We start from the raw sequence: 144179 nt of genomic DNA on the forward strand, positions 1-144179 counted from the left end.
AAGGCAGAGTTGGGTAACATTTGCTGGCCAATGGGTATTGGATAATGGATGAAAACTATTTACTGGTTCAATAGAATTAGTTGTATTTTAACAGGAAACCTTAATCAGTAGGTCTTAAATCCCTTTCCACAATCACTCTTTTTTTATTGGAAATTTTCCTTTTCTTCCTGGCTTCCTATTTCAAAGACTGCATCTGCCAACCAGGAGCTACCATGGCAACAGGCCCTCAGTGCACTATGAGCACTTACTGTAGAGATTATGACAATAAGAATTATGTTTTATGTCACACTAATGCCAAATCATGTCAGGTCCTGGAGAAATTCCCATATTAGAGAGACGTTTGTTTATCAGACTATCAAAATACTATGATAACATCACTGAGAGTTTGTCTTTTAATATCTAAAGGTTGCAGTTTGTTGACAGATACACTTCAGTATAAATCAGTGCTCTGGCATTTCATTCTGTGGCAGATTTATTACCCTAGTCTTGTCCTGAGCATATACCCAGACTGTGGACAAAAATGCCTACCTCAAAACAAGGGTGACCTTGAGAGGAAAGCCAAAACCTTCAGCCAGTCAGTGCCAAGTTCATTTTATCCCAGATGAAAAGGGATTTCTGAATCTTTCAACCAGCAGAGGACTGATATTTTGACTGATAGAGTTTCACAGAGTTTCAAACTTGGGTAATAAGATGAAGCTAGGCTTAGGATTCATTGTCTCCCTGAGTGTACTCTCTCGTTCTCTCTCTCTCTCTCTCACACACACACACACACACTTTCAACACATTTCAATGATGCTGATAAACTGCAGCCAGAAGAGCAGCTGGGACACTTTGGAGGCCTGATGTCTTGATGTAGATCAGAGTTTTCTCTGCGTTGAGCTTTATGTGAAAGTGCTGATGGCCGGTCGGCTGACAGAGAGGACTCAGAGTTTTCTCTGAGTGAAATCTTTGTGTTGCAGAGATATGGCCGGTTTGTTCTAGGTCACACCGCTGAGAGATCCCTATGGGGAGCAGGAAGTTATATTGCTGCCACATCCGTAGACCAGCGCCAACTGCCAAAAATCTTTGCTGCCAAGGACAACACATGTACAGGATTTCTACATGGAGGTCTTAGTAAGCGTTCACTTTCAGCCAATTGTGTTCTGTGCTGAGTGTGCAGACTTTACACCAACACAAACTAAATCAGCTGAACACCAGCTCTACTTGACCATTGCTTTGAGAATCTTAAAACTGCACAAACACCAAGACTAAAAGTTTATATTGACTCCTAAAATCTGTTAGCCTTAAAGTGATTTTTGCTGTTTTTATCAGCTTACTCGTAGTGGAGTTATGATGCTCAGCAAATTTCAAGGCAATGTGAGATATCTTGCATGTAAAACTGACACTTTGACCTGAGTGTGGTGCTAGATGAAAGGTCAGTGTCAGGAACAGTTTCTGGGGAGCATGCTGGACCCTTTACCCTGATGATTGAGGGCAAAGGTCATACATCCATCCATCCTTTAGCTATACTCCTTATCCTTTTAAGGGTCACAGGAGGTTGGAGCTAATCCTACCCGACATTGAAGTACAGCCTGGACAGGTTACCAGTTGATCACAGGGCTGACACATTGAGACAAACGGTCATTCATGCTCACCCTGACACCTACAGGCTGGAGTACCTGGAGGAAACCCACACAGACAGGGGGAGACTACCACACAGAAAGACTGTGTGGAGTTCATCTGGCAGGTTAGAACCTCACTTCTTGCTGTGAGGCAACAATGCTAACAACTGCACATGATCCTGGCAGAGGTTTGGTCTGCCAGGTCCATGGTCATGGTCTTGGTCATGTTGTTCTGGACCAAAATACTGGAAAAAATAGTCCTAGATAACCAATTAAGCTGCTAACATCATCCTCCTCAACACAGATATATCAAAAGTAAGTACACAGTACAGTGTTTATCACCACATTTTTATGGCAAAGGAGCATAGAAGGAAATTGACACCTCTGACAGAATGGTTTGAAATGACATGCATCCATCTTATTGAAACCACATACCTCATACTATAACCTGTATCTTTGTTTTATTTTCATATTTCACCTAATTTAGAAGACACAAGGTATAAAAACAGCCATAATTAAAAATAAATGACAAAATGTTTGTGAAAAACTTTAAAAAAGAAAAGAAATTGAAGCAAAAGTCATTTTTTTCTTATTTTTCATTCATTCATCATTTCATCATTTATACAGCGGTGCCATGTTTAGTTCTCATAGGCATCCACAGGGTGGCAGTACATACAAATCAGCTGCAGTGGTAAAAGACAATACTCCATGATGCTGCCCAATCCACCACTAAACTCCAAATGCTGCTTTTAAGATAAACTGTGTTTCTTCTATGCTTTACAAACATCTCTTTGCTACTGCAGAATTTTTTCATTCATTAGACACACAAAGGATAGGATTAAATGAGTCAACAGATGAGCTTTTAAGTGTTTGCCAAGGGCAAAACAGGCCCAGTGTCCTGGATATGTAATGTAAATCAAACTATTTAAAGATGAGCATTACATGGAATTTAATTTTAAAATGACTCTGACTTTCCTTCCTTTCAGTCTTGACATTTGAATCCAACAAATGTTTACCACAAGCACATGTTAACTTTCACCTGATATTAACTATAAAGGAATGTGTATGTTTACATATATTCAGTGATGTTTTATTTACTCTCTTTTTATTTTTGTAATAGGCAAACTGATGCAGTGCCATTTGCAAATGCACTGATTCCATTTGAGTCACACTCCAATGATTCATGTTAATGACCTTGAAAGCTAATGTTGATTTACTCGGGTCTCAACCTCAACATGCATAATTTATTTAGTGAAATAATTAGTGTAGTGCATATCATCTGTAACAGCAGTGAGTCACAGAAGACTCTTTAAATGTTATTTGTAAAACCTCATTTTAATGAAAAACCAACAAATTTGTTTTTTTAGTGGCAAACAATGAAATACTAGAAGAAGAAATAACCTAATAAAATTTTTTGAGGCTATCTGGCTTTCTTTAATGTTTTTCTGCATGATAAAAGTCAGTCATAAAGAAACATTTAGTGGTCTTCATTTGTATTTGTAATTATAGGATGCTTAAAATTCAAACGTATAATGTTACCATCATATCATAAATTGTTAATCTCTTAACTCTTGTTCCAACCTTCACCTTTTTCTCTTGGCTGTTACACACTGGAAAGAGGAATACTGCCCTCCTGTGGAGATAGAGGTTATGAAACATATTGAAACAAGAAAATTATTAAAATGTGGGTGAAAAAAGCACACAAAAAGCATACATGGTAAGTTTTTCTCATTTTTACACATTATATTATCAGATAATGATTAGAGGTCACTTCACAGTACTATCCAGCAGGACCAGCTGGATAGTAAGAGTGCAGGCTTTCTGTCGATCCACATGGTGACGCTACCAGTCTGTTAAAAATAACATAGGAAGCCAAAAAAGGTTAAAAGTCATTTCATTAAAATACATACATATGCATACATTTTTCAAATTATATTTGCTGACAAAGGACAAGAGTATAAACAGGCAAATGAAATGTGATTAATCTTAATTTTATTTGTGACTCATAGAAAATATACATTAGAGATGAAGTCAGAAGTGTATTAACACCTCTAAATTTTGTGTTGTTGTGTGCAATGTCATCAAAAATATAAATATCCTTTTTTTTCATCAATATTTTATTATTGCCAGTAAATCTTAAATTCAAATTGACTTGCTAATTTGTTGGATCAGTCCAAATCCACTGCCTCATTAATCATTTTGGTGAGTGAGTAAGCACTCTTTTTTGTGACCTCATTTTAATTGTGGATTAACATTTTAGGTGAACATTTAAATATAAATGTCTAAAGTGAGATGCAGGAAATGTAATTGCAGACCCTCACAGAGTGAGATGGCATACAGTTTCCTCTCTCCAAGCTTGTAGTTTGCTACTTTAAATGTTAATGATGAAATGAACTTGTCCTTCAACAAAGCCCCCTGGACTATGGGCATGTTATGTATTCATAACCATGCTTGACTCTGGACTTAAGCAGCCCGATAATCAGATTGAATCACAATGGTATTTCACTGTGTGGAACAAATCAGAGATGTGGGTGGTGATTCAAAAGCTCTGGACTTAAAAGGTCAGAAGTTGTGTTGAGCTCTTGTGGCGATATGACCTCAGTGTGTAGCCTTTTTAAACCCAAATTATGAGAAGAGTATTTTGTTAGATGCCGGCAGCAGCTGCAGATAGAGTCACAAGACCAATTAATTTTCCCCCATCATGACCTGAAAAGGGCTTTAAGGCAAAAATGACCTGTTGATGTCCTTTTAAACTTTTGTTCCTTCCCCTCTCTTTGCAGAGTGTGCAGCATTTCTCTGTTAGAGTAATACATGGACCAAATCTGCTGTGTGCTCATTTTATTTAATGGCAACTACATTAACTAAAGGCACAATATAAGCACATTATTAGCTCACATAATGAAGGTCTTAGATTTTAACAACAAGAGACCTAAAGTTCAGTTAATTAAGGAGGATCCTCCTTAACTTATGCCAGTTAATGTGACATGTTGATATTCTCAAAAGTGATTATATTACATTACAACTAATACAGCTGATTATATTACCACAAACTGATTATCACACAGTTAGTGAGATGTCATGTAATTTTAATTAGTAGCCTGCAGCTCACGAAACCACACACCTGAGACATTTGTGTTTGTCTCGTCATTATTTACTTTTTCTTTATAAAAATCCTGCAGCTCAGTGATAAATTAAGTCTTAAATTCAATGTTTTGTAGATTAATTAAGCTGTTGTGAGTTGCAAATTACCTTCGTCCTCACACCTGTTGTTGTTCGGAGTTTTATTGTGAAAGTCGAGATAGGAAGTTTAATTTTGTGGCTGTTCTGCTAAATTAAGTGCCCCAGACTAATTTGAAGCATTTGTGGTCAGCAGGTATCTCTGCCGGCTCTTCTCCGTCTCGGAGCTTCGGAAACATCGCCACAATGTCAGATAAAACGGAGGTCAAACTAACCGGAGTCAAACAGAACCAAGGCGTGTGGCTTGTCAAGGTTTGTTCACGCACAAATGATCAAATTAAGACTCACGTAACTCAGCGGGGTTCACAGGTGATGTGTGGTGATTTTTACTCAGATTAAGCGAAGAAGCGTTTTATGTCAGTCTAGTTAAAATGGTGATTTTACAAACGGTTGCACTCGTCCATTTCAAATAATAAATTCTATTTTAAAGGAATAAGTTTGTCAACCTGTGAACTGAAGCAAAGTTAGCCAGCAATTTAACTAAACTGAATTAACAAACAAATTTATAATTCATCCTCATAGAAGTAAAAAAGAGGCCTTATGGTTGTTTCGTTAATTTTATTTTGTGTGTATGTAACTTTATGATTCAAGTGACCTTTAAATTTCCATCACCAGGTTCCCAAATATTTATCTCAGCAATGGGACAAGGCCACAGAAAAAGGAGAAGTTGGAAAGATTACCATTGGAAAGTATGTAACCTAACCTTCATCAAGAGGCCTTAAATACATTTTATTGATCTGTCCTTATGATTATCAGTAGTACAGCTGCAACAATTAGTCCATTAATTGATTAGTTTCAGTCTTTTTGAAGTAAAAAAAATCAAACGTGTTGGTTTCAGCTTCTCAGATGTGAGTGTTTGATACTTCTCTTTATAGTAAGCTGAATATATTTGAGTTTTGAAGCTGTTGATTGGACAGAAGAAGCCATCTGAAGATGTTGCCTTCGGCTGTATGTTTCGCTGCTTTCTGACATTTTATGGACAAAATGATTCATCAGTTAATCAGAAAAATAAATTCAGTTTTTAGTCGCAACACTAAATAGAGTCAGTGATGCCGTCTCTTTTCTGTCCTCTCATGCACCTGGCAGGAAGCAAGGCAAAACAGAGGTGAGACAGCTTCATGTAATACTGCACAGACACAGTACAGTAAACCTGTACAACCTGGGATAGTGGCAGTGATTGAAACATTCACTTCTAACTGTGATAATCTTTTAAGCCCTTCTCACTTATTTGGTGACTCAACAAAAACAGCATGCACTTGTTGAGTCACCTTTCAATACTGTTATACTTTCATACATCATTTTCCTGTTTCTTCTTTTCTTCTTTGTTGTATCACTGTTTGCTGCTGCACTGAAACAACTTCCCTCACAGGGATCAATAAAGTTTCATCATATCATATTTGACCTTATCTTATAAATCAGCGAGTAGGTTGTCTAGTCAGCCGGGTCTTGACTCAGCTGTGTTTTTCAGGTATGTTTCAGCCTGAATGCAGAGCTCAGTGCCCTGGGCGCTGTGGGGGAGAAGGATGGATCGCTGCAGGTCCCGAGGGATCATCCCTTCACTATGCACACCGTGGGTGGACAGACCATGGCTGTCTTCAGCCAGAGTGACACAGGTTAGTCTGCACCTCAGCTGTTCCAGCCCTCACTACACAATGTCATGAGGTGCGGGGGTTTCAAGCTGAAATAAATTCGAACAGTGCAGGTGATTCCTGTACCCGTCCACAGGGCTGTGCGAGTTTAACAAAAGTCCATAACCTAGATATGATCTGCAACTTTTACTGCAAGGACCTGCAGAGGAAAAAAAGAGAAGAAAACATTATCTGCTTGTAATAAAAAACAATGATTCATAATGAGGATGTTGCTGTTTTTCCCAGGGTCAGAGGAACAAAATAGAAAAAGCTTGTCTTGAATCTAAAACTTAAAAGTGCAGAGAGTGGGTGACTTTCTTGCACTGTGTTATATCTACGGTTAATTTTCCACATTGAGTTGGTGTGAATCAAGCTGAAACCAGCAAAAATAACATTTAAAGAATTTTCTGGAAGCTGTAAATAAATGTAGCCATGAAACTGAGTGGTAACAGAGAAAAACAAAACTTGCAGGGAATTTACTCAGAGTAGTGACATGACATTACAGGTTGCCTTAGTTCTTCTAGTTTCTTAGGTTTCCTTGCTTTGGGGGAAAGCTGGTTTTGATAGATTTTATGTTGATTGAACTGTGAAATTCGTGAGAATACTCAGAGTGGCTTCTGATTTATGGAGGACGTTTGCTGCCAGCCATGATGTGTCATGCTGTTCTCTGAGCCAGAGGGATTTGCATCAGACGCAGAGCTTAAAAATAGCTGCAACAGTATGGCTCAGTGTCTAACAATAGATTAGGGTGTTACTTTTAATGGGATAGCTTCATTTGATCACTTTCATACAACAGACTAATAAAAGTAGATAATGACCTTGATTTAATTAATGTTTCAAGACAATACCCAGGGAAATCAAAAGAGAAAATGTGGCGGAAAATGGAATTGAAATGGAATAAAATCAGAGATAAAAATGTTCCTCTGTGTAACTCGGTGAAAACTTAAATAGCAGGAGGCATGACGTTCAAATCAGCAAAATGTCAAGAGCAATCCTGTACCTCCCAGGGTGCTGCTGCTTAGAAACAATGAAATTACTGTTTCTCAAGGTATTTTTGAAACGCCTCTGAGGGTGTTTGTAATTGAGTGTTAATGGCACAGAAACGAGCATGTTTTGAGCACACCCCAATCGCTGCCAAATTAGCTTAATGCACAAATTTTGAGTTGCCAAAACTCTATCCCGAGTGGAAAGTGCTAGTCTAAATGGAGCAGTCAGCAGTTTTCTAGTGCAGTTTGGAGTGGGGGGGGAAAGGGTTTTAAGTGTCACTGCACCAAGGGTGACAGGACTTTTATTGAGCAGCTAAAATATGACATGTTCTACAGGAAAATCAGGAAAGTTTCTCGGTGGTTTGTGTGATATGATCAGTCTATTCTGAACTTTTAAGAAAGCAAACTGCAAAAATGACAGATTTTAAAGTAGTGTCTTAAACATGGCTGCTCTTGTGTTATTTGACAGTAGATTTTTCTCACAGTTTAATGAACTGTTTTCCTACCCCGAGGGTTTTGTTTAAATATCAGTTTGGCTGCTGTGGTTGGCAGGAAGGAGGCACTGGAAACAAATCTTAATGCCTATAGATTCCTACAGATTTACATGCCTTTCCCCAGTGTAGTCATGCATCTCAATTCACTTCCAGGCCGAGATAACCGGTTTTTGTGGTGAATCAGATCTTGAGCACAAATGGAGTCCATTTCATACAATAGTCATTTTGTGAAGTGGTGCAGTCAAGGGTGCATGTCTTCAGGTGTTGAAGGAGATCACAAACTGAAGCCAGCATTTAAGGGTTTCAGTCCAGGTGTGAGTCTCACGATAGATCTCCAGGCATGTGAACTTCATCCTACTTGAACTTCTATAGTGAGAAGGGAAAGAAACGTAGATGGATATCACTGTGAAGCTGTCTGCACAAGGAGCAAAGGGAACCTGTCATGACCACAAACACACTGATTTAGTTTATGAGAAACAGCCAGGACAAACAGGAAACATTTCAATAATTGTCTCATTAAGCAGCTGAGCAGACAGTTAAACAAGATCCAGGCAAATGTAGGAACACATCAATTGGATTAACCTCTGTTAGCAGCGGAGCGCTTGGTAGAGGAGAAAATACATTTGAGCATGTTGCTTTGGTCTGTATGGTATGTATGTATAAGTATGGTATAACTCTGACCTAATATTATCGCAGATGTAGTAAACAAGTGAAAACAAGAAAAAAGAGAAAAATATTAAAACTTGCACTTTCTGTATTTGTTTTCTTTTTTCAACCCACAGAAATTAATCATTTCCCAGGTCCTGTACAACTGTGTGTGTGTTCTCAACAAACAAATATATCCTCCAGCATTTTGAATCGGAGATTATTATATAATCCTTTTAAATGTTTTGATGGAGGTTCGTGTAGCGGTGTACAGAGGAAAAGTAGTTTTAGATTCAAGAGATGTTAGTGTAGTAGATTCACTAACAACACTTCAGATGAGTTTAGTTTAAGTGGAATTTGGTACGAATCATTGAAATCATACTCCTCAAAACCAAAGCTGATCGGAGCTGCAGATTCAGGTGATAGTTCTCTAGAGGTTCAGCATTACATAGAACTTTGTTCAGATTGTCGCAAAAATATTGATTGTAGCCACTTTAAAGGGCATTTATAAACATGTAGTGCTGATCAGCTGGTCTACAGAGTGAAGGGAAAGGGGAAAAGTAGGACAGTGCACATGGATGATCGACTCTCGAATGAGATTCAGCTTTGTTTTAATGGATATTTTCTGTGGAGGTTTAGCAGAGAAGTGGGAGGAGCTACAGCTGCAGACTGGAGTCTCTCTATATGTCTGGATATTAGCATGTGAGACAGTCTCGTTGAGTGAGGTGTCAAAAGGTATTACTGAGGAGGGTAATAGGGAGTCCACGTTGCTTTCTTAATTTGTACTGACAGGTCCCTGGTAGGAAATTTGAATTTCTGCATGTTACTGCCACGACACAGATTATTATCCTCAACTGCATCTCTGTCATTGTCTGTAAACTGTGCACCTAAACTGTAATGAAAATTGAAATAATGCTTGCTCTTCATCAGGGTACACCTGACAGCCACAAGGTTTATTCTATCACCGCCCTCGTGTACTTAATGCACCCACACTTGCATGTGCATTAATACCTCCTACATGTGATAATGGATTTTTCTCTTTTTTCAAGTTTTTTTTTTTTCTATTATGTCAGTCTTTTATTACCTTGCAAAACAGCAACACTCGCTCTGAACTGAATTTTTTCGGCAAAAATCCTGTTTAATTATTTAAAAAATACATTTAGACTCAAGTAAAACAACTAAATCTTTGTATGTTAGTGTCAGGAAGGATCATCAGTGTTGCATTCTTGTGTTTGTGAATGTGGAAACATGGCATTCAGGAGGCGTAGAAACCTCTTGGGGTTTTTATTTATCTTAAACGTGTCAGTTCGCCAGATGGCTGGCTTGACTGTGAAAGTGCACTGGAAATAAGAAGTAGGATAATGTCCTCAGAGATGTGGTGGTGTGTAGTCTCTATTTACCTGACTGACGCTCAGCTCCACCCCCACTCGCCCACAGGAAGGTGTACTGTATGACACCGGTCTCCCACTCACTTTCTCGCAGTCTCGCTCTTTTATACACACGCACACACACATGCACACACAGCGCTATCCAATCACACTGCACCTGCATATGCACGTCCACTCTTGCTCTGGTTTGATCTACACTTGCACTCTCACCCTCGTACTTTTTGCCTCACATCTACTCACATTTTAACAATTCTTGACACCTCGGACAGAGCAGATCCACTTTTTGAAATATTTGTTACATGTGGGAAATTTCGCTCCTTTTTAAACTTAACTTTTAATATTTGACATAGAAGATTAGTGAAGACATCAGATATGTTTGAGGTCAGACATTACTGGCTATTCATATAGATTTTTTCATGTACATGGCGTCCTAGTTGTCTGAGTAACAGTATCACAAAGTGAAATCATGATCACAGTATACTACAGTATTAATACAATACCACTTAAGTACTACATCAGCACTACTGTTATTACAGGTCTCTTACTATCAACCACTAGTTGCATTATTACTGCATCATTGTTATTGTGGTCTTATATTCTTAAGGTGGAGGTAAAAGCAATATGAGGCGACATAAAGAACATTTAGTTAGAAATTAAGGCATTAAGTGGATAATAGAAATAAGAAATTCAGCAGTAAACTGGAAAAAGGCAGAGAAAGCAGCAAATTACTTTAACTATAAAATGGAGTGCCTTGAAATTTTTGTACAGACATTCATGGTTCACAAAGATTGAATCCTTTTCAACTTGTCAATTTCATGACAGGATACCTCTATATGTCCAAATTCCCATCAGCCTCAGCTGTGAGAGAGATTACTGCAAATGTGCTAACATGTTAATGTTAGCATTTTAACCAAAAACTTACAGCTGAAAATATACTGATGCTAGTATTAGTTTGTAGCATCACTGTGTAACTTTTGCTAAGCAGTGGCAACAGCAGCCTCTGCAGCCACAAGTGGTAATTACAGGGTGCTGATGTATTAAATTCTGCTGGGCTCTGAGTCTGAGCAGTTAGAGGTACTAGAAGCAGCATATCCTTAGAGGCTAACAGACAACAAACACAAAATCATCATCTAATCTGGCTGACCAAAAACATCTGAACCTTCAGTAAGAGCCAGTTTTACACTGACTGACTAGCAACTGGGAAAGATGGCAGGCGTGACGACTCAGGCCATGGCAATAGGCAGCGAGTGAGTTACCTAACATGTGAATATGTTCCACCAGTGTTAGGATCCTCATTGTCTCCGCATAGTGCTACACTTCTCACAGGAGATCATATCTGCTCAACTCAAGTTTCATACCGCAAGAACAGGTGTTTGGAGCGCAGGGTACAAGTCAGTGTACCATCAAAATCATTTTGAAGATGTGATTTGGATATAGAAAGTATCACATAATCATATATTTTAAAAAAAAAAGTATGGCAGTGATGCACAGTTCACAGAAAGTCACAAGGGTTGTTGTGTGACTAAACAGAGCACAAGCATCTACTCCCTCTTACCATCTTAAAATGGGCTAGGGGCTCTGTCTGTGTCCATTTGTTAGGAAGTATGTAATCCAGCCAGCCACGCAATGTCTCATATAATCCAAACATTTCAGAGTCTGTATAATAAATTCCTCCACCACCATATACGAACACAATGAGCCATTAATAGCGAGAGGTTGCTAATGGTGACTGTCACTGATTGATACATACACGAATGGTGTCTGACATGGCTTTTGTACTGCAAGGCTGCTAGCTAAATATTCCTCCATTATTTCCCCTCTCGTTGTTCTGCTTTGTTCGGGCAAGGACCAGGTATTGATTAAGAGGTTGCTAAGCAACAGGCTTAGTTGCCACAGAAGCGTGCAGAGGAGAACAGAAAGCCAGATGTGATGTACTGCTCTGTTACAATATGACTTTCTTTCAGCTGCCTCTGTAAAGCTTTTCATTAAAACTTTGCAGTCTTTGAATCTTTCGAAATTGCTGAAAAAAAAAAAAAACACAGAGCAGTATGTCTGCATTCATTTTGTCAGTTTATAAACCTCTATAGATTCCAGGAATTACTGTACTTGTGAATTATATTAAAACTTTGAATATGCACTTTGACTTTACATATTCACTTGAAATTCTACAACTGTCAACAGATTTTTGGGACCAATCTTATAACAAAACATAAAGAAATTATACTTAATAAAATACATTTTTTCTATGTTTTCTTCACACCTGCATGTGAACACATTTGTCAGTTCTCTCAAAGATAATCAATTCATCAAAGTGAGTCAACTCTTCTTGTCATACAATTAGAAAATATCTGATTCTTTGATTGAAAAGATACAAGTCTGTGTGTAGAGACATATAAAGAAGTTAACTACGTCTCCCAAGTTGCATTTTGGTCAGAAACATTGAATCCCTGAGCTTAATATGATAATTACGTATGCTGCTAATGACTAAATAAATTACAATCAATGTTAAAATTTAGAAATCTACATCCTCAGCTGTTATTTAACACCCACCAACTGCCAATAGGTCTTATTTGTGACTTTATCACTCATAATCAGAAACTAGTTGAAAAAAAAAAATCAGGGCCTTTAAAGATGACACAGGCCATGTCTGTAGCCTGAGGAAATTCACTTTCAGATTCTGGGTCAGTTTTGCATGAATTTGAACTATGGCTTTGTGTGTTGTTCCAAAATGCAGTGATAGATTATATTTAAATTCCCTGAAGCTCTGATTTGCACTTCTGACTGGCGCCTTCTCCATAGCAACAGTGGCCAAGGCTCATGGGTATTGTAGTTTCTAGAGCTGTTTGCCATATTAAACCGACAGTTGAAATTATAAGTTGAAATGATAGAAATAGATGTCCCTAGCATGTATGCAGTGTTGAAATGTTATTCAGGACACTCCTTTGTTTGCTCTGACAACACTGAGACGTAAGCATCAGTAAGGAAACTTTGAGACATGGTAAATGTACTTTGCAGCTCTATATTTAAGATATGTTCCCTCTGTCTGATCAGTCACAGCTGTATAAAGTCACCACTTCAGTCTCGCTGACGTACTCTGATCGGCTCGGCTGTTACTCCGAACAGGAAACAGACATTCATGACAATAACACCAGGCTTCTTTTTATATTTGGGGAGGCTGTGATTCAGAGGTCTGGAAGCAGGCTAAATGTGAGAAGCAGACATTCATTACTGTTTGTGTGAGAGGGATAAACTGCTGTTGTCGTGCTGTGTTATTATTTGAAATCCCTGTTGTGTTGTAGCGGCATGCAATAAAAACGGTGGAACTGTGCGGGCTGTTGGTTGGATCCTGGGCAGACAGTTGTAGGTGTTTTATTGAAGGAGTGTGGCTGGCTTAGCTTTGTAGGTTCATTCCAAAAGTGTGGCTCATGAATCGCTGAGGGTTTAAAGAGTAATATCTCTTCACTGGAAACCTCTTGAAAAGCATGACTTTATAGCCAGATGACACTAACAACACATGCTGTCAGGACTATATCCCACTTCATTCACAATTGTTGGCATTCATCTCCAGCTTTCCTCAGTCCGTCTCGCTGTACTGCAGGTTGTGCGCTAAAAGCTGTGTGTTTGGGCCGTTTCCACGGCTGACGTCAAGGAAGCAGTCTTGGTGTTTTGTTAGGAGAGTTAAGGCTGTGTTCTGCCCACGTTAATCCAATGGGCGGCTTCAGAGTTCCTGCTGTCGGAGAGCTCGAGCCTCTTGGGCATAATGTCTGTCAGAGCTGGTTGAAGCTGTCAGCTCTCTCCTGTTGCACTGTGCGCTGCTCTCTCACAGCAGCAGCAGAAAAAATACCATTCTGGAAATATGAGTATCATAGGTATTGTCTGAAATGACTTTCTAGACAGCCTGGTATTTGTTTTGCAGTGTATAATTATTAAATTCATTGGAGCTCTGTGATCTTTCCTAACACCCCCCCCACCCCGGGTTGATTCACACATACACACTGGCAGCAGCACAACACTGAGAGAATCCCATTAATTGTGAAGGATCTAATGTACTTATATTTGTCCATATACATTGTGTATATTATTGCCTGTCTTGTAAAACACTAGTTAATAGTGGAAATCTTTAGCACCTATCTAATTTGCAATTGGAGAGAAATTGAGCAGTGGCAGCAGCAAAGCTTCAGCTCAGCTCCTTCACATAATCAGCTGCCAGTCTGTTTGTTACATCTGCCTAACACTAATGTGGTCTAATACATTTCTGCAAGAAAGTCTACCAAGGTTGTTATTATTAAAACAATTTTAGAAAGGTGTTGAACTTTTTTGTCTGTCTACATTTATTTGTTTATTCATTTAAAATTTCTTGTAGGGCAGTTGTATCAGAGTGCATTAGTGTTAACAGAGATGTGCTGACAGGACTTCACACCTGCGCATTTCTCCTGCATCCAGCACATTGTCTATGAGAACTGACCATCTAATAAATGCGCTGTTGTTAGAAGATACGTTATTCACTTCACCTGCAAGTCATTACAGTGTTTGGGCTTATAGGTGTATCATGTAGTTCAATAAAATAGAAACGTAAAAGGTATTTTGTATTAATAGTATACTGTTATAACATAGCATTGCTAAATATTGTGTAGTGTTTTTCAGATAAGGAGCGATATCGCTGGCCCCCAGTGTCCCCAGGTTTGCTCTAATCTTGAACACTACAAGTTGCTGCCACTCGCAATATAATCTCCTCATGTTAAACTTAACAGCAGGTTGAAATCTTAAATGCGTAATGATTGGAATATGACATGATTATATAGCAGTTTTATCATCTAAAAACATTGTTCGCCGACATCGTTTACAGGAGGCTGCTCTCTGGCCATAAAGCCACCTCTCAGTACATAAAAAGCCTGCTGTATTTTATGGTGCCGGCACCCCACAAGTTCCTTAAAACATATTTTTTTCCCTGCAGTCACAGTGAAGTGTGGGGCTGAATCACTATGATTCAAGACCTGCTATTCTTCTCAGAGATGCATGTTTGTTATTGCCCAAGGTGAAAATAGGAGAGTGAGCCAGCAATTGTCTAGCTAGAGAAATGTCATCTGCGTTCTTGTTGTTTTCCTTCTTGAAATGAAGGTTCGTCCGACCCCCGCTGTGCTCCCACACAAGAAACACGTGACACTCAGAGTAATGATAGGGGGCTAAAACGTGACGCTCTATTGCCGATAGTTGCATAGTGAGCCTCTGCCAGTAGGTTGCTGAGAGAAAGTATGAGGGAAGTAACCTCTTGAAGTCATGTTTTCTATTAAGTTGCAGATGGAAAGCGCTGAGGCGTTCAACTCTTTCGTGACCCTTTGAGGCTGTCTATGGAGTTAATGCAAATGTCATGACTCCTAACTGAGAATGCAGTTTTCATTGAAGTCTTTTCTCCCAGTTTACAGCTAATGTTATTTTTGTCATTTTTACATTTTTCTCAGAGTTTCGCCTTCATCTCTTCATTTGTAATTTCACAAGGCAACACTGTTACTACAGCTCTCATTTCAGCATTCTGTCTTCTTGTATCAGAGAGTTGGGGAGCTTGCCCTGTGTTTTATTTCCTTGCCATCACTGCTGCATTTCAAATAAGGAATCAAATTTACTCTAACAGCCCATTTTTGTATTTAACATCCAGAAGCCGAAGCTGACCTGCACTAGTGGGTTTTTAGAGGTAGATTAGAGTCGGCTGTTGGCTTTGTAGGGAGTCTGCACAGTGACGCATGAATAAAAAGTATCACATTATTGTTAGACCAGTGCATGAGCTGGCTGGAAACTAAGACTGATATGGCACTTTATTAAAAACGGAATAACAGCCTGTCAGAGTTGTCCACATCTGATAGGACGGCAGTTCCCCCGCACACAGGTCACACAGTCCATATGTTTGTATTACATTTGTGTGAGATATCTGAGCATGAAAATCATTTTGTGTCGTGTGGGAGGCTTTTACTCAACAGTAACAAACCTTGCCTCACTCAGCCTTAAAAACCTCCCCACCCACCATTAGTCTGGCATTCAGCATTCAGAGTTTTAGAGATTCTTTGTCCAAATCAGGCCACAGCTGAGCTGCGTTTTTGCTCAGATTCAGTTCCAGAAAGACAACACCCTGCATCCTCCACAAATGGAGCAGTGAGGGAAAATGGGAAGCTGCACGATTAATGCTACATATTGGACGTCGGGGACTCTGTGTGAGCGTTCAGGTGTGAGATGTAAAGCAGCTTCCAGTTAGTCATAAATCAGGTTTAAGAGAGGGTTTATTTTCTTACAGATTTAAATTGCTGTCATAACTGTGATAAAGCCTTCTTTAGAAACAGATGTGTGCTGGTCAGTACTTGTACTTACTGAAACATGTCTTTCTTACAAAGTATATAAAATTCAGCCACCTAGGGAGGCCATAGGGCAAAGTTTTTACTATATATTGCCACCCCCTCCCTCTCACATTTATTTGCAGTGTGTATGTAGCCTGTGGCCTATTAAGTACAGTTTGCGCAGCAGACATCCAGGACAGCTTCACTGTTTGTTTAGAGACACAGAGACTAACCACTACTCCTACGTATATGCTGGAAAAAATGCTACATTCTAGCTACATTCATGATAAGTTTGATAGAAAAATTGATGTCGAAATGAGCAACGAGGAATAGTGAAAAATCTGAATTCTCCTCCCACTCTCACTCTCCTTTTCAGATGTCTGTCATCAGGCTAAAACCACTAATAAATCCATCTGCTGAATGTGAACTACTCAGGAAATGATTTTATAATTGATCTGTGTAAGTGATGTATATTTATGTAAATGGTTTGGTAACCACAGCAACATGTATGCGTGTCAACATGTGACTGCAGGGGTTTTTCCCCTCAGTCGAAACCAGTTAAAACTGCAGCTGAGATTATACCGTGGGATGGTATTAAAAATCTGTACAGGACATGTTTGAGGTCTAATAATACTGATCGCTTATGATCACTTACTCCTTCCTAAGCTCTTCGTGACACCACAGTGTGTGTGTGTGTGTGTGTAACTAAATGGCATTTGCTCGTATTAGTTCTTGACTTATCGTTTCTTTGAATGTTTTGTTTTCCACTCACCTCGAGTCTAAGCCTTGTTTCAGAGGCCTTCACACCCTACAAGACAGAAATTATGGGATTAAAAACACACCATCAAGAACATTAAATGACACTTTACAAATATTGGTATTGGCATAGATTTTAGTTCAATAATTAATTTACATGGCTGCACTGTCACTCACCCACAACTCGTGTGCCGCAGCCTCTAATGTCATGTTGTGTCAGAGCTTGTTGATTACCACTTTCGCACATACGTTAGGAAGGTGGACGGCTCTGATTTCTTCCCCCGACGTCACTCTGTCTCTGCCGGAAATCCTGCTCGTATATTTCTCCCTCTGGTCTGCTCTGTAGTGCTCGTGTTATTCGGCTTTTTTTTTTAAAGCTCTGAAATCATAGGATTATTGCAGAAAATTAATCAGTTACTACTACTGCTATTAGTAGTAACAATAAGACAATTTCTTTGTCTTACATGATAAGAAATTGCTGGTTGCTGGTTAAATATTTCCTATACATTTTATAAACATTTTATGGACCAAATAATCAATTGAAAGATAGTTGGGTTCACTCCTGCCAGGAGAGTATTGCTCTGTTTTATTTGTGTCTATTCTGTCACTGACAGCCTTTCAATTGTGTAAGCTATCAACATGATTCTTGTATTTTAAGAGAGAATTGAATTTCTTATAATGCATTGTTTTATTGTGTATTTCTTTTGTTCTTAGAAGATTCCTGAAGGGGCAACTGCACTGTGAACAAGTGGATTTGTCTCACTTCACTGACAGATTGGTTTCTTTTCTTTTTGAAAAACAAGTCTTAAGGGTTGAATCTGAGAACAAATGATTCCCAGTGCATTTTTTATGTGTAAATGCTGTTTCAGAGGCTTTAATATCCAGAGGGAAAAGTGCAGTTCTTTGGGGAAACACTTCTATCTAGTATGAAAAGGCTTAGGCAGTAGATTGAAGTATCTACTGTTGGCAGCTTCAATGATGTAAAAATATCTAAATATATTATTGCATGAAAATAATTCTCTATACTCACTGTTTTGTTGCCCCCCCCCCCCAAAAAAAAAAAAAAAAAAAAAAATCAGTTTCACATCTCTTTTTTTGTGTCTGAATAATGGTTGCTGCTGCCTCTTTTGTCTGAGCTGAGAGTGGAAGTGGAAAGGGGCCTGACCTCCCTCCTCCTCCTCCTCCTCTTCTTCTTCATCAACCCGTCTCTTTCTCCTCCTCTGCTGTTGCCTCCCTTTCTGGAGTTAAAAGATAAAAATCTGAGGTATGTTAGTCATTTTCTGGCCAAGCGGCACCACACAACTAAGCCGGCACGACAAGGAGGGGAGTGTTGGAGAGAGAGAGGGAGCAGCTTGTGAGCGTATGGTGTAGGAGTTGAGTTTGCCTGGCAACAGGTGAAAGGACTGAGATGAGACTGTTGATAGTAGTATGGTTTGAGCTTTTGTCACTGCTGTTACCACCTGTCTACTCTCTCTCCACCTGGGCCTTCGGCACCCCCTCATCATCCTTTTGATGAGGTGTGAATCACTTTGACCCTGCAACTTCTATGTAAACCAGTCGCCAGTTGTTATAAAAAATGCATGGAGCTGAGCTGCAATTAAAAAGGCCTCAGGCTTCATGTTGTTGAGTGAAATATCAGTGCTTGGGTTGACATCTGAATTTATCTCCTCACATGTAGTTTGTTGTACATGGTGTTATGTGTGTGTCGCATGTCGTTGGTGAGGAGTGGGCTGTGGATGAGGTTCGCCTGATGTCAGAGGTTTATGTGGGTGTATGAGTCATGACGGGGGCGGTGGCAGCTGGGCCGGCGGACGTCACCTGCTGAAGCAGATGGTTTCAGTCGCCATGGAGGGGGGATCATGCTTGGAGGTAAAGTGAGAGATGTTGCGGCTAATTGTTGCTCTCCAATCAGTAACTTAAAGGTGCACAAAGCAGCTCCGCTCCAAGAGGCGGCAAAGAGGCAAATTAAATTGTTTTGCAGAGGCTTTTTCACTGTGCCAGGAATAAACTCTGGAGGAGATGAATGCTTTTCAGTGTTTGGAATTAATACATTGAAACATTTCCACTCCCACCAGTTTCCATAAATGGATTTTGACGCATCCCGGCTTCACATTGTTTGGACATAAATCCAGGCGAGACTTGTTTTACATTTGCTTTGGCACAGGCAACGTCATCCACTGCCAAAACAGCTATTTTGTCCTTAAATGCAGCCACTACACACTAATATAGCATTTTTTGTGACGCCAGTCAACCTTTTAATTGATTTATGAGAAATGTATTTTAGTTTGCACTGCTCCAATTAGCTTAAAAGACCTTAACTTAAATTTAGCTCAGTTTCACTCTTTGATATTATTAATGGATTTAATATTGATTTATTTTTTTTTTAGGTGAGTAGCTAATTTCTCATTTAAAAGGAGCACCTGACTGATTTTATACATGACCTTCAGTTTACGCATCATGTTGTTTTTTGTCTTTTGTATCTCTGATCTCTTGGAAACAAACAAACAAAAAAGTTAGAACAGAACCTGTGTTTCACACTGGGGCACAGGCCGTTGAAATATGTTGGCATTTACCAGGCAGAGGAACTCTGTTGAAAGTTGCAGCTGAGGTGGGAAATGTGGGATTCAACATTTATGAGCTTTACTCATAATAGAAACTAAAATTCAGGTGTGTTGATTTTGATCCCTCTTTTTTTATTGCGTCCCTTGCATATCCCAAACTTTGGTGGAAGTCCATCAATAAATTACTGGAATACCCCTTTTAATTCATGTTACTGTCTACTTTTTAATTTAAGTCAGGGCATGGTGTTTGATTTTTATTACAATGATGTGTTTCATCACTTTCTTATCCTTGCTGTTGTCTGTTATTATCGACGCTAATCATAATTTTTGTAATAATATCGTCACATCCAGTTTATAATACACATCTTTTTATCTGATAAAATCAAAAGCAGTGGTGGGAGAGTACGTCCACTCACAGAAAAGCAACTTTGTTCCCATTTATTTCATCTGAACTAGTTCATTGAGGTTATCATAAGCTCAGGGCATTCATGCATCACTGTAAAAAGAGGGAGACTAATTATCACCAAAACAAATCAGGAGAGGAGAATAAACATATTGTTCCACTAATTCAGCTCCTGTTAACAGGAATGATAAGTAAAGTTATCATTTTTTGACAGCTATGATATCACAGAAATTGGAATTGGGAATAATTACACAGCTCATTGACAGGAGAAAGCATATATTATGAATAACATCTGATGACACACATCAGAGTGCAATGCAGAGAGATAAAAAGAGGTTCCCCTTGAGGGAAAAGGGCAGGTTATCTCACAGACTGGCCTACTTTTAAAACACCAAATATCTTTAGTGGATCTGGGAGGGTTTGAAAGGGGCTCCCTGAAGGCCTCTGCAGGTGGAGTTGCTGCACTGTGGTGGCAGCACGCCAGAGCAACTCACTGTCAGTCGTCAGAGCAGGTGGTGTGAAGGTGAGAGCAGGAACTGGGCATGTTTTGATTACATTGTTAATTGATAATGTGCGACTATTGTTGCATGATAATTGTTAGATTTAATAACGAATATTACCACATTATGTCCACAAATGTAAGTCTAAGCTGTCATCGGAACACTTCGCCAAGCTGGAACTGGAGGATCCCCGTAAGATGCTGGGATGACATTAAGATAACTGATTATTTGTTGAGATTAATTCAGAAAATCAAAGGGCAGCGGTTGACTATTCAATTTATGTTTTCTCAAGTTGCAGACTTTGATAGAAATAGTTATTTGAAGACAAGATCAGCAGTAATTCATTTTCATGACCTTTTGTGAAAATGCTGACACTGAGCCGCCTGGCTGAATAGCTGCTGTCTATAAAGAGGGTTGTGATATTTCTGTAGCTGAAAAGCCTCCGGTGGCATTAATCAAAGCCGCATTTAAAATTAGGTGTCAGAAGAACGACGCAAAAACCCAGGAACATTACACCCTCTACTATTCTGACAACTAATATGTGTGTCAACAAAGACTTTGTTGTACGTGGTGTTGTTTTTGTCCCTGTGATCCTTCAGTTTTTTTCTCCACACCTTTTAGATCGTTCCAGACATGACAAATTGTTTCAACACACATAGAGAGGTTGTTCAGTGTGTCTTAATAATGCTCCTGCCAGGCTCAGTGGTTGACAGTAACACACTGTTCAGGTGGGTCAGGGTTGCATAGCTATCAGTGTACCTAGATGCAAGCAAAATACTCAGTACATCTCTTAGACTGGCTGTTTGATGTGTAACTTATGCAGAGTAATTACCAGCAGTAATCAGACAGGCTGGCTGCATTGAGCAGAGGCATTAAACTCAACACAGGCTTTTCCAGATACACCCCACAAACACTTTGAACTGATAGTTTCAGTGTCACTTTTATTTGTAAAATGTTCACATTGAAAAGTAATAGGCATTGTAGTGGCACCGGCTTCACAGAGGCTCACAGCACTAACAAACACACAGTTTATTAAGTGCACATGCATCATGCTAGATTCAAAGCCCTTACAATAATCACGGTTCTTTGCACTTAAACTCAACTTATTGGTATGATGTGAGAAACGGGTTTAATGTTGTCTTGTTTTGGATGTGAAGTGTGTGAGTCCGTCCAGAACAACCTCAGTGTGCTGTGGTTTTCAGGATCCAGAGAGGCTAATAAACTAAACACAAGCTATTAAACCAACTAAACACAGCACACACAGTGTATAGCAACACACACACGCACACACACATACACACGCACCCACACACACGCACAGACTGTAGTAAAAGCTGAATGGCACGTCACAGCTGGTTTTGAAGGATTTTGCAGCCGTTGACAAAGCAGCAGAAGCAATTCTTGTGCAGAGACAAATGCACTGATAAAGCTGTTAATGTTCAGAGTCTCAGTTTGATCCCTTCGTCCTCTCTATGAAAGGATTTGCTGTCTGGCCTGTCATCCGTATTACAGAGTGGTTCTTTTGTGCGATATCTCATCACATCCAATTTAGATATCAGAAATGCTAAGTAGATCTGGATCACTCTGAATTCTATAGATACTAACTTACAAAGCAGTGCAAAGGTTGATGCCAACATGCCATTCTGCTGATAACGATCACCCTAAACATCAAATCCTGTGCAGCCCAAAGCACCTCTCCTCCCACCCACGACACATTACATGTTACAAGATCTTCAAACCAATACCTTACATTAGCAGGGTGAATATGGAATCGGGGCATTACTCTTCTCTGTCTCTGCCTCCCCTTCTCCTCCTTTCTCTGTTTGCCCTCATCCTATTTGACAAAGTGCAGGGCCTCAGCCGCCACCACGGAGCCTTTGCTGCTGTCGAGGCTGGTGACCAGCTTGAAGCCTGATCTCAGCGCGAGCATCACTGTTTCTAGCTTCAGACAGTCAAGCGTGCACAAGAATGTGCTGTCCTCCTTCAGAACGAGCCGCGAGCCGGGCTCCGACTTGATGAAGTGCCGGAACTGGATCACGTTGGATGACACCACAAATTCTTCTGGAAAGCCGTCCAGGCGGCTCTTGGAGATCTGCACCAGTCGCGCTTTGACCTTCTCGATGAAGGCGGGATCGCTGCAGTACACCTTGAGGCCCTGCGACCTCTCGTGGCTATCTGTCACTTCCAAAAAGGCGGCTTCCCTCTGGGCTGCCCTCTGACTCTCCCAGTCGACCACGGCCTCCGCCAGTTCGCTCAGATGATAAAAGTTGGCCTCCCGTCGCAGGAGCCCCGCCTCCCGGAAGTCATCAGGTAGCTGGAGCTCTCCGGTTCGCAGGTAGTTGAGCACATGGCGAAAAACCGGACCATCTCTATCAATGAACGGGTTGCCCATGGAGTCGGTGTGCTGAACTGGCTTCTTACCGTTGGCCAACTCTTCTAGAAAGGACCCCTGGTGCTTAGCAAGGGTGGTCCGGTGCGCAGTGTACAGAAACCCCCCAACGTTAAGGGTGATAGTGCCTGAGGAGGGCTTCTTAAAGCTCTTGCTGGGCTGCAGCAGGTCTGGGTTGATGTGCCTCAGTTCACTTTCCATCCTTCTGAGGTTCCATTCCATTCTCCAGTCACCGTCTCCAGCCTCGACCCAGCCTCCTCTGAGCTGGCGTGTCTGTGTGTGCGTGTGTGCAGCACAAAACCGAGTCTGTTTTTTCTTCTCTCTCTTTTTAGATCTGGCTGTGGTGTCGTTGAGAAAATGGAAAGGTGTTGTCAGCTGTCGTGTAAGTGAGAGTGAGTGTGTTTGAGAGTGTGTGCTGGTGGATGGGTGAGTCCTGTCTGGCAGAAGAGCTACAGTGAACTGGGAGCTGAAAACAAGACTGGCTCTCTGTGCTGCTCACTGTCCCTCCTTTTTCTCATTCTCTTTCTCTCTCTCTCTCTCGCTCTCTCCTTAGGAGAGTGGGTGGGCAGACAGCATCACACACAGGGAGGAGAGAGAGGGAATATGTGAGCAAACAGAGGAGCACGGACTCCAGGAGCTCTTTCTTTCTTGCTCTCTTTCCCTAATTATCTCTGATAAAAAAAGGTGCAGAGCTGAGCTCTAGCAATTAGCATGCGCACACACACACAGTGATCTTGGTTGCTTTTGGGGGCATTATGTAGCCTTTACATTCATTTCCTGGAGACTTACCCAAACCCTAACCACTACTTGCCTAACCCTAATCCTCACCCTCTACCCAACCCCACTATCCCAAAAAAAAAAACACTTTTTCCTAATTGTGGACACTGCTTTTGTCCTCAGTTGGACAACCCATACTCCAGAAGTAGCCTATGACAGAGACGAAAACACACACACACACACACACACACACACACACACACACACACACACACACACATATACACATATACACACGCATGCACTCCCGACACCAGATGGAGGGGGGTGGGGGGTGCTTCCATAATTTTTGTGGTGTGAAAGTGTCTCAGCTCGTGTGAGTCTGAATATGAAGCTCCTTTTGCAGCCAGATCCATCTGTTTACCACACAGCGCTTCATGTGAACTGGAATCTGTTTGAGGAGGAATCCAGTTTAATTCGGGGGGTTTACTGCCATGCTCTTTCTGTCTCATCTTTAGTTATTACAGGGAGAAGTAGGCTGTGAGTCTTACTTAAGTAAATGAAAGGAACAGGAAATGCATCTATGTAAATACCCTGTTTTCTCTTTTGCGGGGGGAACGAGCAGTCCTCTGTCTTAGTCAACGCTGCCTCTGCATTGATTGTTGACTGTGTGTGTGTGTGTCTTGTATGTGAGCTGGCTTTGGGGTCCTGTGGAGGAAATGAACCAATTACAGTCAGTGGTGGTCTGGTCATAAAGAACAGGCTTTGTGCTTTTGTTCATAGACCCCCCCCCCCCAAGAACTGCAGTAAACTGGTAACAACTCATTCCACCGCTTGTGTTTCACATGCAGATTTGAAAAAAATCACAGTTCCTATCAAATATGAACAAATACACACTCCCTGTATCATCATCCATCACACACACAAACTCATTCTGCAGCATGACGAGCCCAAATACACAGCCAGAGTCATAAACCACTATCTTCAGAGACAGGAACATGGAAGGTATTCTCTAAGCTAGCAGGGGGTGCTTCCTATGTGTCCACAGGGAGTGTGATTGATTGGTCACTGGAGACTGTGGAGCTGAAAATCAGTGTGTATTGAACACATGGTCTTAGTGCTTCAGCTACCACATGGTGAGTTAATGTTTTTTCAAACCTAAAATCAATTTTAAACGGACTCCTATCTTTCCATCAATGTTTTTCTACCTTAGATCATGCAAGTCACTTACTAACTGCACAGTTTGTTTGATGCGTCATAGGATACCACCATCGTTTCTCAGTGTTTCCATTAGGAACCATCTTTTGAGAAATTCCAAAAACCATGTGGGAAGATGTAGAAAATGGCAGCAAACACATGCTCCTGTGTTAAACTCAGTGTACTATACTTACTTCTCTAATGCTCTCCAACACAAATGCACGGCTGAGTGGATCGCCTGCACTCTAAATTTATGTTTATGCTTGACTCTGAGCCCAACAACAATTCTGCTGCAGAAATATTTCAGTGCAGACGGTTTGTAACCTACTTTAGATGTCTCTCTCTCTAACACCAGAAAAGCAATGCCAGTCAATTTGCATAATTTATCAGCACTTGCACAGGAGTCTGGCAGTGACAGAATACCTGGATTGTGGCAGTATTTGTCACTGCAAGTTAGTAGAAACAGTACACTTGCTTTGCAGGGATGTTTATATCTCAGACTACTCAGTTGCAAAATATTGTTTATTAAAGTATTTCACTTGATTTACTTTGGCGAGCGGATGGATTAATGATGACTTGTCTGTACTGAACACCACACACAAGCGTAGCACGGTCCTGGGATGATAGATTAGGCTAGATACGCTTTAGGGCTGCAGCTGAGGACTAATATTCTAGATTACTCTGCAGATTATTTTTTCAGTTTATCACCACAGAAGATCAGACAGAATATCATATTGCTGAACGTGTTTTACTTAAAAAATCAATGCAATGACCTAAACATTCCCTGTTGTACTATCTGTCAGTCCCCTGATTAATCGATTAATTGTTTCAGTTGAAAGATTCCACGAAACCAGGTGAGGAAACTGGACTGTCTGATCTTAGAAGTAATGATAAGCAGCAAAAATTGATGAATTCAAACTCATACACCACCCTGATGTCCAGCTGCCAGACACAGATGGATACTACTCTCCTAATACTACTGCAGTGCTCTGTAACTGTTGTACTACAGGCTGCTGATTACTTTTCATCATATGCCTCAAGCCACCAAATCACAGACAGTTCTAGCAAAGGCCTTAGCAAACAGAAGAGGCTTCTTTGTGTGGACAAAAGCTCTTTAAATGTACAGTCTTGATGATGCTCAGATCTGCCCTCTTGGCACCCACGTTCTTCCCATTTTTAAAGTCTGTTAGATCTCACTTGAGGCCACTTCTCAGGGGTCTGTTCACATGCAAAGTAGGTGTGGAACTGAAGGTGCTGTTACTTGCACCTGTTCAGTTAGCATGACACAAACGAAAAAGGAACAAAGATTTATATTTTTCTGGACCCGTCTTTATGAAACTTCTAAGAATTGCACTTCAGAATGCTCTGAAGAGTTTATCAAATGTGTGTTTTTTATTTGAAGTAAGAAAGCAGCAGCTGCAAGTACTGCTTCATATAATCTATCATTTATCATGACCAGGGAGTCATTCCAAAACATGTCTCAGAGGGTGGTATTCCCTGTTTTTGTAATGCAGTCACCAAGCACCCCAGCAGACTCATAATCAAACTGAGACCTCCTTAGTGCTCATAAATTAGCATGTACTATCAGCCAAAAGAAGCTTAATTGATGGCCGTGGGTAAGAGGAAAAGTGAGAGATAAGTTTTATCTTTAATTTATGTCCAAAATTTAACTTTTCTTATTTACAGTATAAATTTTGCTCCAGATTACTAATTTAATCTGAGATATGAAAGTTATCCCTGCTCTTTTCCCCTCAATAACAAACAGTGAGCAACAGGTGTGTTACATCTGTGCAACAGGTTATGAACCAGTTGTACCTCAGAGCTGTTGCTGAAAGTGAAATAACTGAAGATTCATTTTGACTGAAACATGCCAAACACAGTGACTGCAGTGGTAATTGATGTGGGTTTGCTGCTCGTCTCTCTCTGTGTCTCTGTGTGTGTTTATCTGGAAGAAGTTTCCAGAGTGACAGCTCTCTCTGCCTCTGTGGCGATTTTCTAATCATAAGTGATTAGCGGTATCATCATCAACAACACCCAATTGGAATTGCAAACGAGGCCAAGCATGCAGCAGAGAGGATTGTGGGAGGTTTGACCTGCTTTCTGCCTCCTGTTCATTAGAAACTGGCTCATTGAGGATGATCGTTAGCTACGAAGTCAGTGAGAATCTGTTTATTGCAGCTGTTGTGTCTCTTTGCTTAGGGACATTTGAATTAAATTTCCCAAAATGCTGCAAGCGAGGACTCTCCTTCCCTCTTAAAGGTGGTGAATTATTCATAGAGCTGCTCTAAGAGCTTGTGGTGTAACATGGAGCCACTGACTGCTGTGAAGCTGGCATGGCAACCACTTAAAATAGGGTCTTGTATGAGCCCAGAGCTGTCAATCTTTCACTTAATTCATTATGGATGTCTGTCTACTGTAGTGTGTGTGTGTGTGTCAGGGGTAAAGTTAACCCAAACTCACCTGAAAAGTTAGGCATGAAAAGACTCCAATACGACAGTAATATAAGTCCAGACCACAGTTTAGAGTCATACGCTTAAAGTGAACTGATGAGACCAGATTGAAATGTTAACTTGTTTTTAAGCTGTGCAGTTTGAATAAAAATTATTAAACAGGTTCAGTATTTTATAATCATTTAAACAAAAGTTAAGCCATCACATATTTTTGCAAAAGGAATTGTCAGTGTCACGAGCTTTAATATAACTGTAGAGAAGTTCACATCAAAAATATTAAGAACATAAAAAACAATTAATATTAAACTTCATTTTTGAATTTTCTGTGGGAACCTCACTTTTTATGTCCCTCTAAAAAGTATTTTAGCTTATTTGATGTTAGAGGAAGGGAGTGTGTGATATCACATAAAAATGTCGAGGAAACATATTTTCGTTACATATATCCTCATCAATACAGTCACTGCAAATGAACATGAAAAAGAATTGAATCCCCTGCACTTTTAAAATACACAGTATTCCTGTTTAGCTTGTTGAAACCCAAGGTGTGCCATTTTGTAAACAGCAAGTGAGTTTATAAGGGTGAGAAATAGACTTAGAGCGGTCCAGTCCATTAGTAATTGGATTTTCCACCAGTTCTCTCTGTGTTAGCAGCACTTTGAAGCCTATTTGTTGCATATGGATGCTGCTAATCCATGTTAAAATCAAAACGAGTGGGCTGTATTCAGTTACAGACGTCAGAAAAATCACTTCAAAGTTAATGAACGGAATCATTAAAGTTCCTTAATGAAGCAGCCTCTGGGCTCGGCAGAGATGAGCTCTAATGGAAAATTATATTTGGAGATCCAATCAGCGACTTAACCCCCCCCTTTGCCTCGTTGTTGTCATCATGTATAGACAAGACTGTCACTACAGTGTGTGTGTTTGTGTGAAGGAGAAAGGAAAAAGAGTGTCTCTTCCTCTAAGACACAGTCTTTGAATCAGAATTTTAAAGTCCAGTGTTCAAACATTTTTGTTTACATACTAACACAGTTGGTATATAGATGGATGTAGGTGCTATGTGTTTGTATATCAGTACTTCTGTTTGCTCCACCAGTCATTGAAAATGACAATGGCAAAGAGTTTCACTAGTTGTGTTGAATTATCACGGCCAGAGCAGCTATCATCGTGCTCATGGCAGTGACTGTTTCTAGCACCTGTATGATTAACTCATCATGTGTACCTGAAACCATCATTAACGGTGGGATCAGATATGATGCATCTGTCGTTGTTCATGTCAAAACAGACTTGAGATGAGCTTCACAATAAACGAAAAAAAAATGAGAAGTTCATATAAACAGGGAAATAGAATCACGCCTTCAGTTTAAATAACCAGAATGATTAAATTAACACAAAGTCGGCCTCGGGTGGAGCGTTTGCCTGCATCCATTTCTTACGATGGCTTTCTTGCTATATTTTAAGAGAGATGTTCAGTTGACAATCAACATCTATTCCAAATATTTTCACAGGCTCTCTAGCAGTCTCTTGCCAGTGTAAAACTTCCAGCAAAAGTTTCTCCTGGACTTAAAACCTGACCACACCAGAAAGTGGTGCAGCAAAAATAATTCTCATTATTTGATGTGAATCACTTCAAAGCCACTGTAGTCATGACTATGTGGCGAAATGCTGTAGCAATTAGCTGCCGAACTAGCTGCTAAGTCAGGTGCTGTACAGATGGTGTGGGAACTGCAAAGGTAAAACAATCAGGGAAATTGGCTAACAACTGAAACAAACAATATTTTATGATTAGATTCCATCTGTCACCAAAAACCACCATCTGTTTTTATAAATACCTGTTTGAAATGACGCATTCATGGTTCTAGTGTGCACACATTGTTTATGGACCTGGTCCCGTGTCATTCCAGAGGACTGACAAACCACCTCAAACACTGGCGTTATAACCAGGAGGTCACCAGGCTTGGGTCAGATCTCTGTGGAGATCAGAGGGTGGGAGAGACTGTTGTTTCAGAGGCGCAATGAAATCATCCAGAAAGTCTTATTGGAGAAGGATCTCTGAGCAAAGGGAACTGGGGTCATGCGAGTAGCCTGAGGCACAGTAACAGTAGCAGCTGATGCAAAGGGTCAGATCTCATGTTTGTAAGAAAGAAAATGGAGCTCAGGGCTGGTAAAGAAAAAGGGAATGATTGTTAAGCTACAGTAGTTTTCCAACTCAGAGGAACAGCGTCCGTGTTTCATGCTGATAAGGGGCTTTAACTTATTTGTGTTTATTGCTTTAACTCACAGCTCTGTGTGTTTGTGGCTGGTGTACTGTATGTTGAAAACACAGATGAGGAGTGATAGTTTATCCAGAGACGGTGAGGGTGGATGGAGGCCTGGTGGGCGGCAGGCTGTTTGTTGTGTTTAACATTAGGAAGGTCAGAGCTTTGAGGAAAGGGCCTTGGAGCAGATGGAGGTAAGAGATGAGCGTGAGGGGGTGGATGAGTGACCTCGTCACCCTCGCATCTGTCTCTCTCTTCCTCTGCCGTCTTCACTCTGCCATTTTTCTCTTATCTGCCTGTAAGGAATTAGCTAAATGTAATGCCTTTAAACTTCTTGTCTTACCTCCCCATTCTACATATTTGTGTATTTTTTTTCCTGCTTTCCCTTTGATTTTTAAAATCTATTAATAGCTATTAATTATTTGAATCACAAATCCGCCTTATTTGATTTAACTCAGTGTCCTTGTCCGTTTCCTTGAAAACATTAAAAATAATTGCATATAAAAAAAGCTACATTTTGCACATCAGCTTCCATATGTAATCTTCTGGTCAATTTTATATTAAGGGATGTTAGCACTGTAAAGGGACTGAAGTGCAGTAAATGACTAGTTTTTACAGAAATAAGGAATAAAGTCACTATGGGTTCTGTGTACGTAAGAATACAGTAAAAAAGTTCTGGTCATGAAAAATATTTCAATATTTGACCTCAACAGCTTCATCAGTCAATCAGCCAATGCTTCAGTGTCCACCGTGTGAACGAAGGTACACTCTCTGGATGTGATGGGTCTAATGTGCTTCAGCAGTATCTCTGAAGCTTGAAATTCTCTTACGAATGTATCTGATGCATGTATTTATTGAAAGTTTGCATAGAATCGATAGTCTGTGGTGCATTTAATCTGTTACTGACTTTAGATATAGCAAAACCAGTATTTATTTAATTCTTTTGTTTGGCAAAGATGTTTCCCAATGGTGTACAAATATAAGGCGATAGATGTGTTTGATGCAAAAGAGGTTCTTTTTATTTAGTAATATATTGCTTATGTGCTGCATTATTTCCAATTGTGTAAGTGAATAAGTAAAAGAGAGAAAGATAAAATGCAAAAACAACTGAAACAAACAAAGTATCTTAAATTCAGTAAACCCAAGACACTAAAGCAGTCTGAGCCATGCTGCATCCAGTGAACAGTGAGCTCTGATGTAGGGATACTGGCTGATTGACTGATTGATTAATTGATTCAGCAGCAGTGAGCCCTGTGTCATATCCAAGACATGATTTAGAGCAGGAATTGCTGATCAGTTGTCAGTCTTGTGAATTATCACATTCATTAAATAGTGGAACATGTCTGCACTGGCTTTCCTTTCTTTTGACACAGTTTGTGCAAAACTCAGGCCTCTGTAATTTAGAGTATGACATGATGGGCAGGCAGAGAGCAAGTGTGTGTGTGTGTGTGTGTGTGTGTTATACAACAATGTGGGAGAAGAGTGCATACAGGCTGTTAATCTCTCCACCATTGTTCTGTTCACATTGACATCAAACCACAAACATTCAAACATGTTGCACAGGGGAACGTCATAAACCAGCAGCTGCCACTCAGCACCATCAGGTCAAAATTAACAATTCAACTTAGACCCAAAAATATGAAATCTCTTTTCTACAGCTGTGTGAAGCCACCTGGGAAGGTGCTGCATTCACCAAACAGGTACAAGCAAGTGCACATTTCTATAACAGGGATGCCATAATTCTACTGTTCACCAAACAGTTATACTGAACGAAGATAAACTAGTTGACAACAATCGGTTCCTCAAACTGGACTTTACCTCTCAGTAAATTGACAAGCCATACATTCGACTGGTAGTTAAAATTGGCATTTAAAAGTTTTCCCCCCGTATGACGGACCTGGATCACTGTACAAGAAGAACAGTGAATGTGACTAGTTATGTTAATCACTGTGTGTTTTACTTAAACAGAAACTCCACCAATTTTAGACATGAAACAGCTGTAGGGAAGAACTACTCCATATGTGGGGAAAAAAGTCTTCTGTTGTTCTAGAGGGAGCTGCATGAAGTCAGACAAAGTCATCAGTTGGGGCTGCAGACTACAACATTACAAACAAACAAATCTGAGGGCGTGCAGTTATAAAGACGTGAGCTTACAGGACATCTGAAGCACGCTCCTCATCTCTACTTGAGGCTTAAGGCTATATTAGCCACTACTAGCATTACACACACAAATGTCAGACTGAACTGTTAGCTTTTAAGCAGCATTGTGGAGATTGTAGTCAACACATTTTGACAAAGAAGAAGTACATGAGTAAATCTCAGCACTGACTTGTCTTGAGCTGATGGAGAGTAATAGAGTCTAACGCAGCCTGAATGGCAGGTGCGTAGGAAAATTAGGATATTGAATGTCTGGTAAAGGTGTGGACCACAACAATGATCTAGCACTTAAGAGTTTTACAGTGTGAAGCCAACATGCAGAAGTCTACTATTTATCTCAAGTGTTCCTCCCACACACACACACACACAAGCCTTGAGTTACACTTACCTATCTCTAGCCCTATCTCTGTCACTCTCTCTATCTGCAGTGTGTGTGTGTGTGTGTGTGTGTCTGTCCATGTTTAGAAAGGAATTTCTCTCCCACATACAGCACGTGTCCCTCTGGACTCTGGAGCAAGGAACAGGAAGACTTGAATGGAAGGAGGGAATCAGTCCTCTTTTCTTGACCCTGATTGACCATGACTGCTGCATAACAGGGGACGTTAGGGTAGGATATTCAGGGGTCCTGAGCGCACACACACACACACACACACACACACACACACACACACACACACACACACGTTTCTTGTGTGTGTGTGTGTGTGTGTGTGTGTGTGTGGGTGTGTTTTTAGACATGTTGCTGGCGAGTGCTCTGGCACTCACCAGCCAATAATTGCACATAATTGCATCCATTTGTGGAAAAGGCAAAGATGAACATTAGTGAGATCTGTGACACATGCTGCAAAAGGATTTGTTATCTCAAGATTAAAAGCAGACTCTTGCGTGACACGTGATGTCAGGTGGCGTGCGGCGGTTGCTGTGGCAACCGGAGGCTGTTTGCACATGCTTTTGTTTGGCTTTGATTGAGCACTGAAAACAACATGGCTGGGAATATTGTGCATTTTTATTGTTGTCAGAAAAATCCCATGAGAAGAACAAAGAAAACAATGAATTGATCCCACAGACAAGTACTCCTCCACCTGTGGAGCCACAGCCTGATGATGTATATTTTTCCCTCTGTAGCTCAGAGCTCAGGTGTGGTCCAGAACCATTCAAAACACATCAATGAGACACACTTAGACTGGGTGACATATTCCTTCATTACAATCACCACGGGTGTTGTAAATACTCATTGGTGCACCATTTGTGTATTAATCCATTGATGAAAATAGTCCCTAACAAAGTCCTCATTTCCCATTTGCTAAAGTCTTAAATAGGAACCAGTGAGCTGAGATAGGTTAGGGAAATTTGAAACACATTGTTGGTTTTGATCTTTTCATAGGATTTATGACAATATAAAAATATAAAACAACCCCAGCCTTATGTGTTATGTTGGGTTACCAGGACACATCAAACTTGGTACTACTACAGGTTTACTTTGTGAAAAATGGCTCCAAGTAGCCACTTACAACAAAAACATCTGACCAATACCAATAAGTCAGAGACAGAAAAAGGCCTTCTCAAAACAGTACAGTACAGTGGAGATCTGAGTCAACAAACGTGCCTCCTCCAGTTGAGCACTATTTCTTGAATTTGTGTGTATTTTAACTTGTAGATTATCTTCTTACTTGCTATCCTATCAGTCAGTGGAAAATACACAATGTTAACTGTGGACCTGATAAATAAAACAACCGTAAAGCAGCAATAAACATGTTTTGTCTGTCGGTGTAGTTTATATTTGGAGTAAATGAATAAATTCAGTTTTTTTTTACAAATGTATATAAGCTACTAAATTATTTCTCCATTATTTCAATATTTCATAAATCATTGAAATAGCGACTTTAACACAGCTTCAGTAAATGCAGATATAAATAATTGATGACTACAAAAATGCTTTGCTGCCAGTAGAAATGGCTCTAGTGTAGCCAGTGTGAGCAGAGAAGTACATTAGGTTTAATTTGACACGCAGAGACAAAGATTTTTTAGATTCTGTCTTGTTATGTGGGAGGACCTCAATAAAACAATGAGTGCCTTAGCATTACTACTGTTTGCACAGTAAATCACATCATCAGTGGAAAAGCAGGCTAAGGAACAAAAGGCACCAGAGAACATTTGAGGCAAGGATCCTGCTGTGCCTCCGTCATCAGAGACTGACGTCACTGTAGATGACGTCTTTTCCTAGTATCTTTTCTTTGCATCTCTCCCCCGCATTTTAAGAGGGAGGGACAAAGACAATGGGTAAGGATGCGAGTGAGGCAAGCACATAGACCAGGGAGGGAATTGGCACATGTCCTGCAGAGGATTTTCTAACGCTGACTTCAGAGTTATTCTCTTCATTACCAATGCCTCTTCACAGGCTTACTGTCTGTTTGCCCTTTGTGCATCTCTCTGTCTGTCTTTCCTCTGGTGGGTCTGAAATGTAGTGACTTATTGGACTTTTGTTGTGTGTCCAGTTGCAAACGATGCCAAATCACACAACAATGCACAATAGACAGAGCTGTTGTCCAATGTAACGCCAACGCTCACCAACTGGACTCCACCGTTTCACGGACAGTAGATGCAAAATTTGCAAATAAAAAAACCCCAAAACAATGAAATCAGCTTGCGATAATGCCAGAAGAGGACCAGAAGAGTCCTCGAATGGTTTAGGAAAAAGGTTGTGGGTTGGATAGTTGAATAATTGGCTAAAGCACCTCATGAAAGAACAGCTTGAAAAATAAATGCAACAAATGAAGAGACCATATTGAAGGTGAATCAGTAATAGCTGGGAATGTCAAGCTGCGAGTTGTGAATGGATTATGGAAGGCTGACTGGAACATAACTGGTTCAAGGCTGGACAGTACTGACCTGAAAGGTTCAGTGCCATCATGAAAATGCTGATATCAGGTTTCAGGAGAACACAGACACGTGTTCCTAATCATACATTTTCGCAATTTTGTTAAAAATAAAAACTAAACTCAGTGACCTGAGCTACATGATCATTTCATGACTTTCTTTGGAGGCTCAGCTGACAGCAGTTATAGCTACAAGTGTTTTTGAGGCTGTGTCTGCAAGCTGTGCACACCTGCATTTAAGTGATTTCTTTCTTCGCACGCTCTCTTCCTGCTGCTTCAAATCAGACTGGGGAGGTGCTGGCAAATTGCAGTCTTCATATCTGGATGCAGACTTTTAGTCGGCTTCAGGTCCGATTTGGGGCTTCTGGGTGCTCAAAAATGACGAGAGCACAATCCAACGATTCACCTGGTTATTTATACTCTCCCTATTTTCTGTACAGAGAGCTTCCACTGTGAGTGTGACTTCATGTTGAGTAACGCTCTGGTTCCTCCACAGTGGTCCCTGGTGCTGCAGAGATGACTGTCTCTCTGGCTCTTTGCCCCATCTCTGCTGAGCTCTGCTTATGTGAGAGCGGGGGCTCTTGGTCTCTTCTGGGGCTCAGTCAGGAGGATGTCTTAGATTCTTCTTACGTATACACTTCTCTTTTTACGCCTCTGCACCGGCAACACCCGTGGCTGGAGGCGTTGTGTTTTCAGGTTGTCCGTCCATCTCGTTCTGAATGTGATATCTCAGTGATGCCTTCAGGGAATTTCTTGAAATGTGGTACAAACATTCGCTTGGACTCAAGGATGAACTGCTCAGATTTTGGTAGCCAAAGCTCAAAGTTCAAGAGAACTGTCGCCTCACAAAAAAAAAAAAAAAAGGTTTAAGAATTCACACGTTAATATCTGGAAGATAAGAGCAAGAAATAAATTACTTACAGTATATTAAATACACAGTCAAAAGCAGATACACTTATGAAAAACAACTCAAAAGACAAGTAACAAAACTTTGTGGTGTTCAATGACAAATATATTTTAAAAAGTTTAACAACAACAAACTGTAGATAACAAAGACATTTGTTTTGACAAACTCGGTGTGTCTGTGTTTGTGTGTCTGGATCATGATTGATCAGCTGAGTCACTGTCTTTGTTGTAGATGAAATCAGTCTGGAGGGAATGGTGGTGCACAGAGCTGAATGCAGACCAGTCGTCAACGAAAACTACATGAAGCTGAAGAAGTGAGTGAACTTTGGAGTTGCTCGTCTTTAGAAATGCTGCAGTTTAAAAAAAGACTGAACGGATCTAAACAGGTCTCAGAATTAATCAAATCAAGTAAGAATTTAAAACCTATGTTGCTTCATAGCTGCATTGTGGGTAAGAGTAACAGGATGCTGATGAGCTATATAAGTAAAGAGCCTAAAGTTGATGCACCTGACAACAGTAACATGTCTGTAATATTCCACAGCATTTCCACTACAGTAAAAGAGCAGAAGGACTACAGATGAATTATTCATAAAATAATAAGCACAAATGTCGACACAAAAGCACCAAGTGGTCAGGGCAGCATTTGTTTTCTAAAAACTGTGCTGTCGAATTTGCTTCTTTCACCCCTGGACAACGCAAAATATCTGTTCGAGTGCTGTGAATTAACTCCAGCAGGAGTAGAGAAGTTGACGGGGCATCACTGCAACTGTTAATGTGTGTACACTAAACACTTGAGTCCACTCTGTCTTTTATTTATTTATTTTTTTACTGCTTTCTGTCTCCTCTTTATCGGAATCTGTTATTCCAGCCAGAGTTAGTGGATGGTATCGCTATAGCAACGGCATCACTGTGGCAGATGCACCACTACAATACAACTCAAGGCAAACACACAACACAGTCTGCTTTCTGTGTCAGCCATCAAATCAGTGAGACACATTACTCATCACAGGAAAGCTCTTGATTGTGACAGTATTAAAAGTTGTTGCCTCCTGACCATCACAGAGAGCACAGTCTTTTCAGGGGTGTGCGGAGATCATCTGGTCCAGATTCTTCCTAGATGTCATGTGATAATAATATTTATCTACTGTAAAGTACATACTGGACTTAGGTTTGTCCAGTCGTGTTTCATTTCAGACTTGACAAAGACAGTCCTCACTTTTCACTCCAGTTTTATAATCTCCCATTTGGATGGCAGCTGACAAATGTTCCTCCACCATGGCAGGCTACAGGATACACAGGGCATTATGTTGTCATGGTGGTGTCTGTGTGCCTGAGTGTGGACACAATTCAAGAACAGTTTTGTAGAAACTTAGCCACAGATTTCCTACTGTTGATAAAGCACTTCATCTAATCCAATCCTTGAAGCAGTATTTGCATCTTAAGGATGAAAGACAGATGTGTTAATTAGAGAGATATCTGTCTTTATTTCTTTATTACTATTATTGGTATTTACAGTTTAGATTTTGTGTTTATTAACATACAGTATGGAGGATGAAATATAAATGGGAGAAAAGACAAAAAAGTATGTAAATAATAAATGTAATAGTCTGTAATGCATCAGTAAGCTTTACTAATGGCTTCATTAGCATTATTGTTAGTACTTGATATATCATTATGAATGTTCTGTATCATGGGAATTATGGCAGCTGCAGTGCGTTACGTTTCCAAGCCAATAATCTTTGTTGTTGTGTCTGGCCCTCAACCTAAACAAAATATGTTCAATGACCAGCTCAGTCAGGATGAATGAAAGTCAAGAAAAAATAAATAGAAAGCAGCTGCCATTACTTATTTGGTGAGTTAAACCCTAAGGTGCTGACAGTTGCTTTGTGCCAACAGGCACATCTGTCAGTGTAGATCAAGTTAGATCCAGAAAACACAAAGCTTTGTCTCTCTCTCCCTCTGTGTGTGTGTGTTTCTCAGGCTGCAGATTAAAGAGTCCACCAAGCCTCAGCGTTTGTCACAGCAGCTAGAGAGAGCCGTCACTACTGTCTACAAGCCTGTGGCCAACCACGATTTCAATGTGAGAACTAACACAGCAAGGCTGTGTGTGTGTGTGTGTGTTTGTGTGTGTGTGTGTGTGTGTGTGTGTGTATGTGTGTGTGTGTGTGTGTGTGTAGCTAGTTTGATTTAACATGTCGTCATCCATTTGATTTGATTAAGTGATGGAAAGTAAAAGACAGTTGTAGGTACTGGAGATTGTTGCAGAGCCAACCTGTACATTTTACCTATAATCGAATTTACCTGCTGCACATCATACAGTGTTGTTGGATATTTTGTGATCTGTGGATGTTGTAACTCTTGCAGGATAACGGGTATTTTAGCCTCTGCAGGTTGCCACTTTTTTGCACTCCAGCTTCCCACATCGAGCTCAGTGTTTTTCAGCCTGTGAAAACAGATGTTCTCTGCTTTGTTGTCAACTTCAGCACAATTTATTTTGGCAGATCTGAGCACAGTAGCAGCAGCAAAACAGCTGCACCGTGAACCCTCTTAGAGGAAGCTGTCTCAGTCTGGTCACAAACTCATTATGGAGCAGCTCAGTTGTGGTGTGATCCACCCTTGATTTGATACAACTAGAAGATGTACTCTGCTAGTTTGAGCTTAATAGCTCCCGAGGCCTGGTGCACTTTGCATGCTGGGATGTGGAGGAGCGAAAATCAGCAGTTGCCGGCTGCTTGCAGGAGAACGGGTTGAGGTCTGACCTGGACTAGTGAGGAAGTACAGGGAAATTTATCAACTCATCTGCTGATTCAGACCATAGTAAATAAACTATGGGTTTGAAAATGCCTGTAGTTGACTTAAAAAAATGGGCCAATAGACAAAAAATTACAATGGCATGTGAAAGTCTGGGCAGTCCTGGTCAATCAAGATCTGATTTTCAAAAGGTATAAAGTTAGAGATGAAACAGTTCTTTAATATTTTAAGCAAGATTACTTTTTTTATTCGATTTGTTTCAAAATGAAAAACAAAAAAGAGCCCAAAGCCAAAGGACATCCAGCCAGCATGGTCAATACACAGTAAAACCCACAACTTGTAAATGCTTTTTGTAGCAGCTGAGAGTCTTTCAGTTCTTGTTTCAGGGATTTTAGCCCATTCGTCCTTGCCAACAATTTCTAGTTCTGTGAGATCCTTGGGTCATCCTGCATGCACTGCTCTTTTGAGGTCTATCCTCAGATTTTCAAAGATGTTCACATCAGTGGACTGTGAAGGCCTTGGCAAAACCTTCAGCTTGCACCTCTTGAGGTAGTCCATTGTGGATTTTGAGGTGTGTTAAGGATCATTATCCTACTGTATAAGCAGGACTTCACTTTTAGCTTTTCTCCAGACGGCATAATGTTTCCTTCCAGAATTTGTTGGTATTTCATTAAATCCACTCTTCCCTCTACCAGTGAAACATTGCTTGTGCCACTGGCTGCAACACAAGCCCAACGCATGATCCACCCACCCCCGTGCTTAACACTTGGAGAAGAGTTCTTCTCATGAAATTCCACACTTTTTTCTTCTCCAAACACACCTTTGCTCATTATGGCCAAAAAACTTCTACTTAAGCTTCATCAGTCCACAGGGCTTGTTTCCAAAATGTATCAGGTTTGTTTAGATGTTCCTTTACAAACTTACAAACTGGTGCTGAATTTTGTGATGAGGATGCAGGAGAGGTTTTTTTTCCGATAACTCTTCCATGAAAGTCATATTTGTGCAGGTGTCGCTGCAGGTTCACCACCACTCCAGAGTCTGATCAATCTTTCTCAAGGTCTTTTGCAGTCAAACAGGGGTCCTTCTCCTTCTAGCGATCCTATGAGCAGTTCTTTGTGAAACTTGTCTTTCAGTCTTCCAGACCTCAACTTGATGTGCACCACTCCTGTTAACTGCGCTCTCTTAATACATCATGAATTGAAGAAATCTGAAAAGGCTCTGCTGCCTTAGAAACCATTTAGCCATCTCCTGCTTCCTGGACATCAATTATTGTAATTTTCAGTGTGTTGTAGCAGTTCCTTAGGGGGGCCCATGGCTACTTAAATTTGTATCATCTGGCCTTTCCTAACAATGAAGCTAAGGTCTGAGACCTTGGTAAAAAATTTAAGTGCATGCTCAAATATCTTGGGATGCCCAAAACTAAAATAATCAACTAATCTTTCTTCAAATGTTGAAAAGAACTTGCCTAAACTTTTAGGCATCTTAACTATTCACAGGAATTTTGACCAGTGGTCAAATAATTGGATCCAGGATCTGGAGTCCATATATGCTCAGCACAATTAGTTGCAAGTTCAATGTTAAACAAAATATAAAATATAATAGCCAGTTTTTTTTATGGACTAAATACACAAACATACTTTTTTTTTTTTTTTAGTTGGAGCATGAGCAGAAGAAGAAGTCAGAGGGGAAGATGGTGAGAGCTGAGAGGCAGGTCGTGTTGGACATGCTCTTTCTTGCCTTTGAGAAGTACCAGTATTACAACATTAAGGACCTAGTGGACATCACCAAACAACCTGTGGTGGGTAGAACGCTGCACACACACACACACACACACACACACACACACACACACACACACACACACACACACACACACACACACACAAAACAATATAACTGGGAAGACCAAAAAAACAATACACCTGCCCACCATCCACCTTGCTTTGTTAAATTTGAACATATCGCCCACAGCATGACGCTCATGCCTGTCCACACTATCTGTTGTGGCTGAAATTTGGGCCAACATGCGCCTGCACACACACACACACACACACATACACACACGGGATGAATCGATACAGTGCAGTGGATTCGTTCCAGCTCGCAGAGAACAGCAATGTGTAGGTGCTGATGAGACCTCGAGGTCCTCCTCTCCCTCTGATTGCATCTGATTGCATAACCATCGGCTGAGTAGGAGTCAAACGCTGCAATACGCTCCACACCATCATTTCTCTCCTGAAGCACTTGGCTAACACTCAAATTAACTGAACTAAAGTAACCGAAATGCCCATTATGAAAAGTCTTGAAATTCATCACACTGTTATTCATGAGGTGGCTCGAGTAAGCTGTAAGCTCTGCAGAGACACCTAGTGGTGCCTGGAGAGTATGACCTCTTATATTCAGCATGGTCTACTGAATTGTCTGCTGCTTCCCTATAGCTCCCGTCACTACAGAAATGAAGGTCTAGGCAGGTTTCAGATGTGAAGCAAGGTTGGTTGCAGAAAAATAACTATTTAAATGAGCATAAGGCTCAAAAAACCTTTGTCAAAAACCTTTGTTTGACATTTTTGGAAATAATCTGTAAATTTCAACCTTGTTTCTCCTCTGTCTGGTGCAGACCTACCTGAAAGAAATAATGAGGGAAATTGGGACGTACAACAGCAAAGGAGCTCACAAAAGCACCTGGGAGCTGAAGCCAGAGTACCGCCACTACCAGTCTGCTGAGGAAGAGGAGCAGATGGAGACGGCCTAGTTCCAGCAGGAGCCTCGGAGCCCGTTTGCCGATGCTCATCACATCATATGAGAAAAGAGCACTTGAGCTTTCAGCTAGTTAGTTTGTAAGGAGTTTGGGTTTGTCTATAGCAATTTTCAAATGGAGATAATCTTCATTGGATATATATGTAGCATGTGTTTTAGGTTTCTTGGAAGTTGAGGAAATGAATAACCAGTTGAAAACACAAGTAGTCATTAAAAATGTAGAAGGCTGAAGCACTGGTATTCTGGTATTTAGGTTTTTTTTGTATCTATTTGTGTGGCTGAACAGGCAGCTCTAACAGTAATGTAACATCGTGTTTTTGAATTTGTCAAAGTTGCATTTTTGTTTTACAACTTCTCCTGCCTGAATCTAAAAATGCAGTGTCCATTAGAGAATGGATGGCAGTAGTGAGAAGTAGCTGCAGTTTAATCAGTTAAAAGGTGGTAAATAGCAATTTAGTATCAGGACAGAAGCTGTGGTCAACAGAAGATTTTTCTTGGCTTGTTTGTTCAGCTAGTACAGGACATGTATGAGTATGTCCTGTGTGAATAGCACTGATGTTTTTGTGTATTTTGGAAAATAAAAGACATCCTCTCCTGACAGTAAATTTCACCTGTAGTGATGAATCAGAGAAAAACAAAGATTAAAGAGCAAAAAAAAAAAGTCCTGAAAACACATTTTCAGTTTCATGGTACACCTTTCTACTAGTGTTACTATGGCAACTGTGGGGAGCATTTAACTATGTTTACAATAAATCAAATGGGGGAGAAACCTGCTGCTGCTGCTGCTTTGAAATTTATAGCATGTTGAGAGTCTGACCACACCCTCACCACCTGTGTGTCAGTGGCTGTCAAAGGGCAAACGTTTGACTGGGGTGTTGAACTTTTTAAAAATTTTTTTTATTTACTTGATTTAACCATAACACTTTTTAAATGAAAGGGGTTATAGTAGACATCACAGACAGATGTCAGGTCACATCAGAAGACCCATGTTCATGTTTCTTCATGTAACATAAATAATTTGAGCTATACCAGTATATCAGCCTGGTAACGAGAGCTGACACTCTCACCACTGTTCTCAGTTAAGGCTGCCTAGCTCCTCTCAGTCATCCTCAGTAATATTCATGGTGTTTCTCTTGCTTGCAGACAGACAGACAGGTCCGGTGCCTCATGACTGTTGCAAATAAACAATGCAACATGTCCTGCAGAATCAGGTCTTTGTTTAAATATTAATAAATAAACTACTCCTTTAAAATCAGCTGGACCAATAATTTTTCTCTGTGACCCAGAATCCTTTTACATTTTCTGAAGTAGGCGGCCTTCCTTTCTTGCTTATGTCTGCCTACAAGATTGAACATTTATCATTTAGAGTTCCACATAGAGCATGCTTTTTCTTTCTTTCAAAAACTTTTTTTCCACAGAAAATCTTCAGAATTTTGATAAATGAACAGCACAACAACATAGTTGTCAAAAGATGTTGTCAAACTGATGTTTGGCCAATGACCAGTATTTCAGTTTTATCTCTATCTCAGCAGCAGGAAGTTTTGAGGCATTGAGCTTCTCGCAGCAGACAGACTTCTGAGAAAAGTTGTTTCTCACAGTCCAATGTCCTATGTATGGAAGCCCTGAAAGGTAAGGGCAAAGAAAAAAAATTCTGGTGATACATTTCCTAAGTCTGATCCAATTGCATTTCCCCTTGTGTTTGTGAGTTACAAACAGGCGAAAGATATTGTTAGGATTATCTTTCTTAGATTAAAGTTCTTACTTTTTTGTCATCTGTGAAAATAGGTGAAAAAAGTTTTGGTTTTAGGTGGGTTTTTTTTTGTTTGTTGTTGTAATAATCATTTCAGCCACAAGAGGCTGATATGCATGTTGTTACAACAACTTATGTAACATTACTCTCATGTAACTTGCAAACACAATGTATGTACCTTGTGTTTAGTGTGTGTGGAGAAATTAAAAATAACAAAGGATAAACAGGAAACATTTCAAAGAAATCTTTCAAACAATCATCTGTTACTTGTAAAGCAACTTTATTTCTCCTTTATCAGCATACTATTTTGGTACATCAGGCACCACATCTATCTGTGATCATCTCAAATGATAGTATATTTCCTTTTTAAAAACCCAAACCAGATGTAATGTTATCCAGCCACCCTGCATCCACAGGACAACACAGTGAGATGATTCAACTTGTGTGGGCAAGTATGAAGTCCAGTTATCTGCACATTGTGAAAATCCAACTGCACAAAGAAAATAAATCACTGGGGAGGGAGGCCCTAATGTTTAAAGTTAACAGAGGCAGCATCTGGAGAGAAGGCAGGGGCATGGTTACAAACCAACAGGTGCATTCAAAAACAACCTCACCTTTCAGTTATAGTTAAGACTTCTTCAAGAAGGGAAAAAAATACCAGAGTGGAGCTTATGAAGAGGACTACCACATTCAAAATGAGCACATGCAAGACAAAAGAACAAAAATAGACATTTAGAAAAGTAGTCCATTTACAATTATACACACTAAATAAACAAATTGTGAGAATTTATTGACAGACGATAAAGATGCAAGTGCAACAGAGCAACAAAATATCACATTTGCTCCAAGTGCCTCCTCTCTCACATAGTACTACACCATGTTTCCCATTTGAGAAATGATTATTTCTAAAGCAAAATAATTCTAAATCCAAGGCTACTGTAGTCAAGTTTCTAAGATGTCTTGACCAGCAGTCTTATAATTGGTGTTTAATTCTCAGATGCCTAATGACTGTGGATTCAGTTTTAGCAGGAGGGTATCTACTGCACAGAGAACACATCATTATCCAAAGCCCTTTTTGATCTTGACTTTAGAACCTAAACCAAGCTGTAAATCTTGATCTTAACATTTAAAAAGCTACAGCTGTCCACAGTCTGTGATGACCAGCTTCTTTGAGGGCATGCCTCCCTTCGTGCCCAGCTCTCCCATCTGTTGCACCACATCCATGCCGTCCCGTACCCAGCCAAAAACCACGTGTTTGAAGTCCAGGTGCTCAGCTTTCTTTCAGGGTGATGAAGAACTGCGAGTTGTTGGTGTCGCGCCCGCGATTGGCCATGGACAGAATACCTGGGCCAGTATGCCGGACATCAAAATTCTCGTCCTCAAACCGGCTGCCGTAGATTGACTTGCCTCCTGTGCCGTCGCTGTTTGTGATGTCACCACCCTAAAGGATCAATGGGGATCTGGTTAGTCATGTCTACAAAAAAATGCATTGTTCTCTATGTGAGATTTGATGGAATTTTGTGGTCAGTCATGAGACAATTTTCTTTCCCACTGCATTATTGTACACTGAAGATAAATCAGGTTTGCAGTGACAGGGATTCTGTGAAAGGAGGACAGAGCAGAGATGATCCTCATCCTGGTTCTGATGATCTTAGCTGCTGAATAGAGCTGTCACTTGTTTAAAACTGAAACGACCTATACCCAATATTCAACACTAATCGGTTTTCTCACTGTCCATTGTAAGTAAAACAGGCTGTGGCTTGACTCCAGCAGCTAGTCTGTCTGTCAGATCCATTACATATCTTGTTGTCCTATCAGTAAACAGCACTTCTGTGACTCTCTCACTAATGCAAAATGAAGAAACTAGTGATCTGTACTGAACAAATTATCACAACTACAAACCATCTGAGAAGTTGTGAGGAAGCATTCAGATTCAACACCACCAAAAATCATTGAGAAGTAATGCAGTCTGCTGGCTTTCATCACTCAAGTGAGGCAGCAGAGGCTCAATACATGAGTGAAACAATGTAAAATCTACACTGCATTTTTGGGTAGACTGTGGATTTCATTGGAACTGAATTGAACAAATCAAGTGTTAGAGTTTGTTCAAATGTGTTTGGAAAAAGCAGTGCTGAGTGTTTAGGAAGTTGACAAAACTACCTGTAAAGTGTTGCCAACATCCACACAAGTGTGTGTTAGGATTTTAACACAATGTAGGTCACAAAGTCCACATCGTGTCTCACATTTTAATTATGAGTGAAACTGAAGTGATCTAATCTTTACTATCTCCTCACCTGACACATGAAGTCTGGAATGATTCTGTGGAAGATGGAGTCCCGCAGTCCGAAGCCTTTCTCGCCGGTACAGAGAGCCCTGAAGTTCTCTGCCGTCTTGGGGACAATGTGGGAGAACAGCTCTATAGTGATGGTGCCCAGTGGTTGGTTGTCTGCTGACACTTTGAGGAACACCTGTGGATTACTGTCTCTGGAGTGCTCTTGAATTCTAGACATCTGTGGCGAGGAGATGGATGAGGCATCGCCACCAGTTTGGCCCATTCTGCTCTGACACTCGCAGAAAATCTTCTTGAAGGACTCCGCTATCTCAGGGGTTTTGAACTTGGCCGCCAGCTGCTCCACTGCGGCCTCACCGTCTGGAAAAACAGAGGGAAAGACAGGAGACCATCATCAAAAGGAAAAGCATCAATACAGAGTGAAAACAGACTGATGTAATGCAGAGACTGATTTCATATCTACATTGTGTGTGTACCTGAATAGTCGGTGGCGGTCCACAGCAGCGCGTTAGCTGAGGCGTTCATGGGCTTGAGCTCCATCGCCTGAGAGATGGTGTGGTTGGCACAAACCCTCAGCACCTGCTCTCTTCTCATCAGGATTCGGTAGAAATGTTTGGTCGGGTGGAAGAGGATCTTGATGTCACCGATGCCACGCTCCTTCCACTGGCCGAGGTCCCGGTCCCACCGGTACAGCTTGGCGCGCTCCTTAAACAGGATTTCCTCGTCCTCCTCTCCGGACTTTGTCTCCACCTGTGAGACATGATTACATGGTGAGCTGTGGTCCTCATTCATTGAACTTCAATAAAATGTCTAAAAAACACTGGAGCTCAGTATTGTAAGATACCTCTGGCAGTGACACGATTGGTTCAAAGTGAATGTCCACATTATTAGGAGCTTCCTCTTCATCACTGCCCTCCTCATCTCCGTTGTTTTTAGGTGCTGAGGACACTGTGGACCCAAATACTGTCGCTCCAGCGTTTGCCCACGAGAAGTTGGAGTCTACATCAAAGAGAAAACAATAAAGAAGCAGTGAAATATAACTTTGCCATGGCAATACCTCAAGAAATGGCAAGATAGTTTGCGGTCAGAAAGTTGGATGTTGAAGCCAACCTTTGGTTCCAAACGCAAATCCCTCTGTGTTTTTGGCCAAGTCAGCAAAAGAGAAGCCACCGAGTGAGTTGAAGCCAAAGGTTGGAGTCTGTGGTGAGAGGAACAAGGTTTTCATGAATTCACGAGAAGAATGTAGTTGTGCTGTACGCTGCTAATGAGCAGCTGAGCAGATCGAAACACCAGTAAATCAATGACTACATGTTTATAACCAAAAGAGGCAAAAATATTAGTGATTAATTTGTGAAGAAGGTTGTTGAGATTTGTTTCTAAAACAGGAACATTTTGACTAAGAGAGCTGTTTGTAAAATTTAACATACCAGTGTAGAACCACACACAACAGGTAGACACAAAGGTCAGTGGTTTTACATTTGCAGTGAAGAACAGGAGGAGGTGGTTTATACCTTGACTGGTTATAGCAGTGGAAGCTACCGTCCTAGTGTTGGACTCCGGCTCTGGGCTCTTCTTCGTTGACAGGTCAATGGGAGAGCTGCTGCTAGGAGCTTCACTCTGAGTCTTTGTTGGCTGGTCTGAGGTCTGCTCTGTAGGTGTAGACATGCTGCCTGCAGTGTCTGTGCTGCTGGAGGACGGGCCTGGTGTTGGCTCTTCTGGGGCTTCAGCAGTGCTTCTGGGGGCCCTTCTGGCTTTGTTTAACTGGGCATCCTGACACAGATTTTAGGAAAGAAACTTACATTATTCTTTAACCAAAAAAAAAAATAATAATAATAAATAAAAATAATAATAATAATTATGATCAGTGATCTTCTTTGTGTGTCTGTATTCTTCCAGTCAGTACTAGTTCTGCATTACTTCAGGGCTGTATCTATTTCGTATTAAGCTGCTGGTGTTCATAAGAATACTGACGCTTGCTTGATGCTACATTAACAAAAAATACTGCAACTGGTTAAACTAATAACGCATAATTTCTTACTTATTCAACACCATAAATGGATCCAGCCCAGACCACCTGCTTGCATTACTAAATGTATGACATGGCCATTACATTGATGAAGAGCTGAGCCACAGCTCACGGCATAGATTTCCTAAGCTTAGATCTCCTAAGCTGATTCTAAGGATTGGTCTGGGCATAATGGATTGGCATTAGCCATAATGACGCTAACCAAAAACTGCTCCTTTTATTACTGTTCTCTGCTGTGTTTCCACCTCAGCCTGCTAGTGCCACAGCTCTTCTCCTTTAAGATGCCAAGGCTCTGCAGTGCAGCATAAGCCAGTAAAAATTAGTATATGCGTTTTGAGTGAAGCGGTGACTGAGTTCGGAGAAATGCACAAACACAAATACAAACATAACAGCTGTCACTAATTCATGTTAATTCTGTGAGTAATTTGATGACAGGCCCAAATTAAACTTGGCTGTTGTCTGGTGTGTGCCCTCTGCTCTCTGTGAGGAAGAACTTCCACCACACCACTGTACAACCACAAATGAGTGAGTGAGTGTTTCTTTAGTTCAAACAAATCCAACAGAGAGAGACATCTTCTTTCTGGAAGATCATGGATTGTGTCACATCACTGTTAGGGGTGGCATTCTCCTAATAGTAATTAAAGCTTCAGCTTAAGCTCTTCAGTGCTCTTTATAAGTGCTGTATTTGTTACCAGGTCTTGCTGTGCCTTGCGGACTTCTGTGTCAAAGTCTTCAGGCTTGTCGTGGTCTGTGTCGCTGTCTGTGGTGCTCAGGCCGCAGAAGAAAGTGGGTGGGAGCTGGAGGCTTTTGGCCTTCTCCTCCTCCTCTGGCGTTGGCTTCTTCTCCCACACCACCTGGCAGTCTGGCTCTGAAATGCAGTACACACAAGTTAAGGGCTAGGGAGAAGCACTAGCAGTTGAGGTGAGCATGTGGTGAATAATTCATGTGATGAAAAGATAATTATTGAGCACAGACTTAAAAAAGTCTGCAAAGTGAATAAACGCCAATACTTGATGAATAAATGAGGGTGAGTAATTGAACGTGACAGGACATGACAGTCATACCATCACCACACGCTGCAGCCTTTTTCTGAGGAGGGTCAGGATAGAGCTTTCCATTCAAGGCTTTCACCGCTGACTCGTAGTCCTCGTCTGAAAATCCAAAAGAAAAAAGAAAGAAACAAATATTTCGCATATGTTCTGTTAGTTAGGAGAGAGTATATGTTGATACCACTGTTCCCACTTTACAGGAATATGAATCAATGTCTTTTTATACATATTTTCATATATTCAAATTTCAGGATGATAGCGTGGAGGCAGAAAGCAACATGCACAGTGGTACAGTGGTAAAAGCACAACAGGTTTTCTAACCCTCTGAAGATGTGTGGGGCCATATTTCAGTTCATAAATATATGTGGTAAATGAATAAAATATACTGTCTGTATTGTTTTGTATTGTTTGGTCTCACCATCAGTTTGATCATCGCTGCAGTAGCCTGGTTCATTCTTGTAGCAGAAGAAGGTGAGCGGCAGCAGGAGTTGCCTGGCTAAATCTGCCTGTTCAACGGTGGGTTCCCTGATGTACACAACCTCCACATCCGAGCCCTCATCTGACCCCGCACCACCTCCTTCTGCCTGAAGGGGCCCTGTGACACACGACAGAGGTAAAACAATACACAGTCAGGCTGGGAAAGACATGCTTACAACAGTAAAAATGAATTTGCTTTGCCTTTATGACCACAGGTGTTAGTTCCACACACACAAAAAGTCATGCACAGCAAAAAGGGATAGCATGCGTTTGATTTATATAAGACAACTGGTATTAAGAGAACATTTCTGTATGCATGTCTCCGTGTTTTTTTATTTTATCTGACAGACTACACCACTTGTGCTTGTTGGACACATGATACTGTAAAACTAAATAATATAAATACCTCAGCTTCTGCTCTAATTTCCCTTTGCATATAACTGGCAGAAACCAGACTAGACAGGGAATTGCATTTCACACTGTTGCTACACATCCTGCACTAAAAATGGAGTGTGTGACGTTTGCACAGTGCATTCCTCTCAGAGGGAATGCTCTGTGTGGAATCTTCTCAGCTCACCTTTCAATAGATATTAACTGATGTGCCTGCAGTTGGGATTCAAGACTCTAGTTTTATTCTATTGTTTAATCTGATCAGTAAACATTATGAATTGTAACTATGTATATCATTACATTATCAAATTCCTGTAAAGCAGTTTTAGCATAACTGAAAAACCTTTACACCCCTATGAACTGAAGCACAGTATGAGACCTTCTGATTGTCCTTCAATCTAGAGTCAAGACTCAGGTGAGAAAATTTCTCTCACCTGAGTTTTTTAAGTTTGTATTTTTACTAGAATAAAACCATTTAAAGATGTGCTTAAACACACAGTTTTTGGTCTAATTTAACTTTTAATCCATTCAGACATGACAACTGTGAACCACAAGATCTAATGAAAAGATCACAAATGATAGTACTGAATTATCATTTGCCTGAGCTAAAAGGACTCCTTGTTTATTGAACTAAGTCTACTTGAGAAACTCTAAACATAAAATAGATTTAAGTTTAGTCACACTTATTAACTGCCTTTTATGAAATGGTATAACTGCATTAGACACTACTACTACTACTTTCACTACTTTTTGTGTAGTTTTGTAAAAGGTCCTCAAGTGAGAGAGACTAAAATCTTATGGCATAGGTGCAACTTCAGTATTATTATAAATTACTAAAATTCTTTGTTCAATAAAAACTGTACCTTCACACACTGGACATGCAACACATTAGCTTCACTGTTTTTTCCACTCCGTGCATCCAGGTTATTTCTTTCTAGTAGTAAGGGCCAGCCAGGTCACAGCTGATAAGTGTTAACACACACTGCAGTGATTAGAGTACCTGGGGGTTCAAATTGGGTGGTTGATGTGCTGGTCCAAAAAGCCATTGGGTTATCTTTGAAAAGCCTAAAATCCAGCCCTAAGGGATGATGGGTTGTTGGGCGAAGAGAAACTAATTGTGAGGTTGATATCATAATAAGAAAACAAGGCCAAAAGCGTTCAAATAAAAAAGTGAAATACTACCAGTGTGTGCTGACTGAATTATATACAAATGTGTTCTAATTAATGCTACTAGATGAGCTACAGGTGTGCAACATACAGTATGTGCAGCATATTCAATAAAAACCTATTTCTGATCATTCACCTTATTTTTTTTTTCCAAAGATACAGGTATATCTTGAGTAAATTTTAAAAAATAGACAGCATAAAAAGTGTCTACATTTGGATGAAATGGGAAATCTGTGATTTTAATACAATTTCTGTCTTAGTAAAAACTGAGAAGGGTCTTGGCTGGGTTAACTAAGAAGATGATGGAGCAATGAGATGCAGATGGAACAAGACAATGAAGTAAAAATAAAATGAACAAAACAGTCATGATACTCATTCAAAAACAGAAAATCAGACAAATATTTCTTATGTCTTACAATATGTTTTTTTAAATACCTTTTTCTGGAATTTTGAATGCAGGTGCAGCGATTGAAGCCGTGGCAGGGCGTCCAGAATCTTTGGCTTTAGAACCAGATGCAGATTCCTCAGTCTCAGAGTGAGGTTTAGGAGTGCCAAAAATCTTCTGAAGGCTATCGGTGCCAAAGACAAACTTAGGGGGAGACACCACTGTCTTTGAAGAGCTGGCTGGACTTGGAGACCCAGGTGCACATAGATTGCTTTCTGGGGTAAGCTCTGTACGTTCCTTTGTGGTTTCTTCCAGAATAGCAATGGCTGCCTTCCCACATATAGCTGTAGCAGTTTTTGTAGATCCTGCAGGCCCACTGTCTTGAGATGTGGCTGCTCCAGTTGTCACTGGAGTCATAAGTTCCTCTTTTCCTTGCGCCACCTTAGCATCCTCAAAGACCTGTTTGAATGTGTTTGCAGTATCCTGCAGCTTGAATCTTACAGCCAGCTGCTCAATATTACCCTCTCCTACTTCAGCAAAGTCCATGGCACTCCAGACCCAGGCCTTCTCAGCACCCTTCATAGGCTCCAGCTTCATGGCTGCTGTGATCCAGTGGTTGGCACAGATCTTAAGTACCTGATCTCTTCTCATTATCAACCTCACACGTTTGGTGTCATAATTCTGCAAGATCTTGAGGTCTCCAATACCCCTCTCCTTCCACTGACCCAGTTCCTTATCATAGCGATACAGCTTGGCCCTGTGACTGAAGACTACCTGTTCATTTTCCTCTCCTGTGGAGATCTCCACCAGATCAGGCAAGGGGACCACAGGCTCAAAGTACTGGCCATCCCTCTCATCATCCTGGGTTACATCCTGCTCGTCATCAGTACCCACTGAAGCTCTGCTCTGGTTAAGCTTAGCAGGAGATTTAGAGGGGCTGATGCCAGGTTGAAAGTTGAAGCTGAACCCACCAGTTGATTCTCCAAAGCGGAAAAGATTCTTTCTTAGGGGGCTACTGGCGATGGGAGAGGCATAGACTGATGTGTCGGCAGTATCATCTAAAGCCTCTTCTCGTAGGTCGTAGTTATCCCACTCCAAAGTGGGGCCAGTGGTTTCATTGTGAGTCTTGATTACAAGGCTTGAAACATTGCTGGATGTAATGTCTCCCTGATTGTCATCATCTTTGATCTTGGTTTTTTCATCTGTCAAAAAGAATTTCAGGTCTTTCAAACCAGACTTCATTTCCTCTGCTTTCTGAATGAGGTGTGCTGTTCTGCCTGTGTCAACAAGCTTGTGGGGCGTTTGTAGGGGGATGTCCAAAAGAAGTCTTTGACACTCTTCAAACTTCTCTTTAAACTCCTCAGCAAGCTCTGGACTTTTAAACTTGGCAGCCAACTGTTCAAGTTTAGCATCTCCATCAGAGAAGTCATTGGCCATCCAGATCCATGCTTTATCTGAACCTGCCAAGGGTTTAAGATTCATAGTGGTGGTGATCCAGTGGTTGGCGCATACCTTCAGAACCTGCTCTCTTCTCATCAGCACCCTGAGCCTGCCATTAGTGTTGTTTTTCAGGAATTTGAGGATTCCTACACCACGCTCTTTCCACTGACTGGTGCTGGAGTCAAATCTGAACAGTTTGACACGCTGAGAATAAAGAACCTGTTCATCCTCCTCTCCTGTCACCAGGTCCACCTTCTCAGGCATCTGAACCACTGGTTCAAACTGGATATCGTCATTTTCCTCTGTTTTATACATGTCGTCATCCTCCAATTCATTTGAGGCATCTGTCTTGGTGGGGGTTGCCTGGAATGATGTGAACAACTGCTCCCCAGCCCCAGAGAAACCTTTGAAATTGGGGTCTTTCTGGCCAAACTGGAACTCTGTTCCAGAGGACTTTGCCAGGTCAGCAAAACTGAATGTATTAGTTTTTCCAGAAACTAATGGATTTTGATCTTGATCCGTTTGGTCCACTGAGGGTGCAGACACATCTTCTTTCTCATTGTGTTTGTCAGCTATGCTTTTCAGAAAACTAGAGGCTGACCCTGATGGAGGTGCTGGATTAACAGTTGAGGGGGTTTCTTTTGCAGTGTCCTGAATGCCAAACTTGAAGCCACTAGCTGGAATGGGCATTGAGAAGGAGAAGCCTGAAGCACTTGTGGTACTAGATCCAGACTGAGGAGCTTCAAACTTGAAAGAAGAAGCTGAGCTTTTCTCTTTGTTTTGACCAAACTGAAAAGTGCTGCCAGTTCCAAAAGGCATTGTGAATCCAGTTGCAGCAGGCTGACTCGATGAACTCTTGTTTCCAAAGGTAAAGCTGAAGGAGGAGGCTGAGGGAGCAGTGCTGGCTGTGCTTTTAGCATTGGGATTTGGTGTCTGACAAGCTGGACACTTAATGTCAGAAGCATTGTTTCTCACCAGACAAGTGTCACAATCCCATTGTCCCTCTTTCCTGGCAAACATGGCTTCTATAGAGGGAGGCCCACGAGGGGCATGGCAGGAATCACATTCAGCAGCTGATGCATCATTTCTGACTAGGCAGGAACTGCAGTCCCACTGCTCATCCTTCTTCGCAAAATCAGTCCCAAATCCTGACACTGTTGGTAGATCTGACACTGCTGGAGCCCGCTCTGTTGATTTAGCAGCAGGATTGGGGCTTCCACAGGCGACACATTTGTCAGCAGAGGCTTCATTTCTTACTTCACATACATCACAGTCCCACTGACCAGGCTTCTTGCAAAACCGGGCACCAAACCCAGAGTCAACAGCATCAGCTGCAGGTGCATCTACAGCTGGTGTGGTTTGTGCTGTGGCAGTTGTTTTTGCTGAGGCTTTAAGAGCTTTACAAGAAACACAACTGTCTGCTGAGGCTTCATTTCTCACAGAACATGTGTTACAGTCCCACTGCCCTGGCTTCTGTCCAAACTGAACCCCAAAGCCAGAACCAAACACACTGGTCACTGTATCAGCAGGATTTGAGGTGCTGGTCCCAAATGTAAACGTAGAGGGTACAGAAGCTCCAAAAGCACCAAATCCAGTAAATGTAGAGCCAGAACTACTGGGTTTTGATGAGTCAGTCCCAAATTTGAAAGTAAAGGGGCTGGCTTTGGTTTCACCAGCAGCCTTAATGTCTGGTTTTGATGAAGAATTGGGATTGGCACTTTGGCATGCGACACACTTCATATCTGTGGGTTTATTTCTTATACAGCACACAGTGCATTCCCATTCCCCTTCCTTAAGAGCAAACTGGGCTGCCAGTGATTCAGAATCTGTTAAGCTCTCCTCTTTCTTCTCCTGTTGATCGTGCTTTTTCGGTGATCTGAGCACAATTTTCTGGGCTTCCTCAAACTTAGCTTTGAAAAGTGATGCCTCATCTACTGTTTTAAAGCGGATGGCCAGCTGCTCTGGTTTAGGCTCTTCGTCTGCGTAATCAATGGCATTCCAGACCCAGGATTTATCAGAGCCAGCATTTCGGTTTCAGTAGCATGTCAGCTGTGATGTAGTGGTTAGCACAGATCTTAAGAACCTGTTCCCTTCTCATTAAGAGCCGGACCTTCCCTTTAGTGCTGTGTTTTAGGATTTTAACATTGCCAATACCCCGCTCCTTCCACTCTTTTGTCTCTGTGTCAAATCGATACAGTTTTGCCCTGTTGCAAAACATCTCCTCCTCCTCTTCCTCACCTGTTTTCACATCTACTTTATCAGGAAGAGGTACAATGGGTTCAAAATGAGGACCATCCTCATCCTCCTCAACATGAGTGCTGTCATTGTCGCTCTCCGCTGCCTTTTCTTCTTCGGCTGCATAACCTGTTAACCCAAACATTGGCTTGGTAACCTCCCCAAATTTAAACGGCTGGTCCACCTTTCCAAACAGACTTCCAGTGCTCGTGTCCTGTGCAGAATCAGCAAAGGAAAAGGTGGTAGCACTTTTAGTGCCAAATGTGAAAATGTTTGTTTGGCTGGGGGGCTGCTCCTGAGTTGGAGACTTCTCTGGAACAGTATCTGTTTTAGTTGGGATGTCTGATGTAAGAAGACCAAGCAGACTTTCGCTGTGCTTGGCCTGAGAAGCTGAGAAAGTGAAATCTCCATCGTTGGATTTGAAGTTGGAGTTGAACTTAAATGCAGCAGAAGGTGTTGACTGGGCAGCTGCCCCTGCTCCAAAGCTAGGCACTTTGGGGACTTCAGCAGGCGCCTGCTGGCTGAAGGACAGCTTCCCAAAGTCCATAGGCTTTCCCTCTATGCTCTTTGGTGGCTGAACAGGGACTACAGATGGCTTGGTAAAGTAGCCAGGTTCAGGTAGAGGAGGGTTGGTGGTTTGCTGGGTTACACTCTGGCCATAATATTCTTCACTATATGGGGAAAGAAGGCCTGTGGCTGGTGATTCAAATCGCAGAGGTGCACCAAAGACTTGTTCTTGAGGAGGGTAAATGCAGGGTGGGGCTGTTTGCAAAGGAGGTGTGTGAGTGGGTTGCTGATAAGCATACATATGCTGCTGAGGTGGCATACGGTTCATACTATACATTGGACCCTGTGTATAGAGAGATAGATAGATAGATAGATAGATAGAGAGAGAGAGAGAGAGAGAATAAAAATCAAATGTCATTTAATAAACTGAGCAAGTTTATTAATATAAACCAGTGTTAGATGATGATTACCTTGGTGGGGGTTACATTTGCTGCTGTGCGCAGGAGATACTGAGAGTTATAAGCTGGAGACTGGTTGTAGTACACAGAAGGGCCTGTGGTGGCAACTTGATAAAGGTAAACAATACATATTAAGATTTTGTTCATTTTATTAACTTTTTCTGTCCAACACTTGTAGACAAAACTATGGAACTAAATAACTAGACATGCGTTCACTCTAAATAGTGTGTGTACCTGTTAGGGGGGCACCATGGTAGGACTGGACTGGGGTAAAGGGCTCCTGCAGGCCCTCGGCTCCGTAGCTCTCTCCATACATCTTATGATGAGGAGAGCCTGCATTCCCTGAGGAGTTGTGCCTCAGATCGTGAACTTCATTCTGCAAAACAAGGATCTTAGTGAGAAGTGACTTAACAACTATACAGAACATTTAACCCACACTAAAAGTTAACATACAATGGTGATTTAGGGACAATCCTGGTTCCTGGGATTCACTGATTTATTTCCTGCATGAAGTTGTATGAACTTAAATTTTGCAAAAAGATGCTGTAATGACGTAATCTCTAATCCTGACCTTGAGTGCTTCAACTTGCTGACATAGCATCTGGAGGAGACTTTTCTGGTCCTCAACCCAATGAGGTGGCGTCTTGGGTGAAATCTGAATGAAAGGGGAAAGAAATCATAAGTCATTAATCTGTGTTGTGAATTTAAGTCTCTGATAATTACAGGGACACATTTAAAATATAAGTATTCCGAATGCTAATCAATAACCTGAACCTACCAGTCTTTTGGAAGGAGAGACCAGGCTTTTGTTAGGAGAGGGAGTGGAAAACTTAATGTGGGATATGGTGGCGCTGGTTTCAGTGGGATGAACAGGGCTAGAGTGGGCTGGTCCTCTTCGACCCTCTTCGTCTTTCTCCTCGTCTTCATCCATGGCCTCCCCACTCTCCCCAAGCTGCTGGTTCACATCATTCAGGAGGTCCACAACTTCCTCCATGGACACAGGCAGCTGAGACACAAAATGTAGGCAAAGGTTACACTGCTGCAGAGTTCACATTTACAAGTAAAAGAATAAGGATAAGCTGTGTCCACATTGCTAATTCAATCAGTAAATAAGCCATAAGTCTTGAAGGTTAAAAAAATTACCTTATCAATGTCATCTGCATTGGCATTGTAGATCTTTGACAGGTAGGTCCTGAACTTTCTCAGGAAAGTGATGCACCTGTCTTGGGTCTCTTCAACCCCATTGCTGGCCTCCTCTGACAGCCGCTGGTAGATCTGACAAGGAAATGCAGCGCATCACAGAAAACAAAAATGAAAGACATGCTCAAGTACAGGTGTCAGAAGCACTAGCTTTTATATTAAGCGTGCACCAATCGGATATCACATATTGGCTGACTGATCTGGGTGAATTTTGAGGAATCTGTCAGTTAAATGTTTGATCAGCATTCTCTGAAATGCAGCTGTGTCTGCACCAAGTCAGCAAACACTGCAGTGACCAAAAAACAAAAACAAACAAATTTCATGTTCAGAAAATGAATTATTTTGTAACTTCTTTGTCATATTACACTACTGGCATCAAAATGTATTTAACTGGACTGGTATGAACCTGATTCATGGTTTTTGTAATAGCACTATCTTTAGTCAGAATAAGCACATCTACATCTGTACCACTGGGACTAGTACTGATACAGTTTAGTAGGCATAACCTCCTTAAATATTTGCCATCTATTCTTACTAAGACACATTTTGTGGTGACACTACAAAGCTGCTCTAGTAAACCCAAAACTGGCTCTTGAATCAACTTATCCGAGTTATGTTGTGGCTCAGGTAAGCCAATGACTTACCTGAGCCAAATGCCAGATGGATGACATGTTATTAATGGTCTCCAAGGTAGCGATGGCCTCCTCTGTCCTGCCTTCAATGTCAAGGAGAGTTGCATATGCTATCTTGAATTCCTCTTCGTAGCCCTTCACAGAAGATATCTGAAAAGGGACATGCACACATACATACTGTAAGCCAACACTGTATAACATAGATCAGTCATTTAGCAAATTCGTCATGCTAATCGCCTACCAGTATCAAAGGTGCATAAACATTTGCTAGGGTGGGCCAAAACACTCATATTCATATTTCATAAACACATAAAAGGCTGACATAAAAATAGCTTTTAAGAGGTACGTTCAAAGATCATGGTAATTTGTAGGCAGAGCCAAAAGTCTTAACATCTTTAAACTTAACACTAGACTGTCTCAGGATCAGAGAGTGGACACAAGCTGCATCCACCCATTCCCCCACATATCCAAACTTTCATATAATAAAAGAAACTATGAGCACAGTATTAACCTGAATATCTTTGGAGGAAAAGTGTAGGAAGAGGGGTTCGAGTGGTTCAGGTATACTGCGCCTGTTTTTGATCCTTTCCAACAGTGGGATGACAACTTTCCAGTAGTGGACACTGCGGCCGATGTACTCCTTCTGGTCGTAGTATGAGTTCACTCCATCACCCTGGGTTATACAACATACAAACACAGCTAGATGTCAAAGAGAGAAGATGAGCCAGCCACATTAGCTTCATGCAGGGCAGAAAATATACACAAGGAAAGAAAAACAGAGTATGCACTTTTCACAGAAGTAGTGTCTTCAGTTACAAGTAGTTTCTCCAGTTGCAAGTTCTACACAAAACAAATGGACACATAGAGCAGCAGCACATGTGGCTGTTTGGACATCTTAAAGTGAATCACATTTAGCAGTTGTAGAGTGAGTGACAGAAAGGAGCAGGTGTAAAGGCATGTGTGTCTCTACCCAGTATCTGGCAAGGTGCTGAGTTATCCAAGTGGTATTTTTCTGTCTCTGCTGAATGTCCGTGTGTGCATGACTGCCACCCGCATAACTGATGCTTCTACAGTACTGCAGTCCAGTAGCACTCACAATGTATAAAGGCAAGAACTTTTCACACCATTATCTGTTGCTTTACCTGCCCGTTCCAATTTCGCTTAGCCAGTACAATGTTTTGAGTTAAATTGAATTTGGCACACTTTTGAAACACACAAATAACTCTAATGTTAAACTTAGTTATTATAAATAAAATCAAACAACTATATCAGTATTAGTGTGTGGCTGTGTGTGCATGTGTGTACCGTCTGGCTGAGACACTGAGCCCAGTGGATGGCCAGTGCTGGCTGAAGCCCATGTTTCTCTCTGGCTCTCAGAGTGTTCAGTCCATGCTGCACAATCATCCGTAGCTTAGCTGACATGCTCGGGCTGCAAGAAGACACACATCAAAATGAATATTTGGATTCCATAATAATTACACTTAATCAAGAAAGTGCCCTGACATCTGATCTGATCTAGTCTTTGTTTGTGCCCACACCTTTTGTCTTAACATACTTTGACATCAACACAAAGAGGGTAAATGTAAGTGTAGACACAAAAAGTCTGTTTTAACAGCCAGATTCTAAAATTATTCTGTATTTGCACAATTGCACAACACCACCATGAGTCATGTCTCAGTAGCTGAATATCGAGGAACAGATTTTGATTTAACTGATTTGATAACTTTGTTATCAGAAAACTTCCTGAAATTTGCAAGACGTAAACTGTTTCACACAACAATGTTAGGAAAAGCAGAGAAAAACACTAGAAATAATTCACTCTAAAGACTGACCTAAATATACCGTCTGTTTTGTTTTAACCCTAGTTTGTGACGTTTTTGTCCTTGAGTATCATATTCTATCTGCAGTTCTCAGACTCACGCTGCTTGCTTGTGAATAAGACTGTAGATGGCATCCCACCACTCCCTCTGTCTGTCAGTGGTCAAGAGGCGAAGGAGAGGAAGGGGGAGGCAGCGTGGCTCATAGAGCTGCTGTTGTTGCTGTTGGTTCATTCCACTACTGATCTTCGCCGTCTCCTGGAGCTGACAATGGCTACAGAACACGACACCATGTAAAAACACCTGGAAGGAAAAAACAAGAGAGAGAGAGACAGAAACACACTTATATTTTGAAAGATGTGCAGGAAAACCCAAATCCATGTTCCTGGAACAAAAATCCTACATTTTACAAATTGAGCTCTAATGAAAGCTCTAATGTACTTGCTAAAAATAGGATTAATGAGGTTGTTATTAAATCTTCTTTCATATGCTCTGTTAAACTAAACTGGGATTTCCTTAATATTGGAGATGAGTGAAAACCTGACTGCAGACTCCTGACTTATGTTGACCCATTCAAACCAGCCCACATGATTCCTCCTACCTCCAGGTCCAGCAGGCAGATGGACTCTGGTGCATTTGTGTCCAGTTTGGAAGTTTCCAGGGTGAGCCTGGGAAAGAGCTGCTGTAGCCACTCTCGCAGGGCAGGTCTTTCAGCCAGAAGAGTCCACTGCAGCCCCAACCAGCTCAGATGTTGCAAGTCACCACCATGCAGCAAGATGGAGCCTACAGAGGAGACACCAGTTAGTACAATGTAGGAGTACTCAAAATACACAACACAACACTACTACAACACTAGCTTGTAGATAGTTGTAGACAAATATTATATTATTATACATTATAACTCTCTGGTATAAGCTGATGCTTCACAAAGTAATCTGTTGAAATCATGTGATTCTGTAAAACACAACCATATTTTTTAGAAAAAGTAATTCTCATTCCAGTCTGTCAAAAATAAAGGTGGACCTGATACAAACAACTGAGGAGATCTTCTTTCTACTTTTGTAGTAAGTCAGATTAGAGTTTTGTACCAGTGTCCCATTTGGCCAGTTGAGAGAGCTCTGGAGCTGTGGTATTTAGGGAACGAATGTCATCACTGGCAATAAACGAAGATCCAGTGGAGGCCTGTGGTCCAAACAGGAGTTCAAACAGAGAGTCCTGACCGCTACGATTTCCAAATGCCTCCACCACCTATACACAGGCAACACAAAATTATTGTGTCAGTTTGTCAGTGGTGTCTATGTCTGATATAATGCAGAAACAATTAACGTTAGTGTTAATGTTAGGAATGCATTTAATTCCACATTGAAAAGGTTATAACCTTTGACTTAACTGAGTTAGAACGAATGAACAAACCTCTCTGATTAAGGTAGATGAATCCGTGCTCAAATTGAGCAACATGTGTCCAGCCTGACTCTGTCGATCGTTGGCCAGCAGCTCCAGAGGCTGTGGGGCTGACTGGTCTCTTTTGGTCACTTTAGGCTTTGGTCTGGGGACCTGATAGAGGGACAAACAACAAGAAGTTTGAGTTGAAAAGTTCAGCTTTATCCATCTTCAGGCCACAGCACTGCAGCATTATTCTCATTCAAATATTATGAAATTAATATCTAAAAAGTAAATCCATAAAAAGAGTCTACAAAATAAAAACATTTTTAACATTCTTTGGTCTTAACAACTTAAAGAAAATCCACTAGATTCAGGTATTTACAGATTTATTAACAACTCTGGTAACAGGAATACCTTATTCCTGATAAACTTGATGACAGTTACTGGCTATGTTTGTGATTTGGTGTGTCAGTACCTGATATGCCAGCAGGTAGCACAGTGCAACCAGGTCAATGACAGCCCTCCAGGTCTGTTGGCGATCCTGAGCCAGCTTCAACAACAGTGCAGCAGCATGCAGGTAGAGGTGACCTCTCATTTCCACAAACACCTCATAAAGGTCGTCTGTGTGGCGGCCTGCAATGCTGCTCAATGTCTGCATAGCTTGGTCAAATCTAGACACACATACACAAGCACATTTAATTTGCAGCACAGTTTCCTCGAGTTATGTTTTAGTGGAATAAATGGAAATAAATGGTCATCTAAGCAGATTTTAAGTTTAGATTTGATTTCATGGATACAGTTTGCTTACATGGTTTGTTTACAAATAACACCCTAAGACCTCAACATGACCTACCCTGTGAGTGCATCACGACTGGGCTGTACGCTGCTCTCAGACAGTGTGATTCTCAGCAGGCTGCAGTGGGCCAACAGCAGCTCCCTCTGGAGACGCCGACACATCTTTTCATTAGTAGATACGCTGGGCTGAGCCAGATATTCCTGGAATAAAATGGTCATCCATTGTTAGTATTATTTTGCAGTTAAAGCGGTTTATATTTTAAGCAGTGTTAAAAAAAAAACAAACAAAAAAAACATATTATACCTACAGTATCAAGTACACTATACTGTAACTACTCTCCTTCTAAATGTGATTCGATGCTGACCTGCAGTGTGTGCACCACCACTGTGTACCAGTCCAGACTATGGCTCAGCATGCCCCTTTTCTCAGTAGCCAGGCAATGCTTGACGGCCTCATCCAGTCGACCATCCTGACAGAACAACTGAACCAGCTTCACATTCACATGTGCATCAGCCGGCCTCGCTGCAAGCTCGGCCTGAAGGAGGTCGAACAGCCGGTTCCATCCCTGCTGACCCTGCCGACTCAACAGGCGTTCCTGCACAAAGTGGCACAGATATACCAAAAAAATCAGTATGGCATCCTTTCTATTTTTAGTTAATATGCACCTCCCACCTGGATTGGATCTACACATGACAAGGAAAGTCCTGTTTATGATTAGGTCTTACTAGAGAACAGAAAGAAATCTCACCTTCAGGTTGAAGACTGCAGGGTTTCCTGGCAGCAGCTTTGCAGCTTTATCCACCCAGAACTCTGCTCTGCTGTCACATTCATCCTTACTGACCAGTAACTCAGCCACCTTGAGCACCAGGTCCCGCTGGGCTGGGTTCAAGTCCACTGACCGCTACAGACACATAAGCAGGGGAAGGTTTACTTGGGTCAGTTTTTACAAAAGCTTGCAGACATGTGATCCATCCAAAGGACATGATACTAAACAGCAAAACATTACAGAGATGGCAAAGAGAGCAGAAACCAATAGGATGGCTATTTATACCACAATGAAATCACATGTTGGGGGAGGAGAGGGAAATCTAATGAAGTTATTGGATAAACCAGATAAATCAAGAGTCCAAGACGAGAGTTTGCACAGTGTATAGCCTAAAGAAAACTGACCTGAATTTAATGTCATTTTATCTCTTGATTTTAATTACTTAAGGAATCCTAGCATGTGATTCATATGTTCTGTGAAATGTGTTTGTCTCCCTTTTTGTGACAACAGAATAAAAACTTGACACCTCCTCCTCTTTCTCACACTGATAATTAAATGTCTCTTTCTTGTAATTTATCACAGTCTGGAGCTGTTTTTATTTAAGCTGCAAACAGTCAGCAGCAAGCTGAACTGTAGTCACTCCTGGTCATGCTGATCTGCAGTTCACAGGGAGCTATGTGAGAACAGGACCCAGTGTTTTAACAGCTCAAAGGGGTATTTTTCCACAGCTGGCATTCCCACCTGGAGTGCAATGAGTTATATAGCAAATAGTACTTAATAATACCTAGATGGGCTCTGGCTTTGCACACAGGCTCAGGATGTTCATGATTACAGCTGAGTTCCAATTACAGATAGGTACTGAACCTGAATAAAGGTGTATAGGGAAACCACAGACTCTGGACATCAGTTAACAACCAGACCTATAGTTCTGTATATTTCAGAGAGCTGTGTCACATGATCCTTTTCATAATGTTCATGCTTGTTAATGTTTGTTTCAATTCTTGAATGTAAGTCTAAGCCAAGTACACCACCATTTCAGTGAGCAAAACAAATATGGGGCATTAAAAGTTCACTTTGATGCAGTACTTACTGTATCTAAAAACAAATCTTTCACATTTCACATAACTAACAAAGGTAGGAAACATATCTAAAATGTGTATTATATGATGGAAATGGTCGACAGGAAAGTAAAGCAAAGCATGTGCAATTCCCCCTCCCCTTAATTTCTTCAGCTCTGTACAGTTTCTATGAAGTTTAGTGGCAGTACTTTAAAAAGTGTTTAGAATAACAGGAACCCATTCACACCAACACACAGTCCTAATTAAGAGTCTGTAAAAAAAAGAGCTGAAAGCTGAAAGAAGTTAAGATGTTCAGAGGATCAGATGCCGTCAGTCAAATAAGCTGTAACGCAGACTAGAAGTAAGACTTTATCCACGCTGTAGGAATGGCTGGCTTCACGTAAGACATGGCTATTAGGCTGTGGAATGATTCCTCTATTACAAACCACCTGCTGTAAATTGGCATTAGATTAAATCCTTCCCAGAATAACAAGGAGCATCATTAACCATGTGGCTTGTTAAATGTACTCATTCATATTAATCCACATTCTTAATTGTCCCATCGGAATTGTTTTAAACTTTATGAATCAAGCGGTACATTACAATGCCCTTTTTAACCTGTATGGCTCTGATTCACCCACATACACACAATCACAGACTGGCCTGGCCATGGGCAATGGTTTTAAGTTTAGCAACTTGCTCAAGCCAAACCGTGAAATTCATTACATCAAAGGTAGGGTATGTGGCAGACTTTGATCATCTTCATTTTATAAAACTGACACCTCTGACTTCAAGGAGCACAACATGCCAGGCATTCTTTCAAGAAGAAAGGCTCTGTTTTTCCAGTGCCATGTTTTTCCAACCTTGTAACATCCTACTGCCTTGTCGATGTCTCCCTCTCTCTCGTAGAGCTGTCCAAGAAATTTGTGTGCTTTAGGATCCCTCTGTTGGACTTTGAGATACTCTGATACATGTCTAGGAAGGGCATGAAACATACTGTCAATATAATGCAGACTTCTCGAGAAGCAATAATACATTCAGTCAAAAATAGGGAAGCTTGTGTGCTTACCTCTTTGCAAGTTCATATTCCTTTGCTTCAAAGTACAATTTAGCAAATAAAAATCCTTTGACTGGCTTCTGCGGAAAGAGAACAATGAAAATGAATATCAGTGAAGCGCCAATATTTCATCTTTTAATCATTCTTGCAACATTATTTATTAATTAATATGTAATATTTTGCTGGGTTTTATCACCCCACTCTTCTAATTTTATTCTTTGTTTTATGCTTGCCCTTATTTGAACTTACCTGCTATATTTAAAAGCACAAGAAAAGTGCTATGTATATGAAGTTATTTCCTCTTTTGTCAAACATATTAAACTACATAGTTATGAGGTTGCTATTGTTCTTTTTGTCAGTCCCCTACGACCCAACGATTCAGACAATATTTAATGCAACATTAACGTTTAATTAGTGATGTCAAGAAACTTCTGTTTACAGGTAATCGAGTAGTCACCAGTTCAGCTAAATACCAGAATCTCTAAAATACACGAATGAGTGGCTTAAAAAGGGGAATTGAAGCCATATCGTTCTAGATGTATAAAACTAGTGCTAATTATACAAGTGGTTTAACTAGCTCTCTGTGTGGTGGCTAACTAGCAGGGCTAATCAGCTAGCGCTGCTCTAACAGCCCCGTGCCGCGCATTTTCCGAACATAAATGGGAGGACACGGCGAGGCGTTGCTATGCCGGTTAGCTAGCGTCCGCGCTGCAAGCTAGGAACGGTTAACAGTACCTGAACAGAGCAGGAGATTCAAACTAAACGATTTAACGGCAGCGTAATTCAAACTAAACCTAGTGTTCATTTAACCGGGTGTTCAGGTTGACACATGCTGGCTGACATGATGGCAGCGGCACGCTAACATTAGCCACCGGCTAAACTTACCTCTTTTAGTGAGGGAGAGGAACTCTGTACTGAGGAAACGTAACGGTCCACTTCAGCCTTACTTCGCCGCATGGCTTCCAAAAACAAGTACCTCTAAAACGGCGGACTAAGGTGCATAGAATACCAGGAATTCGCAAAAAAATGAAAAAAAAAGCCGACATTAACATCGGTTCGTCTGTCACTGCTTCACGTTAACTGCCCATTACTGTTATTGCGCAGTCTCATTACCGTCAAATGGCAGAGGGTTACGTGAGTCGTGCGCGCTCTTGAATCAGGCTCTTTACCCAATGAGAACCGAGTATTCAGTGTGACGCACACATTACGCACTTTATTTTGAAGAACGGGTGAACCCTCTTTGCATTAGATGAAATTGTATAATTCTGTACCTATTCTAATGTAACACAAACTAAATACCAAAGTCCATGCATATAAGTAGAAAATATTATGATACAAATGCTAATTTTGCAGGTTGACGATGTGCAAGGATTCTTTCAAAAATAATTAATAGTTTTTATTTATCAACTAACTCCATACAAAGTGCAGTAAAGAGGGAAAAGGTGCCTAGAAAGTGAAGTAGAATATACAAACTTGGCCAATAAAGCTGGTTTATGGACAAGAACTACAAGTATGTGTCATGTGTTATTTTAAAAAAAAAACTAGTGTCCTCTGCATCACACCTCTTTTTTTTGTGTTTTTTTAATTCCAGGAGTGGTGTGATATTTAAGCTCAAATATGTTACTTTCAGTGTAGGACAATCAAACCAAAGCTGCTAAAAACACTTAAAAACAAAACAACTTTAAGGACCAATAACTTCTATAGGTGTTACTGATTACTTGTATTCAGTTTCAATAATCACTGCATGTATGTTACTGTTTACCTGGACAAAACTTATTTTAGGTACACACCCATGACTCCTACACCTGCTGGTGATGTTACACTGAGAGGTGTCAGAAACTGTAAATCAAAAACACTACTACATGTACACCAGTAGCATTGATTTACATATTTATTTGGATGAACTGACAGAATTATCTTAGATATAGTTAAAATAGCTTTCCATTCAAGTCTAAAACATGCACTTTGGTGTGTTAACATGGGGAAATATTGTCCCTTGATAAGCAATGTGAAGATAAAATACAGTATAAGAGCAGTAGAGTCATCTCAGTCACCCAGGTAGAAAGAGATCAAATAAAACTATCTACTGGACTATTTTTAGTGGAGCTGAAGTTCTGCTTCACAACAGCCCAAAGGATAGTTTTACTATGTGAAATATGAGAAATGCTGTGGCTTAGGTGGTGAAATTCATAACAGTAACATAGGCTTTATATTTCCATAAACTAATGGAATGTGTCTTTCTATCAAAGTACTATGTAAAAGATAAGCTTTCTATAATTAAATACTGCTTGAGTGAAACATTGCAGAAACAGAAATGATTCTTTCCCATTCACAACAGTTGGATTTCTTTCCTAAGAGGGTCTGAGCCCTGAGGAGGTTGGTGCACCTCCCTAAGAGGATCACTTTCTCTGGATTACAAACAGCAGAGACGCATGTTCTAACATCTAACATTACTCTCTGCACATGCCACAAGCCATCATGTTGTAACACACACAGTTACCAGTTGTCATGCAATAAAAGCTGTCACTGTGAAGCTTAGGATATTCAGTATTTGTTGACAGCATGTCAGAGGTGTTGATTAATCTCTACAATAATTTTAAAGCTGAAGCTCTGGTGTTGAATTGACCCACATTTCTTTGAAAGGTGTTTCTAATATTCTGTCACTGTCAGGTGACTGAGGGTTGATAAAACAAAAACAGAACATTATTAGCTTGTGTTTTATTTCTGGGTGATTACGTTGGATTATTTTGGATTGTAAAAGTCAACCTTATAAACTGGTAACTCAGTGTAAATACAACTTGGCATAGAGATTGTTTCACACATGAAATGCATAGAATGTAACAAGGCAATCCAACATACTCCAGGTGATGGTTCAGTCCATCACTGTAGCATTGAGGTACAGTATGATGTCAAGAAACTGTTGATGCAAAAAAAAAAAAAAAAAATCTTATTTTATAGAGCTAAACACAAACTTATTTTGCATAATATTACATAACATACACATAAGTAATAGATAAAATAATACATGTTGGTGGAAAACATGAAATATTAGAGATATTATATACACATTACAACTGCATTTTCTTTCCAACTTGGTTTGGGTTTACTCTAATATTATACAAGAGTATCAGTAACATACTGTAAGTCCAACAGGAGACAGATTTTTTGGCATCATGAGACAACTTGGCAAACAGCTGAACAACCTGTCAACACAGCTTTTTAGCAGTTATATTATCCCCATGTTTCAGTGTTCTCTTAAAGCTCGTCCATTGTCATTTGAGCAGTGAAAGCAGTGAAATAAGGCAAGCAAATGAAAAATGTACAGTGCAGCATTTGAGCCAAAAGGAGCTGAATAGATTAAAGTTAAAGCTACTGACTGACCAACAATCTGTCAGTGTCGGGCTCATGAAATGATCCTCAGTGCTTTGCAGCTGTAACTGAGAGGACAACAAGTGGAGTGTTCCACTGAAATAAGCCAACTTAAATTTAAAATACCAATGATATTAAAAGCACAATTTCTTTCTTATACGATTGTCAATTCTGGAAATGTGACTTCGTCCATGCATGGCCACCTCGCGGCCTCATCCCCCCCTGCAGCTTGACCGCACGTTTACTTCCGTGCAACAGTTTCAGAGAGCTTCTTCAGTCTCTTCTTCAGCTCCAGAGGGAATTTCTCATAGCACTTCTTACAAACTGGCTTCATGTCAAACTCCACAAACTTGTTCCTGTAGAAGAAAGATGAACAGTTACAAGTTGGAGGATAGTTGCATCACTCCCGGTAAGTTCATTTATGTGTCAGTGCAGTATGAAAAATGATTTTGTGACTTGCTGGCTTGTAGCTGCACCTGAGGACACCAAGCAAAGCAAACATTTCATACTCTTACAAATCACTGGTGCAACAGTACACTGAAATGTCAGCATGGAAAACAAACAAAAAAAAAACAACAGAATATTGTGAATGAGTAGCTAATGTCATTTTAAATTATTTTAAAGTACCACTGCTCCTGATCCCTACTTTTGTTTTCACTTCAGCCATGACGGTTTGTAAGTTCTATGATTGCCTTCTCTCTGTGGTTGTTTTCTGTGCCATTAATTCCACTCACTGGCCAGCTCTCTAAACCTTTCCCCCCAGCTGCCCCTGGATGACATTCCCTCCCAAAGCAGATAATCGCTGGCAGGACCGGGGCACGTGTCAACCCCCTGGGACCTCGGCACTTACACAGCTGCTGCCAGAAGGCTGCCGGAAGTGATTAGGGCTTTACCCCTTCCGCCCCAGACAGATAGGGAGACCTGAGAAACAAAGCCTTCCCTTCACCATGTGACTGATCTGATTTCCCTGTTTGCAAAGCAGAGGTTACCAGAGTACCAGCCTTAATCCTGACCAGTGGTTATGTGCTGGAATGTTTTCAGTGTTAAGGCACTTAAATGTGTCTAGTTGGTGTATATTCACCTACTAAATCCTGATTTCAAAAGGTGAATGAACTAATTCTAACAGTGAAATGAGGGATGAAAGTTGCATGGAGCATGTTTGAAATACGATGACAATGAAACAGCAGAAGAATAAAACATAAAGGAAAAAAGATGGAAACTGACCAAAGGAGGAACAGTGGAAATGAGGAGAAAGGAGAAAAAGAGGATCACAGACACATGGGTATCAATAATTTCTTCTTCTTGTCTTTTGAGTCGCGCTCACGCTTGGCCAGCCGGCGTTTCATGTCGTCCGGCAGGCGTTCATAGCAGTGCTTACACACCGGCTTCAGATCCACCTCCACAAACTTATCCCTGACAGAGTAGGGAGAAGGGAGAGATGGCGAGAGGTGTGAAAGAGGGGAGAAGAGAAGCAGAAGGGCAGTTGGAGAAGAGGAGGAGGAGAGAGACATTGAGGAGGCAGGAATGGAGTGAAGACATAGAAGGATGGAAAGGGAAAGATAAAATGTGGGAGGAAGAGAGATGAAAGTAGGACAGAGGGCAGGGAAAGGAAAAGTGGCGCAAGAGAAGCATACAAGAGGACAAAGAAGTGGGATGATAAAAGGGAGGAGAGGTGGAGAGACAAGCCCAACAGAGACACAAGGTTAAAAGAGAAAGGTGAGAAAATCAAGAAGGGACAAGTTTGAAAACCAAATAGTTAACAGCAGCGAGTAGTCCCAAACGCAGGGTAGTTGTGCAAGACAAAAATGACAAGCAGCAGAGAGAGAGCTTGGCCAATTCACACATGAATTCCTGACAGTCTTCAGAGAATATAATTAATACCTAATAAGAACATAATCCTGGGCTAAAATGAGTGGATTGATCCCATTCCACAGTGACAGAGTTAATGTGTGTCTCAGACTCGCTGTACAACTTACTTGAGGGTCAGCTTGGTGTTGCAGGTAGAGCAGGCGAAACAGTTGACACACCAAGCCTTGTTAAGAGCAGACACCACTGAAAAAGACGACACAGTCACATGAGACACTGATCCAGAATAATAGACTAAACATAATGAAGCTCTGAATCGAATTTCAAGGGAGCCCATACAATGTATAAATTACTATACAGTCAATGCAGTGTAAAAGAGAAGCATGCCTTAAAAGTGCTTTAATCAACACTTATGTTAACCACTGTAATGTTTACATATATTTGATGTTTTCTCACCATCTCCTTCGATAACACGGTTGCAGTGGTAGCAAACGTCTCCAAAGAGCTGAGCGTTGCGAGGGGAGAGAGAGAAACAGGGTGAGCAGTGACACGTCTTATGAGTTACAAAATTATGCAACACAGTGCAGCAGTGGTAGTCTTCATCATGGTTAAAATGACACTCTGCCCTCAGATGCCATGCAAGGAAACACAGGCCTCGAAGGTATTTTAAAACCTCACAGAAAAGTACTTGAGTATTGCGTTTTTGTATCACTAGGTGGAGCCATTACACTGGCAAAATGTTGGCCTCTCTGATCCAGCATTGTTCATACCATGGTGTTATTAAAACTTTGTACTGCCAGCTATAACTTGTTCAAAATCTATTTGGAATCAAATGCCATTTTGATGACGGTAAAGTGTTCTGTCTTGTATCAATATATTTTTATATATGTCAGAAGCTAGGAAAACCACACAGTGTTCTTTATATACACCAGCAAAAATGTTTTATATTTTTCTTTATCCAAATGTCTACCAATTATTGCAATTAAAACGTCAACCAAAACAGTGCACTCTAGTGAAACTTATAGACTGAAAAAATGACTCTTCTGATTGGACGGTAGATTATAAATGCATTACTGCTTACAACCAACTTTAAAATTTCACATATCGTCACCCTCTTAAAATAATTGCTTAAGTCATTTTTTTACATTTTTTTTTTTCCTAAATCATCTCCTCATGATGCTGGCCACCTCTGGTAAAATTGCCTACATCCTCAGTTAAACAGATCGTGCCATTCTACCCCTTTAGTATAATTGCCTATGTCAAGAATGTGACTTTTTTAGTTTTAATTTGCCTGCTATTTAATTCTCTCATGTTCCATGTTTGACTGACCTTCTGGTTTGTATGTCAATAGGCATCTGTTGTTATAACTGTTTTGATTAAAATTGTTAGTAAATATCATATATTCAACAAGTGGTTCAGTTTTTTGTGTTTCCTGAAAAATCTGAAAAAATGACTTAGGCAATTATTTTAAGAGGGAAGATGTAACTTTCCCACATGACCATCCTCCACCATCCATCTTTCCATCATCACGTCATATTTTAGCAGCCCTGGTCAAATGCACAGCCCCAGTTTGTAACTAATCTAGACTTTAATGCTAAGAGTTGAGCTTGTTTTGATGACTTACATACTATAAATGGAACCAGGGGAGGAGAGATTTCATGACAGGCAAAAACAGGAAAGCAGCATGTTTTAACTTCTATTTGCGTGTTCCCAACGCAGTTGAGCATTACCTGGTTGTAGTGCGTTTCGCAGTAGGCCAGGCCCTTGCGTTCGTAGTGACGGTGTCCCAGGAAGGGTTTCTCACACTTAGCACACACAAAATGCTGCGAACAAACCCACGGCCAAGCACACATGGTTAGCACAGCCATTGGTCAGTACATGATCACATTCACAGTCTGGATTAGACATTATCAGGTCAGACCACAACCAGTTCAATTCAGCACAGATGTTTTGTTACTGCATCCAAACTGAATATAGAGAGTAGAGAGAATGAGTACAATAACGACACCAGAGGGTGCACTAGTCCTCCAAACTCAATGCAGTCCTCTTGCGTGTCTGTGTAAAAGGACATCATGGATAAGTACTACAGAGCAGGGTTACACCAATATGGATATATTTTTTTTTTTTTTTTTACCAATATTCAACATTTTCAAGTTTGACTGTTGTTATACTGAAAACAAAGAACTGATTTCACACAGAATCTTATTCTTGTAGAGTATGAAAAGCCTCTGACAGATAACTGGATAGACTTTTATGGATGAACATAAAAAAGACCAACTGGTGAAGTTATATATTAGCGTAACCCTTATATTAAGGCTGGGAGGTTCTAGCCAGGCAGGGAGAAGTGAGATACGGGGCAGCAGTCAGCAACGAGCCGATCATTAATCCCCTCACCATGTCAAAAGTGTCTCTCACAATAGGCACGACCACCTCGCTCATAAAATGGGTGGCCCTGAAATGGGCGCTCACATACAGTGCACACATGATGCTACATGTGGACAAGGGATGACAGGAAAATGACCACAAAAAGTAAAATGACAGAAGAGAAAATAAAGATACAGAAGGTGGTGAAATGACTGGAGGAATGATGTGCACAGCTCGGAGATGAAAACTGTGGAGATAAAGCTGGTAGAGGTGTGAACCACACATGTAGCACACTTTAAAGAGCACACAGTGGAATGAAATGAATATAAAAACAAACAAATAGGAATAAACCATGGCCATAAACACACACTGAATGGACAGCTTTTCAGCTACTCAATGGACAATTTCAATTAAACTGCATTTCCAAGAATTATTGGATATATTGGGAATCTCAGAGATACTGTGCTTAGGTTAGACCTACACAAAAAACAGGCAGTAAAAACAATTTAAAAATGTAGGCAATATATCATTTCAAATGTAAATACATCTGAAAACAATCTGACAATAAATATTAAACAAAGAATAACTAAAGTTGTTTCAAAAGGTTTACAGGTTACAGGTTAACATCGCACCTCCACATGCCACTGCTTGCCCATGGCATTGACCACACGGCCCTCGATAGGTCTCCTACAGGCCCCGCAGATGGGGACACCCATCTTGTCATGGCAGGGCAGACAGTAGAGCTCCCCCTTGAGCTCCCTGGCATCAGCAGTCAGCTCCTTACTGCAGAGGCGGAGGGAAATAACACCAGATCAGTTTGGGTAGCAGAAAAAAAAATGCAGGACATGTAAATACATTCCACAGTTCCTGATTAAAACAAGATAAGCATTGAAATATGTCTGAAAACATTCCAAAGCAATACTGATTTTGATGGTGATGATTTTCTATTTATGTAAAAAGAAGAAAACATGAAGAAAAAGCACTAAATCTGACAATTACATGTTAATTATACATCTGGAACAGTAAAGTACACCAACACTGTGTTACACAAAAATACACACATCACTCTGTGAGGGTTTAATTGTGATGCAAGTAAAGACCACACCCTTTTCATATAAGACGTCACAAGACACTGATTGAGATCACCTTATGGATGTGACACGCAACTTGTTTTACAGTTACATAGTGTGTCCAGCAGAGAGCTCTATGAAGTCTTTGCTCTATCACTTTGTGGCAGACTGAAAGTACTACACGTGCTGGGTATTTGTGCCTGCAACCTATTTTTGTTGGCTCTCAGTGAGGTTTTTCTGATAACTTTATTCTATCAGTGACTGAGAGTTGCAACAAATATTTGTGTTGTAATAATTGAACCTCATAATCACAGGTGATCTGTCTCATTGTAACATATTCAGGCCAGTGGATCCCACCATCAAAGTATCCAAAAACATCAGATTTGCACAATTGTGACTCCAGAACCAGTGAAGCGTGAATCTGGCATGGACTTAAAAGACCTCTATCTGCAAGTGTGAACAAAGGGGTGTTTTCAGGACAATCACTGTCTTCATGCTGTGACACATCAAGCCAGGTTTGTGTGCATGTTTACCCGCAGTTGTTGCAGTTGAAGTGATCAGGGTGGTACGGGTCATTCTTGAACAGCAGAGGCTGCTCGTCAATAATTGCGTGACACTTCTGACAGATGTACTTGCCAAGGCCTCGAGCTTTCTCTCGGTTGTGACATGGACGACACAGGTGCCTGAAGGGAGAGAGAGAGAGAGAAAAAAAAAACAAAAAAAACAAAAAGGCAGAGAAATACTTAATTAGACACTTTATTCATCTTCTAAGTTGGATCAATATAATCAAACTGATATATCTTCTCTGGCATGTTTTTCAGGGATCCTTCCACTTCTTTGTCCTGTGTGATACAACTGATGCAGAGGTCACTGAATAGCAGCGCTAAATATTATCCTGATTCTACAGCCTATATAACCAGCTTTCTTCAAAAAAAGCAAAGCAGGTTTTTCTTGACACAAACAGAACACCTGACCAGTCTGCTCAGCATCTAACCCTGACACAGTTTATTGTACACAACAGCAAGCTACAGGTTACTTTTCTCATAATACTGGCTTTCAAGAGGAAGAGTGCCAGACAATACAATCTTGTAAAAGGCAGTTGCTGATATGATTAGATGAATATCACCGGTGGAATTACAGTGGCCGGTTGCAGAGGAACTGACCTTCCAGCATTCTTAACGAAACCAACATCGGCGAGCACAGCCTGGCAGATATCACAGCAGAAACAGTCTGGATGCCAGCTGTTGTTCATGGCCTTGATCACGCGGCCGATGATGAATTCACCTGAAAGAAGAACAACATAGAAATCAGCTACTTAATACTTATTTAAAGGTCATAACACTCCAGGCTACATCTACATATGACCCTGAGTGGGTAGGAGCAGACAGTGAAACTGTCGTGTGTGGTATTCATTCTCTTTTACTGCAGTTCCTGTACTTACCACATTGGTGGCAGCAAGGGAGCGAACAGCATCTGGAAGTCATGTTCACAGTATTTCCTGCCTTCAAACTATCAACAGAATCAAACAATTTGCACACAATTAATCATAGTATACATAAGGTACATAAACACGTTGTAATTGCAATCATATTAATAAACAGTATTTTAATAAAAATCTATGTACACAAACTATTTCTAAAATGTCAAAAATACCTGGCTAAAAATATGACTCAATGTCTGAATTTTCTCAGTTCAGAATTGAATTGGTCACATGGTGAGAAGTCTGTGTTAAAAACCTGATTTGCATTTTGGCTCTATGGAAATGTGACTTTCTTAAGACTCAATCTTACAGAACTGATTCTTGACATACAGTTATTCCTCCACAGAGAGATTAAGAAAGCTCAAATAAATCAAGAGAAAGAACCTGAAAGACGAATGACTGCATCTTCCTGTCTGTATGAATGTGCAGAGTTTTTAGAGCTAGCGTTCTGTCTGTATCTGTTCACCTGACTGGTGTTTATTTATGGCAGTAGAATAGGGAATGAAAAATTAATGTCACACCCGTTGCTTTGATGTTTCTATTGATCGGCGCATTAGAGACACCTTCTCTTTGACAAACTGACCAACATAAAGAGCATCAGGTTCTCTGGAGCCTGAAAAACCTTGTGTTAAGGTTGGTGAGCAAACAGCTTACTGGAAATGTGCCTCTAGTAATTCAATAATGCATTAAAGCTGTGCTCCCCCCTCTTTATTTACCTCAACAGGACCACGTGTTAAGGGATATGCACTAACAACAACCTTTCACTGAACAGTGATGTTACTGCCAGAAAAATGAGAAAACCAGTTTGTTAATCCAAACCTGGACCTGGGCCAAATCCAGATGACACAAGATTTAATGTTGTGTGTTTTTAACTTAACCGCACAATTTTCATTTATTGTAACCCACTGCCCTCTGGAAGTGAAATTAAACCTGTCAGGAAGTGAATCATGCATCTTTCATTGGATTAAGAAAGTTACACCGAAATCATAGGACAAAGTGTTACCTCGTAGAAGAGTCCCTCTGGGAACTGTTGGAAACACTGGGCGCACACAAAGCACTGCTCATGGTACAGTTCCCCATTACTGTTCACTATCTTCTCTGCTGGGGCAAAGCCACTTTTGCAGCGCTCACACATGGCATTGGCCAGAGCGTTGGCCATGTTGCTGAGAAGAAAAAAAAAATCACAATCAGGATGCAAAAGTACATTCATACTCAAACTGGGTGGCAAATGAGTGACTAGACTTTGTTAATGGTTGCAGTGCAGTGGAAGTCAAAAACGTATTTAATATTTTTTAGTTGGTTCAGGATAAAAAGAAGCCATAAAACGTTAACACAATTATGCTGCCTTTCTAAATTATCACAATAGAATTGATATTATGTGAATATAAGATAGAAATTCACAAGTGGTAAAATTATTATAGTACATATATTGGATGGTTGTGAAGAAAATTAAAATACAGACAGAGAGACAGACAGAGATGCTTACATTTATAGTTCAATGATTCATGAAATTGTTTTTAAAATATTTGCTTTCAGTGTTGATTAATAGGACAAGATATTCTGTTATACTAGCTGTGTTTCTTCAGCTTAATAAAAAACATAATGTATCTGATTTGACTGTCTCCATGCATTGGTTGTACATGTATAAGGAATTTGTCTCTGATGTGTCATATTTCTTAAATGTCAGCAAACTCCAAATTGACTTTGGACTTTGGAAACACACCTAACAGCAATATTTTAACATTAGTATCCCATAATTCTCCTGTCATGAAAACAACTGGATGATGTACTCAATGCAAGGAGAAAGAAAAGTAGACTGGGGAAAATGTGATGTAAGAGGTTATCAGCCCACACACACAATATCTTGGCTCCAGGTTTATTTTGGCTCTACTTATCAGGGTGTGGGGATCAGTGAGATGGGAAACTTGCATGTTGTCTTTTGAGAGACAAGCTGAAGTTACTGTTGATCCATCTGCACTGAGCTCTGTATCAGCAGTTTCTCTGAGCGATGTGAGTTCATGCACAGATATGGGTCAATATCATATCAACAAAAAACACCAGTCAGACTTCATTAACTGTTTTAAGAACAAAAGTAGTGAGACAGAATTGGTATGACACATGGACCTGATACTGCCCTCTCATAAAACAATCACAACTGTTACGTCTCTGAAAAACATGACTAATATATTAGCAGGGCAGGGCCGCAGGCTAATAATCTCTTTATACAGGAAGTACTGCTGCCAGAGCCTGCAGAACAAATGTGGTCACACCCGAAAACCTGCCAGAGTGCTTCCCAAAAAGGTATTTATTTGTACACTTTTTTCTGCTCACTATCACACAAAATGATGTGTGTTATTGCTGTCCTTCATGTCACAACAGGTACTCTTTATACATATGATAAATACACCACTCACTGAGCATTAATCATGGCAATGATCTGGACATGTACAAGTAGTCAAATGTCTCCTACACTGACCTTCAAACTGAATAAGTCTACAGTGAGAAAATGTGGAATTCAACTGCTGAATCGTACATTAGTTTGTATTTACACCAGCTGGTTTTTATAGTTGTTGACAAGGTTTGGGATTACGAGAGAAGGCAAGTCATGCTATCATCTAAACACAGCTCCAGCTGCCTGATTGGCCCAGTGTTTATCTGACCAGCCTGAATTAATTCTCAAATGGATGTTTTCAAGAACTTTTATCTTGTAGGAAAAACTGAACACAAGAGTCGGACTTCTACTGCTATGGATGAATATAGCATAGCAGATAACAGCAGATTCTGTATTGGTGGATTCTCTTTCATCTGATGATCTATATCGACATACTGCCCCAACCTTACTTGTATCACAGATTTATTCTCCGGCTGAACCACAGACTATTTCCATGATGATAAAACTGCAACAAACTAATTAATCAATAGCAAATGTCCCAGTGTTGATGCCCACAGTAACAACACTGCTTGATACTGGAGGCAAATGAAAATGGGATTAAGCAGCAGACAGAGATAATGAAAGAGCAAAGGTAAAAGAAGGAGAGAATGGTGGGACAATCCTGGCTTCTCTGCTTTGTTTGAAAGGTCAGAATACCAAAGTGTATCCAGGCAACACACACACACACACACACAATACACAGGACCATGTAAGATTTTTATGGAGTGATGCCATCTGTTCATATTAATTTAGTTAGACCAACTGGGGAATCAGGGAGCGTTCCAAAAGCTCCCAGACACACTTCTCTGGCGTACCGTGAAATAAGATGTATGGGAAAAAGCACGGCTTCCATCTGGATCCACTTCTCACAGACTTATCAAATACATATTGTTCTATATACCCTGCCTGGGCTGATATCACACACACTGACAACCCTGCCCTATCCAAAGGATTTGTGGGAGGAAGTGATACATCTCTTAGGCATTTCCACCCTCGTATCTGCCTCTAGCACCCTCCGTGAGTTAGAGACAAGCTTGCGAGCAGTTGTAGGACTAAAACAAAATAGCCCAATGCACTGGGGCAAGTCTACCAGTCCTTCTTGTGGTAACTCCCACTGTTAAAAGAGGATGTAGACAGAGGAAAACGGTGCAGACAGACCACTTAGTCTGAAGGAGTCATTAGCAAGGAGAACATGATCCCTCACCGGCTTCCCACCAGCTGCTAGTCAAGACTTTAGTCTTCCAGAAGTGGAAAAGTGCAAACAGTTTGTTTTCAGTTTGTTTTCAGACCTCTGCAGTCACTGACACTGACAGGAATCTCAGTTCATCATCTCATCAACTAGTCACTCCAATGGTGGCTTCTGTTTGCTTATCTCGGCTTCTTAACCCAAATTCAGATTTTTTTTTTATCTCTAGCTCCTCATGAAATTTCACAATGTCCTTCCAGAAACCAGTGGGTGACCCTACGTCCATGTTTTCCCAAAGCTTATGATGAAGCCAGATTAGTCAGAAGTATGGTATGTATATTTAGCCTTCCTGTCCCTCATGCACACATACTTGGCATGCCAGTTGGCATATTCTACTTTGCATAACAACTCCCCCCTTGGCAAAAATAGCCTTTCCTGTGGCGCACAGAGTAACCCCTGCACAAACATGGCACCTAAGCCGGTCAAACTCTCTGGTAAAACCCTAGAATATCAGAATTCCTCATGTTCTCTAACACTACACTAAGCTTAGAGCATAGAGACTAAAATCACATCAATGTATGAGCAGACTGAATTCCTTAACACTCACATCTCCACTATTTTTTGCACCGTCATCTGTTTAATTGGCATGTCGGCTACCAAAATGTATTATTCTCAATGTGACAGTTATTCACTGTATGCTCCATGAAAGTGACTTAAAGAGGAGGAGCGTCCCAGAGAATAATATAAACTCTGAAACAACACCAACATGCTGCCGGTTTGCTGATGGGTAAAATCTTTTCACTCCACACTGATGGGATTTCTCTGGTGAGACATTTCATACACAACATGATCATGAAAACATATTCACTCAGTGTCACATACTGAGTGTCATTATCTGTGCAAACCTTTATTTTTGTCAACAACTAAACTGCACTGCTCTAACCCTCTGCTATACCGTGTACTTACAAGCGAGCGTAAAAATCACAAAACTCCTTATAGACTTTGACATCGCTCTTCCGCCTCTGGGACTTGGACACCGGAACCTCAGCCTCTCCCCCGTCCCCATCCTGAAGCCTCTGGTGGTAACCATTCATCTCCCCATGAGGAACATCCACAGCTTCCCTATCCTCAGGTATTGATGGTGGCAAGGCACGACCGTTAATCTCCATACTCTACAACACCTTGAATTAAGTGCAGAAATCTACCTAACACCTATATTAAAGTAACTAACTGTCACAACTTCTAATACTCCAATAAAATCTTCTTTGCTGGTTCAGTGTTAGTTTCCAGTGATGAGAAGGGGAATCCAGTAAGCAGTGGGAGCTGTAATCCACATAGCAAGAAGGAGACATAAACACTGATCAGACTGTGCTGGGAGTACTCTCCCTCTCTCGCTCTCTCTCTCACACACACACACTCACACCCTCTCTCACAGACACACTCCCTCTTTCCCTCATTCCCACATCAACTCTCTCTCTTTTTTTCCCACTCACACACACATACACACACACACAAACTTAGTCTCCCCTCCTGTCACACTCACTGTCTATTCTTGGGCAGGTTACTGAAATTAAAGAGCCCACCCTGACGCCTGTCCAAACAGAGGTCACTATGCCATGGCGCGCGCGCACACACACACAAACCTTCTCTGTAGTGTATGTTTTCTCTCTGTTTTGTGTCCCTAATACTTACAATCTTTGGTTAACATTTCCTCATGCTATAAATCTGCGTATGACTGTGTTTGCATGTTAAACAGCTGGAACTCTCAGATTTCTGGCAGAAATAAAAATGTGGCTGTAAGTTGGTATTGCACAAAGTGGAAATGTTGCACTGCAAAGCTGAGACACTTAAGCAGTGGGATACTAATAAAAGTATAAATAACAAATTACTATTCATTTCAATATGTGTTTGACATGACTGAATAAACACACTTGAGAAAGAAATAAAGTAGTAGTATGTTTACACACACATATACAGAGGCTGTGTTATCCTCCTGATGCGAGCGATGCAATGCAGTTTGTTGAATTACACATTTACAGTGTGAGTGACACTGGTTGGAAAAACCTGACTCCTGCATCTGACCAAATTAATGCAGAATTTTTATGCTCCCCTTATTTCACCATCATCCACCAACATAATGTCTCCTTGCAGCTATGGTGTTGTGCGCCTTCTTGTGTGGCAGGACACTCAATAACATAACAGAATTTGACCTATGACAAATAACAAATGCCACATTTAGCTTTGATCGCCACAGTGAGCACACACACACTGGTTGCTGGTTAATTTGGAATCTTTGCATACTTTCCCATTCACCATTTCCAAATGCACTTAAAGCCTTGCTATTGCTAAACAATGTCATGTGATTATTTATGGACTGACTATGTTTGGCAGTGAAGGACCCTGACAGGATTAAAACTCAGGACATAATGGAAACATGGAATGAGTCCTCTTCAAGTGTGAGTCAACAGAATGGCTTGCGAATCAGTTTAAAACATCTATCTGAAGCTTTCTCGAGCTACACTCCTAAAATATGTTAATTGCCTCTGGAAATCCAACATTGGTCTAAGCCTTGGCATTCCTTGAAACCCATGGATCTGTGTCTCATCTGGGAAAATGATAGCTCTTTATGTGGTTAAACTCTACTGGCATCTCAAATTAATGACCACTTCCCAAACCATGAAAACATCAAGCCGGATCTGGAAATACACTCCAGTGAGACAAACATGTTTGATGCTTCATTGGAGAGCAGTCGCTGCGCTCACCCTCCAAAACTAAGGGACAAACTGTTAATCTAAAGAGTCAAAACTACAATGTTATAGTCCTGTGTGTGTGTGTGTGTCCCATGTTTCCAGGACTTTCAGTACAACACTCTTCTACATTACTCCATCATTCTACAAATAGACACTCAGTGGAGCCTCAACTCCAAACTAGGTGCTGGCAGCTGCTGTTTTGTGTCTGTATGTGTGTGTGTGTGTAAGAGAGAGAGAGTTTGTATACATAGTAGAGGCCAACTCTGCCTCCTCTGAAAGGGGCTGCCAAACTGCACATTACATCCACAGTCATTAATTCACATTTTTCATTTGAATCCTCAACTTTTATTTCTTAATTATTCATTTAAATGCTTTTCTTTTCCCAGGACTGTTAACTGTAGCAGTGGGCGCAGTTTAGCATAACCTCACGTTCTTCACTTTTAAACAATATTCAAACTATTTGGTCTCTAACAAGAGACAGTCTGGGTTTTGAATGACATAATGAGCCAAACATTTCACCAGGCACCATTTAAAGCTTCCAGAGCTATTCCAAAACAGATCATTGTCTCGAGACCATAGTCACCTGCTTTGTGGGTGAGTCTCATCCACTGGGAACCAGTGTTGAGTGACTGGGGTACAATGGGCAGAGGGTGGGTGCTTAACAGGAAACGCATAATCTTTCCTCCTGATTACAGTCGTTGCCATGTTGCAGAGTTCCACCCTAAAATGAGAGCACAGGAAACTCTGTAGCTCTCTGGTGTCCGGGCTGACATGACTGATTTTGCATTGTTCATATTTGTTTTAGTTTATAATGAATCTGCAATTAGCATTTCAAACATTTACACTACAAATTTAGAGTCTCTTAATTTTTGTCAGTTTTGGTTTTCACTCACCATGCAAGTCTTTCTGTTGTAGGCTCCTGAGTGGTGTGGTGCCACACTACATGGAATAAAGCAGCATATTGCCTGATGCTCACTGTCACTGTCCCACAGATTATATGTCTGAATCCAGTGTTTTATTTTGGACGTGCTTAAGTAGATCTTTATTGAAGGAATACTGGTTTCACTTTTCAGAGCCAGAGAGAGAGAGAGAGAGAGGGAGAGAGAGAATGTGAGTGCCAATGTCAAACCTGAGCTTAAAAATGGCTACAGCAACTGGCAGCAGCCGGCAAGGTGTCTGTGGTGTGCTCCCACTGTGGGATAGGATTTTGAGACTTCCTTATGAGGTCATTAAAAGTCAAAGGTCAGGACACCCATGTTAAAGAAAAAGATGTAGGAAGTATACTGACATCTGTGGCTATTAATATTATAGAGCTAAAACCATTCATACTCCAACAGAGGGGGGATATGTCCATTATACTCAGTAACACAGTGACGAGCATTTGAATGAGCACCATAAAACTTTTCCTCCTGTAAGCTGAGTGAATCAGTCTGTACTTTTTAGACCTGAGCAAAGGCCCTGACTCTCTCAGCCGGTGCAAGACAAGGGGGACTCAGGCTGGAGAAACAAATCAAACACACCCTGCCTGCTTACACACCCGCACCCACCCACACACACACTGTGTCAACAGCAACCATGGCAACACCAACTTGAGGACTGTTTGGGCAAAACCACTCTTCCTTTGGCAAGGCATTGAGAGTACACACACTAACACAAGCACACACACACGTAGCACTCAGTGAAACACACTGATTCGGTGACTGTGCAAGCACAATTCATGACTAACATTTCCTTTGTTTTGCACTTTTTGTTCCAGACGCCCAGTTTGACCTGCATTATCAAGGGTCCAGTGTCACTAACTTCAGCCTGGAACACATACAGGCCAGAGGACAACAGTAACACCTTACACATACACACACAAACCCCTAATGTATCTCTACAATGTTGCTGATTAAATCATTTGTTTTGACATGTTGGATGTGACTGGGACTTTCTCAGATATAAAACTTATCTCACTGTGGGTCAGCACAGACGCTTTGTGGATTTAGTTCTGTTTTAATTTCATACAACAATGATTTTCCATGGTAAGCAGTAATTAATCCTGGTTAATATGGTAGGACAACACAACTCTGAAAATAGTTTTCATTTTTGAACAAAAATATTGCTTTTCTGGCTGGGTTTTTGTTTTTATGGCTTGTGATAGGACTTCTACTGACCTTTCAGGTGGTTAGAATTTATGATTTTACCTGGAGGTGCTGCACTGATGGCAAAACAACGCTAGCACAGAATGTACTTTTGAGTGTCATCATCATGTATAAATCTGCAATCTGTTCCACACAACAGAACGTGATTCTATTTTGGTACAAATGACTTAAAAACTGTCAGAACTAGAGTAAATAACTTCATATTCTCTTTTTCAGCACTGTTCATTCGGACTCATTTTTGTTGGTCTAAAGCTTTTTTCTGTTTTCTGCCTGTGTTCAGTGTCTTACGTGGCTTAATATGGTCTCATCTTACTGATGTAACTTACAAAGAAAGTCTGAATTGTCATACATTGATGTATCAGTCAAAACTGTGATTTTCATATCATCAGTCCTCCAAAAAGAATATAAAGGAGGCATTGCATGGGAAGGCGGAGGCTATAAGGAAAGAGATGAAGTGTCTTTGGTTTGACTGGGGACACTGCTAACGGCAGAGCTCCCTCTTTTTGTCCACATTCCTCACATTGCTACATTCCTCTAAACACTTCAGGATCACACACACACACACACACATACAAAAGAGACTGACAGTGAGATAGAGAGGGAGAAAATGAGAGAGAGACTGAGAGGTATTTGTGAAAGGCAGAAAAGGAACAATCCCAAAAATGATGCTAACAATCTGTGAAACTAACACGAGTCTTGTACATCTATCGCTGCTGCTCACACGACTCAGAGGAATGCAGCCTCAGTGCAATATTGCTGATCAATACTCCACCACATCGTCCTCGTCATACACGACAAACAGGACTTCTCTTCATAAGTTCTTTGATAATGATAGTGTTAACAGCACAAACAGTGAGAGCCAGATAATGATAGCCAAGCTGATGACCAGCTAATGATAACAAAACCAACCCAACAGATAACAGGGTGCCATATTAAAAAGTTAATATTCAAAGAACAGGTTAAGCCCACTTTTAATAGTTTGCAGAGCAAACTTGGAAATGAAGGAGAGACGACTTCAAAAACTATTTGTCGAGAAATGTGGAAAGTACCCTTGCGATAAGAAAGAAAAGAAACTGCAGGATAAGTGACTGACAGCCATCAGCTGATTTTAAAAGGTCATCAGAAGCATTTACACATTTTAACAAGAACCCAACACCACATCAGCACAGTTTCTGAGACAGTCTAAGGGGAAGCTGTACTTTCTGACAGGCATTAAAAATGTCAAGTTTTACAAGCCCAGCATGACTATTTCTTCATTCTAAAACGGTTCCTTATTGCAACACACAGTTTAGCTATTTATGTAAGCTGCTACCAAAAGACAGCTGATTTCTGTAAAGCATGAGGACCATTTTCTTGTAATGCGTAGAACAGTTTTAGTCAAAAGGTGAAGACTGCCTGGTACAAACTGAGAGTGACTCACATACAGGTGGTGGGTAGAATATCAGTTGCAATATACCTTACAATATAATGCGAATAAAAGACCAACACACAAAACAGTCATCCTACAACTGAATGATCAAATTCACTTGTATCAATAATCTAACACAAGAATAAAAGCTTCATACAGGAGGACTCACCTGAGGCTGTCCCTGGCCAGACTTCCATAGCTGTCTGGTCTTTCCTGTCTCCGTCTGTACAAGTCTGAGTTTGATAACTCTTTCAGCCTCAAAGAGTTCATCTCCCCTTTGCCTCTCTCTCTCCTCTCCCTCCCTTCCTTCCTTCCTTCCTTCCTTCCTTCCTAACCCTTGTCTGTGGAGAACACACAGTCCACAGTAATGGGGGTACAAAGGAACGGGGTGCCTAGATGTTTGATTCAAAATAAAAAGATTCAGTCTTGTGCTGCTCTCGTCCTCTCTCTCAAACACACCTCCAGGGCTCACACCCTTGAGGAAGGACATATACAGAGGTGTGGTCTCCCAGCCTGCACACCTATCAGCTACTTCTTGCTCCTCCCCCTCCTCCTCCTCCTGCAGCAGGTAGAGGGGGAATACCTCAGAGAAAAGTAGAAAGAGATTTAAAAAGAGCAACATTGCCCTTTTCTGGCGTTGGCCCCTATTGTCTTTGTTTGCCTCCTACTTCTTTTCATTCCTCTATTTAAATAGAAAGCCTGAGAACAACAAGAGAGAGTACAAATAACTGAAAAGAAAAAGAAAGGCTATTTTCCCTCCTCACACAAAGATATACTGCTCACACAATGGCAAGCTGTTAGCACTGATAAGTAGTCATGTAGAGCAGAGATGCACTTGTCATACGGGGGGTACTTGAGGTCAGTGTCAGAGCCTGACTGATACTGGATGTTTGAGGCCAAACATAATATCGAAACTTTAAAAATGAGCTGAAGCAGGACATTTTAGAGGTAAACAATAAACTTTAACATCAATACTGACAGAAACAGTAAGAGTTAATACATAAAGCTGCACTATACGGAGCAATGTCATGTCACCTATTATAGAGTGCTATTTTCAAGTTTTCTGTATTCACTTCAGTGCTCTCAGTGTTCTTCTGTTTCCCAGAAGAAACAACAAACTATTGTGAAAGGGGAAAATGTCAACGTATGAATAATTCATCACAATGTTATGTGGGATCAAGAACTCCTCTCCACTCTGACAGACACAGATGCACAGCTTCAGACACAGCTGATAGTTGCCTCTCCTATGTGTTTAATTGCAAACAAGAGGCAGTGACCAGACAAGCAAAGTCAACAGACAGCCAAAGAAGAAGGAGATGTAAACAGAGGTCAAGTTGTGTTGCTATAAAACAGAACATGCAAAATGTAGACTGAGCTGAGTGTGGGGCATCCCTGATAACCACCACTCTCTCTTTGTACCAACCACACATACCTCATATATTAAAATTCTCTTCTAGTATTTTACAACATTTACTACAAAGTGCAAACTGACAGTATTGTTCACCACTTGATACCATTCTTATTTCTGCTCTAATTCTGACTGAATCCAACAGATGGCTCTCTTTAGGTAAACTGTTATCCTGTGTATAACATCCAGTTAGTAGTTGTACCTGTCACTATAGATATTTTATGTCTGATGGTGTTTAATGGTTGGGTGGGTGGACTGACGGCTGACAGAAACCATGTCTCGTGTTGACGAGCCCAGACAGTTACACCACGCAGATTCACCCTCAGCAGCCTGTCTTGACCTGTTCAGCATTCCACATGGGTCTGACGAACACACATACACACATACACACGCAGAAATGTACAAAGTGAAGGTTGAACTTCAACATCAGCTGCACATCCTGAAGCAGCTGCAGCAGAGTCACAGGCTGACATGTCTGAACAGGCCACTGCACTCGTGATGAATCATTGCTCTGGGTTCTGCCCTCTGCAATCATTCACATAACTTTCATCTCAGTCCATATGGGATGTGCATTTTCTTCAATTTGTCATGCAATTTAAATCTAAATCATAGTGGTTAATCTAAGAACCACCACAGTATCTAATCTGCCTTACATTTCAAACTGACTTAAAGATGATGATGAAAATGGCAACTGTTGCATTTAAATGCTATTGCTGTGTTTTTGATTGAAGGTGCATGCAGCCAAAGTTTTGTGGTGGTATAAATGTGCTGAGAGACCTGTCTCATGCAGATTCATTGTCATCATCATCATACACACACACACCACACACACACACACACACACACACACACACCCATCCTGCAGAAACAGAGCAGACATTTCCAAAAAGCCCCCCTGCCCCACGCCATTAACAACCTCTATACACCACATGAGCGCACTGCCACTATGTGGACAACACTGGTACAACAGCTATTCTACCGACTTTACTCTCATCACTGCAAACCTGCAACACTGTAATGACTAAAGTGTGTGTTATGTGTTTAGTGGAATCACCGACCAGTGAAATTAGCAGCTTCATTTTGCATTTTCAAACATGTCACAACAAACATGTTCTAGTGGAGCTGTAAGCTGAATTATTCATATATTCTTTATATTCACTGCTGTATCTTGTTACAGTGCCTCTGTTGCAATTATCCTACTCTCCATGGGAAATTTAAATTAATTAATTAATTCATTACATCACTCAGACATAAGAGGAAGTGTGCAATCAAGTACATACAAAAAAGTCCAAATGCTAAGCCACTGTTCAAAAACACACACAAAATAACGTCACTGAAATCAAGCTGAGGAAATGAGGAAATGCACAATACAACATTCAAAGTTACACTGAAGTGTCGCACAGTTCTACAAACAACACGATAATATAAGTATGCTAATGCTAAAACAATTACTGTGAAACTAGTGAGGACAATGAAATAAACTAATCTTACCAATGTTTTGTGTCAGACCGTACTGAGGATATTTAGTTGTTGCTTAAGTCCCTTTGCTGTCACTGCAAACACTCCCACTGCCGTTATCTCAGTGTGTATGGCCACATCACTTCCTATTTGCTGTGTGTGTGTGTGAGAGAGAGAGAGAGAGAAAGAGAGAGAGAGAGAGGGTGTGAACATGTGTTTGTGTGCCAGTATGTGTTTGGGATGGTTTGATGTAAAGCTAGCGCACAAACCTCTAACCACATGTGTGTGTGGTTTAAGAAGGTGTGAGGAGGAGGAGAGAGCTTCAGGGAGATAAAAGGTGGTGTAGAGAAAGGGGAGGGAGGAGTAAAGAGGCACAAGGAGATGCAGGGAGCCTTTGGATAATAAAGTAGTTCTCATAGACCTGCCATGTTGTCTGCGTCTCTCCAGCTTCTGTGGAGGAGCTGAAGGGTCACACCCAGTGACCACACTGTCTACATGTTGCATTGTGTGTGTGTGTGGATGATCCATCAAAATCTTGGGTGTGCCTTAAAATACAACTCTGTCTCACCGTGATTTCAGCAGACAAGAAAACCCTCACCGACTGTTTAGCAACTGTCTGTGATATTACCTTAACTTCACAACAAAACACATGAATGACGTTACTGAGACTTAACTGAAACTGGCTGATGCAAAAGAAAAACTAGTAAGTAAGAATAATGCAAATGTAAAAATATGTGGTTCTTAATGCCACTGTTAAACACTGAAACACTGCAAAAAGAAGCATTAAAATAAACATAAAAGGGTACAAAATAGCTTCAGTGCAGAAAGAATCAAGTGCACATCTTCTATTAATAAACACATGACACGTGACATGACAACCTGAAAATAGAAGCTGTTAGTCAGTATTTTTAAACAGATAATTTCTTGAAAGTTAAAACAATTCTATGTTTTGTAAGCATGTATGTATGTATAACTCTCCACAGCTAGAGTTAGTTAGTGTTTCTTACAGCCATCACACTGACAAGCCTTCAGAACATCTATCTGTAAACAGAAACCATACTGACCTCTACATTCACAGTGGTGTGGACTAGCACAAACTGCCATTAAGGCAAACTGAGACACAAAAGTATCTCATGATTTTGACATTATGTCAATATTGGTATCACATACCAAGAAATAGTTGTAATTTTCTCAGTCACACATATGCATATGGCCGTATTAGTGTAGTGCCTGTTCAAAATGTGCTTACTTGAGTGTCATGTATATAGGCCTTATATACATTATCTTATGCCTCTTACGAAAAACTTCACAGTCACCACTGCACTTCCTTGAGTCCTCAGCAATGCATCCACCAAGTTTGAAGTTGATCGGATGAGTGGTTGTTTATAAAGGCAAAGTACAGACAGACAGAAATTTCTATTTATCAGAAGGATTGATGAAAGCATTACTTTTCTCACTTTAAAAGTGTTTCTGTTCTGCCCTGTTCATTTGTTGCAGTAAGCAAATGATGATGCATGAATCTATTCTTGATACTAACGTAAGACTTCCTGAGTCTGTCGGATAATAAATGCCCTTTAGTGTGAAGACAGTGGTAGACTTTTATAATGCATTAAGATCATGGGACATCCAAAAGAAACCTCAATAACCTTAACTCCTGTAGATAATCACTGTACGTCATGTTAAAAGATAATAATCCAATGTAGTATCAATAAGCAACAGTAAAGGTGAACTACAATGAACATTTCACATTCCCTCATGCCATATAAATCAGGTTAGTACACACACAGCCCAAATTCCTACATCACACAAGTTCACTGCTCTTCCAAACAAGGACAAGTCCACACTGCAGACTGAGACATTCTTCTAAGCTCTAGTTGTATCAACACAGCGTGGAATTAGATAAAAAGTCTAATGCGCTGGGAATGCAGCAAACCTCAGGGTTTTAAAAAGACTCGCCCTCTCGCAGCTTTAAGTGTCCAGAGTGCTTCATAAAAGGCAGATTCATCTCAGGCCATAATTAACTCGGCGGTGCACACAGTAGCATTCACAGCAGAGGAAAACAACATATTGCTCTGAATAGCAGATCCCCAGGGAATGGATGTTCAGGAAGTGGTTTGGAAAGCAATAACTACTGTCCAGTGAGTTAGTGTGGACATTCCTGTGCAGGGAGGAGGTTGATCTGCAGAAAATGGAGAAGCATCCCTTTTCCTTCTTTAAAATGTCTTTCTCACTGCCAATCTGTAAGTCAATCACTTCTGTCTTAAATGTGAGTTCAGGTTGACACAAATATATGGAGTTGCCCTTAAAGGTATTTTGGCATTTTATGGTTAAATCTGTACTACTGTGTGTTCTCTGATACAACACAGTGGAGAGTCCCTCCAGAATTATTATTAATATGTGAATACAGAAACTCCAGCATGGACTGGGAGGATTTCACAGACAGTCTCAGCTAAAGTGAAACCTCCTTGAAACATGATTAATACTGGTGGAAGATGTCAGCATGCTGGTTCATATGAAAGCCTTTTTCTACCTGAGCAATGGGGAAAAAAGATCATGTTTGTCATTAAAATAAACGTTACAAGTGAAAATATTTCTCATGTTCTCATTTCTTTTTAATCACGTTGGCAGAAATTGGCTTACATAATTTTAAAATGCAACAAATGTATGAAGTAGTTTCCAGTAAGGAAGAGTTACTGTTGCAGTACAATTTGATTTATATATGGTTGGTTATTGGTTGAATGAAAACAACACAAAACAAAATGATTACCACATCCATTTATGTTCAAAGTCTTTTCATGTCATTTTTTTTTTATCAGAGGAGAATATGAGTGTTGCTACAGTAGCTCGTCAGCTAAAAACATCCACTAATAACACAGTAGAGGGCGCTAATGAGGCGGTTCAGTGACCAAGTTGAGATTGCAGCCATACAGAGAAATTAATTGTTACAGTGTAGCTGATGTGGTCTTTCTTACCGCGATAAAAGTCACTTTCTAAGATGGACATAAACTTGTTTCTTGTATATGAAAGGCCACATTGACCCGGCACCTTTTAAAATGCTAGTTATCATGATTAAGTTAGTTTTTCCAGCCCATGAGAAAATGGAACAAACCGACCAGGAGAGCGTTTTTTTTTTTCTTCTTTCAGCGTCAAACTGTCAACTTCCCAACTTTGCAGGCAAATGTCTCTCTGAGGGAGGAAAAAAAAGCTTGAAAACTTTTCACTCACCCATTCGTCATTTCAGTAATGCCGAGCATGACTCCGCTCTCTCCCGGACCAGACTTTCCGTCTTCAGCTGCAGGCGTCCAGATGTTGTGCAGTCCGGGATGTACAGTAACGTTAGCGGGTGTCGGTTCTCACACAGCGGAGCAGAATGGCGAAGAAGGGCCTCGCCTCTGTCCTTCGACTGTCAAGACATACTCAATGGCTTATTAGACTTCCGCTTGTCTATTTCAAAATAAAAACTTTAGGCTGAATCTTAGATTGTGTTACCAAACTATGAATTTCACTGAATGAATCTTAAAACAAATGGGAATAAAATAGTTTTTAAAAATACATCTGCATGTAAATCACGTAATTCTACAAAACCATAAAATAATTAAAATATACTGTTTGTGTCTTCAGCACAAATATGTTTAAGTGCCAGTTTCTTGGTTTTAGATGATGACTGCTTCTATTTGGTTTCACATCTGTTCAACAAACTGATAGTTTTGTAAGCAGAGTGTATATATACAAATGTCAGGTTTGCTTCTCAGTTTTGAACCATGGTAATACATAAGTGACTCTATCTACAGGCTCACTCTTAGCAAGACACTTGAATAGAACAAAGCCACTGTTACTCCTGACCCCTGTGCTTTTCCTATTTTATACTTAAGTGGAGAAGATAAGAACATAAAATGGGTTACATGCTTAATGTCTCATGTACAGTGCCACTATCTCTATGTGGCAGATATTTACAACTGCTTTACAACTGATTAGATGTTTATGATGAGGTGATCAAATCCTGTTCAGGCCCCAAGATGACTTAATACAGACATACACTCAAATTAACGAGATAAATCTGTGCTTTAATTTTGAAACCCAACGGATCCATTTACTGTTTCGCTGTGCATCTCAGGCAGCTTCTCACAGTGAGCTTCCACCACTGGAGAATTACAATTTAGGCTTTTAAGTCAGAAAACGGGAAGACCCGCCCTGCGGACTCAGTGCAAGATGTGTATGTGGATCAGTGAAAGTAAACGTGTTATGAGGGTGACGCTTCTGCTCCTGTATCCTTTGTAATCTTTTATCATGTGGCCTTCATGTAAAACATTAGTTCGCGATATTTGGAAAGTCTTAACTTTTCATCCTGGATACGAAACTTAAGTTCAACATGGCGGGTGGGTGCTGTGAAGAAACCTGTCCCAGATCAAGAACTTCACTTTGGATTGTGATTTTTTTTTCCCCTTAAAACCTTAAAGAGGTTTTTACTGACACACTTAACAGAAAGAATGCGTCACTATTACTTCTCTGCTGGGAAATAAGAGAATGAGAATGGCTCATAAAGTTCATAGCAAAGAAAATATTAGGGAGAAATGCATCACATAACTGCAAGGTGTTAATGACAGAGAGGCTGCTCCTCAGAGGCAGGAGCCTAATAACATGTTTACATTTCCTGCCAGCGGCAGATACGGCAGCTATTATTTGTTGTTTCCTCCCTTGACTGCGTCATGATACCCGAAACCACATTTATTTCCTTAAAAGGAAAGCCCCTACACCCCCATCCTCCTTCAAGAGGGATGAGGACCTTCATAGTAACATAAGAATTTCGTAGTGAGAAAGATAAGACGGATGCGTCTGTTCACACTGCAGACTGAGACTTGTCTCCCTAACAGAGATATCCAGCAATAAAATCAAGACTTTACAAATCTGAAGTCATGAAGAGAGAATATAAACACTAATGTGCTTTTATGTTTGCCTCGCAGCAACATGGAAATTCTCATCCAAAAATTAACTTGTGTTTGTGATTTGCTCAAAATAAACATCTGGCTAATGATGCTTTTTCTTTTTGTGACCTGCAGATGCTATGTTTAATATCAAAGTGCGTTATAATGAATTAATAAAAAAGGCTGAAGGCAGGGTAGATGGAAACTCTCAGCCATTTTGTCTTTATTTTTGTTTACAGTTAGAAATAAACCAGAAAAACTCCAGAACTGTCTGTCTCATGTAAATGAACTTTTCAGCAGAAAACTAGTGAGCTAGTTAATAGATAGTAAATGTTCTCTCACTCTTATACAGATAATAATTAATAGTTACTGCATTCTCTCGTAACTTCTGCTGACATTAACCATCATAAATATAAAAGCCTTTGATAAAAATACATTCACTCATGCTGAAGGAATCACAAAAGGAAGCTGCCACTGGAATGAGAAAACAAACGGGCCAATTATCTTCATCACGGGACAACAAAAAATCTGATGGAAAATTATGTGGATGTGTGTTTTAGAGAAAGGGGGACTTCTGTGCAGAATCCCCACCCCCCACCTCCAATCGTCTCAACAGGGAGGTCAGAGGTCATGATGAGACACTGTAAAAAGCAGAACCCATGGGTCTTGCTCAAGGACACTTTAGCTGGATGGATGTGCTTGCTGTCACGGGGACTGTCCTTCAACAAGACAGCTGTCTTCAGATGAAGTTGCAACAAATCTCCCGTGTTCAGAGATTTAACAGCAGCACAACAAACAACAAAACCGTAAAAGATTCCCAAAACAGGAATGAAAACCATGACGATAATAGTTTGGTATTAAATAACAACAACCACAACAAAACAGTAATAACAAATTAGACAGACACTAAACAAAATTCCAAACCATCCAACCATCTCTATCATTACAGGATATGATAAACCACAACTCAATATATGAAGTTTTTAACTTCTTCTGATTTCAGATTTGAGGCATTAGTGAACAACTGCAAAATCAGTCAGAAAAAAAGTGCAAATGTGTTAAATATGATGCTATATGATAATTATTTATCCGTCATGTTGGTCAGGTGAACCTGAGAATGTTAGATATACACGTCTTTGTATATTACGTTTTATGATGGACATACTGGACAGACTTAAATGGACCACACTGGTAGTTTAGCATGTTTCAGCCCATTCATTAAGCCACACATACTGCTGACTATCTTCCAAAGCACACTGCTCTATGCATTTTTTTTACCTCCCAGAAAACAACTACTAGAAACTAAAAACAGGGATGATTTACTGCTTATGTATTGAGCAAGTTTCATGTTGATTTCCATACTGCAAAAAATGGAGAAAAAAATGACACATTCAAAAGTCTTAAACCCTAAGTATGCCCTTAAAAACAGTGTGTATGGTATTTGTAGCCAAAGAGCTAAAACACTAGTAAAATCCTTCAAGTGTACTGTGCCAAGTAATCAAACATCTGAGTATTATATTCATTTTATGCCATTAACTACACAGTTATCCCCTTGATTAATTCTTCCCCTGCAATTTGTGCACATCATGTATACTTTCAATGCCGTTCTTACAAGATATACCTGATGTGTTATATCCATTCACCTTGTTCTCATTGTGATAATAATGCCCTATAATGCCTTATGAGCTCCACTTCAAAGAAGTGTAACCATGTCCAGTAAATGTTATTAAAAATACACGTAAGTGTCAATAGTAAGAATATGGAAGACAGAACCATGTCACAGTTAACATTCATTAGTAAGAGACTAATGTACCTACTGCACTGCTAATTCAATCATATTTATCTCAGATGTTTTGGTTTAATCTCTATCCCATACCTTCTCATTCTTTTCTTGTACATTCCTTGGTCCTTTCTTTTGTGTCCCAAAAATGTTGTAAATGCCCCTGTCTTTTGCCACTGATTTAAATGTACAGCATCACTGCTTAGTACAGGTTTTCACAGAAATAGGCCCAGTAACATCTTTGCACTGTGCTCCCAGTCTTTTTGTTGATTTGGTTGGTCATCGAATCTATCTGATCCCAGACCAGCTGTGGAGATAGGAGGTCCAGCCTGAGCCCCGCGACCCAGCACCCTCCTCCTCACCTACACAAAAGAGTTAAGGGTGTTATACAGTATAGCACTTCAAGAAACTGGAAATGAAAGTTAACAGAAAGACTATGAAAGTGTTTTTGGAGACATCTGAGTGCACTGCACAGGCTCTGTGTTAAAATAAAAAGCAGTATGTTTCAATTTTACAAAGGCTGTTCACGTAGTAAATACTCTACCTTGTGCAATGGCAGCCAGTTTGCTCTTTTCCTCTGGACTGAGCTGCAGCATGGTGTGAATAACGGGCAGGAGTGCCTGCCTCTCACTCCCAGATCGCAGGAAGATGAACTGCAGCAGGACGTTCTTCAGATACTCCAGGTTGGCCACGCTCTTCTCCCTCTCCTGGTTTCTCTCTAGACGACGCACTTCACTCTTCAACAACTGGTGAAAAATACCAGGAATTTGAAATAAGATTTGACAAAGTCACGGCATCCAAGACTGTTCGCTTCCCAAAATCTGCATATCTCTTACTAGTGAAGACATGAAGAAATACTTTTTTGATCAATAGACCTTATTCACAGCAGACATTTTACTTGTTATGCAGCAGAAACACAGGAGTAACTACTTACATTAAACTTGCCATTGGCCAGCCTGCATGATGCAAGGGCTCTGAAACTGGCAAAACTAAATGGTACACACTCATCATTAATGTTATTAATTCCACATGTGCTTCTTTACAATGAAATGTCAAAAATTCTGCTGTGAAAAAAAACTGGTAAGCATAAGGCTAATGTCAAGGGTGATGGAATGAAACCAGGAAAGGGGAAATTAATTATTCTGTAAAGAGGAAACAAAGTAGAGACCTTTTAATTTGTTATTTTCAAGGTCGTTGTTGTTTTTGTTAACACTGCAAAACAAGCTCAATTTGCATTATTTGAAATATAACTTTGTTTTAGTGGTCGTACAGACGTAGCCTCACTCGTTTAAACTGTCGATAATTTTGACCGCCGCTACTTTCCGTAGTGTAACAGCATACGTCACACATAACAAGTATGGCGGCGCTCTGTAGGACAGAGCTGTTGGGTGTTTTGGGAGAAATACAGTAAAACTCTGTTTATGACAACAATATCTAAACGTAAATTGCTGCTGTTGAAAATTTAAACTATTAACACTGTGAAATATGGGAATACAGCGTCTTCTGAGCGGGGCGCTGGAGTTTTACTCCAGACAGTTTCAACTCGTTAGCATTCAGCACAAAGTCAGTGTCCTTCGAAACGTGTCCGTGTCGGTGCAGACTTCACCGAGCAGCGGCCTGTCCAACCGGGTTACATGTGTTTCGGGACTGTGCAGCTGGAGATTCGTCCACACAAGCCGCCGCTGTGCCGCTTACGGACAGCTGTCAGCCCGCCGCAGCCTCTGCACCTCCGTCTCCACCCGGCCCATCAGCGATATCACCCTGTTCGAGCACGACGGGACCCGCTTCTTCCGGCTCCTCTCAGTCTTCTGTGGCGGGCAGTTTGTCTTCTGGACATACCTGGCTCACTTCGCCTACACCGGGCTCAGAAACATAGGGGGAAGCGAGAAGCAGACAGAGAAAGGGAAAGCCGTGGCGTCCACCACCACCACCGGGCTGGCTGGGATGTGGAGTTTTGAGATGAACCTGGGGTCAAACACCTGGAGGTATGGCTTCACACTGGGATGCCTGGTAATAGGAGCGGGGATAGTCGGGCTCGGGACTCTGTTTTGCCGTCGCTCTGTAAGCCAGCTGGTTTTACGTAGAGGGGGGAGGATGGTGACAGTGTGCACACAGTCACCTTTTGGACCAGGCCGAGGCCGGAGAATAACAGTCCCACTATCCGAGGTGGCCTGTTACGCTCACCGACAGCAGACCCCCTCGTTCATCCCTCTCAAGGTTAAAGGACACAAGTTCTACTTTCTCCTGGACAAAAACGGGACCCTGAACAACGCTAGGCTGTTTGATGTTACTGTTGGGGCATACCGGCAACTTTAAGTTGGGGTTCCCAAAACTGTTGGGCACCAGAAATCAGTGGAAGAACTATGTCATGCCTGTTTCTGTTTGATCATTTCTCTTCACTGAAATAAAATATACAAGATCAAGAGTATAGACTGGTTTGAGTTAATTTATGCTTAGTGTGCCATATCTATTCTGTTCACACTGTTTAAACTAAAAATAATCAGCAGATTAATTGAAATATTTGCTAGTTGCAACCCATATTAAAAATGAAATAGTTTTAGAGAGGGATTTTTAAATTACATTCATAAAATCCTTCCAAAAGTAATTAATATTTAAAATGTTTCAGATTGAGCAGTGTGTGCAATCTGAAATGTAATTCATCGAGTTAAATTAACTATGCAAACAGACTGCTGCGAAAGTAAACCATCTTTGTGCTTTCTGCATGTGTATACATACAGTGATCTGCTCCATGAGAACAGCATTGGTGGCCTCGGTTTCATGCAGTAGGCTGTTCATGTGCTCCATACTGCGGGTGGCTGTGGTCAGCTTTTGACTTAGCTCTTCTTTGGTCGGCTCCACTGTCCACACAAATGGCTCTAGAGATGAAATGAAGACGCACATGAGTAAAGATCATGGTATAAGAAATTCATGAGCATAGAAGCCAAGTGTGTGTCTCGTGTAATAATGTTATTTCTAATGCTCATAGACTCTACTGTCATGCTGCTACAAAAATAGCACTACAATAACTTTATAATGAGTAACAATCCCTCCAGTGTACAATGAAGTAGAACCACAGAGTAAATATGCAACTTTTGAGACAGGTGAAGTACTGTTCATGGTGCTTTTTTAAACTGAATTAAAGTCATAGTGCACCTCTGCTAAGAAACACACCTTGTTTGGGATCTGGAGAAGTGAGAAGCTGCTCCAGGGAGGGCAGGAGTGCAGGAGAGGGGCTCTCAGTCTCTGTGGTCTCCATACCCTCACCCTCTTCCCTGGCCATCGACTGGAGGTCACTGAGGGCAACTTGTCCTAGCCCTGCCTGGTTTTGATCTGTGCTTCTGCGCTGAGGGTCAGACCCCAGAGGCTTACGGCTGGCCTGGGCTGACACTGCACCTGAAAGAGGGTGTAAGGTTTGTGATAGAACAAACAACAAGAAAAACAAAAGACAGCAGAAAATTACATCTAAAAATATAATTATAATCAGTTCAGGGTGGGTTACATAAACTAGGATTACTTTTACAACTTGATAGAATTACAGATTCTCTTGTACATAATGTTTTCATTTTATCACACTCTGATTACAGTAACTATCATGGCTTCACCATTTAGTGTTTTTATGGTCAGACAAGAAATCAAATACATCAAAGAAATGTCAAAGCTATTTTCTGAGAGAGCATACACCTCTGCAGTCTGCATGTGTACTCAGTGTAAACAATTCATGACTTGACATGAATTTCTATGCAATTTCACACCAAGCTCTGAGTGTCCTACTCCATCATGACATGAGGGGGCACCAAACACTCTCTTGTGTTAACCAGTTCAGCTGGCATAAACAACGGATGGGGAGCTTGAGAGAGTGGGTGGACAAAAGAGAAGATTGTGATTAATGAACCTGAAACTGAACCAAGAGACCAGACTCCTAACCAGTCCCCTCACCTTCCCACCTCCAGTCTGGTACATTACTCTTTCTCCCCACGCAGCTGACTGAGATGAGCAAGATGATAAAGTTCAGCTACATGCACAGGTTTTTGTTGAGTGTGAATGCATTAGAGTCCGACCAGCTTCTGGAGACTGATCTGGGCTCAGCAATAAAGGGCCAAATAATGGGTAAACCTCACTGAGATAGTGAAAGCTCACTGTAAATCAGACAAGTAATGACACATAAACAAAACCATTTTAAGCTTATAATGTGTAATACTGCTGCTTTCTATATTAGTGCCATGACACAACAATCGACACTCGTTTATGATACAATACAATTCCTAGACACTATATAAGGCACAGCAGCAAATGTTTTCTAATTTTTCAAAGACTTGGGAATTAATATCTAGTTTTAATTTATGAACTGTTAAGATTAAAGAATATACTTGGTAAAATATGACAGTAAACAGCTCAAACTGACAGAACTGTAACTGTTGTTTTCCACTGTTGTTGATTTGTAAAAAAAAAAAAATTACGAGATCAGTAAAAATTTTCCAAAGGCCAGCAGTTTTATTTCCCACCTGTCCAATAGGGCCAGTAAAACACACTGTTGTTGCACCCTTCTGTATTTTAACTGCCATTCAATCCCAAAATAGTGGTAAAAAGGCTCAAATATGACTTTCAATAAAGCCGCTGATATTGGCCGAATAATATCGGACTAATCCTGGCGTGCACACGTGAGCCACTAATGATGAGTCTCTCCAGATGCCACAGTGAGTTGTTTGCCACACTGAGAGGCGGGAACAGAGCTGAGGAGCCTCACCGACACCTGGCCATGAAGTGACAAAGAAGAAACACCCGTGCACGTACACACACTTGTCTTTCCTCGTCATTACAATGTGTGTATTTGCTGTTTGACTCCAGAGGGCAGCTGTGTGGGAGGTGATGAATGAGCTTCCAGTGCTGCTCCACTGATAAACAAACTAAGACCCTCCCTCCCTCTGTTCTCTCTCCCATCATTCCTCTCACAGAAGAACACGATAGAAAACGTCAACACTCAACACTTGATGCTTTGACAGATCTCTTCATATGATGCTATTCTATGTTTGAGCTGCAGTTACTTTCTTGATTGTTCTGGCACAGATACATGTGTAACCTCAACCTTATCAACTGCTACTTCATGTACAGCATCAGACACTCACTGCCTGATAAATTTGAATGGATCAGGTCTACAATTCGCCTGCATGCTTACTGTTCTGGCTCTGCAGGTTGAAGAGTTGCTCCTCCACACGGGTCAGCTGGCCCTGCAGGGTCTCCACGGTGGCTCGGTGGTCGTCCTGCAGCTTCCTCAGCTGCTCCCTGTACGTCTGACGCTGGGCCTCGACCTGAGATGACAGGTCAACCTGAGTCTGGGACAGATCTGACCGCAGAGCCACGTTTTCTGACTGCACTGACAGCAGCCTGTAGGTGGAGACAGAGTGACTGGAAATTAAAGAGTTAAGAGACTGCAAATTTAGTAAAGACTAAGCAGGAATGGCAATTCGATAGGAGAGGACAGAAGAGTGACAGCTATTTGCCAGGCCTAATCAGGTGAACCCAGCATGTGTGCCTATGTCTGTTGATTGCAAAATCATGTCTCAGGAGGAAAAGTCAGATTGAAAAGAAAAACATAAAAAGGATATATGGAGTGCAAGAAACATACAGCATATGAACAGCATGGTAGTATGATAAATTCTAGACAAGACATGGTCAGCTAACAACAACAACAAAAACCCAAGTTAGCTCACCTCTCGCGGAGTTCTGCCTCCTTGCTAATAGTTTCCTGGAGGATTTTATTGTGTCTCTCCAGAAGAGTGTCGTGTTCAGTCTGGAGCTGCTGCAGCTCTGCTGCACTGCTCTGGAGGCTCTGCTGAGTTTCTGCCAGCTTCGACCTCAGCTGCTCTACCTGAGAAGACAACTGCTCCCTGCCAGAGCACACATTGCATTTGTTACATTCATATCACTCCAACAGTGTTGACTGGCAAATACTACAAAATTAGTGTTCACCTTAATATGGTTCAATAAGTCTGTACCTGCAACTGAATTATAATTATAATAATATTGTATAAAAAAACTTTCTCATGTGATATGTCCTGTATTTTGCCAGCCTCTGTATATATCTTGGGGAAAGAACTAGCTGTGTTATCAGACCTTATCCCAGCATTATTATTGTAAATGGCCTTTACATAATAAGCAATAGTTATAAAACGATAGCAATAAAGCAGCATTTTTTTCTGTTTAGTTTTAAAATATTTGTTACATTTTCTTACACTAATAGCTATTAAGTCAACCTGCATTAAGTACCTGCTTGGCTGTGACAGTAGGTTTTGATGTTTTGCATAGCCAAAAATTGATTAATGCAGCTTTAAGGTCATCTCCCTCTGTACCCAGCTGTTACACCGATGTTATCCTTACCTCTCTAGTTTGCCAGAGTCTCCTTCACTCTGAGCAGTGGTTTTACTCTTCTGCTGTTTGAGCACATTGTGAACTCGCACCTTGTAACTCTCGAACTCACCAGTTGTTGCCACAAGCTCAGCCTGGAATCAACACAAAGATTAAGCAGAGATATACAGTAAATAACACAGCACGTGTTTATTGTAGATTTGACTTCTGCTCTCTTGATCAAGGGAATAAAACTGGAAAGAGTTTGACAGATTGTGAGAGATGAACAGGTTTGTGGTTGTCATTTCTGAGTTTTATCTCATTCTGATGTTCATTGTCTTTAATATTACTTAGCCTCAAACCCAAGGACTTGTCTTGACTTTTTTTTGACTGGTTGAGAAAACAAGCGGTAAACTTGTAACCTCATTTTCTCACTGATGATGTAGTGCATCATCAACCCACTCATTTAAGTTCAACTCAAAAGTTACTGAACTCTGTGTTGAAGGAGAGGGTCAGTTGAACTTTAAAAAACAGAATTTATAATTCAGTGTGTGTATACCTTAGCAGTGTCTCTCTCCTGCTGTAGGCTGTTGATACGTTGCTGCAGGGAGCTGCTGGTTCTTTGCTGCTGTTCCAACACAGACCTCAGCTGCTCCTGCAGGCGATGACGCTCCGCTGTCAGCTCGCACACGTCAATCTAATTGCATAAACACACACACACTTTAATATGTGACTTGTGTATGGCCAACATGTTGGACTGCAAAATTCTGTATTTCATCAACAAAGACAGCAGAGAGAAGTTTTGCTGGGTAATGCTGCCTGAGTTACCTTGGAGGTTTCTAGCTGCTGTTGGTTAGCCTCCAGCTCTCCTTTCAGAGAGGCCTGCAGCACCATGAGGGAGCTCTCCTGCAGTCATGCGTGCCCATGCACACACACGCATGCGCATGCACACACACACACACACACACACACACACACACACACAGACACGCAGAGTGAAAATTTAAATACATACACCCGCAAACACGGCAATACAAATGATTAACTATTCCCAACATCTTCAAGGCCTTCTCCACAGTCATACCCACACATGGTTGCATAACACTATTTACATTCATCAGGCAGTGATGTTACACACAGTAATAGGGAATCCAGCGGGACACATGCACGCACACGCGCACACACACACACACACACACACACACACACACACAGTCACACAAACAGACCTGTTTCTTGGCATCGGCCAAATCCTTCTTGGTCTTCACCAGCAGCTGTTTCATCTTGGAGGTCTTCTCCTCCCCCTGGTCCAACTGGGACTTCAAAGCCTCTGGAGACACATACAGATGTAGAGGCACATGTATGTACACATACACATATACATACATACACACACACACACACACACACACACACACACAGAAAGACGTGAAATGATTTAAGAGAAATGTATACTGTTCATGCCGTTTAATTTAAGATTTTTCAGTATTTTTCAGTATTTTGCTTCATTATACAACTTGACATGGAGCAAATGGAAACGAGAGAGAGAGAGGGAGGTAAATTACATGCAACAGTGTTTCCCATCTGGGGACCCTGCACTTACATAGTAGACAGCAAATCATTAGGGCTCTGCAGGAATAATGGATGTTTACTATAGGTGAATGCAGGCTTGTGGTTCCTAAAACCTACAGTACACATTACTTTGTCAGTAATGTAGAACTGAACAGTACTGCATGTAAGGTCTGATTAGCCTACAAACAAAACATTTCTGTGGAATCATGCTCTCAACCAACAGTGTGCTTAAGCTGGCATGTTTTATTAACATGCAATTATGAATTAATTACACAGCCCGATATAAAAGAATTTGTAGAGGTATCAATCGTGTCAGCATGTGAGTGTGAATGTGAACTTAACATTTATACCGATTTCTTGCTTGAGTGTGTCCTCTTTCTGGGTGAGCGTGTTAATCTGGGTCTTTAGCTCCTCAGCTCGCTCGTCTTTCTCTGACAGTTTGCTGTTGAGTTCTTTCACCAGGCGCTCATAGTCGGCCATCTCCATGTCCAGCAGTGAGTTCTGCTGCGCCTCCTGGTGGCACAGTCAGCATTTTACATTATTACAGGGAGCAAAGCTAAAAAACTATCTAAACTAACTATATATTACTATCAGCCTCAAAAATAACAAGTTTATTGGGCTGTACTAACAATGTGGATACATGACAAAGTCTGACCTCATGGCAGTTTTCATGTACACTGCTGTACTATGTAGGTCTCCACTAATGGAAAAGCAACAGCAGCTCCTGTGCTGTGGGCTAGAACTGCTCTCTTTCTCTCTGAGAGGTGCTGCTGTAGCTGTAGGCTGGCCATCACCAATCCAGTCGCTTGACTGGACAGGCCCTCTGAGACACACTGGTGTCTCAGAAGCATTTGTGTGTTTGTGTGTGCGTACCTTGCGTAGCTGCTCCAGCTCCTGGGCAGTCTGCTGAGACTGCTGCTGCTGCTTGCGGAGCTGGGCTGTCAGCTCTTCAACCTCCTTCATGGCAGATGACAAGTCCTGCAGAAGCAAGCAAACACAAAGGGTTTTTTTTGAGTAGACAAAACTTACTGTTATTACTTACTGTATATTCTGTTGATTTCATATTGTGAAATGAATGAATTATGACATCACATTATAATACTTACTTATGATACTACTTAGTATTTTTAAAAAGCACTGAACTGGGTTTGTCTAACGTTTCACCTACTGCATGTGGTTCTGTTATAGGTTTAGGAAAAATACAAAACAGGAAGCAGAGGTTGGTGTGTTCTCCAACCAGTAAACAACTGTGAAAAGAGTGTCCATGTCTTCATATCCCTACCTTGATCTTCTGTTCTTTCATAGCTCTCTCAGCCAGTAGGTCTTTGTCCAGATTGGCTGACTGTCTCTGCAGCTCCTGGTTCTGGGTCTCCAGCTGCCTCACTGTGCTTCTCATGGTCTCCATACCAGCCTGCAGGTCCTCTTTCTCACTGCTCAGCGTCTCATACTGCAAAAGTATAAGTACTCCAGATTACCATCTCTGTCAGGTGAAAAACTTACATTCTAAAAACGGTAACCTCAAATGAGTTATCAACACAGAGGATATGATCTAATGATAATATGGGAAATGAACAGGGCTGGTATCCTCACAGACGGCTGATTTGGACTCTCATGACTATCACTGAGTGAAAAATGTTCTGCCTTTCTTCTGGTTTAGGTGAAAGGTTTTAAGAGCTTGTTCAACTAAAACCTCTTTTGGTAAACTACATCAACTCTACACCTTTAACATGCAGGCTATTGATTAGTGACTATTACTATTTCTGTTTAGGTGTGAATTAGTTTATTAAATCAGCTTTGGTGATTTTAATGTGTTTGTACATGTAGGTTTTACTGTTTCCTTAAAGGATAAGCAGTATAGACAATAGATGGATGGATGGATGTTTTCTGTATGGGCTGAAATATTCTATAGTCTTTTACAATACCACTAAATACAAAAAGGGTGGATTACACACTGAGAAAGGCTTTCATCTGAAAATGCACATTTAGGCAAATGCACCAAACCTCTACAAATGTACGTGACACATCTGAGAGTCATTCATGCAAATCTGACAGCGGCAGGCTCTGTGGGGTTTCTCTGCAAGGAACAGCGAACCAGCAGCAGCAGCAGTCACTTCCCATCATCTGTCAGCCAAACACTGAAATTATGATTGGTACACAGAGATGTCCAGACGTACTCTGAGATCCCTGACTAGCTTCTAGTCTTGCCCCCCCACGAGACCAATGAGCACACACAAGAATAAACCTGTGTCTCAGAAATGGTGTTGCACTACCATGCAGCAGATGGAAGCTATACTCCACTCCATTTACCTGCCTGTTGTGCTCTCATTGGAAAGAGACAGTTATGAGCTTAGAGAGAGGAATATATATAAACACAATTTCTCCCTAGTTCACCCAGTCACATCTGATGGGCTATTTGTGGGTGCGTGGCTGTCAAGCATAGCTGGGTAAAGTGTCTCTGGCTAAAATGACTCACTATAAATCAGATGAAAACTGAGTTATGCGAGAAGTATTGGAGAGATGTATTGCTGGACAAAGTGGCACTGTTCAGATTTACTGGTGGGGGAGAGCACTTTGTGCGTTTGTTAGTGGTAATGTGTGTGTATGTGTGTGTGATTGAGTGTGTGTTACCTGTGTGACAGCACTGCTGAGTCGTTTGGTCAGCTCTGCAATCTGTCTCTCAGCCGCCTCCACCCTCTCTCTTTCCTTATCCAGTTGCTCTGTTTGCCTGTCGTAATCTATCTGCAGGTTCTACACACACACATACACACACTCATTCATTACTGGAAGCTGGCTGAACAGCTCAGTGAAGGTAAACACAATGCATCTCAGAAAATCAGCTGTATTTACATTTGAGTATGGGACCAAACTCTCATTAGACACAACAGAGCGGTTTCTTCTCTAATGAAGACTCAGTCATAAAGCACAGTGCAGTCTGGAGGCTGTTTATGGACACCACTGGGAGTGATAACACGCACAAAGTCTGTTTTGAAGTGTGCATCCTTCCACTTGCCAATTAGTGACATATTAAGAATGCACACTTTTACTCAAATGTTTAATGATTAAAACTGTCAGCTTTATTTTGGGTCAAGTTATATTGAGCTTTTATTTTGAAAAAAATCTAATCACTCAAATTAGTTGGAGATGCAGTGACATGTGATACACCCGGATTCCGGCAGTTCTGCCACTTTCAATCAACCACAAAGACAAATTTGAATGAGGCACAGCATAAATACTGCATTGTATTGATTCTGACATGTCAAACCTTAAGCAATACTAACTCCATTACTTTATGGTGCTCTATTAAAATCTAGCTCATTACTAACTTTAAAATATGCATCCCTACTACCTATTACTTTAATTGCACTTAACTTTTAGTTCAATGCTTATGTAAAACAGAAAGTAACAGAATTTGTGCAGGATATTGTGATAGTTTTTCTATCCTGCACAGTCTCCTACCTTGTAGCCTTCAGCACCATGGATGATATCTTTCATAGAGCTGTTCATTTTCTCCCTCTCTGCTTTCAGGGATTCTACTTCCTCCTTGAGGGTTGCAACCTGAAAATCAAATTAATTATAGACTGATCTGTGTACAATCACTAATCTGAGCACTGAGGAGGAAATTCATCTGTATTCTATATTTATCTTGTGTCCTGAATATGAAACACTGCTTTCTGATACTGTTCATTTCATAACAAGTAGATTTTGAAAGTTAGAATTACACTATATTCATACAGTGAATTTGTCAGTTTCCTGCCAATTGTTTAATTTCTATAAAATAAACATTTTCTGTGTATTTACCATGCCATGGTCAAAGATTATGTTCATGCTATTAAATAATGGATAAAAAAGTATTTACAGTTTGTCATTCTTCACTCTACCTCTTTCTTGCTGATGTCCAGCTCCTTCTTTGCTTTGACGGCCACCGCCTTGATTTTGTTCATTTTCTCATCCTTTTCTTTGTTTTCTTTCTCCAGGAACGCTGAGGGGAGCAGAAGTTGTAAAGCTCTGACTAATATTCTGAGATTAAAATCTATTATTTCTTACCTGCTCCAACAAGCAGGCAAATTAGAGGACCATACATTTAGTAAAATACCACACAGTTTGAGTTATTAGTTTATTCTACTCATTAACATGGTCAAGTGGCTCCTCCATACCTATTTTCTTTGTCATCTCATCAGCTAGATTTTCCTCAGAGGACACAGACTGGCCAGCAGACTCCTAAGAGAGTGACAGAAGAAAAAGAGAGGAGAAAGGACAGAGAAGACAACAGAAGAAAAAAACACACCAATTACACATCAATCACCAGTTTTTAAATGAAGTATTGCTTTTTATTCTGAGGCTGCCAGCAGTTAATATTTTTGCTAATATTCAACATCTTCATCATTTCCATGAGAGAAAAATTACTCCCCAAACGTTAAATGATTTTTATTTTAATTCATAATTACAGTACTATTAGGGTACTGCAAGAAACATTTATCTGTCATTGTGATTTTGTCAATAAGGCAAGACAGCAGTTTATTCTATAAAAACAATACAAAACAAAAACAATGCCTGTCCAGAAGTTGCCCTCAGGGAAAAAAAACAAATATTTATTCACCCATATCAAGCTGTGACCTGCAAATGTTGTTTGTTTTTTTTAATGACTATGAGCAAGTTGGAAAACTCCTAAGTTAAGCAATTCCCTATGGTGGTATCAGAAAAGGCAATGCTACAGACAGCAATGCGATGTCTCATTAGGGTGTTAGGTGCAAAATACTGCCAATCACAATTAGTTACTTAGAATGTTTAGTTGACATTATGATCAGCAGGACAACTTCAAGTATAAAATTTACATTTTTGTGATTCTAAGATGAACCTGACAGATCAGGAACTGAACTCACCTGGAGAACAGCCATCTCATTTCTAAGCTGAAATATGAGGGAGTCTTTCTCTGTCAGCTGTTCTTTGTATTCTCTTCTCTCTTTCTCCATATTCTCCATTTCGTTTTCCTTCTCCTCTTTCTCTTCAGTCATCAGAGAAATCTGAGCCTGCAGTTTCTGGTTCTCCTCACTAATCTTCTCACTAACCGCCTTCATATCCAGCAGGTCTTTTTGCAGCCCTTCAGTATCCTTCACCAATTCTTCAAGGTTGTTTCTCAACATGTTCCTCTCCTGTTCCAGGTTTTCAATGTGGGCCTGGAATTCCTTTTGCACCTCCTCCATTCTTCTCCCCCCTTGAGCCTCTTCAAGACTTTTCCTTAAAAGGTCCCTCTCCTTTTCCAGCTCATCTACGACGTGCCCGGAGTTCCTTCAACCTCCTCTGTGGAATTTCTGAGTGCTTCATTCTGATTTTCTTCCATAGCTCTGATGGAGATGTGGGCCTGCTCTGCCTCCTCTGCCACTGAGTTCAACTTGACCTCTAGGTGATGCTTTTGAGACGTCTCCTGCTCCAGCCGAGCCTCTAGGTCTGCCAGCCTGGATCCCAAAAGCTCCCTCTCTTCTTGGGCTTTGGCAAGCCCTGAGGATGCCTCTTCCAGTTTCTGATGAAGGTCAGCCTTTTCTGTGGAGAGCTCTTTGATAGTAAGCTCTAAAGCAGAAACTGTCTCCTGCCTTCTTCCCACCTCCTCTTTCAGGCTCTCCTCTATCTTTTCCCTCTCCTCTTTCAGGTCCTGCACTTCATCCTCCATCTCTTTTTTCAAGCCTTTAAGCTCCTTCTCTTTCTCCTCTCTCAGCAAAAGTGCCTCTTTCTCTTTCTCCTCCAATAACCTCTCGAATTCTTTTGCTCTCTCATCATTAAGCTTTTGCATTTCCTCTTCTCGCATCTGAAGCAGTGACTGTATTTTGTCTCGCTCTTTGGTCAGTGTGTTGACCATCTCTTTAAGGTCTTGAATCATGTGTTCGTTCATCTGTATTTGGTTGAGGATCTCCTCATTCTGCCTGGTTAGCTCCTCCACAGATTGCTTCAGCTCAGATGTTTGCTCGTCTAAAGATGCCTGGAGTTTCTGGTCCTCGCCTGGGGAACCTTCAGATTTCAGCTTCTGTTCCTTTGTGTTTTCCATCAGAGTGTTTTTCTCCTCTGTAACGTCTTTGACCTTCACCAACAATCCATCTCTCTCCTGGCTGAGTTGCTCAATCTTGTCTTGGAGTTCTCGCACAGTATTAGTCCCCTGCTCCCTCATGGCTTGGTACTGAAGGACAAAATCTTTTGTCTTCTCACCCAGTTCTATCTCCACACTTTGAAGTATGTCCCTCATGTGTTGACACTCAGCCAGGGCAGAGTCTCTCTCCCTGGTCAAGGTCTCACACTGGTCCCTCAGCTTCTGCTGCTCCTCTGTATTCACAGCTGGCTCCTTGGATTCTCCTTGGACCTCTTGTTGGTCAGGATCAAGAGTCACTACAGGCTCACTGGGGGCACTTTCCCTGGTCATCTGCAGCTCATCAATTTTGAACTCCAGTTCTTCTCTCTCTGTCTGGAATTCCTCTTTGGCCCTCTCCAGCTCTGCCTCTAGCTCGCTCTTCACATTGCTGAGCAGGGTGAGCTCATCGTGCAACATAGTGTTCTGGGCCTGAAGGTCTTCCAAAGCCGCTCTCAGTTTGCTGGCCTCTGTCTCCTCTCCATCACCATGGCTGGAGTCGCCCTGACTTAAGCCAGACAGCTCCAGCATTTTGGCGATCCCTGAACCACGGGCAGGTTCCTCATCTTCTTCTTGCACATCCTGCAGATAGCTGTCTGGAAAAAGATGATGCAAAAACTTGTTATGATTTTCATCTAAAATGTTCTAAAATCATACCATGGACAGAAGTAGGAATATAGCACATTGGTGCTGAAATACGAGTCTAATTTACAGAAAGCAAAATGTTAGCTGTCCTGTAACATGGACTAACATGGTTCTTAAATATTTCAGCCATATATAGGTGGTTTTTACTACCTCTTTTGTGTCAAAGTGATTCAGCAATTAAAGAAATAAAATGATGGTTCAGTGGACAAAACGTCTTTAAATAAAGTGCTGTTTTACCTTTGAGAGCGAGCTGCTCCGTCAGCTCCTCGTGGAGCAACAGGAGACGGTCCCTCTCAATCTCACAGTCCTCCTCCAGAGCCCTCATTTCCTCCTCGTGCTGCAGACTCTTCTGAGCCAGATCCTCCTTCAGGTTCTCCACCTCCTGCTGGGCCTCTGTTAACTCCCTTTGGTGGCTCTCCTGTAGCTCAGCAATCTCCTGGGATTTCCGCTCTTGGATCGCTTCCAGTTCAGCTCGAAGGGTTTGCAGCTGAACCTCAAAGCAACGACGCACTTCTTCTGCACTCTCTTTTGCGGTGGCTTGGTGCTCCTTCTCTCTTTCACTCTCCCTCTCCCTGTCACTCTCTTCTCGCTCTTTCAGTAATTTCTGGAAATAAGCCATTTCTTCTCGGTGTTTATTGTTGGATTCCTCAATACTGCTCTCTAGGGTCTTGATCTTTCTTTGGTGGTCTTCAAGCACACGGTCAAACTCTCCTTGCAGCATTGCTAGATCATCCTGCACAAAGATAACAGTCAAGTTCATTATAAACATACATGCATCAATGAATAGACTTTACAATGTGCTGGAATACACCATATTTCATACAATGTAAACCTGGATTTCATTTGTTGTTTTTTCTCTTTTCACCTTGGCTTGTTGCTTAGTCCTCTCTAAATCTTTACGAGACACTGCAAGACTCTGCTGAGTTTCTGCCTTCTCAAGTAGTAAAGCATCCATCCTCTCAGTCAGCTCCTACAGTATCACAGACACATGATGATTCGCATGATGCAGTATGTACAACATGTTAACATGTGAATATTTATAGCAGACACATGATGAGACACTGCCCTGCAAACAAACCTGTATCAGTGTGGAGTCATCTGAACTGTTTTTACTGTTTTTGGATTGCTGTTTGAAGGATTCAACTTCTTTTTCCAAATCTGATTGAAGAAATAACATTATGTCACATATTTGTATGGTCCATAGAGCCACAGAGTCAAATACAAACACAAGCTTTATCAGCATTTGTAACCACCTGCACATCTGCTCTTCATCTTCTGCATGGCAGCCATCTGCTTCTTTGCAAACTTGATGAGGTCATCTTTGGACAGTGTGTCCAGCTGAGAATACAATGCAAAGAAAGAAGAGGAGCATTGTCTAGACAACAGTTTTTTTGCCTTTCTGACCAATGATATTTAGGATATAGATAGGTATCGTGCTTGGTGAAGTGCAGTACCTTTGACTTTGCTGCACCTGCTGGTGATGGAGCTGCAGACTCTGCTCCGGTACCACCAGAGTCCTGTTTCAGCGAGGAGAAAAGAGAGGAAATGACAAACCTGACTGCTAAAAGCTAAAGGAATATTAAATCGGTCAGGTATGCAATATTACTTTGGTTGTTTTTGACTGCTCGACTTCAGACATACTCAATAAAAGAACGGCGTCACAGTCAGAGCAGTATTTCCTCTGGAAAATCATAAGTTTAATGTTGCTATGCTTGTCGGCAAAGGCGTATTGTAGATATAACATGGACTAAAATATTTTCTGGTTTATTAGGAGCCGCTTTTCAGTTCGGTATGTACAAACCAATAATAAGTACTTTAATTTAAATGTCGGCTGCCAAAAGGTTCGTCTTTATTTGTATTTACATTAACACAAATAAATTGGATGGATTTAAATACCAAGCTTTGAGATGAAGTTCGGTTAGTAAACAACTTTAACCTGCTATGGGTTACTAGCATGGTGTCAGAGTCCCTTCGCAATAAAACACGAGTAGCGTAACGTCGTTATCTCAAACGGCAGAACAATTTATTATATTGACAGCTAACTTGAAGATGCTAGCTCTGTACACTTTACTGTGGCTGGCTAAAGCTAACCCCTCGACAATGAACATTTACCTCCATCTCAGTCGTTCGGCTGTTTGGCTACTTCTCAGTCGCCTGACAATCACAGAGAGACAACGGGTAATTTGACCGAAGGGATTCAAAGCGATATCTAAGATTATTTCCGATTCTTTGGGGATTTAGCACGAAAACATCTCTTGTGTTTTGGTTTGGAGTTAACAGGCTAAAGCAACGGCTCGCTTCCGCAATCGTCAACCAAGCGACGTCAATACAATTTACGTCACATGTTAAACAGGATATTCTATCTGGAGTACTCAAAATCAGCATCTATTTTTCAACCGTATTTCTTTGACAGTCTTTTTAAAATCACATTTGTGCACTGAATATCTGATCGTACATTATTTATTTGTCAGTTTATGTTTTGTTTTACTGTGGAAATGAAAAACACTGATAATGAACCGCATAATAAAATCTGAGTGTGTACCTGGCCATGCACAGTGGAGGCAAAACTGAGAACGATGTCAAACTATTGCAAAATAAATTTCAAACAGAAGAGTGAGGGATAACTAATAAATACAGTAGTCGTTTGGCATATTAGCTGGGGCCATAATTGAAATAAATATGCTGTTAACAGAATTCAGTATGACACTGCATTTTGACATCTGGATTATGAAATATATATGTAGGCGGTACAGACCTACGCACAGTTTGCAAAGCCATTTAAAAGACAGTTTGGGAGGGTAGCAGCAGAAGGCTCATGCACAGCTGAAAGCCTAACACTTACTGTTCTGATTGTTATTTTACTGTGTACGCAAGAGGTATATGGGGCATAAAATCATCCCAAAGCTGTCTGATGCCACTGTGATGTTATTTTTGGGACTGCTATAACGAGGTGGGAGGTATCTGCCCTCATGCTGACATCAGGCCTGTCACAGACTCTGTAGATGGCTTAGCCGTGCTTCTGTATTCCCATCACGTGAGGTCCAGTTTTATCTGTTGAATATGGAGAGTGTCTGTTTTGACACGAGTGATAGAAGCACTGACAGAGGCAGTTTAGCGAGATGCCCCTCATACTGACAAGGCTGGGAGGTTCTGAGCAGAGGGGCAGAGGCTCTGCCGACTCCCTGTCTCATCTGGAAGAGACCCATCTCTGCCTTTCACCCAGCCTGGGTCATACACACCCATCCATCACAGCCCCTCCCTTGTTTTCTCCCAGGGCATCTAGCAGTATTTTGCTGCCATTTTTCTCCCCCCACTCGTGGCCGTCAGTCAGGGACGGCTTTGCAGTAATATAACTGACACTGGCTGGCGTTCAGGGAGTAATGAATAGCCTGGCTGGGTCTATCAGGAGGAGCAACAGACACTCTTTCATGCTTCTCTGTTTCTCTTTTGCTTGTCCTCTCTTTATTTCTCTCTCATTTTGTCTCAGTGGTCACATTTCAAACTAACATAGAGAGAGCTGGGTACACTGCAAACCTAAATGCTGCGTAAATGTTGTGGTGAATAAGCATCCCAGTCGGTGACACTCATAAACTGCCAGCATGAAAGCAATTATTCATTAAAACTTTGATTCGAACATTCTGACTTCAAGTGTCTGTCATCCCTTGAGATCGATGAGTGTAGTTGTAGAAACAACTGAAGTAAGGGATAATGATGAAATAGTTGTCCTCTCCAAAGCCTCCATCCCCCCTTTCCTCCTCCTTTTGCTCCTCCACTCCATTGCCTCAACAACCTCCTACCCAATCAGTGAAAGGTGACTTTGGTGGGTGGCAGGGTGGAGTGTTGATGTCAGTGACCCCCTACATCGTGATTGAAGCCTCTCAGTTGGCCTCTTCAGAAGTCAAGGAAAACAGAGTTGTTGATTTTCGCCTGAATAAACGACAATTTGATTTGTTTATTTCATTCATTTACAACTGCCTCCATCACAACAGTGATATTTACATTTATTTGAATGAATCTTTCAGATAAGATTGTTACTTTTACTCAGCATTTATCCTGGTCCACTCCTTATTTTGTTCACTGCGTCCTGCATTTATTTTCTTCCTGACATTTTACCTCTGCAGACTGGCAGTACCATTAATAGGTTTGACATTTTAACATATAGCATTGACATTTTAATGTATTAATGCGGGAATTGAACCTCTCAGATTGTGCTTTTCACTACAGACCCTGAGAGAATGGGGTTTCTAATAAATGACCAAAGCTTTTGTTCCTGAAAGATGACAGAATATGCCATTATGTTCTGAGCTGCTGTTAATAGTGTTAGCTCTTTACATAATAGGTTAATAGTTAATAAAGTCTGTGTGTCATAATCTCAGGAGAGGGTAATCTGTCAGAGGTTGTATATCATTAATCAAACACAGATGCCATAAAAATGAGAGATGAATTGTCTTTTTTTTATGATAATTAATAAATGAGTCAAGTTGTTTGATATTTATTTTATGGATTTTTAAAATTGTGGTTGTATCATTATCAAAGATAGCTTTGAAACTAAATATTTACCTTTGCCGGGAGAATAAATTTAAGTGGAGCAGTAAAAGGGTGACACTTGCCTCTCTTTCATCACCTGCTACTAAGGAGCTCCTGAGCAAGGGACATTTCAACCAAAGGTGGATATGATGCCCAAGTGCAAAATCTGAGTTAAACCCATGTAAATGATATTGATAAGAATCATGCATTAATGTTGAGCCAGGTTTTGTACTCTGATAAAGATTTAAATCTGTAGTTGAATGTTTTAGAACAAGAATAAGAGTCTACAGCCCCACTTGTGGCACTGTGAAGCTGTACTTTAGCATAGCAGTGTTTTGAGCTAAATGCTAACAACAACAATGACAATCTTAATGTGTTGATGGTGCCATAGTTGTTTCAACCAGCCGGGGGATACCAAACAATTTCACCTGAAGAGACGTGCGCAGACCTTTGATCTAAGAGATGATCAGGCATTTAAGTCAAAAGCCACCTGGGTAACAGTCAGGGTCAAATGCTTTTATAAACACTTCTTAAAATCTGTTTTAGCCTACAGTCAGTCATTAGTTATTGCTTCTCCTTTGTATTTTTCAAAGAAACTTTTAATAACAAACTATCCTGGACAAAGTTTTGTGTGCAGTAAAGGTATACCCGGTTTCAGTCCGGCTCTGTATTAGTGGAGGGATATAAGTGAGGGATCGAGTGATTAGGAAGAAAGAGTAGTAAGTGTAGCAGTTTTCTCTTCCATGCCCATAGGCTGTCAGTGTGCTGTATATAAATAGTTTGGTGGCTCAGCAGGAGAACAGCACTTCATCAAGGACCACGGGCACAACCTGCATCCGTCTGCACTTACACTGCGCTCAGCTTTGATTACAACAAGCAGTCTTCTTCCCTTCCTCCTCCTCCTCCTCCTCAGTTCCCCCTTTTGCCCTTCTCCTTGTATGCTTATGGCACATCCCGTACAGATGTTGTAAATTCACTGACTTGTTATCTCCAACAGCAGAGTTGAAACCAGTTGTTTTTTTTTCTCCTCTCTCACTAGATATCTCACAAGATAATATAAGCAGTAATATAAGCAGGCTTATTGGTGACAAAATATACTGCACTTACGTGCTGAGTAAAAAACAAGTGGGAAAGCATTGCATACAGGTTTGTGACTAATATTCAGACTGAAATCCTATTTTCATTCACAGTGAGTCAGACACTTGCTAGCTGCTAGCTTTCATGCTAACTGATCTCTCAATCAAGTTTTTCAATAGTGTTAAAGTGTTTGGACAAATGGGAACTAAAATGTAAAAGGTTTGATTCAGATGCAACCCTAACCAATGACTTCAAATTATTCCTTCCACACACTAATTCTCAGATGTTTTGGTGTCATGATTAAAACAGCCTAGTTTTACTGAGGCCAGTGAGGGCATATCAGAGTGAAAGTGCATTTTACAGACAGTCTTGCTGTTTATCTTATCTTAGTACAAGGGGAGCCATGTTGTGTTCACACTCACTCTTGAAGTTCATTCTTGACTATGAGATGTTGGCACATTTCTGAAAATCTAGTAATTGGACATTTGGATAGTAGTATGAATTTCAAATACAAATTGACAGCCTGAGTACTTAAAAAAAAATTATTTATTTTTTGCTGGATGTAGCTATGGTAGCAATCAAACCATGTAGGAAGATGATGCCCTCATTCTTAATTCCACCTACAAAGCTCTGATTAGTTAATTGTCTCTCCAGGTGAGACTGTAGATGTAGGCAGTTATTCAGAGGTCTCAGGCAAGCCTGATAGAGGTTTGTATTACAATAGCACAGCTGTTGCAGGAACGCTTTTTTAAAAAGACTATCAGCGAGTATGTTATTTTTCACAATGAGTGTGTCACCATGGAAGCTAATGTACACATTCAGTCAGCCTATAGTGAAGCAGCCCTGAAGTGACAGCCCTGTTTAATGCATGGACCTTTTAACACAACCCAACACATGCATGCAGATGCAAAACACACATACATACACACATGCATGCAGCAGGCCAGTGCTGATTTCATTAGCTTCAGTGGAGATACAACACAGTGGTTGATGGCTTGGAGAATGATGTGGTATCTGGATTCACCAATGACAGCCATTTGTTAAATGTGAGTGAAATACTGCCTCCTCACTCGCTCTCTCCCTCTTTCATGCCTCTCTTCTCTCTATCTTTTTGTCTCTCTCTTGCTTCTTCCCATTCATCATTAGTCTGGTGGAGCTGTGGCCTGTAACCACTGACTTGTAGCTCTGTCTGTGTGTGTGTGCGCGCGTATGGAAAAAGACTCTTAACCTTCATTGAATATATTTCATCTGCACTGTCTCTGTCTCAGTTTCAATCAGAGTTAATGGAGGTGCTGGCCGACGCTCAGCTCAGTCCTGCTCCAGAGCACACACACAAGAACAGCACTGCATGCAGTGTATGTGAAGTGAGGCAGTCTGTTCAGACAGGCTCAGCATTCACAGTAAACAGTAAACTTAGCAAAAAATGCCTCTCAGCAATGACATCAATTTGGAAAGTATGAATGAGTCAGTGTGAATGAAACAACATACACTCAGTCTTAAAGTGTCTTGACAGAGTTGCTGGGTGTGTGCAAAACTTGTGCAACGCTCTGTTACTTTGACACTTTTGGGGTTGGCTTGTTCGTTGTCTGACTAAGGTTTACAGCCAAAGCTTGACAAAAATGTTGTCTCTGTGCATCCAGAATACACCTTAGTCTATATTCAAGAATCACCTGGTTTTGTTCCAGAGTTGAAATGTTTGTGAACCCTGTAGTTTCACTTTTGGAGTACTGCATTCAGTCATGTGGAGTCTTGATTGAACCATGCATGTGCATGTGTAGAAGTGCTGACCTCATGTAACTTTTTAGGTTTTATTTTTATGTGCTGGTGACCATTGAAAGTACATTAATAACTGACCAGGCTGCCAAGTGGCGAAACCTATCTATAAGGACTTTTTGGGGCCTAAGCTAGTTGCTGATAGTCAATAAATATACTGACTTCAAATAAAACTGAAACAAAACTTTTTGGTTGATCTGATGATAATAAAACATTTCTTCAAAATGTCAAAAATCAAAAGAGTTGGGAACCACTGATGGTTTGCATTTCTGTTTTCTGAATCAGTTGAATTCAATCATGATTTCATCTTTTTAACGATACATCGCATTTCGTCTCTCACTTATTACAGATTTACAGAATGTGCATTTAGATCTCAGTTTATTCACTGAATATATTCATTATGGTGTAATTCTCTATTTTTGCTGAAGTTGTAAATTCTGCTCCATTTATCCAGATCCAGAGTGTAGGGCTCTGCAAAAATAATGGTCTCTCAAAGGCCAGGTTCAGCATTATTGTGCAGACTTATCATTTAATACTACTCTCTTATGGCACTTAACAGGATGTGCTTAACTGTAACATGTCTTGGCTATCATGATGAGAGCCTCTGCACCTCTCTGTAGCTACAGTTATGCTGTATTTAGCAATAGCCATGGAACCACTCTCTTATTTTTCTAGCAATTAAGTAGCATCAGTCACTGTCAGAAAACTGGCCCTGAATGCTAAGCACTCCATTAGTGGAATTACAGCAGCTTCAGAGTACTGCAGAGAATGAGAGGGGAAAATGAGGGAAGTTATTAATGAATTCCAAATGGTAATCCATCAGTTATGATATGCCTTTCACAAGAAACACTAACTGTGTGCACTGAAGCAGATCCTAAAAATTACCTAACCTTAAAACCCTGTTTAAACCTATACTCCTAATACTCCTACCTAATAAGATGCAAATAATGAATTGTTAGTATATTCAGGTGGATGGGCAGAACCAGCAATTTTTGAGCAGCTCCTGATCAACTGACTGGAAGAATATGCCATACACCATACATAACACTAATTGAGGATGGAAAGTTCCTGCTTAAACAATAGCATGGTGCCTGATTGAATTAGGAATAGATATAAAGCATGGGTTCAGTGGCTGTTAGTGAAGAGAAAAGCAATGTCCATACTAATGCAGTTAAATTTGAATATGTATTTTTATCCTCCTCAATCTAAATTAAGCCTGAGCTACATCTACCAGTGTCCATGCTCCATCGGTTCCATCAGATTCCCTGGGTATCTGCTTAGTTACCAGGTTAGTGAGGTCAAAGATGGAGTGACAGGTAAGTGATAAGTAGCTCAGCTCATCCAAAGGCCTTGTAGAAGCATTTGTTGAACTCCACAGCCATATATCTCTAACCAAACACTGGACAAATGGACCTGAAAGGTGTGATGGCCTTTTCCTATCACCCTCTGTAACCTCCCTCATTACTCATCCTGAAAGTTCCTTTAGCCTTTCTGTTTTTTTGGCGCTGTATGAGCATCAGACACACTTTTCCGGGGGAATTCTTGTATTTTTTTGTTGGTGCATCTCCCCTGTGCGTGCTGATCAAGATGAACTGCTGTGTGCAGCCCAAATTCAATCCAGCCAGACCCAGACATCAATAATATATTAGTGGAGCAGTTAGCAGCCTAAAGATATCAGTATTGATCTCCTACTTAGATTCAGCTTGTTTGGCCTCAGAGACAAATAGCCTCTCTGCGTCTCTCGAGGAACCCATCTAATTTTACAGAAATAGTTACTCTCCACTGTTACTGCATCTCAGCTGCTGATGTCATCTGGTGTATTTAAAAGTGACACTGATTAAGGCTGGAAACGGTACTCTTCTTTTATCTCCATTCATGCCATTATGCTGTATTTATTCATTATCATTTCAATCACATGGACTGAATTGACAGGCCAACGTGAAGAATTGAAGGTGTTCAATATTCAGACTTGTTTATAGGTGTCAAAATGCCACGACTGGAATTTTCCATCAGATTGATGGAGAGCACTTTCACCAGATCGGAGAGGATGGCTTCCCTCCTATTTTAAGAACTGGTCAATCAATAGCCTTTCTCTTTTCTGCTGTTGTTTTCTTTTATACTTGCTCTTTGTCAAATGAATCAATACAGGGGCAACATTTTAATGGTCTGAAAGGGTGGAGAACCTGCACACCCTGCTTGATCAAGGTTGCATGCTAATTGTGGCATTTATTACACTGTCTACGCTGTCTGTGCATCAGGTGTCTTTCTCCGAGCAAGCAATTTTAATTTTTGTCCACAAACAACACTTTTTCATACTGCAGTTGTTTTGGGTTGTAGACATTTATTTGTCTACAGACTGACAAATCCACAACCATGATAGTGCGTCTGTGTGAGGCTGTAATGCTCATTGCAAAGAAAGCCAAATCATTACACTAATATGATAAACAAAATCAACCAGATTCTACAAAACTCAACTACAAAACCAAGTTGCATGCTAATTGAATAAGTGTGGAGAGATTTTGCTCAAAACCACAAATGTGAAGCTCATGGTGGTGCTAGAGGAAAAGCTAGGGTGTCATCAAAGTCAGTAGGCGTCATCCTTCAGGGACAGTGAATGTCAGTAGAAAATGTCATCACAATCCATCCGAGATCCAAGATATTTCATTTTTTAAAATAACTATCTGAATGTTTATGTACAAAATCCATTGATTGTGATCAAATTTCCTGTAGATATTTAAGGACCTCAGGCTGAAATGTCAACTCTAAATACACCATATTCCTCTGAGATGTCAGGGCACCAGCTGCAGCTCAGGTGTTAGAGTGGTGTGTGTCAATGTGTCCACAGAGACACTGAACCCCAGATTGCTCCATTAACACTCAGTACTTTGACATTTGAGGGCTTGTTTGTTTTCTTGCCACATAATGTTAGTTACAGGGGCTAAACTAAGCCAGTGTTAGCAGTTAAATGTTCTTCTTCTTTTTCTACATGTGTTAAACACAGAAGATGCTTTTAAGAGGAAACATTATCAAATGTTAAAGACAGTCTTTATTAAGGTGTGCCTCAAAAATTTACTGAAAATGTTTGTTACGTCCAAACTTTTGTATTGTGTTTTAATATTGCAACTCCAGGAGCCGTTATAGTCTGGTTTGAACATTTACAAAAATGCTTTGGCTTTGTTCCTACTTTGACCTTTTTCATAAATACATTAAATTATAATAGACCGCCATGTGCACTAAATTTTTTTACATTTCAATTCTCAAAATCATAAAAGCTAGAACATTTCAAAGAGTGTGTAGACATTTGTTATCCATTACATACAGAGCAAACGTATCCTTCTCAGTTTGTCGTGGTGCAAATTGTGTGCTGCTGCATCAGCATTCATTCTGGGTCAGCTTTCCTATCTAGAACAGGCAGTCCTTTTGAAATTACTGGTCTGTTGTGCTTCTGTCACTCTGAAATTCAGTGTGTGTGTGTGTGTGTGTATTGTTTTTCTAGCATCACCACAGTCTTCGGGGCTTTATCCATTTAGCTCTCCACTCTCACTGCCCCAAATGAAAACCCACCTCCAGTGTCTAGTGTAGTGACACAAATATGCACTTTACTTACTTAAGGAACTGAACACACAGACATAAGTTGTGACTGAGAAGTGTTTGTCACTGAAATCACAGACTTGTTCTACAGTCATGATGTACAGTGTATAAAGAACAGTCTAAATTGTGCTAAAAACCAGTCATCTTGAACAGAAGAACTGATAAACTGCGTTCATGGAGAGTTTACCGATCATGAAATCTCAGCAAAAATCAGCATAAGCATAATTGGAACTCTACTGTTATAGTAAAGAAAGAATACAAATCTTTGACAATGCAATTTAAATTTTAAGAGCCATTCCTGTGCATTTGGAAAGGGTGTCCCAATCCGTAATGGGGGCAATAAATTGGTAAACGGATTAGCGCATGTTAGATTTAATTATCTTTCCCCATTCAGAGCAGGTAATCTGATTACCCTCTGCCTCTTCCTGTGCAGTGTAGAGAGAGACATGAATCGGAACTGCAGCACAAAGTACAAAACAGCTGTTTGTGAAACGTATGACAGTGTCCAAGCTTGATCTTGCACAGTTCACTTTAAATTTTCAATTACACTAACTACAGAACAATATGAAGTGAATAAACCCACATTCAACATCTACAGTATATTCTACATTATTACTGCTCATTTATTTTCTTTATGGCAACAATCTACAATTAGTGCAGATGAGGTTGCACTGCTGACTCTTCTCTCCATAAAAATAAGGAACTCGTGTTCTGGGAAGATATTTGCAGCAATTACATTATGGGAGACATCACTTAAAGAACACATAAATATTCCCCTGTTGATTGGACTGAGACAGCATTAAATCAATAGGCCTCTTATAACTAATGAAAAAATGCCTTAATAAAATGGAAGCCTTGCTGAATCATTCAATGTGCACATTCAGTTGCAAAGAGACGCAGAGTCTCCTGGGTGAAATTGTCACCAGTAATTGTAGCAGTTTCACCTTAGTTTCTTATAAATCATATTTTTCCATCAGTTTGGTACTGTATATTGCATTGCACTAACCTAACTAACTAACATTTACGAGAGAGTGAGGCTCTACCACAAAATTATTGGATCACAGGATGGTAAACGGATGAATAGCTTGCTTAATGTTTCAAATTTTTTATTTCATCTTATCAGGGTGGAAAAACATCTAAAGCTCTAAGTCTCTGCATTGAAACAAAAGTTCTGTTTTGTACTGAACAAATCTCTCTACTCAGTTACATACCCAATATGTGCAAACACTGACTCACAATGGGTAAGGTGACTGTCTCTTCACTCAGAGAAGTGACATTACATTACTTCTTTAATCTTCCAACCTTCTTAGGAAGGTGTTGCCCCTTGGCTGCGTCACAGTATAAGATGACATTAATGTAGCAGTACAAAAACAGCACAGTACTTAGTGCTCTACATCTCTACAGCCTCTAGCTACACTCAAAACAGAAAAAGGAAAATAGAAAAAGAGTGACTATTTTTGTCTCACAAAATATGCTTTTAAGTTGAAGCTTTCCAAGTACCTGTGATCACTCTCTATCTATCTATCTATCTATAGATACAGAATGCTCTGCCTCTGCTGTGCACAATTATAATTAGGTTTTGTTGTGCCAATGGACTCACTTTCTCTTGTTAATCAATCAATTATTAATTGATTTGTTAATAAGTAATGTGTCTGTTCAATTAGTGATTACTTATGGGACTGTGGGACTCACCCGGGCCCAACATGTATGCTGTTGTGCTTGAGTTGTAGTTATCCTGTTGCTGGTTTGACGCACACACATGTACAACACACACACACACACACACACACACACACACACACACGGTCATAACAGAGAGGATGGCCAATATCCACAGTCACACGCAACCATTTCTCTTGATTCATGAGGGATGTAAAACTGGAAAAATAATCAAATAAATAACCAAGACTACATTGGCCAACAAACATGCACACACGCACAAACACACAAGCAGAGCAGCTGCTCATCCATCTCTGTCTGCCTTGGGTTGCCTCCTCAGCAGCTGTGTGTGTGTGTGTGTGTGTGTGTGAGACGATGGGGGATATTGGCAAGCTAAACCTTGCTCCTATCATATGTCATTTTTAAATGACAGTGTCGTAAAGCATTACGGAAAGCAGAGTGGAGGAGAGGGGCCCTGCCAGGGTTTTGTTAGCCAGATAAATGTTTTTGCCCTGTTAGCCTGTTAGCCAGCAGCTGGTGTCACTTCTAATCAGGAACACATCCTGCCTGCTGCAACAGGTGCCCTGGAACAGGGGGAAGACATATTAAAAAAATCTATTCTATTCTGATATACAAACAAAATGTTTTATTTTTGCCTTCAAAAATTCCTAAAATTACAAAATATTCTCCAGCATCTTGCAAAAGGAATAATTTTACATTTTGGAAATATAAGCTAGTTAGCTAGCTAGCCTACAACATATAATATGCAGGTAAACAGATTCTGTTACCGCTGGTAAGAGCCAGATTAGCTGTTTCCCCCTTGCTTCAAATCTTTGCGCTAGGCTAAGTGCCTGCTGTCTCTAGCTATATATAGTGCTTGGCCATTTGGTGACACCAGAAACAAGCTGTAAACACAACATGTTATCAGTTAATATGACTAATATATCAAAGCAAATGTTTGGAAACAGTTACCTATTAAAACATTAAACTGGCGTGGAGCAACATTCATTTGGAGCTGTGTCTCTGGTCAGGTTGTGTATAATTGTTTTCATTTTTTATTTTTGTTGAAAACAATACTATGAGAGAGGTGAGAGAATCAAAGCAGTAACGTTGAGATTGGAAAACCAAAACAATGAGCTGAAAGACTCAATAAGGCTGTGGGGAGCATTACATTATACCCTGTCACAGCTTGCATACATGTGATCCATTACTGATAAAAAATATATATATAGACCACAGCCAGTTTAAGACCATTGCCCAGTTCATGGGCTTTATAAAGTAAAAAACATGATAATACATTTATGTAATTTACTAATTACATTATTAATTTAACTGACAGATTATTTTGCAGTAAGGGTTTATCTATACTCCCAGTGGGCTCACAATGTCTTTTTGAACTCAGGAGAAACAAAGTAATCAGTGGAGGAGGGGTGGAGAAGAGTGAGAAACCTGCTTTCCTTTCTGAAACAACACAACCAGGCTCAAATTATAATTTCAAATGGGATAAATCATTTATTTGGCTATTCATCAGTCCCAACAGAGTGGAGCTCGACTAAAGAATAATTTCCTCTGTGCCAAGTGAATGTGCTATTAAATGAAAATTGACAACTTCAGTTTGAGGTAAAAAAGAATGTTTTTGATATCTTCCATATTAATGTATGAACATCATTCAGCTGCCAGCTTTCATCTTTTTTATCTCAGTGGAGGATGTTTTTAGTTGCTTTGTTCCAAACAGAACAGGCATCTCAACTCGTTCTGTACCTGCTGCTGGAGGAAGCCAGATGTGAAGCAGCACTGAAGCAGAAAGAGGACCCGATTTCCAGGTGGACTCTCATTTTCTCTCACAGACCACACACACCACACACACACCACACACACACCACACACACACAGTACACACAAACACTCATGTGCAGCCTTGTTTGTATCACTCTACTGTATGTCTGTAATGTGGCTTCAAGGCTGCAGCTCCTTCCCCCACTCAGCATTCATCCTGGGTCCAGGCATTAACTAAATCACCCCCCCTCCCCCCACCGCCACCACTACCACCACCACCATCACTCCCCACCTCCAAACTGTGCTGTAATATAATTTGTGCACCAAAGGTTGCTTAGGTTCAGCTGATTATGTTAGCATCGCTGTGACAAGAGTCAGCACCTGTCAGCTCTTCAACAAGGAGGAAAAACGAGCTAGAGACAGCTGGGGATAGAGGTATAAACTGGTGAGAAAAACGGGGGAAGAAGGTTTGATTATCACTAATTCTGCATTTTACTTAACATTACTTACATATACTAAGATAAGTAGTCTATAATGTCCCAGGGGGATATTTGTTTTCACTTTAGACTTTAAGACTTAATGATTTGCTGTCAGAATAGAGCGTCTCAGTTTATTTCGATCCCACAACACCTTGTCCTTGAAATGGATTTACTGTGGAACATCAATATGGAAAATGTTGCAGAAAAAATCCTTTTGTTGAGCTTTATTCAAGGAAAATTTGACAGGTGATCTTTTTCACAGTTAGCACTTTGCTTAAGATTTCACACAGTTTGATACCTTCACAATCTCCTCTCCTCTCCTTTCCTCTCCTCTCCCTCAGGCCTATTAAGGTCTAATTGGAGCCAAGCTACTTAACACTGATGGGATCAATGGGAGAACCAACAGTGGACCCATTTTCATTACTTACCGCAGTTCAATACATGGGCAGCCACTGCAGCAGTAATAAGAACAGCTGCAGAGTCTGTCAGAAGACAGAGGCACTTCCACAAAATGGCAATATAGTGCAGCTGAATTATATTCTATAATGTGAATAGATGATGGTAATTTTCGATACGTGAACAGAAAATGGTTGAATAAGTAAAAGTGACATTTTACTTTAAGTGCATTGTGACACTCAAAAATCCTTGATGAAATAGGATGAGTCCAGGTCCATGAAAATGGCAGCACAACTGAGGAATAAAGATCACAGCAGAGAATATATGGTAAAGCAGGCAGGTCTGAACTTAAGTTTTTCATTTGTGAAATGTACAGCATGCAACATACACAAACACACAACACACAACATCAACTACGGCTCCCATGAGGCGTGTTGTGTGATATGGTCTTTCCTTGCAGCGTTACAGTGATACGAAATCAATAAGTGCAGTGTATCAGTCAAAATACTGGACAAAATTGTCAGTCACAGCAAAACATGAAATATGCTGCTGTAGTCCAAAACTCGGCAGTCTCACTGCTGCCTGAAACAAAGAAGCAATATGAGAGCCTTTTTTGTGGCAGACAGGGAGGAAAAAGTCCAATTTGCAAACAGATTAGAGAGAACAATTGATTTGGCTTCACAAATGAAAACACCAGTGGTTTGTATGAACAAAAATCCTGCTTGATTGCTTTACTGGAGGCTATAATAGATGACAAGAAAAATATTGAGGTATTTGAGGTAAAAATTAAGATGAGCCTTGCAGACATACTCCCCAATACTTTGATTAAAATGGAATTGATAAAATTGGGGATTTCTATCAACTTAACCTTATGCTACATGGCCTAATGTGCTTATTCCAGTGACGGTTCTTGCCAACAGCAAGATGAGACCAGAAACACACATCCAGATAGGTTTGTTCATACACAGCTCTTACACAGTTCACATGTATGATTGTGCACATAAATCCTGAAAATATGTCAGTTATGGTGATTTTCTGTTTATTAATTTAATATTTTACTATTTCAATGCATTAAACAAAGATTCTCTTATTTTCTATAGCATTAAGGCACAGATGTGCTCTTACTTGTAATTACTTGTTAGGTTGAGGTTGAACGTATGAGTAAATGAGTCAGCATTATGGTGATGTTTGCAAATTTGGTCAAATTTGACTAGTGATGGGCCTTGAGAAATGTAATAAACCCGTCTATTTGGCAAAGTTACATTTTCACATGATCTAACGCATGAAACACAGATGTTAAACAGGCGAGCACATGCACATAAAGTGATAAATGTCTCTAAATGTTTCCTGAATTTACTGTTTTTATGTATAGAGCCAGAGACAACCAGAGAACCACAACCTGTGCCTAGCAGACAACTGATTTGTTGTTTGTTGCAACTCTTTCAGTTTGTAACTGAACATATTTTTTTCTCCCTCCAACTCTCAAAGGCTGAAGAGTCATTAATACTGACTATAATGAATGATACTGTATGGAGTTAATTCACTTGTAGTCTTGTGATATTTTCCATGGCTTATTATCCAACCTGATACTGTACCTGTCGAGAGGTATTGTCTAGAGTACATCCAGACCAGGCCTCACGGGTATAATTTCATTACACTCTCAGAGGAAAACCTTATAACCCTCTTCCTTTATATTATCTATTTACAATGATAAAGATACATAATAAATGTATTTACAAATGTTTTGGCATGACTGACTCAGATACAGTTCTTTCACAAAAAAATGTTAAGAAATGTCAAGCAAAGAAGAGGAATTAAGAAAAACTGAAACTTTTCTTTCCTAGCACAGCAGTGATCACCGATGATGGCAGAATGTGAATCAGGAAAATATTACTATCTTCATTCAAAGCCTGTTTGCAGCGTAGACTCTCACAGCCTGGGCATCATTAAAATAAAAGCTGCCCATTGTGTGAAAGATGCAGGGATGTAAAATGTAAAGAAATACAGATGGTAATACAGCTCATGAGCAGAGATCAGTAAATCTGATTATCACTTATTTTGTCCATTAAATTAATAGTTTGATGTAATGGCAAATATGCTTGTTGCTTTTTGCTGAGAGTTATATGAGAACATAGATGCCACTCACACATCTGCCCAGTAAACCTAAGGCTGCAGGCAGCAGCTGGTTAGTCTAGCTTAGCATAAAGACTGGAAATGGGGAATGTGTCCTCTGTCAAAATCCACCAACAGGGATATGTGGCTTATTGTCATGTTCACATCATTTAGAGTGTAACTACTAGCTGAGAGTGACAATACTTTACTTATTTATAGCTGTTTAGGTGTTTACTACTTCCATTCTTAGAGCTTGTGTCTGTTGCCTTTTCTTTTTACATGAAGCAGGAACGGTTCAGTGATAAATTATTTATTTAAATGGCATGAAGAAGGGTATCAAGCGAACACTAACACAACAGCGAACGTGTTTATTAAGTGATACATGTCTGTTTCCTCAGTCTCTGTTTGCTACTGTGCTGTAATATTCATGCCATAACTCCAGCTGCAATTAAATTCTACCAGTAATTTATATTCCTGTCTACCGTATTGCCAGCATTAATAAAACGTGCCCTGGGGACTGGGAAGCTGTGTGTGTGTGTGTGTGTGTGTGTGTGTGTGTGTAGCAGTTATACAAGCAACAAGGCCAACACTGATAAACTAATTAAGTAACATGGTGAAGATGTTAAGTGTGATGGTGTTATGAAAGTGAGATGGACTAATGCATTCTGGATTTTGCTCTCTCTCTCATGGTATATAACTTGTTAAAAATAAGAAGATTATTAGCATCATTTACAGTGAAACATGTTAATATGATAGTGCTGGAGTCACATATGTACTCATGTTCTCAGCTCAACCTTGCTCACCTTGTTAGACCAGACAAATTCAAGAAAACGTAATCTGCAACAAAATATATCGAAAGGTGTGGGTCAGCAACACAGCAGCAACAACACATAATGAAAGACTCATTCAAAATTGCCAGGAAACTCAAGTTTCTCATGAAATAAGCTCTTAAATGCAAAGGACAGGTGCAAGGACATAGCTTATGGGTGGAGACTCTGTGTCCAGCCCATTTCTCATATGAGCTCAGGGTGCCACAGTAAATGTCTGGCCCTCCCATTCTTTTCTCCCCCCTCTTCCTTTTTTTTTTTTTTACCTTCTCTACCCTGAGAAGTGGAGCACTTAGTCTAATGCGAATAATGACAATGACTGTTTTCCAGACTGGCCCTTATCCGCTGTCCTTATTGAGAAAGCAGTAAATGGGCCAAGATTTATTGCCATTGATTACATCATCTCTCTCTCTCTCTCTCTCTCTCTCTCTCTCTTCTTTAGCTGGTCTTTGTTCTTCTTTTCATTAATGTCTTATTCTTACTGTATATTTTCTTTGCTCATTCTTCTTTTCCTTTTTGCTGTTTTAATGTCTCTCTTTTCCTGCTCTCTCTAATAAATTTACCTCAGTCTGCCTTTAGGGGCGTCAGTGCTCAAGTTGGGCACCATTCTCTGCGAATTCAGACCAGTTAGTGTTTTTTATACATGGGTGTAAAGGAACAGCCAAGAAGCCATTTATTTGAACTGAAAAATAGCTATTATTAGGCATTAATCAAAGCTGTTATTAAAAGCTAAAAGCAATTAGAACGTAGGATAAAATGTAATCAATAAATAAAAGATATAAGCAGTGTCCAAGAGTATAATTCAATGTGTTTTCATTAACTGCATTCCTGACGTTTTGTCATTTTAGAGAGAATAAGTCATGAGCTGAGCTGCGGGGCTGAATCTATGTATATGTGTGTCTTTGTGCAAGCGTGAAGTACACACTACTGATGACATTCAGTGAATTCTCTGTTGTGTTAAACACAGGAAGCGTCAGCAAGGACAAAGTTTGAATTGTGAAGCCTGCGGCTTGGCTGTAGGGTTGAGAGAAACACATATACGGGTGCACAGAGAGAGGACATATTTCAAACATGTAACATTCACTCTACCAGCTGGGAGTTCAATCAGAGGATTGTGGCAATAAACACGTGATGTACGTAGCTCATCAGAGGTTGTGTGTTTTTCAAAGGATTATGTAGGGGCCAGTGATACATCAAAACTAAAAAGACCTGGACTCTGGGTCTGAGATTTGTTCATTTGAACCTGATTATTTGTGACGATCTGTTTCAAAGCTTAAGAGCAGCAGTGACTGAGATTCAACCACTACCCATAATATTTGTGAGAATTTTTTCAAATCCCTACAATTTTTTGAACAAATTTCACATGGTAAACACCCTCCCTGTCTCATGCCTGTCTCCTGCAGGTGAATCATGTAACGCTGTGGCAGGTTTCATCATCACTAAAAACTATCATACCTGCACACACGCCTCTATCCATTTTGACAGGCAGAGTAATAACTTTCTGTTATAGGTGGAGGTGTGGAGGGTGCATATGTGATTCCCTCAAGATGAAGCTCTGACAGTGAGAGGTGTAACATCTACATACATGTACAGCTCTGCTTAAGACCCCATCATAGGAGTTCTGGAGATTGAAACATGACTGTCTCAATTTAATTTAGCAAGACTGGAATACACACATGGGATCGTTATAGAAGTGGATATAAATGGAAACAGAATGACCCAGTGAACCATGTCTTTAGCTAACAATGAATAATTATGAATTAAGAGCTTTTCATAGACACTCATGACTCTTTATGATACAAAAGGCATGTATATAGAAGCACCTAGAGCTTCATAAGATATAAAGCTCCTCATTAAAAAGGCAGACAGAGTGTGAGAGAGAAATGTGAGTGAAGAAAGGGAGAGACTTGACTTGTCACTTCAGTGTCATAACCAGAGAATACCTGAAAAACAATAAAGTTACTCACCTCTAGCTATTGTCTGTCAGAGTTTGTAGGTTTTTGTCCTTGTTGTATGAATTTGTCTAAATTGTCTGCAACTACAGATATGGCCCTTTGGTCAATAATGACATGAACAGGACTGAGTTTTTCTTCTGAACTTCTACTGGTCCCAATTACTTATTCTTGTTTATCTTGGTTCCTCGATGTTTGATGTTGCCAATGGAATTTCACATCTCGCTTTAACTCTTAAATATGTTTTGATTATGTATGTATGTAGCTTCATAAAAAAAATTCCTCTGCTTTGGAAATCCCTGTCCCAAACTGATCTGGCTCCAGGTTTGAACCTTATAACACACAGCTTGTTTCAGGCAGAGTAAACAAAGGAACTCCAGCAAAATATTTTTTTTCTTGCACACAAAGCAAACACCTTTTGTTAACTGTACTTTGGAGGTAGGAAGTGAAACATAATTTTAAGGTATTTTTTCATCAATGTGTGTGTATGTTTGTGCGTGTGTGTGTGTGTATGAGTGTGAGTGTGAAAGAGAGATTGACAGCCCTGACAGTTCTGGCAGTTATAAGATTCTGAGGTGGGCGTTTTGATTGATGCGGCCAAGCAGGCGGCAACCCCTAGATTAAACCCTCTGCTAGTCAGCACACACCCTGCACACACACACACACACACACACACACACACACACACACACACACACACACACACACACACACACACACACACACACACTGAACCATCTCTCTGTATCTTTTTTGGACCATATTGAATAGCTGAGAATAAAACAATGTGAGTTGACATGAGTAACACACATATACAAAACATGTAAACATGTAATCGGTAAAATTTAAAACACTAGAATGCTGGTATTTATATAATATGGAGAAAGAAAACCAAATAGTTTCTGTGCTAAATAATATAATTTATTCAACTGATCATATGTTTACAACTATACTCTTATAGACACTGCATGAATAAATAAATAGCTGTAATTTCACTGTCAACAAACATCAGTTTCAATGCTGCATTTAAAATTAGACTAATTTGTTCCTATGCTTTTTTTGGTATATACATTTATCACACAAAAATACAGCATCATTGCAATTTACGACATAAAGCCACAAATGTGTCAGTCTAACAGCTGATGTTGATTCTTTTCAGTGTGTGTTCAGGTTTGTGGGTGAACCTAATCTACGACACACTCATTATGAGGCTTATCTGATGAGGAGGAAAGTTTACATTCACATTTAAGTTCAATGAGATTGCCTGACACTTTGCATAGCATCAGACCAGCAGTCACCTGTTCAGTTTGAAGTTGACGTCACCTTGGTGGCAAATCATCAATCCCATAAGTTAGAGAGGGGACAGGATCAGGTTGGGGTTCAATATGTTTTACTGTACCTCAGCAGGTGTGGATGCATACGAGGATCAAATACCCTTCACTTCCTTGCTGTGGTAAAGACTAACTACAAGGCCATCTTGCCACCTTAAAAGATAAGGCTGATGTTTTATAAGATTTTTATTACTGTCACCACATCCTTTGAAAAGACCAAAATCAACAATGACACAATCCTGCCAACAAGTATTGTCTCTGTAATCAAAGCATGATATATCTTATTCCTCTGTGCCAGAGAACTCCACTGTTGACCAGAAACTACTGAAAACATGTCACTGACCTACACCTTTTCCCAGGATGACATATTCCTTCTTTAAGATTAACACTGACACTGTAGTTTATCTTGATTTGACCCCCCACACACCATTCTTCTGCCACAAATACTCACTAGAGTCCCTAACAATTACACCATTTACTTTTACTTGAGTAACATTTTCTGGAATCTTCAGTGCCTCGCTGCCTTTGCTCCTCCTCTGGAAAAAATTACACAATATATTTGTGACCCATTCTAAAATATTTTAGTTGTCAGGAATGAATGGCCTCATGGCCCAGAGTTCACAGATGGTGTAGGGAAATCAGAGACAACTGAGAGACAGACTAACATGTTGTTGGTTTTGGTCGTAGTTGGTAATCACTATCGACAATAAATAAAATACAGTATATCATGAACCTCATCTTGTTGTTATAAAGTTGTCACTTTTGCAGCTGTGCCCCTTATCGACTCATTTTCCACCGCTGACCTTAAGGTGAAGATTTCTACAAGACACCAACAAACCACAACAGTGCTGAGAAGAGACACACAGAGAAGTCAACTGGACAACAGTAACACTTAACAAAGCCAAAAATCAACGTATAAAGTGACAACTCCTTTTACTTGCTTTTCCCTATACAGTAGTGTCCAGTAGTCAAAAATAGCAGGACCTTTGACAGTATAAGGACATATATTGGGGAATTTGATGGCGCTTTAATCAGCAAAATGTCAACCCTTAATCACAGTGTATAACACACTGTAAAACAAATCTCTGTAAACCATAGTCTTGAACCTTTTTACAGCATTCATCAAATGTCCTGAGGGCTAATTCACTGGGGATTAGATCGATAATGACCGGTGCCACTGACACCATCCTGGGAGGAACAATCATTTCCTGTCTCTGCTAACCTGCTGTGGCTGGCCAGTCAATACAGATTTAGGATGAGCGCACACACTATCATGGGAACACGCACACAGATATACTTCAAAATAGGTTTCATGAGATGACTTTACATTTTCAAAGGATATCAGTCCTAAAATAAACTCATATCAATGTATGTCACGTATGTATACTGTACATTAATGGCAATCCTTTTTAAAAGTTGCTGTAGTGTTTTTGATTTCTGAATTTTCATTCTGTCCAGGCAGCAATTTGGTTCCATTCATTTATATATGAAAATGAACATACAAAATGAACACCATATGTGCTTTTATTCAATGCTATTTTTATATGTTATAAGTTTGACAAAAAAAGATAACACATGGAAATGAATGGAAGCCAATGGCTACCTGGAAGGTACACAGGAGAAACATTCAAAAATCTATAAAACTATGGCATGGCTTATTTTGGAAATATGAATCTGACTTCATCAGGGCGGTGTGTAATAAAAGCCAAGGCTCCAGTGAAATTACAGTCACACTATGATGATTCTGCAAAACATTTATGTTCAGTGCAAATGAATAGTGCCAAAAGTGTGGAGGTCAAGGTAGTGGAGGATGTTTAAAGCTTGGTTGTATGGCATCTTATACCATCAGTAAATTATTTTTTAATGACCATTATTTTTCCTTAGCTGGTCTAATCAATATTTTTGTCAAAAGACTGGATCAAATGATTGACAATTGTCAGCTCATTTTTATAGTCTTTCAGCTAAATGTTTCGGTTTTCCAGTCCACCAATTTTCTGTTTTGGTTCATTCTCACTGCTTAAATCAACTTAATTTCCACCTGGAGGATGCAGCTGTTTTCAGCAAAAAGCTGCGATAAACTTGCTGTACATTACCTGCAAAGCAGCTAGCTGGTGAACATAGTGGAACATTTAGCAGCTAAAGGGTCAGAAATGTACCTCAGGAGTTGGTGGAGAACAAAACAGTGTGAATATTTGACATTCTTCAGATGGACACATGTGTATGTGTGTATATTAGCTACCTTTTGCTAACATGATCAGGTCACTGCTGTGTTTACAGCTTGTTGCGATGCCCCTGCGTGGCCTAAGAATTAATTCTAGTAGCTTTAATCTTGATTATACTTCAACCATATTGTAGGTGCAACATGTGGCTAGGGTAGGAATAATGAATTTTTGAAAAATGTTGGCAGTGAACGTTTAAAAATGTTGCAACTGGATGTAATCTGGGATTTTGCAGAATCATCCTATATCAACCTTCTGCTTGGTAAATCTGGGATTTGGGAATATTATGGTGGTATGAAATTCTTAATTTGACACTTACTGTGTCTGGAATTAGCAGGTATGACAGGAGGATTAAGAGCAAGGTGAGCACACAACGTAAAATCTGCACAAAAAAAAAATAATCTACTGGTCTTCAAGTTAAAAACAATGACTGTAACCTGCAAATTCAAGGTAATGTATCTATCTGTACAACACAGATCCTAAAAATATTATTGCTCTATTAATAACTTTACTCTATGCAAAATTAAAACTCAGTCTGAAAAAAGTTTCTGGAGCATTCACTTGATGCTGCTTTCTCAGCAGGTGTATACATATGTACACACATGTACATCAACACACATACACACTGCTATGTGGACATAGACACAATTCGTTGGTTAGATATTGCACTATTTTCATGACTCACTGCAAACCCTTGTAGAATTCATCATATAGGCTTACTGTGTGTCCATCAAAAGTTCCTCCGATCACTGTAGCAGCACTTAAATTAAAATGGTTGTAGTGGTTTTGGATTCACTGTCATGATAAAAACACAAGAATGAGTATGGTATGCTTAACACAGCTGACTGACAGTCAGCTTCCTGTTTCCTAGGCAAGGAATCTCAAAAAAGAAGGAGGCACCATGTCATCAGCATAAAACAAACTTGTAGAGTCACTTGGAAGCCACAGCAGATTTTTGTTGATTTAGCTTCCAGTGCGGCAGTAGCAAGTTTCCTGAAGAATGTTGATACCTCTTTGACTATTCCTTCTTCTTCAAATTCCTTGGTTCTAGTTTCCTTTGTGCCTTTGTTGTCTAGTTTTCATTGTGAAAAGCCTCAGGACTGGATGCCCCATCATCACTGAGGACCTCAGTGTTGAGGAAGGTTCCAGCCAGTGATGTGCCCAGGGCCTGCCTAACGGGCGCCATTTCTGAAAGAATGATATTATCGTGGTTGCTCACCAGCGTAGCCTTGTCCATGATCTCTTTGCTATGTTTGGACACCACAGCATCCAGGAAGTCGTACTTGTGTGAAAGCATACCACTTTCAAATAGGTACTTTGTCAGGTAAGAGAAGGCCACATTTGCCAAGAAGGATGCCACCATGGACACAGACTTGAATGGGAACCTTTGCTGGACAAAGTACTCTACATCACCAGTGAGGTGGTGGACCCTCTCCTGGGTCACCCAGCCAGGGTAGTAGATGAAGGGGGGGAGTTTGAGGTAGGGCTCCCCTCCACCAATGCGCAGCAAAAGACCAAAGATATAGCCAGCCACAGAGCCATAGGTATTGGTGCCCTTGACGAATAACACACTGAGAAGTTGGGGAAAGATGATGACATAGACCAAGTCAGAGCTCAGGTACCACAAGCCATATACTGATCCTGTTAACAATGCCATAGCAGTGGCGAGAGCGCCGAATACAAAGATGGTGAGGCGCATCACCCAAACAATCTCACGATCTGAGGCCTGGAGGAGAGAGGAAAGGGAAAACAGAGAGAGGATGGAAGAACGTCAAGAAGACAAGGTTGAGAACTGGGAGGTATGATGAGAGATCAAATTTAAACAAGAGGTGGAGTTTACAGCTAAGCTAACAGCTCTGTGAGACCGTTCTTAGGTACAGTATTGCTTTGAGCTAAATGCTACCATCAGCATGCTAACATTCTCACAGTGAAAATGTTAACCTGCTGATGTTTAGCAGGTTTAATATTGAATGATTGAAAGTGGTTTTGTATGTTCAGTAAGTACGGAGAATGTAGATTCAATTTGTGTTGTTGTTTTTTTTTTTAAATATCTCAAACACATTTAAAAAGCTGATACTGATTTATCGATTAGCTGACCAATGCTCAAACTGTGCATCATGTTGGTATTTTTGTTGGTGCTCTTACCGACTGTCGAAAGGCGAGCTGATAGATGTTCCTAGCAAACATAGAGCTGGCTGAGAGGATAGACGAGTCTGCTGATGACATGACCGCAGCTGACACTGCCCCCAGACCAAAGAAGGAGATGTAGGGTGGGCAGAGGTGCTGAAGCACTATGGGAAGGATCATGTCTGATTCCTCCTTATCCTTTGGAGGGAGGGACCCATAAGTAGTTTGGTTCCAGTCTGAAAGCGGAAATGGAATTGTCAAAGATTACTTTAACATTTCTTATTATTGTGATCAATGCTGTTGTCTGCATCCAAGTATCAGGAATATCCATGTACCAAATAAAAGTACCAGTATTGGAACAACACAGCGACTTGCGTGAGACAATACCACAACATAATTAAAGCCGAACATGCTGTATTTGGTGGTCCCATAACTGAGACTTAAGACATTTATTTCCTGGCCAACCTGTGGAATTTTAAGCATATTGATTATTATATTACAATGTTTTTCTAATCCCTTAGCCTTTCAGACAAAAGGTCAGATTTCGAGACCTTATTATAATGCTCCCTGTGGATACACCTTTTTCAGTAGCTGAAAAATAAAAGCGCTCCACATGTCTATGTGCTAAAGTACAGCAGAGATTATAAATGTAATGCTGGTTGTTTGTGAAAATACAGAAAAAAGAAGCCATGATAATACGAGGAGAGCCAGAAATAATGGACAATCATTGAAAATATGACATCCATGTGATATTAACTGGTTAATACAGTAGTTTGTCAATGGTCCATCAAGCAACTTCAAAGCACAACATATGTATCAACTCTGAAGAATACATGATGAAATTTAATTGCATTTTAATTGATCTGATTAATAATCATTCATTAATAATAATTCATTTCTGCAGCAAGCCATTAATTCTAGTGAGCCATTCTGGTGGATGATTAAATACAGGAGTAGGCATAGATGTACTGTAGCTGTATCATTTTTCTGGGGGAAACACTGAAAAATTTGTGTAAAACAGTGACATGAAATTCTCATCAATGGCCACTGCTTCATCAAACCAGCATTCAATAAACCATGATGCATCACAGATTTTGTCTGACTTTATTTTAACTAGTGCAAAACCCAAAGGTGTAAGAACATTTACTTGCAAAGACATTGCTCTCATTCACCAAACTCTTTTTCCAGTGACTTTTGCCTTTAAATCCTCTGAAATCTCTCTATCTCTCTGCCCCCTTTTTTTCATCCTTCTCTTCATCCTCCAGAGGAACACAATCTCAATCTGTGTCTTTCGCTCCTTCCCCTGGATATTCACAAGCAGAGGTTGATTAGTGCCAGTTATACATGAAAAAGCCTCAGACGGACCAGATTAATTAGCTCCTCTTCAGATGTAATATTCACTAAATCAGCATGGTCTAATGGCTCTCTCCTCTGCCCGTCGTGACAGGATCCGTCTGCTGTTGTTTACCCTCTAGACACTGTATGCATCTGCATTTACACATCTGAAAAAAAAGCTGCCAGGGTGTAAACAACCCAGGAAGGCATCACGCTCCCTTTGATCACACTTTCCTATTTGAATAAAGGATCAGATTCCTGGATGCTTCGATTGTCTTGTGATGTTTCATTAACTGCTTAGTTAGTCTGTGTGTCTACACGTAATTCACGGATCAGTGTCTGATATGTTTGTGTTCCTCTGAGTGATCTGATTTAACAGCTGCAACTCCGACGTAACAGTGTAGGTATGTGTCAAGTTTATAGCAATATATATTGGGTAATATTTCAGTTTGTTTGTTTTTGTATCTTTGTGGGCTTCAAATCAGTGCATTTGCATGTGAGTGTGTGTATTTACCTGTGGAGGCCCCTATAGCTCCTATGAGGACCGAGGGCACAGCCATGACCAAGCAGCCAAAGGCGGCGAGGAAGGAAAGGACCTGGGCGTAGGTAGCTGAAGAGGCAGAAAGAACCCGTTGAAAATAGACCTGCCAGGGAATCCCCCCCAACATCTAGAAACAGAAACACCATAGTAAATACAGACACCAAACCAAGGCACAACAGTCAGCTAGACTACCACCACTTTATCTTAGTGCTATACAGCAAATGTGACTAATCACCTCTGAGACTATGAACTACTTTATGCTTTCTAAATCATTCTCAAGATAACTTGTTGTTCACCTTTTGAAGAAGCCTGTATCTAAACTAACAAAAACTGCACCTTCATTGCAGCACTTCATTCAAACCCCCTGTTTGCAACACTTGACAGTTCAAGTGGAATCCAAATGTGTATACAATTTACTTTACAGTAAAATACTGCCTCTTGATTAATCTTCTGACTGAAGTTATGTCTTACCAGCAAACAGAAGTTGTCCGCCCAGAGCCATTTGTCCTCGGGATCAATCTTTCCCAGCCAGGGTGACTGGTAGATTTTCTTCTTGGCTGTAACACTGATGTCTGACACGGCAGGATTGGACAGGGCGAAAGGCACGCTGATCCACTGATGGAGAGGAGGGTATAAATGTGTCATTAGGGTTTCAACAAATGTTTTAATATGTTTCCACAATCAAAGTTCTCTGCTCTGACATGGGATCTGATCAAAGTCTACAGACTGTTCCAAAAAGTTGTATATTAGACTATAGTCTAATAGATATAAATCAGAATGTTCCTGCCAATGTGACCCATTTCTGGGAGAAATAATGTGATCGATTTTTGCACATTCAATACATTTATAACACATTTGATCTGATTTCACATGTATAGATAGATGGTTAATGACAGCTTCATTTTTTGAAAAATGCAGCACAGGATATTTTCTGGCCCTGGCTGGGTGGATATTTATTTCACACTGAAACTCACCAAGCCCAGAAAGATACAGAAAAGTTGGACCACATCTGTGTATGCGACAGAGTAGAGTCCTCCAACAAGTGTGTAGAAGATAGCTATCATAGCTGAGATCACCACAGACATATTGATATTTATGTCCACGATCACACTCAGAGTTGCACCTGCAGGGCAAAACATACATACATACACTTGGATTAACAGAGCAAATAATGACTTTAGACATATAGGACATTTAAAGCATAGTGTAATCATGGATGTGATGACGCTCAAGAGATCCCATGCAAAGATCAACTTACCGAGGGCGGATAAAATGGCTGCAGACCAGAATATTTCTCCCATGAGTGCAGGGATGAAGAGCAGGCCTCCCATCCTTTGTCCATAAAGCTGCTGGAAGGGATCCAACATGGTGACATATCCACGGGATCGCATGGGTTTGGCGAAGAAAAGGCCACCTGAGTGATGTCAGACATGAAGGTAAGGTAGAAAAATTGCATAATAAATGATTGTAGAAGGTATGTTTTACAAAATCAAAATCAGTAAAATTGTATAATATTATTAACTTGACACAAAGTACATATCTGGTGCTTACTGACTGTGGTCTTGTAGAGACCTTTCTCTAATTGAAGCGCTAGAAAATTCCTGGTGGAATTCTTAAAGGACCATACCATGTTTTTACTACACTACAAAAATCAAAGCAGACATGATGGCCTCTTCCTACCTGCCATAATATGTAAAATGGATGGGAGTCAGTGTCTGTCTTGATAGTAGGAAAAGCACACTCATCCAATGGCGATTAGTGGTAAATTGCCTTAAACATGCAAAATTACTGGTATGGTTCCTTAAGAAGAACCAAAGTGCTTCTAATTTGCAGCAACTTATACACTCATGATCTGTAAGGTATAATAAAAGAAATGGCTTCTCACCTACTACCAGGCTGAGAGCGTAACCAAATGGTGCTTGTGCCCAAGCCAGGCCATAGTCTGGCAGGTAGACATATTCTGCTGTCCCATTGATGTAGCCCCCACCCACCCAAGTGGCTGAAACCAAGAGACAAGAGATTAAGTTTGTGAGAAAGACAGGCTTTTATGAAAGAGTAGTTTGGTTCGTGTCACATTGCTTAAGTGGAATGCTATGAATGTAATATCGAATCAGTAAATTATATTTGTGTCCACTTGCCCGTGCGTAAAAGTTGGAAGTTGATTACATTAATTGACTTTTTCTGACCTCGTTTAACACCCAAATGTGACAGAATGCGCACACAGGTGTCTGTGAGCAGCTACAAACAAATAAAAATCCAAAGACCACTCTCCGCACTAACCAACTCACCGGTCATCGTGAATCCACCAACGAACAATCCGATGTCCCTTCCCCCGACCATGATGCTCTCGCTCCGGTCTCCGCCTTCGCCAACTCCAGAGTTCTTATTCTTCCACGCGGCCCAGATCCCCACGAACAGGATCAGGACGTAGAAAATCACGATAGCCACGAGACCCTCGGCGTGGATGGTCATCTTTCCTGCGTCCCTGCTTCCTCCCGCCGAGATCAAGTACTATTGCGCGCGGAGGACTGGAATCTCATGGAGAGAGCTTAGAAGAAAAAACGGAGGAAAACAAATTTCTGTTGACTGTTTTAGTCTCTTGTGAAATTAAAAAGTACATTTATCATATTAACAGACACGCAGACGGACGCTTTCGTGCGTATTACATAGATCATGACTGAACCTACGTGAAAAGGAACTCATAACCCAACGATCAACTTTAAAATACTGCGAATCCAAACATTTTATTTGACACTACCAAATTCCTAAAAGCTAAAGGAATTTACTTTGCGCTCAGTTTAAGGTGTGCTGAGTTATTTTGCACATAAGCAACTGACGCCCAGTGGCTTTCATTTATAGAATTCAAAGCAATTAAGGTTTATATTTCATATGTCCACACACAGACCCGCCTCGCGCTCATTTAAAATGTCCAGCAGTGACAATTTTAAGATTCCACGTTTACCAAAGTTATATTAAGACGCGTAAACCCAAAGACTTCATTCAAACCTCGTAAGTGGAGTTACTATAGGAGAAGATGTAATAAACGGTCGGTTTCAATTTTCTTGCGAATTACAGTTTAAGAAAACAACCACAGTAGCATTTCATTACAGGCTGAAAAACAATATTTGCCGCTATTCCTGCATTCAGTTATGTCAAATTAACAAATTTAAGTGTGATGAAGTCCCAGCATCTAAAATAATGTGAATAAAAGAAGGAAAGGTGCCAAAAAGCCGACCATATATTTTATTCAACGCAATAATCAGACGGCCAGCTCGCAGAGTACTGGCCTCCTCTTTGGTTTATAAAATTCAAAAATATTTTTGGTGTCAGTCTCTCCTTGATATTCGCTCAGTACCACAACAATAAAAGACTTACATGAAGAGTGGCTATACCTTACCGTGTCCAACAGACGCACATAGCTGAGGAAGAGGGACAACCGGTGCTCCACCGTGTGTTAGATCAAAAGATACGAACCAGAAAAATACAAAAGTATACCTAGTATTGACCAGAGGAGTTCACAAATGATGAGTGATACCTCTGGTGTCAACGTTTAAAGACAGTAGAACACGTTTAACGCACGCTTTGCTCTCTCTCTTTAATTATACACACGCTTACTCCAGTTATTATGTCAGTTTACGCACAAAATCTCAGATAATTTTAACTTTATTCAAAAAAAAGTGTAGAGGCTACAGTGTAGCCTAATATGATGTAAAAAATCCGAACAGACACGCCTTTGTTTTTACAGTGCTGCCGTGCGTAAAAGTCCATTAATGCTCCCCAAAGGTGTCGCACCGTCAAAACAAAACAAAACAAAACAAACAAACAAACAAGCGTGAGACCTAAATCAGATGGATCAGGGTTTTCTGCATCACTACAACCAGAGCTGATGTTTTCAGCTCTTCCGCTGCGCTGACACCATGGTTCCAAAAGGCCAGTGTTGCATTATTGATCTCTCTTTAAATCAACACCTGTCACTATGGTCAAATGCAGTTACATTCAACCAACACGTATTAGTTAAAGGTAATCTCAAAAACTGACATGATCTTACCTTTACTTTGTAGAAACAGGTGTAAACAGATTACAGGAGCAGGGCCTCCACAAGAAGATTTTTTTAAAGTGTCAAAAGACGATTTTTGTTGGTAAAATGTTCATGTACCAGAAAGTAATCCTCTTGGACGGGCAAACACAATTCTCCTATGTTGTTTTTTAAGTCACCAATGCTCGTCAGAGAGAGAGAGAGAGAGAGAGAGAGAGAGAGAGAGAGAGAGAGAGAGAGAGAGAGAGAGAGGAGGGGAGAGGGAAGGGAGCGAAGGAGGGGGGAGAGTGGGTGGAGGGGTGGAGATGAATGGGAGTGATGGGCTTATTGGGTGCTGTCAGGGTGGGTAGAGGGTGGATGAATGTCTTCCAGGGCAGGACGAAAATAGCACCTAATAGAGAGTGGCATGACGCACAACGTCTCCGGGAAAGCTTTCCAATATCATAATATCATATTGGCAATGGATGGAACCTTTACTTTGCCAGGTTACATCTCAGGCCTGATTTACGATCCTGCGCAGGTCCCCGTTTGCGCCACGATTAAAGCATCGCGTTTATTCTGCAAACGCTGGCTGCATGGTAGTAATGGCGAGGGTGTAAGGCCTGCGCAGGATCACTCTTTTTCACTTTATGACCCTCCTCACGCATGCAACTCTGACGCTTTTTGCGTCTAAGAATATTGCCCTACTCACAAGTTTTAGCATTTATACATCAAAACTGCAGAATCTACTTCTATAAACAGACGTAAGTCACAAGGAAGGAGCGGTGTTGACTCACGGGATATTGTTTGGTTATTTTTTGTAGAGGTAATATTTGGACATTTTCTTTAGACGCTACGTATATGTGTATATATATGTATATTTATATCGTTAAGGATGTTACTTCTCACAACCTGCCCTCAAAACACAAGTGAAAACGATTTACAATCCCCACAGCTACATCATCTACTATCCTATTATATGTGCTCCTTTTAATACTGAATTAAGGAGGAGGTTTCCCTGAAGCACCCAGCCCGCTGTCCATGGTGCTGAAATGTGAAAATGAACAGAAACATTCTTTCTGATTTAGAAAATTCACTTCACCACACAGTTTTACGCAAACTTCCAACATGCAGGCTATAATAAGTGAATCAGTGGTTCGACTCAATGGAAAACCTACTTTGTGGCCCAAATAAAATGTGTCATTTGCCTTGGCATGTTGCCGTTTCTGTCTTATTTTAAAATGTAATTACATTTTACTCAGTTTTTAAAACAGCTTTACACAGGTAACATTGAATAGTTCCCATAGGAAATCTTATAAGAAGCATTTCCCTTTCCTGAACTCCAAACTAAAGTTCTTTACCAGCAATATACAGCCATCTAGCTCCTTGATGTAAACGAAGATGTGGACTAGTCTAACTGCAGGAAGTAAGAAAAGTGACTTGCTTAAAGTGTGACACATCCTCTAATTTAGTGTCTGTGTGGCTGGCAGGCTGCCAGACTGAGGGCAGCTTCTAATTGGAGGGTTTTCTGATAAATAAGCCACAGAATCGCATCCACAGTGTTACAGGTAGTTAAAGGCAGACAGCCTGGAGAGCCTCAGAGGAGTCACAGATTACTCCGTATTGAGCATCATTTCACATATATAGTTAGACTTAGACTGGGTGTTACAGCTATCCTTTAGAGTGCTAAATATCAATCAATAGGTAGCCTGTACTATTTCTTGCAAATGATGTAGTCTAACCGAATACAAGACAGTTTTAACTAGAGGCCACCTTCTCAAAAGACTTTGTCGCCATCTAGTGGCCTTTTCAAGCTTTACTCAAGTCTGTGTAAGAGATAACAGCAAGTGTATCAGACACAAGAAATACTGTGCAACATATTATAAATTTAACAGTTAAGATTTAAACTGACCTGAACCTCACTGCTGCATGCTTTCCTGAGTGTTAAACCTCTCACAGTCAGTTAATGTCAGTCACTGATGCATTTTAGCTCAAAAAGTAGCACTTAGGTCACCTCAACCTCTCGAATCCACAGAAGGCCTCTTTCCATATTTTTACTTGTCATAGCAAGAAAAGAACAGGTGGAACTAATACTGTTAATGGCCATCAACTGATGTTATTAGTTACAGCTGTGCTGCTACACTGACATGTAAAAATGTCTGCTGTGAAAACGACTAATAAAAAACTATCTTTGAGTACTAAGGAAATATTTTTATTCATGTATGTTTAACTTTATTAGAAACTTACATGAATTGTATAATTTTGTAGGAATTATTTAAAGACAATTAATCCAGACATTAAATACAATGTGCTTATTTTAAAAGTATGGAAGTACTGTCTTTCACAAGGAGTTAATCTAAACAAAAAAGTAGGCTTCAGTAAGGAAGTCACAGAGGAACTGGCTATCCATTAACACGAGTGTCAAGAGTTAGAATGTGGAAACTGATTTATGTTCTCTCTTTTGGGACTATTTGCAGGAAAATGTTGCCACCTCCTGGTCCTTTGGGTACCTAGCAGCAAGCCAACAGGTCTTAGCTCTCAGTTCTCTTATACACACCGTTCCCAGTTTTGCAGATCTGGTCAAACTGAAGTTTGAGGAAAGCCTGTAAGTTTGTCAGGTTGTGATATCCTTTCAAATGTGGCAACTGATATTTGGTCAAATATGGGAATATGAGGAAACAGTCATTCCTTTTCCCTTCTCTATGTTATTTTATGGATATGGAGGAGGCAAAAATTTGTGAAGATATTAAAAATAAGTTGGAGAAGCGTTCACTTGACTGTTTTGATCCATGCATTTTCTTTTTCATTTGTGTACGGACCTTGTGGCCTCACAGTTGTGTATGTTAGTATCTTCCCCAGTTTTAGACGTAGTTATTGAGCCTGTAGCCACTGCTGGAAAGGGAGCAAAGTGAGGGAGCATGATTGTCCTTCAGGGCCTCAGGGGGCTTGTAGAGTGGAGCAGGGGGGTATATGTGGTTGAAGGCAGGGGGAGGTGACGATGGTTGATGTCTCTGCATATGGGGGGGACTCCGTGACCTGTCACCTCTGCTGCTCCAGCACAGCACCAGTCCTCCGCTCAGACTGAGGCAGGCCGAGGCGTAACCAAGGTACACGGACAGGCCGATCTCATATTTTAACCCACTGGGAAGGAAGGGGTCGTAGAAATCCATTATGACATCGTTGGTGGTCCAGGACACGGTGACCAGGCAGAGTAGGCCCGCGCACAGAAAACAAATCCCCCCGCTCATCGCCAACGGAGACTTGATCAACGAGCCACGGGCAAAGCGGGTACACTTCATCCCCATCACAGACACCAGAGATGCCAGGATTGAGGTGATGCAGGAGAGCACCATGAGCGCCCTGGCTGCCTAATGTGGAAGAGAATAGACGAGCATTTTTAATGGTGGGACGAACCCTGCTGCCAAAAACAACTCCTTCCAGAACCCAATCATGATTATTTGGATTTGTGTTACTGGGGTTTTGTAAAAGTTTGCTTAAAATTGTTTACAATGATATGGAACAGAGAACAGCATTAAATCATCACATTTGACAGGTTCACACCAGAGAATGTTTGGCATCTTTGACAAATGGCTGAAATGATTAATTGATAATAAAAATACATGTAGCTGGCAATTTATTTTTGTCACCTCAGCTTTTTTTAAAGGAACATACAGTAAGTTACATGCAATACTTTAAGATGCTTTGTGTAAATTCAGTCACTAAATGGTGTATTTGTAGTACCTGCAGGTCACGTGGCAGCGCCAGTAGAGATCTATACATCTCGCACTGGTAAATGCCCGTGCTGTGCCATACACACTCCATCCACAGGCCTTTCATGTAGGCAGTGGCTGTGATGATGTTAGAGCCTGTATAGGCTGTGCTGCGCCAATGGGGGAGCAGGGTTGCAACTACAGTTCCCGCAAACCCCAACAGCCCTAAGAAGAAGCCAAGGAGCTGGACCGCCATGCTTGCCATGATTGGTTCACTCGGACAGATGTGCAAACTGCAAAGAACAAAGTTACAGTCACAGTCACAGTTGATGAGCATGTACACACACTAGAAGACAATTAATAGCATTTGGATATCTTAAAAGTGTATTTGTCACTGATCAGGCTCATAAATATACACTGACTACACAGAAACTACTTTAAATATATGTAACAAGTCACCATATGAAAAAGAAGCACTTTTGGAACAAAACTACAGTCCCCCAGGCTGAAGATGTATCTGGATTCCTCCTCTTATGTGCATGGTCCCCAGCAGTAAAGTAAATTCCACTGAGCTAACATCCAGTCACAGAGTCTGAGCTGTTCCTCAAGTGTCTCTGGAGTGCGG

General features: G+C 40.6%; 8 protein-coding genes and 1 long non-coding RNA gene across 10 annotated transcripts in view; 3 read left to right on the top strand and 6 right to left on the bottom strand.

Moving 5' to 3' along the window:
* The first annotated feature begins 4904 nt into the window (after positions 1 to 4904).
* gtf2f2b (general transcription factor IIF, polypeptide 2b) lies at positions 4905 to 42843 on the top strand. Its single transcript, XM_018701679.2, has 8 exons — positions 4905 to 5090; positions 5454 to 5527; positions 5925 to 5943; positions 6307 to 6451; positions 35702 to 35783; positions 37450 to 37549; positions 39875 to 40018; positions 40838 to 42843. Exons 1-8 carry the CDS (start codon positions 5025 to 5027, stop codon positions 40970 to 40972), a joined length of 765 nt encoding a protein of 254 aa, XP_018557195.1. The 5' UTR covers positions 4905 to 5024; the 3' UTR covers positions 40973 to 42843.
* Positions 21444 to 23446, bottom strand: kctd4 (potassium channel tetramerization domain containing 4). Its single transcript, XM_018701678.2, has one exon. The coding sequence runs from the start codon at positions 23131 to 23133 to the stop codon at positions 22357 to 22359; it is 777 nt and encodes a 258-aa protein (XP_018557194.1). The 5' UTR covers positions 23134 to 23446; the 3' UTR covers positions 21444 to 22356.
* Positions 42844 to 42990: 147 nt separating the features above from the next.
* On the bottom strand, positions 42991 to 64974 carry ranbp2 (RAN binding protein 2). The gene is given in 32 exon segments (XM_051070287.1): positions 42991 to 44008; positions 44010 to 44168; positions 45022 to 45377; positions 45494 to 45767; positions 45862 to 46016; positions 46128 to 46215; positions 46494 to 46787; positions 47736 to 47911; positions 48108 to 48194; positions 48511 to 48687; positions 49960 to 50037; positions 50562 to 53979; positions 53981 to 55036; positions 55164 to 55258; positions 55386 to 55527; positions 55723 to 55806; positions 55930 to 56157; positions 56295 to 56426; positions 56996 to 57133; positions 57495 to 57656; positions 58289 to 58412; positions 58904 to 59103; positions 59402 to 59583; positions 59889 to 60048; positions 60214 to 60354; positions 60659 to 60854; positions 61037 to 61179; positions 61344 to 61574; positions 61728 to 61880; positions 63667 to 63778; positions 63873 to 63940; positions 64746 to 64974. Coding segments are annotated over 32 exon segments (9228 nt in total). The 5' UTR covers positions 64818 to 64974; the 3' UTR covers positions 42991 to 43861.
* A 764-nt stretch (positions 64975 to 65738) lies between these two features.
* Positions 65739 to 79060, bottom strand: LOC108900561 (LIM and senescent cell antigen-like-containing domain protein 1). The gene is given in 11 exon segments (XM_018701683.2): positions 65739 to 67585; positions 69206 to 69281; positions 69492 to 69540; positions 70766 to 70858; positions 72032 to 72182; positions 73003 to 73152; positions 73633 to 73753; positions 73911 to 73929; positions 73931 to 73978; positions 74953 to 75112; positions 78533 to 79060. Coding segments are annotated over 11 exon segments (1185 nt in total). The 5' UTR covers positions 78736 to 79060; the 3' UTR covers positions 65739 to 67470.
* Positions 75138 to 83200, top strand: LOC108900562 (uncharacterized). Its single transcript, XR_001963748.2, has 4 exons — positions 75138 to 76250; positions 77827 to 77896; positions 78566 to 78698; positions 82073 to 83200. It is a non-coding gene; the product is annotated as an uncharacterized LOC108900562 (long non-coding RNA).
* An 8651-nt stretch (positions 83201 to 91851) lies between these two features.
* On the bottom strand, positions 91852 to 110416 carry LOC108900563 (GRIP and coiled-coil domain-containing protein 2). The gene is given in 25 exon segments (XM_018701684.2): positions 91852 to 93798; positions 93981 to 94182; positions 96173 to 96312; positions 96608 to 96829; positions 98610 to 98818; positions 99145 to 99321; positions 99812 to 99933; positions 100338 to 100475; positions 100607 to 100684; positions 101008 to 101108; positions 101701 to 101863; positions 102224 to 102328; positions 102633 to 102797; positions 103979 to 104098; positions 104807 to 104905; positions 105229 to 105329; positions 105505 to 105568; positions 106231 to 106620; positions 106623 to 108058; positions 108345 to 108840; positions 108973 to 109077; positions 109186 to 109265; positions 109361 to 109445; positions 109562 to 109624; positions 110220 to 110416. Coding segments are annotated over 25 exon segments (4941 nt in total). The 5' UTR covers positions 110226 to 110416; the 3' UTR covers positions 91852 to 93724.
* Positions 94242 to 95861, top strand: LOC108900564 (transmembrane protein 223). Its single transcript, XM_018701685.2, has one exon. It carries the CDS (start codon positions 94922 to 94924, stop codon positions 95750 to 95752), a length of 831 nt encoding a protein of 276 aa, XP_018557201.1. The 5' UTR covers positions 94242 to 94921; the 3' UTR covers positions 95753 to 95861.
* Positions 110417 to 129018: 18602 nt separating the features above from the next.
* LOC108900566 (high-affinity choline transporter 1) lies at positions 129019 to 138353 on the bottom strand. Its single transcript, XM_018701686.2, has 8 exons — positions 138118 to 138353; positions 137715 to 137828; positions 137088 to 137243; positions 136804 to 136952; positions 136301 to 136444; positions 135803 to 135956; positions 133972 to 134189; positions 129019 to 133552 (listed from the first exon to the last, which is right to left on the bottom strand). The coding sequence occupies exons 1-8, from the start codon at positions 138299 to 138301 to the stop codon at positions 132899 to 132901; spliced, it is 1773 nt and encodes a 590-aa protein (XP_018557202.1). The 5' UTR covers positions 138302 to 138353; the 3' UTR covers positions 129019 to 132898.
* Positions 138354 to 142043: 3690 nt separating this feature from the next.
* The window catches only part of LOC108900568 (claudin-14), a 2606-nt gene continuing 470 nt past the window's right edge, over positions 142044 to 144179 (bottom strand). The window contains exons 1-3 of one of the 2 annotated variants that reach the window (XM_018701692.2): positions 144014 to 144179; positions 143586 to 143847; positions 142044 to 143212 (exon numbers count right to left, since the gene is read on the bottom strand). The exon at positions 144014 to 144179 is cut by the window's right edge and continues 470 nt beyond it. In XM_018701692.2, coding sequence (XP_018557208.1) covers positions 142706 to 143212; positions 143586 to 143819 — 741 coding nt within the window. In that variant the 5' untranslated portion in view covers positions 143820 to 143847; positions 144014 to 144179 and the 3' untranslated portion in view covers positions 142044 to 142705. The remainder of the gene's footprint in view (positions 143213 to 143585; positions 143848 to 144013) is intronic. The other variant, XM_018701694.2, reaches the window with a different exon arrangement.

Source organism: Lates calcarifer, linkage group LG1 (genome assembly GCF_001640805.2).
Source record: "Lates calcarifer isolate ASB-BC8 linkage group LG1, TLL_Latcal_v3, whole genome shotgun sequence".
NCBI lineage: Eukaryota > Metazoa > Chordata > Actinopteri > Centropomidae > Lates > Lates calcarifer.

Excerpts from the sequence above, each read along its gene's own strand:
- gtf2f2b (XM_018701679.2), top strand. The coding sequence starts at position 5,025 with ATGTCAGATAAAACGGAGGTCAAACTAACCGGAGTCAAACAGAACCAA. Across the intron at positions 5,091-5,453 it reads AAGGCGTGTGGCTTGTCAAG|GTTCCCAAATATTTATCTCA; the intron begins GTTTGTTCACGC and ends TTCCATCACCAG. Across the intron at positions 40,019-40,837 it reads ACATCACCAAACAACCTGTG|ACCTACCTGAAAGAAATAAT; the intron begins GTGGGTAGAACG and ends TGTCTGGTGCAG.
- LOC108900564 (XM_018701685.2), top strand. The coding sequence starts at position 94,922 with ATGGGAATACAGCGTCTTCTGAGCGGGGCGCTGGAGTTTTACTCCAGA.
- LOC108900566 (XM_018701686.2), bottom strand. The coding sequence starts at position 138,301 with ATGACCATCCACGCCGAGGGTCTCGTGGCTATCGTGATTTTCTACGTC. Across the intron at positions 137,829-138,117 it reads TGGTGGATTCACGATGACCG|CCACTTGGGTGGGTGGGGGC; the intron begins GTGAGTTGGTTA and ends TCTTGGTTTCAG. Across the intron at positions 135,957-136,300 it reads CGGACAACTTCTGTTTGCTG|ATGTTGGGGGGGATTCCCTG; the intron begins GTAAGACATAAC and ends TTCTGTTTCTAG.
- kctd4 (XM_018701678.2), bottom strand. The coding sequence starts at position 23,133 with ATGGAATGGAACCTCAGAAGGATGGAAAGTGAACTGAGGCACATCAAC.